The sequence below is a fragment of the Paroedura picta genome, chromosome 15 (assembly GCF_049243985.1).
Source record: "Paroedura picta isolate Pp20150507F chromosome 15, Ppicta_v3.0, whole genome shotgun sequence".
NCBI classification, from domain to species: Eukaryota; Metazoa; Chordata; class Lepidosauria; order Squamata; family Gekkonidae; genus Paroedura; species Paroedura picta.
In genome coordinates this window covers 26,054,271-26,198,449 of record NC_135383.1, presented here as the reverse complement: position 1 = coordinate 26,198,449, position 144,179 = coordinate 26,054,271, and the positions used below count along the sequence as shown (strand labels likewise).

At 49.4% G+C, this 144,179-nt stretch overlaps 1 long non-coding RNA gene across 1 annotated transcript; it reads left to right on the top strand.

Annotated features, from left to right (window-relative positions):
• Window positions 1-601: 601 nt before the first annotated feature.
• LOC143824878 (uncharacterized) lies at window positions 602-6,421 on the top strand. Its single transcript, XR_013226901.1, has 3 exons — window positions 602-675; window positions 1,263-1,386; window positions 6,368-6,421. It is a non-coding gene; the product is annotated as an uncharacterized LOC143824878 (long non-coding RNA).
• The last annotated feature ends 137,758 nt before the right edge of the window (window positions 6,422-144,179 follow it).

Sequence of the window (144,179 nt, the reverse complement as noted above, 5' to 3'; positions counted from 1 at the left end):
AGGTCTTAGTAGCCCATACACTGAACAGGAGTCAGCAGTGTAGTGGTTCGGAGTTTGGTGTAGTGGTTAGGAGTGCGGACTTCTAATCTGGCATGCCGGGTTCCATTCTGCGCTCCCCCACATGCAGCCAGCTGGGTGACCTTGGGCTCGCCACGGCACTGAGGAAGCTGTTCTGGCCAAACAGTGATATCAGGGCTCTCTCAGCCTCACCACCTCACAGGGTGTCTGTTGTGGGGAGAGGAAAGGGAAGGCGACTGTAAGCTGCTTTGAGACTCCTTTGGGTAGAGAAGAGCGGCATCTAAGAACCAACTCTTTTTCTTCAGTAATATCAGGGCTCTCAGCTCTTCTTCTTCTTCTTCTTCTTCTTCTTCTTCTTCTTCTTCTTCTTCTTCTTCTTCTTCTTCTTCTTCTTCTTCTTCTTCTTCTTCTTCTTCTTCTTCTTCTTCTAATTCTAATTCTAATTCTAATTCTAATTCTAATTCTTCTTCTAATTCTAATTCTAATTCTAATTCTAATTCTTCTTTGGGTCTGTATCAAAAGAAGTATAATGTCTAGAACGTATGAGGTCGCTTTAGTCTGCTCTGGTTAGACCTCACTTCAATTTTGTTTTGGGCTTTACAACTGAAGAATGATGTAGACAAGCTGGAGTGTGTCCGGAGGAGGGCAACAAAAATGGTGAGGGGCTTGACCAAGATGCATGAGGAAAGGTTGAGGGAGCTTGGTTTGCTTGGCCTAGAGAGAAGATGACTAAGAGGTGATATGATCACCACACTCAGAAGAAGTTCTTGACAGTTGGAGTGGTTCCTCAGTGGAACAGGCTTCCTTCTCCTCCTTTGGAAGTTTTAAAGCAGAGGCTAGAGCTGAATCTGCACACAGCTTTTTCTGCTTTTGGTCCTGCTGAATTCAGATTGATTTGAACCCGAGTTTTGTACCCCCCCCCCACTTGAAACAGAAACCAATCTGCACAAGGCTGCGAGTGGGTAAGCAGGTGGGAAACCGAGATGAATGGAGATTAGGACACCTGATTTCATCCTCCATAATTAAAACTGCCTCCCATGCTGATCTCTCTGCCTCTCCTACCTCACGGGGGCTGAATCTGCGGGCGGGCGAGCATTGGGGGCAGGCATTTGTGGGGGATCTGAGATGAGCAGAGATGAGACAGTAGCAATCTCTCACAGAATGAGGCAAATCTCTGCTGCGAGAACTGTGGATTCTGGAGCACATTCACCTTAAACATTTTTTTTTTTTAATCTTGCAACCAGGAACTAGGAATTCTTTGAACCGATACCCAGCCAATCAGGGACAGACTGCCTTGTTACAGCGTTGGAGCCACGAGGTAGCAACAAGTTGTTTCAGGGAAAGCAGACAACTACACGCTTACTGATGGTGATTTTTCAAATATTGAGGGTTATACCCAGTCCAGGATATTGCAAGGGAAAGGTAGGGTCACTCCGGATCCATCATACTTGTTGCAGATGAAAAATTTAAATTGCCCAAAATCAAAAAGGAAATCACATTCAGTGTAAACGGTAGGGATTGAATTGACCTGGGATTGGAATAAAAATTCAGTGCAGGTTCAGCCTAGATAGTCATCTGAAAGAAATGCTGATTTTATGAATTTAGGCAGATTGTGAGTGGGTGGGCAGGAAGGGATATGCAAGTGCTTGTCTCTTGTGGCCGTCCTTGCATAGCCAGGGAATTGCTGATCACCACTGTGGGGTGGGACGTGAATTTCCTCTAGGGAGGTGAATTTCCTCCAGGCCAGGCTGGATTCTCGAGATCTTTGGTGGAGGAATCACTTGGGCATGAAATTGGGGTCATCATTAGTGGGCAGGTAGTTGTGAGTTCCTGCATTGTGCAGGCGGTTGGACTAGATGACCCTGGAGGTCCCTCCAAACTCTATGATTCTAGGTCAGGAACTTCTAGATATTTTTCAAATAGTCTCCTCTGTGTCAGATTGCCTCATTTGGAGCCTTCCTGCACCTTTGAACTCCCTTCCTTCCTGCTTGCCTCCTGAACAGACTAAGAGTCTGAAGACAACAGAACTGTTAGGCCGGACTCTCTCTTTCCTTTCTACATAAAGTTGTTTCTCTTCACAATCAAACTGTTTCATTCTTTTCCGCAGCCTGGTTCTCTACCTCTCTTTGCATATCTAAATGCTGCCAACAGTTCCTTGTCCTTCCACACCTGCTTCCCGCTCAGCTCCATCTTTTGATACAGCTTCTAAATCCAGCAGTTGGGCTGCGGAGTTACGGGGACATTTTTTTAAATTCAAGGGGTTAACATTTTTAGGGTGGCCATTTAGTATAGTGACTGAGCTGACAATTGCCTGGAGCTGCATTTCATTAAAAACAAGCAACGGAAGGAAAACTTGGGGGATTCCATCACTGACCTTTCATCCGTCTAGCACAGGGGTAGTGAAACTGCGGCCCTCCAGATGTCCATGGACTACAATTCCCAGAAGCCCCTGCCAGCATTCGCTGGCAGGGACTTCTGGGAATTGTGGTCCATGGACATCTGGAGGGCCGCAGTTTCACTACCCCTGTAGCACTTTTTAATCCCATCCTGTCTCAGGCAAAGGTCTTTCACCTCACCTGCTGCCTGGTCCTTTTAACTGGGGATGTCGGGGATTGAACCGGGGATCTCCTGCATGCCAATGCCAAGAAGATGCTCTGCCATTAAGCCACGGCCCCTCTGAGGGCTGTGGCATCTGGCAGCACCACCTGTCTTATGAAGGTCCATCTACATACCCATCACGCTGCTCTCATGTCTTGAGGGGAACAACACAAGGACTGTGTCGCCTGCAAGGAGGGAGGTTCCAGCCTTCCAGCTGATGCACGCTGACACTTTTCATTGTGACCACAGCCCACAGGCAGGAGCCTCCTCCTCCTCCTCCTATGTGATCCTCGAATCTTCAAACTGCCCCAGGAAACTAGCATGGCTTTCTCCCCTGGGGAGGTGAGGAGTGGCTTCAGAACAGAGAAAAGGGAATCCTTCTTTGCAATATGGAATTTGCTGCCAGATGTAGTGATGGCCACCAGCATAGACAGCTTTAAAAGGGGATTAGAGAGTTCATGGAGGACAGTTCTATCAGTGTCAACTAGCCTCAGTGACTAAAGAGTACATCAGGGGTAGTCAAACTGCGGCCCTCCAGATGTCCATGGACTACAATTCCCATGTCCCATGGACTACCATTCCCATGTCACATGGACTACAATTCCCATGAGCAAACGCTGGCAGGGGCTCATGGGATTTGTAGTCCATGGACATCTGGAGGGCCACAGTTTGACTACCCCTGCTCTACATCCAGAAGCAGTATGCCTCTGAATCCCAGGGCCCAGAGGTCTCAGTCTCTAGGCCCTGTGGCTGGCCCTCCAAAAGAACTAGCTGCCCCCTGGGTGAGATGGGGTGCTGGGCTAGGTGGACCCTCCCTGGTCTGACCCTGCAGGGCTCTTCTGATCTAGGGAAGGCCTCGGCCTCTCTGCCCTGTTTTTGGCCCTCCCAGAAGAACTGGTTGTCCCCTGTGTGGGATGGGAGGCCGGACTAGAAGGGCTTTTCTGATGTTGCTGATGCAGGTTCATAGGGAAGGTTTTCTACATGCCCTCCTCGTGGTCGATCCCTGTCTGGCAAGTGGTAGCCAGCTTGCCTCAGTCAGGTGCCATGTGAACTTGGCAATCAGTCCCAGGTGGTAACTGGGCTGCCACAAGCTGCCATTCCCAAGCCGTTATTTGGGCATCCCCACATGGAGACAGGTGCAGGATCCACCCGCACTTCCACCACTCGATTACCAGGAATGTGTTGGGTGTGCATCTGTCGAAAGAAGAAGAGGATGGGGGGTGGGGGTGGGGAGGGGAAATCCCAGCGGTAGATTTGCAGGAACCTTTTGGAGAGTTAAAAATATGCCTCCCTGAGCTGCGACAATTTCCATACATTTTTAACCTCAGGGATTTACTTAGCACATTAAGTTGAAGGCTCAAAGGCCCAAAGCTATCACTTACTCCAGTTCCTCCCTCCTCCCTCCCTCCCTCCACATATTTTATCATCTGACTTTCTGGTTTTAAATTCATGTTATGGCAAATAATAGATGGTAATGCGTCCCCCCCCACCTCATATTAATGGCTTTTTGTCTGACAGAACTTGTGCAAGAGAGAATGATTTAGTGACACCCTTTGCCTCCCTCCCGTCCGCCTTCCCCATGGCAGGCAACAAAGTAAAGTCAGACGAGTGAGAGAGATAAAGGGGGGGAAAAAGGAATAAACCAGATTTCTCTCACTGCCATTTTTTTTAAAACCACATTTTGGGGTAGTTTATTGTTCAGGTTAAGGTGATAAGAAAAGTCTTGTAGGAACAAATCAACGGAGAGGGATTTCTGTATACCTGAGTTATGCACACACACGAAAGTCTTTGTGAAAAGGACCACGAAGGCTGGTCCCAAAGGGAACTATACAGTTGGAGAGTGCTCTAGGACAGGGGGAGTCAACCTGTGGTCCTCCAGATGTCCATGGACTACAATTCCCATGAGCCCCTGCCAGCGAATGCTGGCAGGGGCTCATGGGAATTGTAGTCCATAGACATCTGGAGGACCACAGGTTGACTACCCCTGCTCTAGGAGATACCCGAAACTGAGAGTCATTCACTGGACTAACAAGAACCTGGCTGGGGCATACACAAGGGGAAGATTCCTCCTAATCATTTATCTCTGATTCCCCCCCTCCCTTGTTCTTGGGCTTCCAACTTGTATAAAGAACCTGCATAAGGAAAAGTTCTTTCTACAAGTTCAGCATGAAGCCTGATGTAAAATAAAGGTAGGCAAAATCATGAAACCTCAGCTCACTTTGGCTACATCCTGCAATCCAACACAATGGAGCAAGCAATTGTGCTAGGATTGGTCAGTGGTAAAAGGAAGCCAGGCCGACAAAGAACGTGGGGGTGAGATACGATCAAAATGGACACTGGCCAGAAGTGGTGCAAGAGAGGAAATCGTGGCGACAGTTGAGCCATGAGATCGCCCAGAGTCGGATTCGACTGAAGCACCAGAACAAAGTTTGAGTCCAGGGACGCCTTGAAGACACACAAGGGCACACAAACCTCTTCAGATATTTTGAAACAAACTTCCTCAGCCCTTCTCTATAGGTAGAGGGAGGGAAGGAGGGTCAGTTGCCAGAAAGGGCTAGTCAGAGTCGAGGGGTGATAAGTACAGCTGAAGTTGGATTAAAGCAGTTGGTAGCAAATTAGCATTCAGATAATAAACGAGTTACCAACAAATGTGAGTTTGAGTCCAGGGCCTCCTTTCAGAACAACAAAGTTTAATTTGGGGCATAAGGTTTCATGGGCACATTTGAAAAACCAGCTGGTGTCGTGGTTAAGAGTGGCAGCCTCTAATCGGGAGGACTGGGGTTGATTCCCCACTCCTCCTCCACGTGCCGCCTGCTGGGTGACCCTAGGCCAGTCCCAATTCTTTCAGAGCTCTCTCAGCCTCCCCTCCCTCACAGGGTGTCTGTGGTGGGGAGAGGAAGGGAAGGCAATTGGAAGCTGCTTTGAGACTCCTTCGGGTAGAGAAAAGCGGCATCTAAGAACCAACTCTTCTTCTTCTTCAGTAATCTCCGGGCTCTTTCAGCCTCACCTCCCTCACAGGGTGTCTGTTGTAGGGAGAGGAAAGGGAAGGCAAATGTAAGCCGCTTTGAGACTCCTTTGGGTAGAGAAAAGTGGCATCTAAGAACCAACTCTTCTTCTTCTTCAGTAATCTCCGGGCTCTTTCAGCCTCCCCTCCCTCACAGGGTGTCTGTTGTGGGGAGAGGAAGGGAAGGCGATTGGAAGCCGCTTTGAGACTCCTTCGGGTAGAGAAAAGCAGCACAGAAGAACCAATTCTTCTTCTTCAGTAATCTCAGGGCTCTGTCAGCCTCCCCTCCCTCACAGGGTGTCTGTTGTGGGGAAAGGAAGGGAAGGCGATTGGAAGCTGCTTTGAGACTCCTTCGGGTAGAGAAAAGCAGCACAGAAGAACCAATTCTTCTTCTTCAGTAATCTCAGGGCTCTCTCAGCCTCACCCTCCCTCACAGGGTGTCTGTTGTGGGGAAAGGAAGGGAAGGCGATTGGAAGCTGCTTTGAGACTCCTTCGGGTAGAGAAAAACGGCATCTAAGAACCAACTCTTCTTCTTCTTCAGTAATCTCCGGGCTCTTTCAGCCTCACCTCCCTCACAGGGTGTCTGTGGTGGGGAAAGGAAGGGAAGGCGATTGGAAGCTGCTTGGAGACTCCTTCAGATAGTAAAAAAATAGGGTTCCAACCCCTCCCTCCCAATAGTTTCTTCTCAGGTACATGTACACGTACACAAAAATTTATACCTAGAACGAAACTTTGTTGGTCTTAAAGGTGCCAGGGGACTTCGACTTGCTTCAAACCATCACAGCTCCCCACCTGAACTGACAAAGAAGAATAATTAGCACATCATTACTTCCTGCTCCTGACATTTTATAAAAGGCATGATCCTTGGCTACCCAAGGGAAGCCATTTCTCATCTGAGGTCTGGGGCACCTTGTGTTTCCTGCTTCTCCTCCTCTAAAGATGCTGGTGGAATCTGGATGACTGACTGAGTTCAAGAAAGCAAATGATCAGAGCAAACCCCCATTGGTACTGGTTCTGCCTTTGCCACCTCAGTTAACACACAGCTTGTGATAAGATATGGAGGCAAAGAGACAGACAGGGCTAAATTAAGTCCACGGTGACGGCTGGTACGAAACAAACAGTGAGAAACAAACAGACAAGGACACTGGTTGCTTTTGTTGGGCCAGAGGGAGAATGGTGCCGGGCCATTGCAGGAAGCTCCCGTCAACCTGAGAAAGAGTCAAAACAAAACAGGACCAGAACAGAATTAGGACCTGGAAGCCAAACCCCACCATGCCATGAAACTTTCCTGGGTGCTCTTCAGCCAGTTCTCACAGGGTTGTTCGTAGAATAGGAGAATGTTGCAAGCTGCTGCAGGGGTGTAAGTGCCCGGCGTGAGGACAATACGCACTCCCCCCGTGCTTAGCAATCATGACACAAGGTTTTGTTTGCTGCAGCAGAAGCAGAAGATTGCAAAAGAATATTTTAGACCTCTCAACATTTATTTTAGACCTTTCAAAGTTTAAATGAAAAACAGTCTCATCGGAACTTGTAATTCTTCTCAAAAATTAAAATGCTTTAAATTTGCCTCGAGTGCTTTTGATCGTTGTTGACATCACTAATAAACTATTGACTGCCAAATGCTATACAGTATTGCATGTCATTTCTTGAATATTGTCAGAATTGTTATGTGCTGATTGTGGTACACAAGAGAGCATTGCCTGCCAAACACTGGATACTGCTGCATGTCAGTGCAGCTAAGTCAGATTTTAAGTACTATCACATGCCAGCTGCCACACGCAATGAACTCGAACTTTTTGATGTCAGAGCCCTCCATCGTATCACTGTGCAAAATCATGAAAAAGATGTACAGCCTGCTTCCCCCATGTCATCTGCCTCAGCTTTTCCTTTGCAAATGGAAAGAGGTGGCAGAGTTTGCCCATAATCATCCCCCTCCTTTCTCACAAGAAGAAATCCAATTTTCTGTAAGTTGAGGCAGCAATGAAAAATAAAGGAAAGCAAAGGAATTTGGGGGGTGGGTGGGGGGGGGGAGACAGAAAGCCGCTCAACTCTTTGCATCAAATACTGTCAAACCTGAATGCTATCAGGCGTTGTCTACCCCATGCTAAGCACTCCGGCAGAGCAGACTGTTTCCGCACTAGCAATATCGTTTGGATTTGCATTTTTAAAGGGTCGACTCTGTTGTCTGTTTCCACACTAAAATTTGCTTTTTCAGGCCCAGTCCTGATTTGCACCCTCACTTGCCTGCAAAAAGGAATCTCCAGAAAACCAGATCTTTTCAAGCGGGGTCTTATTCGGGGCTGCCCAAAGTGAAAATGCATGCAGTCGGGGTTTTACCTGTGCCTGCCATTTTGAGTACGTAGTTTGGAAAGGCCTCTTTCTTTGTCTGCCTTCTGCCCCTCCTTTCATCCTCCTTCCTCCAGTCCAAAAAATCTTCCTTTTTTTTTTTAAAAAAAAGAGGGTGATCGCTTTACAACGTGGTTTCTAAGTTTTGAAAAAAGCAGTCTTGCAGTCTTACATAGCAGTGTTATAATGTTATAACTCTTTCCTTCGGGGCGGAAGGGGGAGACGATCAAGGGCACAGAATGGTGGGGTTAAGGGGTACAACAACAAAAAAAAGGTGCAAGCAGGGACCATTTTGCAAAAAACACATTTTTTGAAAAGGGGAAGGGAGCAAAGCATGATGGGAGGCTGCCTCCGTCAGAATTAGTGTGTTGTGAATTTCAGCCTGGGAAATAAGAGGAGGAAAGCTCAAATACAGAAAGGCTAGAGTCGACTTGCAGTATCCAGAAATCCAAAGTGAGGCTCAAACATGGTATGTCTCCTAATGTGGAAACGGTCTCCGTTACCAAACCAGTGCAACAGTAAATGCTTTTGCATGCCGACAACCGCATGGCGGTTAGAGTCAGACTGGGACCCCCAGGGCTGGTTCCCTGCTCTGCCATGGTGATTTGCCACGACCAGTCACATCCTCTCAGCCTAAACGCCTTCACAGGGCTGTTGTGAGGATAGAACAGAGGCAAATAGCTTTGGTTCTCACCGGGGAAGGAGGAAGGAAGGGAGGTATTAAGGAAGTCAAGAAATAATCTGAAGAGCCCTTCTAAGTGAAGTCTGAACCGCTGAAATCAATCCTCCAAGAGGCAGCGTGGCAGAACAGGGCTAGGAAGCAGGAAACCTGAGTGCCCCTCGGCCGCTGGGGCTGAAACACACAAGCCTAAAAATCCCCACTCCAAGGGGCCCAGCTCCCGGCATTCCTGCCCTGAGTCTGCCCTGCCCAGGAAGTCCCTGCTGCAACTTATATTCCTGAGCGGGCAGGGACTGATTTGGATCAGGACTGTGGCGTGTGAGGAGAGCGTTCGAACAATTCAATACTTGAAGAATGGTTTAGGCTTGGGCCTTTCTCCTGCATGGTTTCCTACCCAGAAACAGCCTCTGAGGAGCTGCCATTCATATCAGTACGGGACCAATGTGTTTCCACAGTGGGGTCAACAGCAGCTCCCTGGCATGGTTTCAGGGTGGGAAAACAATGTGTGGGCAGGCAGGTGAGTCTTAAACACCCCCATCGAGGTCCTAATGCAACCAGGACTTCCGCATACCCAGTAACTGGATAATAATCAAAGTATTGGGAGTGACATTCATGGAGCTCCCAGCGACTCTGCTGGTTTGGTCCTCAGTCAACGGATGGCCTAGGACAATCACTCTCTTTCTCAGCCTCAGCTACCTCAGGGGTAGTCAACCTGTGGTCCTCCAGATGTCCATGGACTACAATTCCCCTGAGCCCCTGCCAGCATTTGCTGATGTCCATGGAAATCTGGAGGACCTGAACTACCTCACAGGCAAGGACAAGGCAGAAGCAGATGGAAAGCACTCTATTTGAGGTGAGTTGGCTCCTTATTTTTCTGGCTTCCTTTCCTTCCATTGTAGATCTCACCATCCTCCTCCTCATCCACGTGGGCAAAGGTAAGAACATCTCTCTGTGTCCAGAGGGAATCGCCTGTCAACCACAAGCCCCACCAAGGAAGGGCCAGGCCATGCTGGGGGAATGAAGGAGAGCCACAAGGAGCATGCCAAAGACCTGCGTGCGGCTCCTGAGCTGCTGAGGATCACAGAGCTAGCTCAACACTTATTTGCCACAACTTTTCCAATTTTAATTTTAAAAACAACAACATGAAAAACTATTTGGGACTGGTGTTGGAGATATTTCATGAGTGCCAGAAGAGCCAGCCTATCAGCACTCTGTACCACAGAAGAAGAAGAAGAAGAAGAAGAAGAAGAAGAAGAAGAAGAAGAAGAAGAAGAAGAAGAAGAAGAAGAAGAGTTGGTTCTTATATGCCGCTTTTCCCTACCCGAAGGAGGCTCAAAGTGGCTTACAATCGCCTTCCCTTTCCTCTCCCCACAACATTCACCTTGTGGGGTGGGTGAGGCTGAGAGAGCCCTGATATTCTTGCTCGGTCAGAACAGTTTTCTCAGTGCCATGGCGAGCCCAAGGTCACCCAGCTGGCTGCATGTGGGGGAGCGCAGAATTGAACCTGGCATACCTGATTAGAAGTCTGCACTCCTAACCACTACACCAAACTCCTAACCACTACACCAAACAGGAATAAACATCTTTGAAAGGGGATGCTTTGAAAGCATGGATGCTTTTGTTCGCAGCATCATGGACGGCCACACGTAGGACCGTCACTGTGGAGGAGCACCATGCACTGAGCCAAAGCAGAGCCATGGGACTTAACGCTCAGCGCCGGGATTCAGCCCTGGATCACACAGAGGAACAATAAGGCTGTGGGGCATACCTGTGGCCTTCGCTGGAGCCAGCCCCGACATCTCTGACTGCAGGGAGCAAGGCTTCCCCCGGTCGCAGGGCAAGGCTTCCCAGGAGGCTGACATCTCAGGCAGGCCTCTTAGCAGAAAAACTCGGAGGCCGCCCGATGCGTGATCGACTCCACCATTGTGATCACTAATCCCATTCATCCAAATGACAAGAGAACACCTTCAGCCTCCCTGACGCCGCAGTGGCGTTCCGATATCTCTGCCCCCGGCGCAGAATGCGGGCCGGCTGTTTGAGCCCCGGCATGCGGCTTTACATAATAAAAATCAATAGCATGTTAATTCAAAAATAAATCTTTTATGTACACCTGCTAGAGAGATTATGCCTGCATCTGTAGATGAAAACACGTGGGAAGGTCAATTCCCCCCCCCACACACACTTTCTGCAGAAGACCCTGTCCAAGTAAACCAGGAGTAATCAAACTGCGGCCCTCCAGATGTCCATGGACTACAATTCCCAGGAGCCCCCTGCCAGCATTTGCTGGCAGGGGCTCATGGGAATTGTAGTCCATGGACATCTGGAGGGCCGCAGTTTGACTACCCCTGAACAGAGAAAAGTCAGTCTTCCACCCTTGGGGGAAAAAAGGCCACAATATTTGAAGAAAGGTTTAGTGCTTGGGCAGCGGTGTTTGGGAAAGATGGTTTGGGGACAGTGGTTTGGAAAAATCAAAGAATCCCAGATTAACAGTTGGTTGGATTTTTTTTGTGTTATAAAGAAACAAATTCAGGCCATCATCTTTGACACTCCTGCTCATCAGATGGGCAACTTCTAACATCCTAGACATATACAGCAATCCTAAATGGGTCTGGAACAGAGGAGATGGTTTTTTAATATCATGCTTTTCACTACCCAAAGAAGTCCTAAAGTGGCTTACAAACACCTTTTAGCTTCCTGTCCCCACAACATACACCCTGTGATTCCGGCTGGGGCTGAGAGAGCTCTGTGAGAACTGCTCCATGAGAACAGCTTTAAGAGACCTGTGACTGGCCAGAGGTCAATCAGCTGGCTGCATGTGGCATAAGGGGAAAATCAAACCGGGTTCTCCAGATTAGAGGCCACTGCTCTTAACCACTGCACCACCCTGGCTCTCTCTCTACTCATGATTCTACTTATGGCTAGTTCTTAGGATTGCCCAGATATGGACTTCACAACCAGCTTCTGCTTGTTTGAGACAGGCACGCTGCTGTGATTATTCATTTGGATGTTGAGAAGAAGAAGAAGAAGAAGAAGAAGAAGAAGAAGAAGAAGAGTTGGTTCTTAGATGCCGCTTTTCTCTACCTGAAGGAGTCTCAAAGAGGCTTACATTCGCCTTCCCTTTCCTCTCACCACAACAGAAACCTTGTGAGGGAGGTGAGGCTGAGAGAGCCCTGAGATTCCTGCTTGGTCAGAACAGCTTTATCAGTGCCGTGGTGAGCTCAAGGTCACCCAGCTGGTTGCATGTGGCAGAGCGCAGAATCAAATCCGGCATGTCGGATTAGAAGCCCGCACTCCTAAGCATTACACCAAATTGGCTCTCAGTTTATACTCAGCTTTCACCACAGTGCCAACTCGAGGCCACAAAGTTGTGTCAAAGTGGGGATTCTAAGTGGAGACTGCCAGCTCCTCATTGGGCACCCCAACCACTGCACCATGCTGCCCTCGCTGCTTTGCTTATGTGTGCAGCACAAGGGAGAGTTTCACGGTTTTGGAAGCCTTGAATCAGACTCCAATTTGTGTCCCGCTGGAGGCAGTTTCATTTCTGCCAGTGAGGATTTTAGACTGGGGTTAACCACCAATTTAGAAAAGGCATGACTCCACTTTTCTCCCAAACAAAGCCAGGCGGTGGGATGGCGACAGAGCTCCCTGCGTGATGGACAGACTCTCCATCCAAGGGAATCAAGTGGTGGTGACATTGACTTGAACGTTGTTTTGCTTCTCTGTTTGTGTGGATCAAATCCAGCAAGGGAATCAAACACACTATTTTCTGCTGGCCTCATGCCCAGGGCCCCCTCCCATCCCACGTGGGCATCTCCGCAACCTTTTGTTCTGTGATATATTAATTGATGCACACTGGACATTTATATGCAGCAGATATAGACAAATATGCAAAATATGTATAAAAATATGTATAAAACACAAATAGATATTATTAAGTGCATGTTAAGTAATTTAAAACATCAAAACATATGAATCACAGTCTGTGCAGAATTGCACACACACTCTCAGGGGATGCATGTGGCATGACCACAGACCAAGCATGTTTCAACCCAGAGGGGCTTAATCAGTGGTCAAATAAGCTCCATGCCCACATAAAATAGGGTATAGTGATAAGGCCTGGTCGATGTCAGAAGAATCATGAGGCACGAAGCTTCCTACAATTCGAAGACTGCCAGATGTGGAGCTCACAGTCAGAACTCAAAGGAACCAGGAGCCAGCCTTGTGTCCAGGGCCAAGGCTCAATCCTGAGTGTGCATCTTCATGTCTAAACCAAATCTCTTTCTTTTGGTTTCACACGAGGGTTTCATTTTATTGGTCCGGATATTCTGCTCAGTGTTTAGAGCTTTTCCAGAGCCATGGAAAATTCAAGTCTGCCCAGAGGCCTGATGGTTTCTGTGAAGACTTCAATGCAGGGGTAGTCAAACTGTGGCCCTCCAGATGTCCATGGACTACAATTCCCAGGAGCCCCCTGCCAGCGTTCGCTGGCAGGGGGCTCCTGGGAATTGTAGTCCATGGACATCTGGAGGGCCGCAGTTTGACTACCCCTGCTTCAATGCTCCCTTCCTTATGGCTATCGGTACAGGAGACAATAATCTGGCACCACCTAACTACATTTCACTGTAGCACATTTTTCATTTCAGGTTTACTTTTACGTCGTGAATGGTCCGCCTCTTCCAAACCATGTCTGCGAGTACATTTAGACACCATGGGGGGCAATCTCAAGCAAAGTTAATCTCTGTGATATCAGCCATGAGGTCACCAGGCCTACCCTGTGACATCAGTGAAGCCCATCTATGCATTTCAGGTTTTGGGAAGCCAGCCCGCGCCCCCTCCCATGCACAGTATTTTGAAGTGTTGACTATGCCAGCTGGTGTTGCACAATGGCTAATGGACTGACAGTGCAATTCTCACGAGAGTTATACCCTTTGGAATCCACGGAAACCCCTGGATTGAGAAACCCTTGAGTTTCAAAGACAGGGCGGAATATAAATACCCAAACAAACAAATATATCAATTTGGGGGTGGACCCCGGGGGAGGGTGGAGTTTGGAGGGGGAGCTAAGCATGTTATAATGCTACAGCAGAGGTAGTCAAACTGCGGCCCTCCAGATGTCCATGGACTACAATTCCCATGAACCCCTGCTGGCGAATGCTGGCAGGGGCTCATGGGAATTGCAGTCCATGGACATCTGGAAGGCTGCAGTTTGACTACCCCTGTGCTACAGAGTCCGTCTTCGAAAGCCGACATCTCCCCAGGGGAACTGATCTTGATAATGTGGAGATCAATCGGAATAGCAGGGGAACTCCAGATATATGATCACATTACCTTCATTTAAAAATTAATTGAAGACCCATATTGCAATGTTTCTGCAATATTTTGGACCCCGTTCCCTACTGTTCTCTCCCCGTTAAGGCATCCTGATAGAACTTGTGCCGGAGAAATTAATTTTCCTTCTTTCCGATTCAGATCTGTATGTCTCTCCTTGGCACATTTCTCCTTGGCAGCCAAGAAAATACAGGCCAGAGCTGTGTCTAACAACGGACCTGTTTTAACAGTAACTTGTGAAGGGGTTTGCGCATTCTCAGTAAGATCCTTTTATCTTATTACATTGTTGCTTTTGCTGGAGTTGTGTGCGCCCTTCTGTGCCTCTTAATTGCAATGGTTGACCTTATACAATAAATGTTCTGCTTGCTAGCAATGCTGCACACCTCATTCCTGAGGGCCTGAGCAGAAAATGTGTCATGCCTCCGTGAATACAGGGCACAGCCCAGCTGCCAGTCAGCACTGGAATATTCATGGCTTTCAACAGGAGAACGAAGCCCTTGTCCAACTCCTTTTCCAAAAAGCACTTGGCAGCAATTGTGCCTAACTTCTCCAGCCAGGGGAATCACGTCTGGCATCCCAGAACTGCACCCACAGAAGCAAGGCTCAAAGGAACCAGAAATGGAACCCCCTTTTACCAAAATAGTGTCTCATTTTATCCATTTGTAACCAATCCAGATGATAAACAATTAACACAGCTTCTCTGGGTTAAAAAAATACTTGCAGAGAATAAAGGCAGGAGTAGCTTCCTTGTGTGTGTGATAAAATGGAAGGACATACCAGAAAAACATACAAAACTGACCTCTGACTCCAAGCCAGATGGGTATGACAAACATTAGAGTCTTCATAGAGGGAAGCAAGGAGAAGCCCTTCCAGCTCTCTGAAACCTGAATAGCACAAACTCATTTATATGCAACTATTCACGTGTGCAGTAAATTCCAATTAGTTTTACAGAGATCTGCTTAACATTTAGGGGAAAGGAAGCTCACCATTTCTGCAGTATCAGTGCAGGAGGTTTGGACAGGATGGCATTTTTTTTTTAAGCTCACACCAAGTTAATTATATTTTGCAGATTTGGAAAGCGGGGGGGGGGGGAGGGAGCAGAAGAACTCCACCTTCCTTCCTTGAGGCAAAGCTAACAGTGCAATGGGCTTTATTTGTGTTTTCATCATCACATTCAATTTTGCATGTGTTATGCCTCTGGCCAATGCTCAGGGTAGTCAAACTGCGGCCCTCCAGATGTCCATGGACTACAATTCCCAGGAGGCCCTGCCAGCGAATGCTGGCAGGGCCTTCTGGGAATTGTAGTCCATGGACATCTGGAGGGCCGCACTTCCAGTGTGCTTTTGCAGCTGGATTTTCGTGTGTGTGAAACAGGAAAATCTACTTCTGCAGTGCATGGAAAGTGCATTATAGAATGGGAAGGGCTGCCAGGCCTATGACTTTCCCAGAGCCCTAAACTTGACCCAAGAACTAACTGGTGTGACAAGACAAGGGGAATAACACCCATGATAAACCTGCTGGAGCCAGACCATCGGAGGCTAACCATAGTATTAAAGCATAAGCTTCTGTCGATTGGGGCGCCCTTTATCAGATTCTGCTAGCAGATCCTCACTAGGCAGGCATCTTTCTACGTCTACAAAGGGTCAAAGGGCCATGCACTGCAGAAAATAAAAGACTGAGATGTAATTATGTTTTTAAAAATCCCCACACCCACAACTGTAATCAAGGAAAGTACACAGACCATTCCCCATTTTTTATGCAGATATTTATAGCCTGCTTTTTTCCTCAAATGGGACCTGAAGCAGTTTACCACATAATTCATCCTTCCTCTGCTGTATCCTCACAACAACAAGCCTGTCTGGTAGGTTCATCTGAGAGCAAGGAGGACTTTGACCGATTCCGCACGGAGGCGTAAAACTTGCAAATGCACGGTTGGAAGCTGCGCATTTGCAAGCTTCCTGATGGGAGATCCCTCCTGCGTTCTCCTGTGGCCTCTTCATGGCTTTTTACCTCCCGACAAGGCAGCAAAGGAAAACAACGCAAACTTCTCCCCCTGCTCTTTGGCTTGTCAGTACCACAAACTAGGGTTGTGTGGCAGCATCCGAATTGGCCATTCCAGGCTGACCCAACCAGCACCGCTATGTGGGGAGAGAGGGGAGGTGCAGGCAACGGTGCGTAACTCGTCACACACATGCAGGCGCGGAACTCCACGCCTGCGTGTGTGTGCCGTGTTATGCACTGGCACCGGCGCCTCCCCCCCCCCCCCGGGCAGCGTGGCACTGGTTGCGTCAGACTGGAACGGCCGATTCGGACTCTGCCGCGCACAACCCTACCACAAACCATCAATCCCAGCACAGCAGTTGTATTGGGAACTCAAACTTCCTCCCCCCCCCGAGCTCTGAAATTAATTTTTCCCTAAAAGTGCACTTCCGTGTTGCTATGGCGAAATACCACAACAATGAAACATTTCCTCCTCTTTTTGGGATTCTTCATGTAATGGTCTCTATTTATGTTTGGATAGAATTGTGATAGGCTGGCCATGGTAACTGGACACCGATGAGTGATTGTGTGTCCATAGTATGGTTTAAAAATGAAGAGCACGGATGCCTAGCTGATCGGGAGAGGGCTGTTTCATCACCCCCCCATCTTTCCCTGTTCATACCCCACCACCAGAAAACACAAATGGGAATGTGTTTTGGCTGCCTAACCCCAAAATGACCATGTACAGTGAGGAGAACCTTTTATTTTTACATGGGGAATGTAGCTTTGCAGTTCTGCAGCAATGTGGACCACTCCAGTTTTTTTAAAAAAGTAACAATCACAATGTGGAAATGGAGAGGGAGGTTGGGTGCAAGGGTGGGCGAAATGCTGCCCATCATACAGATCACTGGGCGCCAAGAAGAGGGAAATCGGGGTTTGGTGATTTCCCTCATCACAGAGAAAATTTGACTAAAACTCGTGCCAGCCACTTGAGGTCTCCAGGTTGTGGCCAACGTCACATGGAAGCAGCACTACAACCAGAGAGCAATGAGAGGCTGTCCCGGGGGCAAATTCCTCATGCGGAATCGGTCACCCAGCCAGTATCCATGGCAGAGTGAAGATTTGAACCAAGGTCTCCCAAAACGAATCCAACAGTCAAACCGCTACAGCAACTGACAAGCTTATAAATGGTGTTTTTGCTACAATGTCCATGCAATGAAATATAGGCATGAAGCCTGCAGTTTAAGCACAGGTACATCTGGGAATCCCTGCAAAATTTGGAGATGTTGTGAATTTGATCAAACGGATGCAGTAGTACTACGCAAACCAAGAAGCCATTGTACACATACCATTTGCTGACACTAGTTTAAAATGGAGAAATGAGTGTGCCAAGCTGTATCTTTCCCCCTTCCTGTTTAACTTGTATGATATCATTCTGAGAATCAAACCCTGGAATTAGGATTGGAGGAAGGAATATAAATAATCTTTGGTATGTTGATGATACGACCCTCCTGTAAGAAACAAAGGAAGGCCTAAAACAGCTGATCCTGCTGGCTCCTGACCCCACTCCTGAATCTGGTCTGTGTTTTGGCTTTCTCCCTGGCTTTCGATCCCAGCTCAGTTTGACTCGACTCCCCTCTCCGCTTGCTGTGAACTCTGTTCCCTTTGGCTCTTGACCTCCCGGACTGGACTCTGACTCTGCTTAGATCTCTGCCTCAGCACAGCCACCTGGCCAAGTAGGTGCAACCCAGCAGGGCACCACATGAGGACGGCTGGCAGCGACTCTTCAAAGTGGGCGAGGACACTAGAAGATGACAGCAGGCGCTTGACAGTGGCGAAGGTGGACTGCTGAGTCAGGCCCCAGGGAGCCTTCTTGTTCAAAAGGCTCTATGACTGTAGGATTGTTCGGCAGGAATGAACGATAAACATTCAGCAAGCTGAAGAAGCCCTGGAGGTTGTCCTTTGATTTCAGTGGGGGCACCTGCTGGATGGCTCTTACCATTGCTGGAGTTGGATGGACCCTACACTGCAGACAGGAACCTTGACTCCTTGGAAGTTCTTCATGGTGAGAGGCAAGGGTTGGAGTGGAGGGCCTTCTGGACGGGCAAAGATGGGCAGAATGGTGGAGGTCAGAAGATGAGACCATCGGCCATAGGAGGCAGAGTTGGCTATTTCACTGATTTCTTGCCTTCTTCCAGTTGCCACCTCTGCTGTTCCCACGGGAGAAGTGCGGAAGTCCCGTGTGGTGGAAGTGGCCACAGAGAGAGCCCTGCTGCCGCCTGTGGACATTCAAGGTGAACCAAGTCCTCTGAGCAACTCTGCTTCCTGGAGGTGGGGAGAAGAAAAATGTAAAAATCAAGCTGAACATTGCAATAAGGGACTGGTAATTGCCTGGCCAATGAGACACAAATCCACTGGAGAATCTTGGCAGGCAGAGCAGCCGGGCTCCACAATGTCCTTCCTAGCCTGTTCTTTCTCCCTCCCCTGCTCTTCTCTGCTTTGCTCAGTCCCGCTCATGTCTGAGAGGGACTTCCGTGCTGTGTCGTATTTGTTCTTCCACACGTAAGTCCTCCAGCGTGATGTTTAATCGATACAGAGCCACTGACAACATCAGTGACAGCCAAGGCCCACAGTGCAAGAGACACTTTCTCCCAGGGTGGTCAAGGCAGGTGAGAGCTGGGCCCAGGCGGGAAGGCCCCTTGTCTGGGAAGGGCAACACGAGCTCCCGTTTGGGTTGCTAATCTCCAGGCGAGGAACAGGAGAAGACCCGTCAGCTGAGAAGCAGCCGAAGAAAAAGAATTGAGAGCTGACGATGGCAAACACTGCTACTGTCACAGTCAACTGTATTTAGTCACAGTCAAAACGAGCCCCTAGGCAGATTGCTCACTTTCGAGAAAGTCTTCCTCAGTGACTCTGCACAAGTGCATAAAACAAATAAAAGGGATTATAAACAGCAAAAGCTTAACAAGTTCATATAAATAAGTGCATTTCTCCCCCAGCAGCATACTTCAATGTGTGAATTGTTTGTGACTTTTTCACCATCAGAAAAGTATTTTTTCACCTGTCAAACTAAATTCAAACAACTTAAAACATAATCTGTCAAACCACTATATTAAAAATCAATCAACCAAGGATCAAAAGTCGTCTCTTACCTATTAATATTCATACATTGAGGGATTCTGCTGAAAAAGTGAGTCTGGGCTGTTCCAAGTTCGTCCAACATCGTTATGCATTGTATAAATAATGATGTCGCTCTTCAAAGGGGGGGGGGGGGTCCGGTGGCAGAAGGTCTCGGGTTCATTTTCTGGCACCTAATTTAAGATGACAGAGAAGAGGAGCGGGGATGAGATTCCAGAAAGCTGCTGCCAGTCAGAGCAGACAATACTCTGATGGAAGAGGAAGAACAGTTGGTTCTTATATGGTGCTTTTCTCTACCCGAAGGAGTCTCAGAGCAGCTTACATTCACCTTCCCTTTCCTCTCCCCACAACAGACACCCTGTGAGGGAGGGGAAGCTGAGAGAGCCTGGATATTTCTGAAGAAAAAGAAGAGTTGGTTCTTATATGCTGCTTTTCTCTACCCAAAGGAGGATCAAAGCGGCTTACAGTCGCCTTCCCTTTCCTCTCCCCACAACAGACACCCTGAGAGGGGGGGAGGCTGAGAGACCCTGAGATTACTGAAGAAGAAGAAGAGTTGGTTCTTATATGCCGCTTTTCCCTACCTGAAGGAGGCTCAAAGCGGCTTACAATCCCCTTCCCTTTCCTCTCCCCACAACAGACACCCTGTGGGGTGGGTGAGGCTGAGAGAGCCCTGATGTTCCTGCTCGGTCAGAACAGTTTTCTCAGTGCCGTGGCGAGCCCAAGGTCACCCAGCTGGTTGCATGTGGGGGAGCGCAGAATCGAACCCGGCTTGCCAGAGTAGAAGTTGCTGCTCTTAACCACCACACCAAGCGGAGTGATAGTTTGACTCAGTAGGCAGCTGAGTTTGGGATTCAGAGTTTTGTTTGCTTTGTTTGAAGCATGCTGGTGCTGATTTTAAAATTACTATTGCTTATCAGATGCAGCTAATGCTGCAAATCTTTTTAAGGGCCTTTGCTGTTTTTAGAATCTTTGTAACTGTCTGCTTTGAATTTTTCATATTAAGCTGCCCCAGAATCCTAATATGGACGATAGTGCATGATAGACAATCAACAATAAATAATTTTCTCTGTTTGGGCATGGGAGAGTGTCTATTCTCACCTGCAGCTGCTTACCTTGACCACCTTTGGGAGAACTGGCCCTTAAATATTTAGGCTGGCTTCCCATCCTTCTCCAGCCCAAATGCCATGTCTGCATCTTTCAGGCTTCCTGAAAATGCTCCCTCTGTCCTTCTTTCACGTAACACCCCTGTGACTCTGGGGCATCTCCAGGCCCCTACGGGAGGTTGGCAGCCCCACCCTCCTCCTCAGCACCCTGCTTTGTGCACACCCGTGGGCCTGATGGGGCAGGGCACATCTTGGGGTCATGCTTCTCAGCCAGTCCTGTAGGATGCATCTCTGCCTCTTTCTTCACCGCCAGGAGGGGAGGTCATGCCCAGGGATAAATCGGCTGCCTTGGACAATCTCAGGATGTTTTTGATTTACAGCGTGATGAGATACCATCCTTCCTGAACAGTGGTGGTGATGTGTGTGTGGGGGGGGTCGCACTAGGATTTGCAGTAAATCTTTGTTTCTGTTGTGTAAACTTTCCTGTAGCTTTCCTTTGCAGTTAATTTGGATTGGGTGGCCAACCCTTGAATTTATGGCTGGCCTTTTAGGTACTCTGGGCTTTACATGTCAACCACTTCTCTAAAATGATGCTGTTTTTAGAGCACGTTGCCTGCTCAAGCAGGCCAGTCCAGACACCTTGGTCTGTGCTCCGCTGTTTTGTGAGCAACCCTCTATTTATTGATCCATTTAGAACACTTTAACCACGTTGTAACCACAGAGAAGGCAGGACAGAATCTGCATTTGATGGTGAACATCAAATTGGTGATTGGCTGAACTCTGTCACAAAAAGGTTCTCTGGCTTTGACGTGAGCTCATAGCCAGTAACATTTTACCAAGGAAAACAGAGACAGGTTTGTCAATCCCCAATCCCTGTGCCAAGAAGCATTTCCTAAAAGCCCAACTTCCCCTGCTCCACTTTCTGCAGGCTGTATTCATTTGCTCACCAGAAGCCCATTATCTGTCCATTTAAAGGGCAGAGTGGGACAGCCTAAGTCAGCAATTGCTGAGGCCAGGATTCTTTCCTGTGGTGATAGCTTTCTACTTGCATAGTTGTTGTTTTTAATGTGAAGGAGCATTCTGAACTGGAATCCAGTAGGAGTCCATGATTATACAGCTGATTCTATATTTCATGACTCCCTTGCCCTCTTGAATCTAGTAAGTGGTGGCCTCTAATCTGGAGAGCTGGGCTTGATTCTCTGCTCCTCCAAATGCAGCCAGCTGAGTGACCTTGGGCTAGTCAAAGTCCTGTTAAAACTGTTCTCAAAGAGCAGTCCTGTCAGAGCTCTCTTAGACCCACCAACCTCACAGGGTTTCTGTTGTGGGGAGAGGAAGGGAATGGTGTTTGTTAAGCTGCTTTGAAACTCCTCAGGGAGTGAAAAGTGGGGTATAAAAAAACAACTTCTTCCTCTATGAATTTGTCCTTAGACAACTGAATATGGACCTTGAAACAACCTTTTCTATCTAGCCTCGAACTTCATTTGTGGCAATGTTTTCCATACCACCTCCTTGTTAAACATGGCTAAACTAACCCAGAATTATTTGTGACTAGAAGCAGAGCCAGTTGCACTGAGGAATACAACAGGTGCTAAGATGCACACCTTCCCTGTGGCCTTCCTGGGGGCTGGCAAAAGCTTCTGCCCACCCTTGGACTCTTGAGGCCCCGCCCCCAAACCTCAAGGAACATTCCTGACCCAGGGGACACCAACCTCCACCTGTGGCCTGGAAATCTCCTGGAATTAGACTATAGAGGTCAGTTCCCCAGGGAGAAATGGCTGTTTTGGAGGGGCCTCAATGACAACTCATCTCCAGGCTTCAGGAGATAAAAGGGCTTGCTCACTTACACCGTCAGCCCCAGTCCTGACTCAGACCTCAAGCTCGGTCCTTGGCAGGTCTACAGGGACAACAGGGACAAGGCATGCAGCCAACTGCTCCCCCTTGGAACACCTCTTAAAATTGCTTGGTCTGGATCAGGCCCATGGCACGGGGGGAATGGAAATGGCACCGGGGGACGGTGTTGCTTGCCCCATCATGGGTGGCTCCATGGGGAAGGCAGGCATTCCTTCTCCCCGGGCACTATGGTCTGGATCAATATGGGGTCACCCATGGGGGTTGCTGACCAGGGGACCTTTTTCGTTCCCCTTCCTGGCAAGAGAACTAACAGAATGGAGCCCCCTGCCCCCCGTCCCCCCCGTCCCCCCCCCCGCATATTAAGCCACTCTTCAAACTTTGTCTTTACCTCCCCTCTCCTCCCCTTGCTGGCATGCTTGGATTAAAAGAAAGAAAAGGGAAGAGAGGGGGGGGAAAGAAAAAAGTAAACCCAGCCGGTCTATGTGATGTTTGTTTTGGGTTCAGTGGCATCTCATTTACACGTGTTAATTGCAACTAATTGGCACTAATTGGATGAACAGGAAACCCTCTGGGAACACTCATACCTTTAATTTGTAGTAAATATCATTAATTAACATATGCTAATTAGAGCCAATTAACATTGATTAAGGGTTGCCAGCTCCTTGGAAAGTACAACTATCCATGCTGGATGTGTCAGCACAAAAAATGTGCAGTCTGCCTTAAGGATCAAGGGAAGAGGGGACGCCTGAGGGGGGGGGGTGGCCGGGAGGGACGGAATACGCTGCTGATTGGGCCGCCCACTGGGATCTCCTGAACTTTCTTCGTGAGTTCAGTGCAGCACCCCAGAGGCCTGAAACCAGGAGACATTGTGGCTAAGGAAATGAGTTGGAATCAGGGGGTCCTGGGTTTGAATCGTGACTGTACCAGAAACTGGCCTTAGGGGAGCCGTTTCCTTTCATGGTCCATCTCCAGTAATGGTATAATGATATGGAGCCTACACTACAGAGATGTTGTAAGAACAGCCCTGCTGGGTCTATCTGTTTCCTAGAGGTCAGCCAGTTCCCCAGGAGAACCTATCAAAAGTTAGGGGCCAAGGCCATTCACTGATGCTGTCTCCCAGCATGCAGAGATATACTTCCTTTTAGTCACCACGGCTAGTAGCCTGAACCCAGACTCAGCAGTGCCAGCCCCCAAGACCCTTACCTGGAGCTCTTACCTGGTCCCCTGCCCTTAGAGGGAGGGGAAGGCCCCAGGACACAGGCTGGCTGCCCCAGGACAGCAAGGGAATCCACAGGAAAGAGGGACACCCGGGCCAGGGAAACAGGCCAGGTGGGCCAGACCCAGGGGTAGGGGCTAATGGCTGAATGGTGAAGGGTGGAGAATTGGCTCCTCAAGGACAGAAGAGGTGGGAAGAAGACCGGGGTGGGGGAGGTAGGCTGTCGCAGATGATCCCGAGAGGATGGAAGCAGCACAACACTGCAAGAGGGAGGCAAGAGGGGGTTGTGGGGAGAAAAGGAGGGAACCCCAGGGCTCTTAGCTAAGGAGCGTCAACACAGAAGGCCGGAAGGCAGAGAGGGGGGAGAGCAGCCTTGCAGAAGGGGCCCCTCTCCTCCATGAGGTCTCTAAATCCCTCTCAAAGCTGTGTGTGCTCCTGGCCATTTCTGTATTCATGGGCGGATAATTCCACAGTGGACTCGTTGAATCAAGAAGTCCTTCTTTCGACCCATCCTAAACCTGTTTCCCATCATGGCACCCACTGGCAGCGAACCCCACAGTTAAATGGCTCATTGAGCAGAGAAGTATTTCTTTTCTCTGTCCTGAACTTCTTGCCTGTACCGTGAGCTCCAGTATTATGGGAAGGGTGAAGAAGTTCTTTCATTCTCCATCCCGTGCATAAATCGGATGGCTAGATAACATTGCCATTCAATCAAAGCATTCGCTTCTCATCATGGGAAGACCCTAAAAGTCTTTGAAGGTAGTTTGTAGGACAGAGAAAGCCCTGAATGGTCCTCTTACTAACTAGAATCAAAGTGGGGGTAGAATGTATTGGATTCAGGAAGCTGCCTTTACTGAACTGGACCAACTGGCCGGAGGTGCAATTATTTTTAGTGCTACGCCATTACGCTGGCATAATGCTATTTTTTTAATGTGTGGAAATGCTCTTAATTTAGCACCCAATGTGGAGAAAAAAACAGACAGCTCCCAAACTGTGTGAAAGGTCTCAGGTTGGCCGTAGGTCTCTAGGTTCTTGGGCCAAGGTTCCGTCCATCACTGATGCCCTGGTCCTCTTAGTAGGAGATGCCGGGGTTTGAACCTGCAACCTTCTGTACGCAAAGCAGAGTTTTCTGCACTGAGCCCCAGCCCCTCTCCAGACAAGTCACAGTTTGCCATTGGGTCTGATGCAGAAGAACTAGGGGGGGGGGGTGTAGAAAAGATGGAAGTATGAAGCAGGGGAGCCCTGCCCAGAGGGAAAAGGAAGAGAGGCCATGTGAACCCACAGACACACAAGACCCATTCTCTTCCTGGTCAAACGTGGCTCGTTGTTACATCTGCAGGCAGCCATTTGAACACGGAAAGGAATGGCTTTAATAGGATGATTGCAGAGGTTCGTATTTTAAGCAGTAAAAGATCTCCCAGGCATAAAGACCAGCTCTGACCAGTAACAACACACATGAACAAAGACGATGCTTTCTCATACTGAATCTGACCCATGGGCCCTCAGGGTCAGTCTTCCCTCCTCTGACCGATAATGTCTCTTCCTGGTCTCAGGTCACCTCCCCCCTGCCTGGTCATCTTAAGTGGAGATGCTGGGAATTGAACACTCCTACCATGAAACCCGTTGTCTCTGGTGGCAGGACTAGGGAGGAGCTGGAAAAAGGACTCCTCGGTCCTTACGATTCTGCCCCCCAACTCAAGTCTTTGATGGAGCCCCTTCTCTAGAAGCCTCTCCCCTTAGCAGGTGAGCCGGACAGGTTACCAGAATCAGGGTCTTTTCTGCAGTGGCACCACCTATCTCAACGTGAGCCTTTTCATTTCTCCTCTTGCTGCCAGTCCCAAAAAGGTTGCTGGTTTTTTTTTTACATGCTGTGTAATGCATTATAGAATAGGACAAACCACTTCAGGCTACATGTGGAGTATGGTATTTGTAGTGCCTCCCACCTCTGACCTCAACCACCTCATTTGGCTGTCGGTTTGTGGGGAGATCATGGGATGAAGTCCCAAGGTGGCTGTATGGCTTAGCACAGTGAAGGGCAAAGATCAGCCTTTCTCTACTTTATTTTAACCATTGAGAATCCTCTGAAACATTCTTCAGCCTTTGAGAACCCCCAGAAATGGGCTGATCGTGCAGAATACAGTTGGGAAGCAGAGCTGTGGACACGCCCTGTGGGGTCCCTCCCCTTCCCACCCCTCCTGGCACATCATTGGCCATTTTGGGAGGGGTAGGTTTGATATGACCATATATAGCAGGGGTAGTCAAACTGCGGCCCTCCAGATGTCCATGGACTACAATTCCCAGGAGCCCCTGCCAGCATTCGCTGGCAGGGGCTCCTGGGAATTGTAGTCCATGGACATCTGGAGGGCTGCAGTTTGTCTACCCCTGCTATATAGTCATATCACCCAATACATGTTTAACAAATTTAAACATATATTAAAAATATGTAGCTTCCACCTATTCAGGAAACCCTTCCAGGGCCGCCAAGAAACTCCAGGATGTCACGAAGCCCTGGATGAGAAAGTCAGACTAGGATCTGTGAGATCCAGGTTCAAATCTCCACTCTGCCATGGAAGCTGCTGAGCAATCTTGGGTAAGGCACACTCTCCCAGCCGAACCTACCTCACAGGGTTATTGTTGTGAGGATAAGATGGAGGAGAGGAGAATTATGTAAGCCACCTTCGGCCCCCCTCGGGGAGAAAAGTGAAGCAAATGAAATAAACAGCAGAGAAACCTGGCCTCTTTCCACGGGGGCTTCTCCTCAACATGGGAATAGTAATACTGATTTGCCTTACAGGGTTGTTTAAATGTCATAACAAGGGAGTGTATGTGGAGTGCTTTGAATGCTTGGGCCCCTGCTCAATATGATAAGCACACCCTTAGCAACAGACTTGTGAAAGAAAGATCAGGCCCTGAACAAACAGTGGCCAATAAATATTTTCATATGCTGTGGCGCTTGCCAAGGGGGCTGCTGCTGCATTCATTAACAAGCACCCAAAGCAAACCTGATAATGATCTCTTCCTGGCAGGTCCCTCTTAAATTGGCGGCCTTCCTGTTGCAGATCATCAACACATCCGGATCCCAGCACCTGATCCCCAAATCACCCAATGACACGGAGGAGGGAGGGAGAAATGGCATGCAGAATAAAAGCCACCACCTTGCCGATGGCAGGATTTTATCTGGGCTGTTCTTTCACACTGATCAAAATATCCATCTTGGGTGCTAAGAGAAGAAAGATAGCCCTGGTAAATTATGGACAAGCTCTCATGGAGGCAAATGAGGAGGGAGGGGCAGAAGTCTCAAGTGAGGCCCATGAGACCCCTCTCCGTCCCCACAATTATGGGCATTTGATTGGACACCTTTATGGTGTCGGCTTAGCTTTGTATTCATAAGGACTGGCAACTTACTTTTTAAAAAGGCAAGAAGTAGATCATCAAGTCTCAGCTCCATTCCTCTCTTGCAGTTTTTTTTTTTTGGAGGGGGAGGGCTTGTGAAACCCTCTGTCTCCTCAGACGGATTGTTCTCTGCACATGTCTTGAAAGCCTTTATTGAACTTAATAGTATTGTCAATGGAATTATGGTATCTGGTGCTGTTTGGATTGTTTGTTACCCAAGGAAGGTGGGTAATAAGGAAGGTGGCCTTATAAATGTTTTCAATTGGAAAGTGAGGACAAGAAACAAAACACAAACACAGCCTCCATTTTAATAGCCTCTTTCTTGGAATCAGGGATGGTTTCTTTCAAGAGCAGTTTGTTACCCTGAGAAGGTCCAGCAGGGCTGGAATAAACAGGAGCATGGGGACACCCAGTTCGGAGCCACAGTGACAGTGCCCCAGCTCCAACCACCTGAAGTTCAGCTGCTGACTGGTGCCTCTGATGCTAGGTATGTGAATTTCAAATTGCTTGATCCCCTGACACTCTGCACGTGCTCAGAAGGCCCTTGCCACCCACTGAAGTGTTGTACTGGAAATATTGTCCCAGGTATTAAACACTGACTTAAAAATGTGGCCATTCAGGAAGAGTAAAATTTTTATCCAGGGTCTCCCTCCCATTTCAGTTTGTGTACACAACTCTGCAATGTCCACGACTGACTTTGAACCAGGGATCTACAATGGCTCCTCATGTGGTTTTAAATCCGAATTGACTGTAAGTAGAAGAAGAAGAAGAAGAGTTGGTTCTTATATGCCGCTTTTCCCTACCCGAAGGAGGCTCAAAGCGGCTTACAGTCACCTTCCCTTTCCTCTCCCCACAACAGACACCCTCTGAGGTGGGTGAGGCTGAGAGAGCCCTGATATCACTGCCCGGTCAGAACAGTATTATCAGTGCCGTGGCGAGCCCAAGGTCACCCAGCTGGCTGCATGTGGGGGAGCGCAGAATCGAACCCGGCATGCCAGGTTAGAAGTCCGCACTCCTAACCACTACACCAAACTGGCTCTCAAGTAGGGAGGATTGCCAACAATATATTGTTTTCTGCCATCAAGTTGCAGTTGACTTATGTTTCAAGACAAGACGAGACATTCAGGGGTGGTTTCCCATGGCCTGCTTCTGCGTGGCAACCCTGGTATTCCTTGGGGGTGATGCATCCAAATTAGGGTTTGGTGCTTTGGTGGCCGAAGCGGCCGTTCCAGCCCGAAGAGCCAGGGCCGTGGCGCTGGATGCTTCGGTCCAGAATGGCCACTTCGGCAGCCAAAGCACCCAACCCTATAATGGCCAACGATACAGACTTAACTGCCAGACTGATATTAATTTGTTATTAGTTCAAAACTGAGCCACCAATTTACGGTGGCCGCTATGAGAGACCGTTTCATTCAGCAGCGTTACACCAACAGGCAAGCAAATGCACGAATTTCTGCTTCCCAGTTTAATTATTTTGGTAGGCCAACTTTTAATGTCCCGGACATTGAGGAGGATTGAATGTTCCCTATTTAGTTTTTAAACCAACATTTTCATATGGTTGTTGTCCGTGGCTTCATTTCTCTGCTTTTGGCCCCGGGCTTTGTAGATTGTATTGTGTATGCAAATTGTACAAGGGTTTTTAATATGCAATTTGTTCGGTATTTGTAGGTACACGATATGTTGGTTATATCTATTGTGCTGATTAACCGATGCACAAACGCTGTTGAAAAAAATGCATACACTTTGCAGAAAAAAAAGATTGGTTTGACAAAATGTACAGAAATGAATAAACTACTTGGACAAGGAAGAAGTAAAACAGGAACAGGGACTTTCAGACTGGAAGAGATGGGAAGAAAAGTTTGAAGTGGATAATTCTGTACAATTTTTTGGTTGGTATCTTTTAAAGGAAGAAAGGTTACTTTCAAATGTAGTGCAGCCATTCCCGGGGGGGGGGGGGGCTGGCACATTTGAAGGGGGGCCTGAAATGGGAGAAGGGGAGCCCAAAAGGCTTATGGGGGTCCCTGGTAACTGCACTGATGAAATACCTTTGTCATGTAAGATGTCATTAATTGCTCGACCTTCGTCAAAGGAAAGAAAAAAATAATGTAATCCATTCCTTTGTTTGTGCTTGAAAAAAAGAATGTACATGCTTCTCTTGGTCCAACGTTCTAGAATCATAGAATCCTAGAATCATAGAGTTGGAAGGGGCCATACAGGCCATCTAGTCCAACCCCCTGCTCAACGCAGGACTAGCCCTAAGCATCCTAAAGCATCCAAGAAAAGTGTGTATCCAACCTTTGCTTGAAGACTGCCAGTGATGGGGAGCTCACCACCTCCTTAGGCAGCCTATTCCACTGCTGAACTACTCTGACTGTGAAAAACTTTTTCCTGATATCTAGCCTATATCGTTGTACTTGAAGTTTAAACCCATTACTGTGTGTCCTCTCCTCTGCAGCCAACAGAAACAGCATCCTGCCCTCCAAGTGACAACCTTTCAAATACTTAAAGAGGGTTATCATGTCCCCTCTCAACCTCCTTTTCTCCAGGCTGAACATTCCCAGGTCCCTCAACCTCTCTTCCTAGGGCTTGGTCCCTTCTAGAAATGTCTCATGTATCTGTAAGACGTGAGGCATGGAGTACAGTCAGCTCACTCTTAGCTTAGGCCTTCCTCAGCCCAGCTCATTGGGCCAGCCTCCCAGAGGAGCCCTGGAACCCGAGAAGAGCTCCTGAAAGGTCTGAGCCCAAAAAAGGGTGGAGAATGGCTGGCTTAGTGCACCTGCCTGGCTGGATCGTGTCCCCTACTCACCTCCTGCCTGGAGTCCTTTAACATTTGTGAAATTTAAAGAATGACTCCTAATTGTCAGAACAGGAAACTTTCTGATTTTTTGCCACCCTCTGTTCTGAAAATACCAGCAACGTCGGCTTTCTCCTGGCTCCTTCCTACGCGGCCTGCTTAGGAGACCCTGAAAAAAGAATCCTCAGCTGGGCTGCCAGCATGTCTGCAGGGAAGCCCTGAATAAATCTTTGTTGGTCTTAAAGGTGCTACTGGACACTGATTTTGTTGTGCAGGGAAGCCATCACTTCTGCAAGAGATGAGATCTTTCCCGATCAGCATCATGTATGTGGGCGTATGAGGGCATGGTCTTTACAGATGTGTGTCTCCTTGGAAGGCCATGTGGAGAGAGGAGAGAGGACCATGTCAGAGGAGAGGTCAGAGGGCAGCTCCCAGGTTAAGACAAAGAGAGGCATCCCACTCAAGCAGATAACACCTGTGCACACTTAGGGTGATATAACACCCCCCCCCCTCCCAATGCCCAGGCATGCTGAGCGTCTCTCTCCAACAGTGGGGGATCTTTCTTTTCATTAAGTGATCCCTGATAGGCTGGGACCCCCAATGTCAGGGAGATGCTGAAAAGGTAGTAGTAGAACGTGTCCAGAGGAGGGCAACAAAGATGGTGAGGGGTTTGGAGACCAAGACGTATGAAGAAAGGTTGGGGGAGCTTGGCCTGTTTAGCCTGGAGAGGAGACAACTGAGAAGGGATCTGATAACCCTCTTCAAGTATTTAAAAGGGTGCCATGTGGAGGATGGAGCAGAGTTGTTCTCTCTTGCTCTGGAGGGGCAGATCAGAACCAATGGGATGAAATTAATTCAAAAGAAATTCCGTCTCAACATCCGGAAGAAGTTCCTGACAGTCAGAGTGGTTTCTCAGTGGAACAGGCTTCCTCGGGAGATGGTGGGTTCTCCATCTTTGGAAATTTTTTAACAGAGGCTGGGTAGCCATCTGACGGAGAGGCTGATTCTGTGAAGGATCAAGGGGGTGGAGGTGACAGTGGATGAGCGATAGGGTTGTGAGTGTCCTGCATAGTGCAGGGGGTTGGACTAGATGACCCAGGAGGTCCCTTCCAACTCTATTTTTCTATGATTCTATGATTCTAGGGAGGTGGGAAGAAACAGAAACCTACTCTACTGAGTCACCATATTGAGCCTGAAAATTAAAATTATGTTCAGCAGAGCCCTAGAATGGATTTTCGCAAAAATGTGTCACATTCCTAGTATGCAATCTCTCTCTCTCTCTCCCCAAAGGAAATTGACCACCGTTTGATATCTCCCCCCCCCCCCCCCGGTCCTGACATTTCAAGCACACCCAGCCACGTGTGGGAGTACCTCTTGCAGGTAATTATTGCGTAAAATTAAGCCAGTCTTGTACATGAAGCCAGCAAATTAGCCCAGGATTGAAGGTCAAAGAGATCTCATTTATGGAGTCTCTAAGAAAATGTTAAGAGCAAGAGTGTGTCAGATGGACAGGGATGGCGGATTACGTGGGGTCATGACAACGGGGAGGGGGGGGGGCTGAAGAGGCATTGAAGACGCTGTAACCACACTGTCAGACCCATCAAGACAATTGGGAATTTAGCTCTTCTATCCTTATCAGAGCTTCTGTGAAATCTAGGCAGTGCCTCTTTCTTTCCTTAAAAAAAGAAAAAGAGAACAGGCCGTAGCAAAATAGAACACCCACTGTTCTATTCCCCCCTTTTAAAGGGAAACAGCACTTTTAAAAAGGGCCCTGTGAACAATTTCTGCTTACATCAACGGAGTCTGAAGAAAAGTGAGAGCCAAGTTAGTTTTTCAGGAAATTTGGAATGTTCCAAATAGGAGATCCTGTAGATGAGATTCTCCCAACTTGAGTATTTGAGCATGCCTCTGAGCATGTATGGAGTTATTTCCACTCCCCACAAGCAGCCCAGGAGAATTGTGGGTTGGGGAAATTGCAAATTCCAGGTACACCTGCACTCTATCACCAGGTTTAATTCAAGACTATGGATCCTCTGGGCGGGGCCACAGCAGAGGAAATATGGTTACTGTGGTGCCAGCAAGAATCTCAACATGCCTGGCTTTTCAACTGGCTGTGTGGGTAATCTGAGCCACCAGAGATAAAAAAAATATTTAGGGATGGAATCAAATGGAATGATGCCACAAAATGAGCCTAAAGAAAAGGGATGCTAATGAACAAAACTAATGGAATTTTAAAAATTGGGGGGCAAATTCTCTGCAAGAGGCTGCACCTAGAAAACATCCTTGACAAACCAACTGTTTGTCCACACATGCACAGAGTGTCCTTTGCAGTTGGGAAGATCTTCCGGGGGTAGAAAATGAAATGTGTCTGAGCCAGGGTAGCCGGGTCCACTTGTCCACAGATGGGGGGAGGGGGTTAAGGATGCCAAGTTGGGAAACTCTTGGAGATTTGCAGTGGACATCATTGCAAGATGACAGAGACCTTAGTAGGGTGGAATATCATATGTGGGGAGGTTCCCCTCAGCCACTGATAGACATCCTCCATGAATCTATCACCCCCCCCCCCTTAAAGCTACTTATTCCTGTGGCCATCACTATATCCCCTGGCCAGGAATGTCACATTTTAATCACTTTCTGTGTCAAGAAGTTTTATGTGGGTGGCCATGTTGGTACACAGAAGCAGAATGAAGTTTGGCTCCAGAGGCACCTTTAAGACCAAACAAGTTTCATTCAAGGGACGAGCTTTTGTGTGCAGGCACACTTCTTCAGACAGAGCAAAGCAGAATTCCCTCAGCCATTACATCTAAGTCGAGGGTGGGCAGCACATTAACTTACAGCACAATTAACAGATTCAATTAAGCAGAAATAGGAAGCTGAGTTTATAAAGTAACTATTTGTTTGGTTTAAGTTGTGCGTGTGTGGGGAGGGCATAGTGAAGGAAATAAATATGTCAAGATTGGAGATGAATGGGCAAATGGGCGGAAGTATTTTTAAGGGTGGAATGCTGAGAGCGATCAACTGAGACCTTGCCATTCCACTCCATCCTTCCGTTCTCAAGCCCAAAGGTGAACCTACAGCATCTTCTCTGAAGTGGGGCGATTCTCTGTGTAGAGTTATTGACTCTGGCCTGTCGATTTCTCTGATCTGGGGATGCCTGGGACAGACATGTGCTTGAGTGACCTGTAATTTCCTGGTTCCCTTCTAGATCCCCTTTCAAAAATTGGTGTAACATTTGCTACTCTGCAGTCTTCTGGTACAGCAGCTAAATTTAGTGATAGGTTATATGTACAGCTTAGTAGATCAACTATCACATATGAGTTCCTCAAGAACTCTCAGGTTTATTCCATCAGGACCTGGAAACTTACTGGTTTTTCATTTCCCCAGTAGGTCTAGAACTTTGTCTTTGGTCACATCAATTTAGTCCAGACCCCTTCCTGAAAATAGTAGGCCAGCTTAAGTAGGGCATGGGTAAGTGACCCCTACTTTTCACAGTGAACACAGAAGCAAGAAAATCATTGCAATTTTCTCAAATCTCTCCATCTTCCTTTAGCAATCCTTTAATTCCTTTGTCTTCCAAAGGCCCCTCTGCTTCTCTGGCTAGTTTCCTCCTTAAGGCATATGTAAAATATTGTTTATTGTCTTTATGCTTTTAGCAACCTGCTCTTCAAAATCTCTTTCTTCATGCCTAATTACTAATTTGCATTCCTTTTATCAGAGGAAGAAGAGTTGTTTTTTATACCCCACTTTTCAATGCACGAAGGAGTCTCAAAGCGGCTTCCAATCCCCTTCCCTTCCTCTTCTCACAACAGACACCCTGTGAGGTAGGTGGGGCTGAGAGATCTCTGAAAAAACTACTCCTGGAGAACAGCTCTATCGGAGCTGTGGCGAGCCCAAGATCACCCAGCTGGCTGCACGTGGAGGAGCGGGGAATCAAATCCAGCTTGCCATATTAGGTGCTCCTAACCACTCCACCACACTGGCTCCTGGAAAGCCTGTGGTCCCCCCTTCAATTCATTGGGAAAGACTTCCCACTTAAAAAAAAAAAGCCTCTTTGCTTTTTAGAGCTTCCTTGATTTGCATTGCTAACCATGCAAGCCTTCTTTTAGACTTGGCAGTGTTTTTCCTAACCCATGGAATGCATTCTGCTTGGGCTTCAATTAGTGTAGTTTTAAATAACTTCCAAACATCCTCTAGATTGGTCTCTCTCTTTCCCTTCATTTTCATAAAGATCCCTTTTTTGAAATCAATTGTTACAGTTTTGGACTTTAGAAGTGACTTTCCATTCACCTGAATGCTGAACTTAGAAGTTGGAAGGGATCTCCAGGGTCATCTAGTCCAGCCCCCTGTAAGAACTCACAACTGCCCAAGTGATCCCCCCTCCCCACCACCAAAAATCTCCAGAATCCAGCCCAGCCTGGAGGAAATTCACCTACTATCCTACAGTAAAGGTAAAGGTAAAGGTATCCCCTGTGCAAGCACCGAGTCATGTCTGACCCTTGGGGTGACGCCCTCCAGCGTTTTCTTGGCAGACTCAATACGGGGTGGTTTGCCAGTGCCTTCCCCAGTCATTACCGTTTACCCCCCAGCAAGCTGGGTACTCATTTTACCGACCTCTGAAGGATGGAAGGCTGAGTCAACCTTGAGCCGGCTGCTGGGATTGAACTCCCAGCCTCATGGGCAAAGTTTTCAGACGGCTGCCTTACCACTCTGCGCCATAAGAGGCTCACTATCCTACAGTGGTGATTGGCAATTCCCTGGACATGCAAGGAAGGGCCACAAGAGACAAGCACTGGCACATCCCTTCCTGCCCACCCACTCACAGTCTGCCTCAGTTCATAAAATCAGCATTTCTGTCAGATGACTATCTTTGTTGTTGTTATGTGCGAAGTTGTGTCCGACCCATCGCGACCCCATGGACAATGATCCTCCAGGCCTTCCTGTCCTCTACCATTCCCTGGAGTCCTTTTAAGTTTGCACCTACTGCTTCAGTGACTCCATCCATCCACCTCATTCTCTGTCGTCCCCTTCTTCTTTTGCCCTCGATCACTCCCAGCATTAGGCTCTTCTCCAGGGAGTCCTTCCTTCTCATGAGGTGGCCAAAGTATTTGAGTTTCATCTTCAGGATCTGGCCTTCTAAAGAGCAGTCAGGGCTGATCTCCTCTAGGACTGACCGGTTTGTTCGCCTTGCAGTCCAAGGGACTCGCAAGAGTCTTCTCCAGCACCAGAGTTCAAAAGCCTCAATTCTTTGACGCTCGGCCTTCCTTATGGTCCAACTTTCGCAGCCATACATTGCAACTGGGAATACCATAGCCTTGACTAAACGCACTTTTGTTGGTAGGGTGATGTCTCTGCTTTTTAGGATGCTGTCTAGATTTGCCATAGCTTTCCTCCCTAGGAGCAAGCGTCTTTTAATTTCTTTGCTGCAGTCCCCATCTGCAGTGATCTTGGAGCCGAGGAAAATAAAATCCGTCACTATCTCCATTTCTTCCCCATCTATTTGCCAGGAATTGAGAGGGCCGGCTGCCATGATCTTTGTTTTCTTGATGTTGAGTTTCAAGCCAACTTTTGCACTCTCCTCCTTCACCCGCATCAACAGGCTCTTTAGTTCCTCTTCACTTTCTGCCATTAGAGTGGTATCATCTGCATATCTGAGGTTGTTGATATTTCTCCCTGCAATCTTGATCCCAATTTGTGACTCCTCTAATCCCGCCTTTCTCATGATGTGCTCCGCATACAAGTTAAATAGGCAAGGCGACAGTATACAGCCTTGCCGAACTCCTTTCTCAATTTTGAACCAGTCAGTGATTCCATGTTCAGTTCTCACTGTTGCTTCTTGACCTGCATATAAATTTCTCAAGAGACAAATAAGATGCTCTGGTATTCCCATCTCTTTAAGAACTTGCCACAATTTGTTGTGCTCCACACAATCAAAGGCTTTAGCATAGTCAATGAAGCAGAAGTAGATGTTCTTCTGGAACTCCCTAGCTTTTTCCATGATCCAGCGTATGTTGGCAATTTGATCTCTAGTTCCTCTACCTCTTCGAAATCCTGCCTGTACTTCTGGAAGTTCTCGGTCCACATATTGCTGGAGCCTAGCTTGTAGGATTTTGAGCATAACTTTGCTAGCATGAGAAATGACTATCTAGCCTCTGCTTAAAAACGTTCAAAGAAGGAGAATTCATTACTTCCTGAGGAAGCCACTGAGGAATCATTCTAACTGTCAGGAACTTATGGATGTTTAGCCAAAAATTCTTTTGAATGAATTTCAACCCATTGGTTCTGGTCTGACCCTCTGGGGCTTTTTACCACTGAGAAACCCCAGAAACACTCTTGAGGCTTTGAGAAGCCCCAGAAGTGATGTCAGCAAGCTGTCCCTTCCTGCCACACCCCCAGAAGTCACAGGTCACCAGAAGTGACATCAGCCAGACCCTCCCACCAGACATCAGCAGGACAACAAGGATTTGTGTGGCTGGGGCCCCTTCCTTTCCCACCCCCTCCAGGTCCATCATCAGCCATTTTGGAAGGAGAGGGCAGGCAGACATGACCATATATGTTAATATCACCTGATATTCTTTTTTAAAAAATTACCTCCTACCCAACTAGAGAAACTCTTCCAGGGCTGTCAATATACCCAAGGGTTTCACGAAACCCTGGTTGAGAAAGCCTGCCCTGAATGATTCCCTAGAGGCTACCCTGGTTGGGAGCCTGGTACACAGCCATCACTGTCCTGTGAGCGCTTGTGGGAAAGGGAAAGAAATCCTGTCATGATGGCAGGTAGTTGTAAGGTTCCTGCATAGTGCAGGGGGTTGGACTAGATGACCCTGGAGGACCCTTCCAATTCTGTGATTCTATGATTCTATGACCAAATCCACAGACTCTGAGACCTGCTGATGATCCATAGTTGCTGCAAAATCCCCCATGCTACACTCAAGGCAACCCTTGACCATCTGGAAAAGACAAGAGTCATTTCGGGGGTGATCAAGGCGCCTGCACGGGTGAATAGTCTTGTCAGTAGGCGGAAGAAGAATGGATCGCTGTGCCTTTGCCTGGACCCCCGAGCCCTAAACGGAGCCATCTGGCCACAGGGCTTTTCCATCCCTCCCATTGAAAACGTGCAACAAAGCCTGGCTGGCAAAAAATTCTTCAGTCTTTGATGAAAACGAGGGCTGCTGGCAAAGGGAACACAGCAAGGAAGCTGCCCATCAATGAAGGTTTGAGGACATCCTGCCTGCCACCTTTCTCTGGCCTTGAGACGGGCTACTTGCTCACCTCCACAGTGAGTGTGCTTTACGGAGGAGCCAAGCTCTGCACATTTCATCCTTCTCCGCTTCCATGCAGACCACCCAACTGCTTGACTCCACTTCCTCCCCAGCACTGAAGACAGGAAGCAGCCTGAATCTCCAGGGAGGGGCATCAGACCTGCCTCCACCACACTCTTCTGCTGCAGCTTTTGCTGCTGCTACAGGAGAATGGAAGACTGGTTCAAGCAACCGTTGCACTAAACCGTACAGCTTGGAGCAGCCAGGGGGTTGAGCAGCATGGGCCATGGCGAACATGTTGTTGGAATGAGCAACTCAGCATGCCTGGACATGGGGGTGGGGGGGGTAGGACATGACACCCCTCTAAGTGTGCACAGGCGTTGTCCCCTTGAATGGGATGCCTCTCTTTGCCTTAATCTGGGAGGTGCCCTCTGACCCCTCCTTTCACTTAGTCCCCTCCCTCTCTCTACGTGGCCTTCCGTGGAGAAACACGTCTCTGCGGGTCTCTCCTGTAGCGACCATGTCCTCATGCCCACATGTGATGCTAGACAAGTTGATCCTTTGTGACAGGGAAAGCACTCTTAAGATTGGAGACCCCCGTCCTCTTTCAGTAGTAGCCGGAATGTAATGAATAAATGTAAGTTCTTCTTCTTCTTCTTCTGCCATATATTTCTTGGGCCTGCCGAAGAGCCACAGCAAAACAACAACAAAAAAGGTGTCCTGGCTGTTAGAAATCATGTTCCTCTTGGCAGAAGATGCGGAATGGAGTCCAGCGGGAAGAAGGCCTTTAAAGGGAAAACAAGCTGGACACATGTTTATAAGGAAGGTGGGTGTGAACTGATTTCCACCCTGGAGATAAACCCTGGAGGACATGGCTGCTTTGGAGGGCAGATACTATGGCAGTATATAACAGTGAGCCCCCCCCCTCCAAACTCTGTGTTGCAGGCTCCACTCCTTAAATCTCCAGGTATTTTCCAACCTAGAGTTTGCAACCCTATGGATGGAATACAGGCCATCTAGCCCCACCCCCTGCTCAATGCAGGATCAGCCTCAAGCATCCGGCAGAAGTGTCTGTCCAGCTGCTGCTTGAAGACCACCAGTGAGGGGGAGCTCCCCACCCCCTTAGGCACACCATTTCATGGCTGAACTATTCTGATAGTGAAAGTCCCCCCCCCCCGATATCTAGCCATATTGTTCTCCATGTAATTTACTGCAGTCCTGTGCTCTGCTGCTAAAAGGAACTGTTCCCTGTCCTCCTCTGACAACCTTTCAGATGCTTAAAGAGAGCATCCATCCATCCATCCATCCATCCATCCATCCATCCATCCATCCATCCATCCGTTCCTTTATGTGTTTGTTTTTATAGATTCATAGAGCCATGCCTCTTAGCTCAGCTATCTTGGGGTGGTGTACAACAATTTAAAACATATAATACAATAAACGCAATAAATATAAATGACTGAAAACCCATCAAGAGCAACAGTTGGCATCATTTTACTCCCAGGTACAATCAAAGATACACCTCTCATCGGGAGCGGTGGGGAGTCGTTGTGGCCCAGACTCCACCGAATGCTTGGTGAAACAGCTCTGTCTTGCAGGCCCCGTGGAACTCAGTGGGTTTGAATAGGGCTTGTGTCTCCTCCGGGACCTCATTCCACATATGGGGGCCAGGACCGAGAAGGATCTGTTCCTGGTTGAGGCCAGGCAAACCTCTCTTGGGCCAGGGACCGCTGGCAGAGTGTAGTGCTCATTGGGGGATATATTTGGAGAGGCAGTCCCTCAAGTATGCTGGGCCCAGAATGTGAATGGCCTTAAAAATCAAAATCAGCACTTTGATTCCAGTCTGGAGTTTCACTGGGAATTAATGCAGCTGTCTGAGCACAGTATTCCTCACAATACTCTAGTGAGGATTCTGGCAGCTGCATTTGGGACCAGCTGCAGCTTCAGGAGTAAGGACAAGGGAAAGGCCTCTCCAGGGTGAACATCCAGGTGACCTGATCTTGTCAGACCTCAGAAGCTAAGCAGGCATGGCCCTGGTTCCTATTTGCAAGGTAGAGTACCAAGGAAGATCTGGTAGAGCAGTGGTCCCCAACCTTTTTATCACCGGGGACCATTCAACGCTTGACAATTTTACTGAGGTCCACTACCCTAACGCTCTCTGACTCTGGTCGCTATGGTAATGTTTAAACATCCCTTCAAAATAAGATACAGACACGCCACAACAATGAACATAAGGAACATTTTATTTTCATGGAAATTTTAACTCATGACAATGACAAATCAATGGGAACCCTGAGCTTGATTCTCTGCAACAAGATGTGCGCCTGCCGGATCGTGGATGAAGTAAAGGGCCGGGGGGGGGGGGACAGAAGGCGTCCTTCGCAGCCCACCTCCAGTTAGTTGACGGACCACATGTGGTCCACAGCCCACAGGTTGGGGATTGCTATGGTCGAGTACCAAGGAAGAATACACAGAGACTGTTTATGCACTGGGAACTCCACTGCCCCAGCTCCCATGCAGGAGCACAAATTGGGGGCAGATGGAATACACTGGGCCAAATGCTCCCCCGTGTGGGTGCAGGAAGAGGTGGGGCAACCTGCCACGGCTAAAACTCCAGCCTGCAGCCTGGCATGAAACCTCCAGTCTGCAAACGGTCAGAGGCAGGTAGTGGCAAGCCACTTCTAGTTGTTGCTTGCCTGGAAAACTCTATAGGGTCAACTTGATGCCAGCCAGCCAGCCAGCCAGCCAGCCAGCCAGCCAATCAATCAATCAATCAATCAATCAATCAATCAATCAATCAATCAATCAATCAATCAGTTCCAGGCTCGAAAGAAACAGGAATGACTGTGGTGTCATGGATAGCATGTCAGCTCAGGGCATCACATTGCCTTTGGAGTCATCACTCAGCAAAACTCTCCTCACAGGGTTGTTTGTGAGGGTCAAAGGGAACAGGGGACTGTTATGTCTGCTGCCCCAGTCACCCTGGAGAAAGGGCCATAGGTAGCCACTGGCAGACATCTTGTTGTGGAGAGCGCTTCTGAAAATACTCAGGGGGCTTGGCAGAAACTTTAAAGTCACCAGAGGAGTTAAGAACCTAAATCCCTTTGACCCACTTTGGATTTCCGGAGCACAACCCATCTCTGCTCTGCTGTGGTTTGCTTATTGTTCTTATGTTTAAAATCTCCTAGACTTTATTTTCCACCTCCAGTTGTGCCCTCCAAGAGGAAGAAACGGGGAAACGGGAGGGCTTTGCCAGCGGGCCAAAAAACTTGGGCAACTGGTCTGGCTCCCCCGGCTTTGCCCGAGGAGGAGAGAGATGGAGAGTCACTGTATCTTGAGCTCATAACCTCTATTTCCTCCTTGAAACCCGGGTCATAGCGGTACTTAGCTAAATTATATAACTGCAAACAAAGTGTGACAGCTTTATTTATAATTATACTGCATTTAAAGGGAACAAGATGAGCTTAATGAGTTAATAAAGTGGCTGTCTGTCAAAGCCCCGCTGCTTTGCATAGAAAGATGGCTCTGGTCCCTCCAGAGCCAGACAGGCCCGGCCTCATGAATATGCAGCGGGGCCTGTCAAGGAGGGTGAAGGCGGTTCGCCATAGCAACCGGCCTGCAGGTAGCGGTTTCGAGGCCAGCTGCCCCGAGAGGTCCCAGGCGGCTTGTACAAAGTGAAGACTTGCGAGAGGCGCTCATTTTGTCTCCGGCGCACTTGACAAAACAAAGACAACTCACTCCTTTGGTCGCCTGCCACATTTTTTATTCATAAACAAGCTGTTGCCTGTTCTGACATGATAAAGCCCGGAGTCTGAGGAGGCAGGCGGAACATTTGAATGCAGATCCTCATCTGGTACAAATCCCTGCCATTATACGGGCGGCCATCCTGCCTGCTGACAAACACACACACACACACACACACACACACACACACACTTCTTGCATTTTTGTCTGCCATTAACACAGGATCCTGACTTGCGATAGTCATAACAATTCAGCTCAGGCAGCCAGAGAGAAATTAAAAGGGGGCAACAGGCAGGAGCATTGTGTGTGCATCCTTGTATACGGACACACAAAAATACACACTTCTGTCGGTCTTCTGCTGAATTAGAAGCAATAGTGCAGAGTTGTCTTCTTTTTAGAAGATGTGTCCCCCCCCCTTTTTTTGGTGTCTGTCCTCTTTTAATCTCTTTTTTAAAAAAAACTGATGAAAATGTCATCTTTTTGGGGTTGGAAGGCTAGGAATATTGCTAGTTAGTAGCAGTTGTCACAGCTCAAATAGTAGGGGGATTTCTAAGGAGATTTGCCATACAGTGGTCACTTGTTTGAGCTAGTCAGTCTTTGCTGCTTTTCAAAATATAGTAACCTTCCCATACTAACTTGAGAGAGGCATGTTCAACCAAGGCAGTGAAAAACATGGCCATAGAAACAAGAAGAAGGTTGCTGTGGAAAGGAAAACGGCGTGTGTCCATTTTGTACTAAATTAGACAGGATCCCAACTCCCAGTCCGTGTCAAAATCTGATAGGAGTAGCAAAAAATGCTGCCAAATAAAAATGAAGAAAGGTTGCAATCTCAGGGAAAATTATGTGTGTGTGTATATACACAAACACAACTTTCTATCCTCATGTGAATTTAGACAAGATCCTGACAAGATAGGAATCAAATGTTGCCACATGAGGATAACAAAGGGGGAAATAGGAGAGAATCATTTTACACAAATACGCACAAAATATATCTTTGAATAGCAAGAGTGCAAGAAAAGCAAAGGATGTGCTCCTGTTTTTTAAAAATAAAATGCATGTAAAAGTTTTTAAAAATTGAGTTTCTTTCTTCTCATCATACACTAGGGGCATTTCCACACATTGCTAAAAATAGTTCTCCATTTAAACACCTATGCATCTAATCATAGATGCATAGTGCTTTTTGAATGCCACCCCTTATGGAATCATGAGTCTTAAGTCTTTTAAAAATTAATCTCATTCCTGATTTTGTGTGTGTGTGTGTGTGTGGGGGGGGGGGACTTTAGAGAGACATGCTTTGTGTTTTAACTTTTGGAAAAAGTATTTTTGGCTTTGCCTGCAGGCTTGTACACCTATTTGTTGCTCCAGGCAACCTTAAAAAAAAATCCTGTCCCCGGAAGAAGGGAGAAGGAGGCGGCTGTGAGGGTGAGACACTTTGCCTCCACACATTTCTTTTGCTGGTGGCCTGCTGGTTGTCCACTGGGGGAAAGCACTTTTTAGGTTGGTGAATACACTTTTAGGGATTCACTAACTTGTGCTTTAAAATGGCGGATATCACGAGTAGTTTGCTGGCTGGATGTGGGAGGTTGGCGATGTCATGCAAAGTGCCTGGAATATAGCATCTTTGGGGGGGTGAGTATGACACTACATTTATGGCATGCGGAATGACCCTAGTTCTCCATAGAAGCAGTACTGGAAGGATGTGGATGGCTAGAGGGAAGTAGGAATAGGGGGAAATTTGTAGGAAGCCTGGAGGAAGTAATGAGAATTTTACTAGAAATATTAGAGGCTTCTGGACATGGCCTAGCATCCGCACAAGGTTGGGGGGGGGGCCATGGGGCAGAAAGAATCATAGAGTTGGAAGGGACCATATGGGCCCTGTAGTCCAGAGTTTCCCAAACAGTTTTGGGCTGCTCTCCCCTTGGCTCCCAGGCTACATCCCTAGTGCCCTCTACACACTGCACACACGTGTGTGTGTGTGTGTGCGTGTGTGTGCGTGCATTCACGCATTTGTTCACACATTGCGCGTGCACACCTCTTTCCTGGTGTTAGGTCTATTACAAATTCAAAACAAACTTTTGCATTTGCCTCCTTTTTGGTTACTTAGTTTGGAAAAATATACACTGTCTTTATAGAAGTCATATATAAAAACCACTGGGTCCTCATTGGGGAGAAAGACCATCAGGGAATGAAAGAGAGAAGCAAGCAATGGAAGATCCCATGGCCAGGAGAAGGCAGAAAAGGCTTTTCCAGCCTCCCAAAGCTGGAGATTTTGGGCAGTTGCCAACCCTGGGTTAAGAAATTCCTGGAGATCTTGGGTGGAGCCTGGGATGGACAGAGTCTGAGGAGGGGAAGGAGCTCGGCAGGAATGTGATCCCCTCCAGGCCACCTTCTGAAGCTGTCATTTTCTTCAGAAAGCTAAGCAGGGTTGACCCTGGTTAGGACTGGGATGGGAGATCACTAGGAAAGTCCCTGGTTATTGCCTACCCAGAGGCAGGCAAAGGCAAGCCACCTTGGCATTTCTCTCTTGCTGCAGGCAAAAAAGAAAAACTTCCATTCCTCTCCACAAGACCCAAGACCCAGACTTCAGTGTGTCTGCCCTGAGTGGTGTCCTCCAGTGCAGCTCAACAGAGCTCTGCATGGGGGATCCCAGGCTGTTCAGTCCTTTCAGAAAACAGTAAGAAGGGGGGAGAAGGAGATGAAAGTAAACTTCTGCAGACTCCCATGGAACTATTCAGAGCAGGTCTCCTCCTCCCGCCCAGTCTCCAAAGCATGCTCTCCCTCTCTCTCACTCCACCACCACAAGCACTCTACTTACAAGTCAATGAAGTCAGGTGTGGCACAGAAGACAGGGGCATGAGGAGAAACTAGCAGCAAAGGAAAACAGCTCTGGACATTGAGGCTGAGGAACCAAATCAAGTGGCAGAGCGCGGGAAGCAGACATGCAACTGCAGCGGGACTTTTTCCTTAGCATACCTGCTATTTCTCCCCTTCCATACCAAAATTCCTCACTCCCCCTACTGCCCCAAAGTTTCACGCTGCCCTCTTACTGCCCCCAAATTCCTCACCGCCCCCCTGGATCCTTTCACCTTCCCCAGGGGGGTGATGCTACTCACTTTGGGAGCCCCTAATCTAGTCCCTCCCCCTGCTCAATGCAGTATCAGCTTAAAGCATCCAGGATAAGTCTCTGTCCAGCTGCTACTTAAAGACTATTGGGGGGGGGGTCTCATCATCTCCTTAGGCAGCCAATTCCACTGTTGAACTACGCTGACTGTGAAAATGTTTTCCTGATGTCTAGCTGATATTATTCTCCATGTAGGTTATACCCATTGCTATGGGTCCCATCCTCTGCTGACAACTGGAATGTTTCCCTGCCCTCCTCTAAGTGATAACCTTTCAGATACTTAGGGGCTTTCCGCACCGGGATCCTTGTAGCAAATTGTTTGCTGAACGAAAAATCGCCATTTAAAATAGTGCAATTCGTCATTATGCATACCTGACTTTGTAGTGGAATCCAGTTGCGTTTCTATCGTTTCCCACAAGCTTCCGGTCTCAGCAAAAATCGCTAGAAAGGAAGCGCTATTGCCGAGCTCGTCCCGCCCCTGGCCGTCAAGCAGCCAATGGACAGCCGTTAGCATGCTCCCAAACAGCCCCTTTCCCTTTAAGAAAGGTTTTTTTTTTTTAAAACACATCCATTGCAACGAATATGTGTTGATTCGTTGCAACGGAGAGACCCATCAGCTGGCAGGTGTGTTTGACCTGTCGTTTCATTGTTGCCACGCTCCCCCCAAGTGAAAAAAAAAAATCCCCCCCCCTCACGGGCCCGATTTTCGGCCGAAAACAGTGTAAAAAATAAAGGGAAAATACATCAGCAAACGGGCTTCTCTGTTGTCTGTGCTTAGTGACTAAACAGCTCTGGGGAGGGACTGAAGCCGGGGAAGCCTCTAAACAGGCTTGCTGGTGGGTTGAACTTCGCTCGCTCGGAGAAAAAAAAATGGCGATCGCTTCGCCGGAAGATCAGAGGAGAGAGCCAGGGGGAGGGACTTTGTAGAAACCACAACAATAGTAACGCACAGAACTTTCCCGCTAGTGTTGCAGATTGGTTGCAGGAGTGTAGCGCTTTCCGGAGGGTGAATCCACTTTTGGGGATTTCCCTGAAAGCGCTACAAGGAAGCGCTTTTTGCGGATTGGTTTCAGGTGTGTGGCAGATTGTCAACGACGTTGTGCATAATGGCAAATCAGTAGTGTTTTCAATTGGCAACCATTGTGCGATTTTGAAGGCGTGCGAAAAGCCCCTTAAAGACAGCAATCATGTCCCCTCTTAACCTTCTCTTCTCCAAGCTGAACATTCCCAAGTCCCTCAGCCTTTCCTCATAAGGCTTGGTCCCCAGGCCAAGGATCATCCTTATTGCTCTCCTCTGAACCCTCTCAAATACTGGTGGTGGTGTGATGTCACTTCTAGGAAAAGCCTGGAAGTGACATCATGTCTCTCTAGGAATCAACGGAAACTCTGTGGTAAAACTATGGTTTCTAGTGATTCCGGGAGGTTTTACCTGTATCGTTTCTTGTTCCATGTAAACCATCCTGAGCCTTTGGGGAGGGTGGTATATAAATAAATAAATAAAAAGTCATACACATGGCCTGCCTAACAATTATTTTTACCCCCCCCCCCCGTGCTGTTGCTAGTTACAGTGGGAGCAGGAAAGGGAAACAAGGTACGTGTGGGGGTGCGTGGATGTGTTGCCTGCCCTTGCACTAACCCTGCGTGTGGCCAGCTAGGGCAGCACACTTGGACCATGCAAGATGTATGGTGTGTATGACTGAGCAGAACACAGGGAATGTCCTGCAGGGGGCACTGGAGGAGATGAGCTGGTGGGAAAGGGTGTTATAAAAACTCAATTAAACAAATAAGTACACAAATCAATGTGTAGTTAGCATATTTAGCTTAGGAACCTCCTGATATTTTCCCAATAATCTCCTCTGTGTCCTGATTGGCTCAGCTGGAGACTTCCTGCTCCTTTGAGCTCACTTCCTCCCTGCTTGCCTCCACAAGAGACTGACTGACTGAAGACAACAGAAGGACTGTTAGCTAGTACTCCCTCTCTGCTTTCTTTACAAAATTGTTTCTCTTCTTAATAACTTGTTTTGTGCCAAAGAAGGCAGTTTGTCAGAAAAGAGTGAGAAAAGACCCTCCTTCCACACCCCACCTTATTTTCTTTCCACCTTCTTTTGTCTCCCCAGGCCAGAAATATATGAACATGTTTCATAGAATCATAGAATCATAGAAAAATAGAGTTGGAAGGGACCTCATGGGTCATCTTGTCCAAACCCCCTGCACTATGTAGGACAATCACATCCCAATCGCTCATCTACTGCAACCTGCCACCCTTTTGCCTTCACAGAATCAGCCTCTCCGTCAGATGGCTTTCCAGCCTCTGTTTAGAAATCCCCAAAGATGGAGAACCCGCCACCTCCCGAGGAAGCCTGTTCCACTGAGAAACCGCTCTAACTGTCAGGAACTTCTTCCGGATGTTTAGATGGAATTTCTGTTGAATTAATTTCATCCCATTCGTTCTGGTCTGTCCCTCTGGGGCAAAGAACAATTCTGCTCCATCCTCCATATGGCGCCCTTTTAAATACTTGAAGGTGGTTATCAAATCCCCTCTCAGTCGTCTCCTCTCCAGGCTAAACAGACCAAGCTCCCCCAACCTTTCTTCATACGTCTTGGTCTCCAAACCCCTCACCATCTTTGTTGCCCTCCTCTGGACATGTTCCAGTTTGTCAACATCCCTCTTCAATTGGAGTGCCCAAAACTGAACACAGGACTCCAAGTGAGGCCGAACCAGAACAAAGTAAAGTGGTACCATCACCTCCCATGATCTGGACATAATACTCTATTTGACACACTGAGAAAACTTTCAGTGGCCAAACTTTTAATATATGCATTGCTAAAGAACAGTAGAATTATATCCTCCTCCTTTTGTAAATTCTGCCCCATCGCCTTTAAAAAGGACTTTGTTGAGAATACATGCAAGACACCTCTGAAGTGCCTAGCAAGCATGTGCAAAGTACCTTACAAAGCAATCGAAATACCATTTCTTTTTCTTCCTGGCTTCACACCTGGCCAGGAGGATGACATTTGGCCGGTGAAGTTTTGGTGAGTTGGCAGTTGTCATGCTCTCTCAGTAACCTGTCCCCTTAGCATCTGGTAAATGCTGCAGTCCTCAGGCACAGTCTTCAAGGGCAGACCCTTGAATGGAACAAACAATATGCATTTGCCCTCAACACTCATGGATATTCAGTGCCAGGGATTAAAACTGTTGCTGGGTACTCCAGCCACACCTCATATCTGAAGAAACATTAGTGAGATGTTGAGAATTGGGGGAGGGGGGGGGGCTGGTCTCTTCCAGCTTGGTGTGATTCTGATTCAGCTGTTGTCCTTTTGCAGTGTGACTTTGACAGCATAACACCGTACATAACATCCTCACTGAGCCAAATTATCTGGTATCAGCTCTCCTTTTTCAAAGCGTTTGCTCTCGCTGTTTTCTGCCTATCACATTTTGTAGCCCGCCCTTCCCCTGAAGAGACCCACGTCAGCCTCCTTTCACACTTTTTGCCCTCACAATATCCCAGTGAAGTAAGGTGCTCAGCAAAAGTGTGTGGCTGGCTCCCAGGTTACTCCTCTGAACTTCACAGGAGATGGGGGATTTGAATTTGAATCTCCTTCAAAGCGTGAAGTCTTTGAACCAGAAGGCAGAGTTGGTTGAAATTAGTTCAGACACAAACGCTGCCTTCAAACTCAAAACCAAATTCTAGCCATAATAATTCTTCTAGTTGCTGGGTACAAGTTATGGCACCCACCTTGCAAAATATGTCTGACGTATACTGAGAGCTATAATTTCTCCTGATTTGGAAAAGTGTTCTGGGACAGGGGTAGTCAACCTGTGGTCCTCCAGATGTTCATGAACTACAATTCCCATGAGCCCCATGAACATCTGGAGGACCACAGGTTGACTACCCCTGTTCTAGGCCATGGTGTGTGGAGAGTATGCTTTGCATGCAGAAGATCCCAGTCAGGGGATTTCAGGGAGAGGCAGTCCCTTTTCGGCCTGAGACTCTGGAGACCCTTGCCCCACTCAGCATTGGGCAAGACAGACCTATGGTCATACTCTAGAGAGGGGAGCTTTATATGTGCCCAACTAGGCAGGTACCCACAGCTCTGCTGTGCCGTGGGGTAATGTGCTTAGTGTGTCCAATGGGGACATTCCAAATTCCTAGGCTGCCATGGAAGGCCACTGGGTGAACTTGGGCCAGCCACGCGCACTCCAGATGACCTACCTTACAGGGTTGTGAGTAGGGTTGTGTGCGGTGGCGTCTGAATCGGCCATTCCAGGCTTACGCAGCCAGTGCTGCGCCGTGGGGGGGGGGAAGGGGAGGCGTGGGCATCGGCGCGTAACTCGGTGCACACATGCAGGCGCCATGTCTGTGTGTGTGCACTGAGTTATGCACCAGCACCCACACCTGGAAGCAGGGATGGGGTGAAGATATTTCTCCTGCCGATGGGGAAATCACAGCTTCTCCACTCACTTGCAGTGAGCATGTCTGGTGAAGGCTTTCTGCTCCGTAAATGTAAATGTACATTTAAACTCAGGAAGTTCTTTAAAATTAAGCTCCGGCAGGTGTGCAGGGAGGGGGGGGGTGAGGTCTCCCGCCTCCGTCTTCCCCTTTTCTGCCTCTTTGGAGGGGCAAGGGGGTTCCGGCTGCCCTGATCCAATCAATGGTGGGCCCTGCGGTGGCGGACAGGAGCTGAGGCTTAATCCTAATCTATATTGACCGCTCACTTCTACGTCTGCCAATTTGCATCAGGCTGTTGTCGTGGGCCATGATGAGGGGCCGTCCTGTTCTTTCGCATGCATCTATAATCAGCTGGTGGAAGGGGGAATAGCCTCCTGGCTTTCGTGTTCATGTCTATCTCGATGAAAGACATGCTGATCTACCAGAGATGTGCCGGGACGCGTCTGTCTTAATATTTATCCACTTTCATCTCTAATCTGCTTAGTTTGTGAAAACACTTCTTTTGCACAGCTGGGGGTACGGAGTTTGGCTAGCAACCCATTCAGAGTTATTTAGTTGTTCACATCATGCCTAGCAAAATTCTTATTTGCCCACGTAGATATTTTGTGAGAGCAGAATTGTGCGTCTGCATGGATGCTAGTTCAGCCTGTTCCAGTTCCAAATGTGTGTGTGTGTGTATGGGGGGTGGGGGTGGGGGTGGGGGTGGGGAGGGAGGCAGGGATTCTGGAAATATCAGAATATGGGGATGTCTCCTCAGGTCTAGGTGAGGGTGAGAGAGAGAAAATATGGTGACCATTCCCAGCAACACCTGTTCTTGACTATATGAAAATTGCCAATAAACAAACAAGCAAACAAACAAACAAACAAATAAACAAACATACCTTTTATTTTTTTAATTATTTAGAACATCTTTAAACTGCCTTTCCATCTGATTAGGGTTCACAAGGAAGCAAACATTAAAAAAATAAAAAATACAGGTGCATTTTTTATAAAATAATTCAGGTAGGCCCATTATGGATGCATAACTTACTGCAGATTCTCAAAGCCGTAAGCTTTTAATCTTGATTTTGCACTCTGCTCACCTTGCATTCCATTCTTTTCCTCTAGTGTGTTTATTCTGCAGCTACCACTGGAAAAATGGAGGGGGGAGGGTCAAAGCTTAAAAAAAATGCATGCAATTGCCCTATCACACCTGCGAGCCAGTTTGGTGTAGAGGTTAGGAGTGTGGACTTCTAATCTGGCATGCCGGGTTCGATTCTGCGCTCCCCAACATGCAGCCAGCTGGGTGACCTTGGGCTCCCCAAAGCACTGATAAAGCTGTTCTGACTGAGCAGTAATATCAGGGCTCTCTCAGCCTCACCCACCTCACAGGGTAACTGTTGTGGGGAGAGGAATGGGAAGGCGACAGTAAGCCACTTTGAGCCTCCTTCAGGTAGGGAAAAGCGTCATATAAGAACCAACCTTCTTCTGCGCAATTGCATCCAGCAAGTGCCTTCCATTCAAATCCTCGTGGTTCAGGTTTTGCGCATCCCTTTTAGCCTTAGTTCCTTGAATGGGAGGAAACAGAAAGGAACACAGGCAAGGTGGGGAACCAAATGTTGAAGCTGACCAGGCTTTCTTTGAAACTGACAAGCCTCTGTGAAGCCCCATCTTTAACTGCTCCTGACGGAGCGGATAATATAATCCGTTAAGGGCACCTAAGGTGGGCTCTGTCCGTGATGGTGAAGGGTGCCCGTAGGCCCCTTCCCCCAGAGTGATAATTGGAGGGCCCAGTCGGCAGGCGCAAAGCACCACCCCACGCCCGAACGCACTCGCCGCTGCCTGACTCGCCCGCTCCCCAACTCCATGCAGCCCGGCTGACCCGCACCGCGCCATGCCGCGGCCCCATCGCCCTCCCTGACTCCCGTGCCCCGGAAGAGCCGCGCTGCCCCGCCCCACGCCCGCGCCGGCCCCGCTGCCTCCGAGGACCCACTAGCGCCTGCTGCATTAAGCCTGCAGCGGGCTTATTTACTAGTTTTCCATATTGTGTCACACTAGGGGATTCTCTGCTGTGTTATCAGGCACTGTGAAAAATGGGAAAGAGTCACACAATCTCATAATGAGGGAACATGTTGAGTGTACAAAATGCACGGCAGAACCCACTGTGGCGCTTGTGGTGGCTTACATAACAAACCCAGTACAATAAAATAAAATCTCCATTTAAAAGCCAGCTTGGTGTAGTGGTTAGGAGTGCAGACTTCTAACCTGGTGAGCCGGGTTTGAATCTGTGCTCCTCCACATGCAGCCAGCTGGGTGACCTTGGGCTCGCCACAGCACTGATAAAGCTGTTCTGACCGAGCAGTGATATCAGCGCTCTCTCAGCCTCACCCACCTCACAGGGTGTCTGTTGTGGGAAGAGGAAAGGGAAGGTGACTGTAAAATTGGGAGCAAGTATTTTTGCTGATGTTCTAGCAAGCTGCATAGATAATTTCCCGCAAATGTGTATGGTTTTTCTTTTTCTCTAATTTGATCCTGCACACTAGTCATGATCCTGGCAATTTTTAAAAGCCTCTTATGCAAGTGATTCTTAAGTTCAGTGGTTCACAGAAAGTCCATGTGGTTCAGCTGTCAATATAGTGCTGGCTTCTAGAGTTAGCAGAATGACCTTGATGTGGGTGGTGAGTGCTTTGAAGGGCACCAATAGAGTGAAAGACACCAAAAGAGGGAGAAACACAAATCTCCTAGAGATGGGCATTCCAGGGTTATAGTGCCATGACTGAGAAGGCCCTTTCTCAGTTTACTACCTGCCTAGGTTCAGATTGCAGGGCAACTGAAGCAGGGCCTCTGAAGATGATCAGAGTGTTTGGACGGGTTTCGGTACCGCTCTTCTGAGACCAGCTCGGGGAAGTTCTTAATAGATGCTCATAGGCTCATTGTGGGTATTCAGTGATCCGTATGGGAGTGTTTCAGAAGTATGCCTTTCCATTTCATAATAATAATGTGCTTCCAGTGGGGACTTGAAAAGCCAAAGGGAGGTACTAGACCTGTTCACAGGCCCAGTGAAGGTATGTAATACCTGCCTGTCTTTACAAAAGGGTGCCTATGTGGTAAAAAAAAAATTTACAAAAGAAATTTACAAATCAAAAAGAGAAATTAGAGAGGATTTCCTTTAGCTCACACCTGGAGGTTGGCAACCCAAGCTTGGTCCCTATGGCCCTCCTTGGAGACCATCTCCCCACCCTGAGACCACCCGGCCTCCTTTCTTCTCCTAGGCTGGTCTCTCCACTTTGCTTCCTCAACCACAATGTACCACAAGACATATGAGTAGACGAATAGCTAACATTTTGGGATGAAGCATACAAATCACACAGAATGTGGTCTTCATTTCTGGCCCCCCAAGAACAGGGTGGTGCCTGTGAGGGCCATGCTGTTCATCAACACTTTTGCAGATACCCACCAAGTGTTTTTAGAAAGTAAGCGGAACCAGGTGGGATTCTTTTGTCTAGAAAGGCTTCTGATTGGCCACTGGATCTTTGATTGACTGGGCAGATTTCTTACAATGTAGCTTTGACAGCAGCTGCCCAAACAGCCCATGGAGCTTCGCTGTGTGACTGAAGGGAAGCTGGGGCAGCCTTCCTTTGTGTGGCTGGCTCCACCTTCTGCGGCAGCCATTCTGTGTCTGTGCCCACCATGATGTGTTAGAATGCCAAAGGGGCCCGTGGGCTCAAAAAGGCTGGGGCCCCCTGTCCTAGAGAATCTCTGCTGTTTTATAAATCTGTTTCTAGCCCTCCTGGCTGTCAAGGTAAGTTTCCAAAGATAAGGAGAAGCATTGTTTGCTGGAAGCACTGGGGTTTTATTGTGAGGAGTGTGTGTGTTGCCTCCTGTCACCGATTTCTGATTAGCTTTGGATAGCCGGCATTTAGGCTGCAATTTACAGCTGCACCTGACCCCAGCTCTCCCCCCCTCCTTCCAAAAAGGCTACAAGCCAGACCACACTGCCTGGGCCATGACTTCTGCCCATAAACATGATTTATAACAGCCCTTTAGGGAGAGACACTACCTCTGTCCGCATCAAGTTATTTCACCAGATGGACTGTCTGTTACTCCTGCGATAAGCCCAAACGGTGACTTAGCCGATCACCGCCTCGTGCCTCTGTTCCTTTCCTCCTCTTCTGCACCCCCTTCCCCCTCCGGTTGTTATAACTATCTGGTTGCACCTTGGCCTCTCTTGACAACTGTCCAGCAATGCCTTAAAAGTGTGGGCAGCTTTTTTCCCTGGACAGATCCGCATCTTTTAATGGCGCATTTGGCTCAAAGATAAGGACAAGCATGGAGGTCAGCACATGGAGCATTGCAGCTTGCTTCCTTTATACCCCCCCTTAAAAAAAACCCACCAGGTTTCTCATTCTTGTGAGGATAGTATTGAGTCTCCCTAATGGGGTAAAGAGCAGCTGCCTGGGCCTCTTTTGGGTTGGGGAAATGGCATGATGAGAAGACTTCATCCCCTTCTACCCACAGAGCCTGGCCCTAGGGTTGCCAGATCTGGGCTGGGAAATCCCTGGAGACTTTGGGTGTGAAGCATGGGGAGGGGAGGGGTATCAATGGGGTATCAATGGGTCTCAGATGCTGCCTTCCAAAGCAGCCATTTTCTCCAGGTGAACTGATCTCCGTCTCCTGGAGATCAGCTGAAGTTCTGGGATGTAGGAGGCCCCAGCACAGAATCTGCTGCTCACATTTGATCAAGAGTTCTCATGGTGGCCACATTAGGGACTTTGCTGACATGCAGATTGGTGTCCCTAGTGAGTTTGTGCTTGAAGCAAGATTTAAACCAAAGGGTTCTTACAACAGCCCTGCCTATTTTACCAAATTTACCAAATTTCTCGCTCATAATGGAAAATACATATTTTGGATCAAAATGGCCTTAAGGTCCTCCCCACACGCTTCCTCTTGTGCCTCTCATTCAAGCTCATGCCATTCTCTCATTCGTGCTGTTAAAAAATGAGAAAGCCCACGGCTACCTTGTCACTCCACGGAGGAAGGTTGAACCAGGGCCCTTGTGGCTGGCAGACTCCTCTGTTACACCCCCTGAAATCCCAACTGTCTTGTCTGCTGGGATTATGTCTCTCCTGATTAGTGGTAACTCAGTTCTTATTTGGGGGGGGGGGGAAGGTAATAGTTTTTTTTTTAAATGGTCACTTTCCAGTTTCCTCCATCTGGAATTGGCGACAGAGTCATGCTGGTCGAGAACTGGCCGGTTGTCAACCCTTTCTGGGCTGATTCTGCACTTACTTTGTTTTTTTCCATTGTGGATCTGTCAAAGGCAGACAGACTCACAGCTAGGTTTCTGGATTAATAGAAAGCTTTATTGGAAGTAGATCTAAACACTCCGATGTCTGTAGTCGAATCTAATCGATATATGGCAAGCAAGCAGTTATCAATGCACCCTTCCTGCCCAAATGCCCTCTCTTTCCCAAGGTAGAATTACCCCCCTCTCACAGGTGCCATCCTGGGCTTCCTGCCAGACCGTCTCTAGTTCGGCTGGCCTTGAGGGACCGGCATCCTCCCTTTCAGATAACAAAGTACAGAGCAACGTTTGCAAGAAAATGTCACAGCATGAAAGGATCCACAAAGCAGTGTGAAATAGTTTAGGGCTACAATAGTTTAGGGCTACAAAAGGTTCTTCAAACAACACACATCAAACCAATATGGAGTTTCTCTGGTCAACCACAAATCATGGCAGAAATCAGAGGGGCTGATCCTGACAGGAGACTGCTGAATTCAGATTGATTTGAACTCGGGTCTTTCCCTTTCCCCTTCTCCAATTGAAACAGAAAATATTCTGCACTTGATTGGGAAAGCTCAGAGTTGGGAGGGGAGCCAAGCACAGCAGGAGTCTCTTTCTTTGTTTTCTTGAACTGGGGGAGGGGAGAGGATTGGAGACAGCAGAGGAGGGGGAAAAATCCAAGAGGCAAATCTCTGCTGAGAGAAGTTAGGGCTTCTGGAGTGCTGTCACTTTAAGAAAAGCCTTGCAACTTGGAACCAGGAAGTCTTTGAACTGACATCCTAGCCAATCAGGGAAGACTGCTTTGCTCTGGAGCAATGAGTTAATTCGAAACAAGCAAAAATCTGCACATTTACTCATGGCGATTTTTGAAATATTGAGGCTTATATCCATTTCTGGATATCGTGGGGGAAAGGTAGGGTCACCACGAACCCATCATGCTTGTTGCAGAGGGAAAATTTAATGCACCCAAAATCGAAATGGAAATCGAATTCAGTGTAGACAGGAGGGATTTAGTTGATCTGGCAGTGGGTAAAAAGCTTCGCGCAGAGTACACCCTGGGTGGAGTCTTATTCCAATCTCAGGTTGATTCAGTCCCTGCTATCTCCACTGAATGCGATTTCCATTTTGATTTTGTCCAATTTAAATTTTTCCTCACAGAGGTTCTTATCCTCCCCAGGCTCCATCCTCAAACCTCCAGGGGTTTCCCCACTGGATCTGGCCACTCTACCCCCCATCCCCACCCCCCACCAGTAGGATGGCCAGCTCCAGGTTGGAAAATCCCCGGAGATTTTGGGGATGGAGCCTGGGGAGGTGGGGTTTGGAGAGAGGAAGTACCTTGGCAGAATATGATGCCAAAGAATTTACCCTCTACAGCAGTCATTCTCTCCAAGGAAACTGACCTCTCTTGTCAGGAGATCAAATGTAATGGCAGCTCTCCAGGTGCTACCTGGAGGGTGGCAAACCTGCCCAACGGGGGCTGAGGGGGGCCTGGCAACCCCAGTGTGCCTGGGGGGGGAATTCGGTCTGTGGAATGTGAGCAAGTAGACCTTGCTCCAGCTCTGAAATATAATTCTCTTATTCTCTTTTGAATGCTAGGCAGACTTTCAGGAAGGAGAGCCCTGGAGGTTTCCGGGACGTCGTTCTTTGACCCAGCCAGACCTGGCCAGTGGGGTGGAGAAACTGAGGTGATAAAATCTCCTGGCAGCCCAAAACGCACTTTCTTTTGCATTGGGTTCAGCAGAGGAGTCAGACCTCTGGCCTCCTGCCTGGCGGGACAGCCATTGTGGGTGCCTTTTGGGTGCCTGGCTTTAAGGCAATGGGAACATCATAGGAAGTTCTCAAGCCAAGGAGCCTGCCTTATATTTTAACATGTTTAGTGAGGGGGACAGGAAGACTGCGGCCTCACTCCATTTCTTTTGGATTCTTTTCTTCAATCTGGTACAGTGCTAACAATATGCTTGTAAACATTTTCTTTTTAATAAATGCCTTTTAACTTTGCAGGCTGGTAGTGCTTCTCTGTCCCACATAGACCCCCCATAACCATGGTCATGCTATAGGGCAGGGGTAATGAAACTGTGGCCCTCCAGATGTCGGTGGCAGGGGCTCATGGGAATTGTAGTCCATGGACATCTGGAGGGCTGCAGTTTGACTACCCCTGCTATAGGGAAAGGGGAGCCCTAGGGAGGGAGGGAGGGAGACTGGCCATGGGCATGCAGCTATTGCTCCAGCAGTGCACCAGCCAGCAACCCGTCCCCTTGGTGGCCCCTTGCTGGGCAGCGGGAGACAAAGGCCTGAGAAGGGAAGCTGGAAGCCCTGACCCTCTTAGTGGGCCGTCTCGTGTAAAGTGGGGGCATTACTAAGGTGACCAGATTGTCCCACTTTGGAGGGACATCTGGGGGTACCTGGCAAATTGTACTTATGTTGAAATTAAAAATATATATATATTACAATACTATTTTTGTGTTCTGTGAAACTATTTGTTGCTCCATATAGAACCCCCTCGGTCAATGGTGTCCCGCTTTACCAATGTCAAAATCTGGTCACCTTAGGCCAGGGGTAGTCAAACTGTGGCCCTCCAGATGTCCATGGACTACAATTCCCAGGAGCCCCTGCCAGCATTCGCTGGCAGGGGCTCCTGGGAATTGTAGTCCACGGACATCTGGAGGGCCGCAGTTTGACTACCCCTGTCTTAGGCATTACCTGAGAGGGGGGGGGAGAGGCTCTCCAGGAGTTGGCAACCCCCTGGCTAGGGTGGAATAGGGTCTATGGGCCAAAACAGGCCTGCTCCATCATAGCGTTATATCCCGAACCCCCCAACTCCTGCCCTCTTCAGTCTCCATCCCCCAAATCTCCAAGTCGTTTCTCAGCCAGCCCTGGCAGCCCTACCACTGGGATTCCAGGAGCCCTTTACGGCCGCGATAAACCATTATTGGGACGGGGCTTCAAAGCCGTCTGTAGCAGCAGGCTTTGAAAGGGGGGGCCGCAGTGGCCCCCGCATCCCTTCCCTTCCCCCCCGTGCGGGGACCCCCGCCTGCCCCCTTCCCCTCCAAGTAGCCAGCTTCCCTGTGGGCCTGCTTCGAGGCCCGCAGGGAAGCTTCCCGTGGCCACCCCCCTCCCTGCTGAGTGCACGGCATCCCCGCGGGCCTCAGATGCGGCGGGTCTGCTCGGAGGCCCTCAGGGAAGCCTCCACTGCCCCGCCGAACTCCAGCCATTCGGGTGAGGGGCCAAGGGACATCTGGAGGGCTGCAGTTTGACTACCCCTGCTATAAGGAAGGGGGAGCCCTAGGAAGGGAGGGAGACTGGCACATGGGCATGCACCCAGACTGACCAGAATTCCAGCCATTTGGGTGAGGGGCCAATCTCAGGCCTGAGGCCTTGCATCTGTCTGTCTGTCTGTCTGTCTGTCTGTCTGTTGTTAAATTAATAACCCGCTCCTATCAGTCCTGCCATCTTGGGGTGGTTCACAACAGTAGGTACAAATAACTATAAAAAATTAAACAGTTAAACGCAGCCAAACCATTGGTGACATGAGAGCTCCGATTTCTGGCTTGGAATCAGATGGGGAGCTGTCTGTGCTATATGGATAAACCAGCCCAGCTTTGGAGGGTGGCCCCAGGGCATTGTACCCCACTGAGTCCCCTGACCCCCCCCCCCCCATGCACCACCCTGAAATCTCCTTGAGCGTCCCAGCCGGCATCTGGCTGCCCTGCCCTCCTGCCGGCTGGCAACCCTCATTCTGGGGTTTCATGTCTCTCTCGTAAAGTGCAGCACGCTGTGTCTGCCAGGATCCTGGCCCTCCGTCTATGCAGAGCCTGGCAGGATTGGACCATTCGACCAAAAGCAGAATGTGCCTTGCCCAAGCAAGCTTGGAGGCAGAAAAGGCACAGCGTTAAAAAAAAGAAAGAAAGAAAGAGCGACAGCGGCGGCCGGTCCCTGCCGCCTTCCCCTCCTTTGCCTTTCCCCTCCCCTCCACCACGAAATGCAATCCCCAGTGCTGTAATTTCTGGGGGAATTGGTTCCTCTGAGGGGCAGATGCATTTGTGTCAAGGTGCAGCTGCACTGATAGCTCTGCTCTATGCATAGTAAGAGGCTTTCTGAGAGAGAGGTTATGCCCGGAGCAGGGACTTATCAGGGCATCCTGACTGCCATTTATCGAGTCCCCCATCAAATATGAAAACAGGCTTCAATCTACAGTGTCTATTTTCCTTGGGAAGGCGACGGTTGGAATAATAATTTAGTCCCAGTGTTGGGACGGGGATGTGTGGATTTTCGATAGAGTTGGTGAGGTTTATTTGACTCCCCGCTCCTTCTCCTTTTTTTCGTTTGCTCCCAACAGCAGGCATTGGCTGAAGTCGGCTCCTTCAGTCTTGGTTGGGTCTGACAAACCTTTTGACACCTGAACCTCAGGCACCAGCTCCTTTCATGGGCCTCTGCTTTTGAGTAGCGATGACACATCTGCAAAAGGAGCCTGTGACGTGTTGCAAGAGACAGATAAGCATTACTTAGAGCCAGTGAGACATAGAGCGTGGGACGCAGGTTCGAATCCCCACTCCGCCACAGAAAGTGGCTGGGTCACCTTGGGCCTGTCACATGCTATCAGCCCGGGGGTGTTTAAGGATTTGTGGGGCCCTAGCAGAGCACAGCTGTGGGGGAGCAGGCAGACTGGGAGCAGACGGGCCCCCTGCAGTGGAAAGGGCTGTCACTCTGAGCGACCTTAGAGGGGAAAAGGAGAGAGGTTATGGCCCGGGGGGGTGGGGGCTGTTGGGAGACTACAGTGAAGGAAAGGAGGATAATTTGAGCACCTCTGGGAGAAAGGCAGGGGAGAGCCAGCTTAGTGTAAGGGTTAGGAGCGCAGACCTGGGTGTAGACTGCACAGAGCTTTTTACCCAGTCCCAGTTCGAATGAATCCCTCCCATCTACACTGAATCTGATTTGCATTTGGATTTTAAATTTTCCCTCTGCAACATGCATAATTAATCCGGAGTGACCCTACCTTCCCCCCACGATATCCAGAATATAAGCCTCGATATTTGAAAACCCAGCCTCAGGAAGTGTGCAGATTTTTGCTGTTTTTGAATTAACTCTCTTCTCAGTGCCTCACAAATAAGAAGTCTTCCCTGATTGGCCAGGGCATCAGTTCAAAGTCTTTCTGGTTCCTGGTTGCAAGGCTTGTCTTAAAGTCACTGTGCTCCAGAAGCCCTAACTTCTCTCAGCAGAGATTTGCCTCTTGGATTTATCCCCACCCCCACCCCCACTGTCTCCAATCCTCTCCCTACCCCTCACTGAAGAAAAGAAATAAGGAGACCCCTGCTGCGCTTGGCTCTCACCCCCCCCCCATTCTGAGCTTCTCCAAGCAAGTGCAGAACAGGGGGGGGGGGATCGTTCAAATCGATCTGAGTTCAGAAGGATCCACAATGGAAAATACAAAGTAAGTCCAGAATCAGCCCTAATCTGGTGATTTGTGGCCATTCCGCACCAGGATCTATCTAGCAAATTGGTTGCGGAACGAAAAAACGCCATTTTAAATAGTGGAATTCATCGTTATGCATACCTGCCTTTTTAGTGGAATCCAGTTGCGTTTCTATCGTTTCCCACAGGTTTCCAGTCTCGGCAAAATTCGCTAGCCAGGAAGCGATATTGCCAAGCTTTGTCCCACCCCTGGCCGTCAATCAAACGAGCAGCCAATGGGCGGCCGTTATCATGCTCCCGAAAAGCCCCTTTCCCTTTAAGGATGCTTTAAAAAAACACACACACACATTGCAACAAATCTGCGTTGATTCGTTGCAACGGAGAGACCCATCTAGCTAGCAGGTGGTGTTTGAGCTGCCGTTTCATCGTTGCCACGCTCCCCCCGAGTGAAAAAAAAATACCCCCCCCCCGCACGGGCACGATTTTCGGCCGAAAATACAGTGAAAAATAAAGGGAAAATAAACCAGCAAACGGGGCTGTGTGTTGCTTCGTGCTTGGTGACTTAAAACAGCTCTGGGGAGGGACTGCAGCCGGGGAAGCCTCGCTGGGTAAACGAAGGCTCACCGGTGCGTTGATCTCCGCTCGCTCCGAGAAAAAAAAAATGGCGATTGCTTTGCCGGAAGATCAGAGGAAAGAGCCAGGGGGAGGGACTTTGCAGAAACTGCAACAATGGTAATGCACAGAACTTTCCCGCTAGTGTTGATTGGTTGCAAGAGTGTAGCGCTTTCCGGAGGGTGAATCCACTTTTTGGGATTTCCCTGAAAGCGCTACAATGAAGCGCTTTTTGCGGATCGGTTTCAGGAGTGTTGCAGATTGTCAACGACGTTGTGCATAACTGCAAAACAGTAGCAATTTCATTTTGCAACCATTGTGCAATTTTGAACAAGTGCGGAATGGCCCTTGGTTTTGATTCCCTGCTCCCCTGCATGCAGCCAGCTTGGTGACCTTGGGCTTGCCACAGCACTGATAAAGCTGTTCTGACCTAGTAGTAATATCAGGGCTTTCTCAGCCTCGCCTCCCTCACAGGGTGTATGTTGTGGGGAGAGGAAAGGGAAGGTGACTGTAAGCTGCTTTGAGACTCCTTCGGGTAGAGAAAAGTGGCATATAAGAACCAACTCCTCTTCTTCTAAATTGAATAAAAAGATAGACAATTAATTAAATGATTGATGTTTGGTGGTGAGATCACTTGGGCATGAAATTGGGTTCACAGTGGGCGGGCAGGTAGCTGTGAGTTCCTGAGTTGTGTAGGGGGTTGGACTAGATGGCCCTGAAGGTACCTTCCAACTCTATGATTCTATGATTCTATGACCCCAATTTCATGCCCAAGTGATCCCACCCCACCAAAAATCTCCAGAGTCCACCCTGGCCAAGAAGATATTCAACTACTATCCCACAGTGGTGATCAGCAACTTCCTGGATATGCAAGGAAGGGCCACAAGAGACAAGCACTGGCACATCCCTTCCTCCCCACCCACTCGCAATCTGCCTCAGTTCATAAAATCAGCATTTTTGTCAGTTGACTGTCTAGCCTCTGCTTAAAAACTTCCAAAGATGGAGAACCCACCACCACCTGGGGAAGCCTGTTCCACTGAGGAACTGCTCTGTCAGGAACTTCTTCCGGATGTTTAGTCAAAAATTCTTTTGAATTAATTTCAACCCCTTGGTTCTGGTTTGAACCTTTGGGGCAACAGAAAACAACTCTTCTCTGTTTTCTATATGACAGACCAAGTATTTGAAGATGGTAATCATGTCACCTCTTAGTCACTTTCTCTCCAGGCTAAATAGACCAAGTTCCCTCAGCCTGATTCTGCACTTAATTTGTTTTTTCTGTTGTCAATCCTGCTGAATTCAGATAGATTTGAACCCAGGTCTTCCTCCCCCCTCCCCCCTCCCTGAATTGAATCAGAAAGTCTTCTGCACTTGTTTGGGGAAGCTCAGAGTGGGAAGGGGAGTGGTGGTCACGAAGCAGGACTACCATTCCTGAACTAGTGAGGGGGGGGGAGGGTCAGATGAAGTCCGGCATTAGTGCTTTTTTTCTTCTCTTTTGACTCTCAAGCCAGCAGCAGCCTCTCAGAGAATGAGGCAAATCACTGCTGAGAGAAGTGTGGGCTTCTGTAGCGCAGACACTTTAAAACAGGGAGGGAAGCCTTGCAACTGGGAACTAAGAGGTTTTTGAACTGATGCTCTGGCCAATCAGGGAAGACTGCTTTGCTACATCAGCACTGGAGGCATGGAGCAGGATCTACACTTATATGGTTTTTCAAATATGGTGGCTTATATCCGCTTCTGGATATCATGAGAAAAGATAGGGTCACCATGGATCAATCATGCATGTTGCAGAGGAAAACTTTAATGTGCCCAAAATCAAAATGGAAATTGAATTAAGTGCAGTGGGGAGGGATTTATTTGAGCTAGGAGTGGATAAAAAGCCCCATGCAGACTTGAGTTTGGTCTCCAAATCCGTCACGTTCTTTGTAGCTCTCCTCTGGACACACTCCAGTTTCTCTATATTTTTCTTCGGTTGTGGTGCCTAAAACTGAACACAGGACTCCAAGTGAGGCTGAAGCAGAGTAGAGTAAAGCCATACTAGCACCTTGTGTGATCTGGACATGATACTTCTTTTTCTATTGCCCCAAGTCCCATTTGCTTTTTGAGCCACCAAGTCACTCTGCTGACTCATGTTCACCTCCAGATTCTACTGCCAAAACAAGTCTCATCCATCCTACTGTGGTACATTTGATTTTTTCTACCTAAATGAAGAACTTTTCATTTATCACTGTTGAAATTCATTTTATTCATTTTAGCCGTTTTCCAGCCTATCAAGATCATCCTGTATCTGGATTCTGTCTTCTGGTGTGTTTGCTACCCCTCCCAGTTTAATAAGCACCCCCTCTATTCCTTCATCCAAATCATTTATGAATATGCGGAACAACCCAGGGCCCAGGACAGATCCCTGAGGCGCTCCACTCACCACTCCTCTCCAAGAAGATGACGAACTCTTTACAAGCACCCTTTGGGTCCAATTTGTCAACCAGTTCTCGATCCACCTAACAGTGATAGGATCCATACCACATTATACCAACTTGTCAATAAGAACCTTATCAAAAGCCTTATTGAAATCAAGATAAACAATGTCCATAACATTCTCCTGACCTAACTTTCACAAAAAAGAGATAAGGTTAGTCTGACAGGACATTATTGAGAAAGCCTTAGTAATTACAACCATCCGCTCTAGCTGCTCAAGGACTGACTGTTTGATGTCGGTCCTTGAGCAGTTGGGCAGATTACATCTGTCCCCCCACGCCCAATCCTGTTGGATCTACAATTTGGCCTGATGGATCTGCTGCTCATGCTGCTGATGAAGGAAGCCCTCTGACTGACAAAACTGATGCTGGAATAAACACTGTTAGTCTTTCAGTTGCCACTGGATCGCTACTTTATTCCCCTAAACCTAGATAGCTGACATTCTCCAAAAGCTGAATTCGGCGCTGATAATTTGCTTAAAATGAAAATCACATAAGCTGGGGGTCCACAGTGTGGTGCCCACAGGCTCCTGCTGACACCTTTCCTGGTGCCCACCAAGTGTTTTTAGAAAGTGGGTAGGGCCAGATGGGGCTTTTGTCCAGCAGTGCCCTGATGGAGCATTGGGGATTTGATTGGCTGTGCAGATATTTAAATACATTTCTTTGCTAGTAGCTGCCACACAAGCTCAAGGGCCTTTACTGGATGATTGGGGGTAAGTTGCAGCAGCCATTTTGTGGCTGTGCCCACGGCAGTACAGCAGAATTCCAGAGGTGTCCACAGGATCAAAGAGGTTGGGGATCCCTGATGTAAGCTGTAGTGCTCATCATTAGAGAGAGGGTCACCCCTGATACTTCCCTGTCTCTTTTATTCCATGCAAAATATCCTCAGTGGGCTTCAGGCAAAATGTCCCCTTAACTCTTAGCCACACCAATTGAGTTGGCTGTTGCCAGGCCTGGGTTTGCCGTTGATTCCACTGCCAAACTGAAAGGCCGGCAGACCTCCTTTCACCATACGATCCAGATAATGGTTTGTCCTGTAAAGCGGTTTGTCATTTGAATGATACTCAAAGCCCTGCCTAAGGAATCAAAGCATTCAGGCTCGAAATGCCTGGCGCTCAGAAGGGCAACAGCTCTTGCAGAGCAAGTCGACAGGGGGAAATCTAGCCGCCTGCTATTGGGTGGGAAAGATGGCTCAGCGCTCAGGTCCTGGTGAGAGCTGGCAGGGACAGGTCAGAGCAGGAAAAAGCAGTTCTTCCTTTCAAGCTCTTCCAGCCAAAAGATCCAGGCTCTGGAAAGGGCTCCTCAGTGGCCACCCTCCCCCTTCTGGCCCCCATCCTCCTGCTGCTGCACACTGGAGCAGGGGGAAGGAAAGAGGGAGGGGTGGACGGGGCAGTGCCCCAGCGTCACACGAGGCGCACACTCAGAAGCAGTGTCGCTGGGACTGTTTCTGCACTAGGGATATTGTTTGGGTTTGCATTTTTAAAGGGTCAAGATCCCCTGTCCCCACCCTGTTTCCTCACTGAAATTTGCCTCTCCGGGCCCAGACCCAAACTGCCCCCTCACCCACCCTACAGCAAAAGAGTCCACAGAAATCTGGGTTTTCATTTTTTAAAGTGGGGATTAATGGGGTGTAATTCGGGGCTGCCAAATGTGGAAGGGAATGACATTAGTACCATGTAGTTTGCCAACAAAAGTGCATCTAGTCAAGGCTATGGTCTTCCCAGTTGCCATGTGTGGCTGTGAAAGGAAGGCGGAGCGTCAAAGAATTGAGGCTTTTGAACTCTGGTGCTGGAGAAGACTCTTGTGAGTCCCTTGGACTGCAAGGCGAACCAACCGGTCAGTCCTAGAGGAGATCATTCCTCACTGCCCCTTAAAAGGCCAGATCCTGAAGGTGAAACTCAAATCCTTTGGCCACCTCATGAGAAGGAAGGACTCCCTAGAGAAGAGTCTAATGCTGGGAGCGATCGAGGGCAAAAGAAGAAGGGGACGACAGAGAATGCGGTGGCTGGATGGAGTCACTGAAGCAGTCGGTGCAAACTTAAATGGACTCCGGGGAATGGGAGAGGACAGGAAGGCCTGGAGGATCATTGTCCATGGGGTCATGATGGGTCGGACACGACTTCGCAACTAACAACAACAACAACAAGTTTGCCTCAAAGAGGCGAAAAGACCTCGGGGTTGCAGTGGAAATCGTGAGGAAGACATTGCCGGAGAGCTGCAGGGGTGGGAAAGGCAAACTCCGCACTACAGACCAGGGCTGGGCGTGGCAGTGACCGAGCCGGCCGTTCCAGGCTGATTTGGATGCCGCCGTGCACAACCCTACTTGAGATCATCAGGAAAAGAACCGGAATTAAAACAGCCGCTGTTGTTCATGTCCCTGCCCCTTTTGGAGTTGTGCACAATTCTCAAAAAGGATATTGCAGGAAAAATACAGAAGAGGGCAACCAAGATTAAGGGGATTAGACAGACGATGAAGCGTCCAGCATCTACTGGCTCTGGTGCCTAAAGGGACCTTCTGCAGTCAGAGGCAGCAAGTGCCTGAATGCCAGGCGACAGCAGGAGCAGGCCTCGGCCTGAGGGTTGCCCCCTGGCCACTGCTGGGGGGCGCAGGGGTAGGAATGCCGGGTCCAGGTTGGGAAACGCCTGGAGATCTGAGAATGGAACGGGGTGGGGGTGGGACAGAAGAACAGCTGCTTTTTTGTACACCACTTTTTACTCCCCAAAGGAGCCTCCAAGTGGCTTACAATTGTCTACTCTTCCTCTCCCCCCAACAGACAACCTGTGAGGGAGGTGGGGCTAAGAGAGCTCTGAGAGAACTGTGGCTGCCCCCGAGGTCACCCAGCTGCCTGCTGGTGGAGGAGAAAGGGGGAATCAAAAACCCGGGTCTCCAGATAGAGGCTGCCGCTCTTAACCACTACACCAAGCTGGTTCTAAGGGATTTCAGTGGGTCACACTGTCCTAAGGTCAGCCCTCCTAAAGCCTCTGTTTTCTCCAAGGAAGCTGATCTCTGTAGTCTGAAAATGGACTGTAATTTCAGAGGGTACCCAGGCCCCAGCTGGAGGCTGGCATCTCTATTATGGTCAGCTATGGCTCTGAAGGACCAGATGGACCAGTGGCCTGAGCCAGTGAAGCTCTCCAGGTGACCACAAGCAAAGAAGCCAGGCTGGGTTCATGGGGTCATCTATACAGCAATTAACAAAAGGGGGGATTCCATTCCTAAGGGGCAGGGCGGGAGAACAAGCAAGGATATCTGGCTGTGCTGGGGGGAAACTGAGGTTGGGGGGAGCAAAGGTTGGTGGGGAGGAAGGGTGTGGAAACCAGTCCAGCCCTCCCTTAGAGTGCTAACTCCATGCTAGGAAATTCCTGCAGGTTTGGGGTGGTGCCTGGAGAGGCAGGTCAGAGTGTGTGTGTGTGTGTGGGGGGGGGCTGTCTTTCCTCCAGGGGAGCTTGTATCTCTGGGGGCTCTCCAGGCCCCACCAGCTCCAATGAAACACCCACCAAGGGGCTCAGGGGCTGTCCGAGGCAGGGATGCAGGAGGAGAAGAGCCCCGGTTTGGGGGCTGGGGGTGGGAGGGAAGGGCGAAGGCAAAGAGTCTGTTACAATCAGAGGCCCCCTGGGAGTCGGACACTCACGGTGATGATGATGGATGCTCACGCTACAGAGATGCCCCACCCCACCCCACCCCAGAAAATGAAAAGCCCTTTTGGAAGAGCACAGCACACCCCGTCTGCCTTCCACCCCGAAGGAAGAGAGGCAAAAGGTTGACAGAAAGGAGAGCAGGTGCTCCATCTCAGGGATCCCCCATCTTGCGGTCAGTCCCACCTCTGCATCCAGAAGGCCCCAGTCAGACAGCTCAGGAGGCAGGGGTGGGAAAGAGCTCTTGGCCTGAGACCCCAGGAGGCTGAGCCGGACAGAGGAGAGGAGAGGAGAGGCACTCGGTGGGACTCCGTCCGAGGTGGGTTCAGGTGTTAATTTGCATGTTCACTGGATGAGATTCGGTCTGTCAGCCCCTGATGCCTGGGGTTGGGGCAGGTCTCCTCCCTCCCGGCCACCAGCAGGGTTTTTTTTTGGGGGGTGGGGGTGGGGCTGCCAAATCCAGGTTGGGAAACTCCTGGTGATTTGGAGGTGAAGCCTCAGGAGTATGACCTCAGTGGGGCAGAATGCCCTAGAGCCAGTCTGGTGTGGTGGTTAGGAGTGCGGACTTCTAATCTGGCATGCCGGGTTCGATTCTGCGCTCCCCCCCATGCAACCAGCTGGGTGACCTTGGGCTTGCCACGGCACTGAGGAAGCTGTTCTGACCGGGCAGTGATATCAGCGCTCCCTCAGCCTCACCCACCCCACAGGGTGTCTGTTGTGGGGAGAGGAATGGGAAGGAGGTTGTAAGCCACTTTGAGCCTCCTTCGGGTAGAGAAAAGCAGCATAGAAGAACCAACTCTTCTTCTTCTTCTTCTAGACTCCGCTCTCTGAAGCCTCCCTTTTCTCTAGGGGAACTGATCTCTGCAGTCTGGAAAGGAGCTGGAATTCGGGGGGTCTCCAGGCCCCACTGGGGGGACGGCATCCTGGCCTCCAGATCCCTCCAGCACCCCTTCTTCCGGGAGCCCAAAAGGAAATTGGGGGGGGGGTGTTCAGCTTAGGGTTCCCAAGTCTGGGCTGGAAAATCCCTGGGGATGTGTGGAGTTGAGGGGGCTTGGGAAGGGGAGGGGCTCCAGTGGGAATAAGGCCGCAGAGCCCACCTTCCAAAGGGACCTTTTTCTCCTGGGGAAGTGTTCTCTGTCTCCTGGAGATCAGTTGCAGCAGTGGGAGATCTGCAGCCACCAGCCCTAGTGCCGCTTCAGCCGCTCTCTGCAGCCTCATTCCAGCTCCTCCTCCCTGGATGGGCCCAATAAAGGCAGGGGCCCACAGATGCATCTCCTGGTGCCCAGCTCCTTCTCCCCCAGAGCCAGGAGGCCAGCCTGGCTTTCGTCCACCTCGCTGGATCAAGACGAGCTTCGAAAAAGGCAGGAGGTTTTGCTTCTCAGTGTCTGCAGATGGCCTCCATTCCGAACCGCCTGCCCCTGGGACGGGAGTGAACGTGGACACTCCTGGTGTTTTGTGATTGGCCCTCCCAACCCCGTGTCAGCAGTTGTGTGTTTGTCTGCACCCTCCTGGTTTGTCATTCTGCATACTACCTGCTCCCAAAATCCCAAGAGCCCCCAGAGGCTGAAGAACATCGGGGACCCCTGAGTTATATCATAGTGGCCCCGAAACAAAGGTGACCTTGAGGAAGCGGCTTTCAGATGAGGCATCACAGAAAACTCTCTCTGCAGTTCCCAGACATGTCACTGAAAGCGAACAGGACCACAGATGCCGCCGTCACGGCTCAGCCGCTAACGTGGGGCATTTGCTGTGTGTTTGCTCCCCGTTCTCGGCCTCTCACTCACCCTTCCAGGGCACTCCCTCCTCTGAGCTGTCACGATGGGGCGCCTGCCCCGTTCTTGGCTTCGGATCCTGGCAGAGCCCCCTCGACCACTGAGCACCACATGCCCCCTAAACCTGAGGGACGGCGAGTGAAGATGTGCCAACGAGGCCCTTCCCAAACTGTCCTTGTGCTCCGCCAAAATTCAAGAGCAAAACACCAAAACAAGCACGACGATCACACGATCTAAAGATTGCGGCCAGAGCTGAGGGGAACGGCCAAGGATCTAACCCCTTCTGCCCCTGCCTTGGCTCAGCATCTCTTGCCCGCGGCCCCAAAGCAAAACCTCCCCATTTCCCTTCATTTTCCCTTCCTCTCCGAAGCAGCATCTGTTGTGTGTTTGGATTTTAGGAGCAGATGCCCACAGGTCTCCAACGGCAGGAGCAGGCTGTGGGGAGATGCCAAAGAGTGAGAAGCGCCTTTGTCTCCCCAGAAACAGAAGCTTTCTCCTTGTAAAAGGTGGTGGGGAGCAGGCAGGCCTGTGCCTTCCACGGACGGAGGGGGCCTTCTCCCCATGCCCCATCCCGCACTTGTTTGCAACGGGGGCAGGTGGGAGGGACCAGGTGGGTCCTAGGGGGGCAGTGAAATGACAAGCTGCCAGCCAAAGAGATAAAGAAGAGGCCAACTGCTGAAAGCTCTTTGGTGCTGCTGGGTGATCATTGTCCTGTCTTCCTTCTGAAAAACCAAAGTGTGCGTCTCTTCGTTTTGCAGGGCTTTCTTTTCCTCATGCGAAAACTTCTCACTGATAATCAGTGTCAGTCGCAGGCCTGTGAGGAAGTTAAGGAGCACTGAACTTGTTAGCAAGTTAGCAAGTGAGGAAGGGGGGTTGGACTAGATGACCCTGGAGACCCCTTCCTACTCTGTGATTCTAAGAATCGAAATACTTGGTCTTTGCAGTTCCTAAGCGTTTACACCCCTAGTTTGGCGAGTAGACAGCTCTGGGTCTGATTTTTGAACAGGCTTCCTTTGCAGACTGCGACCTGCAAATGGGTTTTTCTTCTCTGCTAGGGGTTGGTGTTAAAATAAAAAAAAAACATTTCACATGGGGAACAAGTGCTCGGAGGTCCAACAAGTTCCCCCGTGAAAAGAAGAGATATTTTGAATGGCATTTTAGCCACACCCTCCTCGGTGCTGCAGGGAATCGTTGGCTGTCTGGGGAGGCTGCGGTTTGCAGAGAAGAGGGAGCACTCTGGGGATGTGATGCCTCCAGGGGAACTGATTTCTGTGGCTGGGAGACCAGTCACAATACTGGAGGGACCCGACCTTGACGTTGGTCACCAGAGCAGGTCTTCTGCTGCACAAAAGCCTGGTGCGTTAGCTGCCAAGGCAGGGCAGTTAGATGGAGCCTTTTCTTTGACTTACCCGGTGAGGTCTTCAAGGCAAGGGCTGTCCAGAAGCAGTTTGCCCCTGCCTGCCTCTGCAGAGCAACCCCGGCCTTTCTTGGAGGTCTCCCATCCAAATATGAGCCAGGGCCGACTTTGTTTAGCTCTGAGACCAGATGATATCGGCTCTCTTTCAACCCGACCAACCTTACAGGGTTGTTGGGAGGACCCATATGAGTAGGAGGAACCATGCTTTGGGCAGATCCGGCGTAGAGCAGGGGGTTGGACTAGATGGCCTGTATGGCCCCTTCCAACTCTATGATTCTATGATAAAAATCAAGGACGCCAAAGAGCAGGCCCCTCTGTAGGCACTCTGTGTGCATGAGAACATGTTGCCTGGGCATGCTCAGAGGGGGGTGGTTTTATTTTCTTTTGACGGCGCCCAAATTGCAAGTCTGAAACGCAACCTGCAGCCATGCTGTACTGCACTGGAGACGAGATCCGTGCCGGTGGGCAGATGTATAATGCCTTGTTGGGATTCTGTGCGGGTCTGTCCGGTGCGGTCGCTGCAGGGCTCTTGGGTGCCTTACCACTGTTTTCAATCTCTGATTTCAGATAAATGTGGGTTTAATGGACTTTCCCCTCATTCCTCTCTCTCTGCATTGTGAGGCCTGTGAGGCCGGCCAGGCGTGTGCCCCCCCCCTCCAAGCAAGGCCGCCCCCTCCCCCCAAGGCTGTCGCCCCTCTGAGTGCGCCCCACAAAAGAGAGGTCACTCTCGTGTCAAGCGGGGTGTGTGGACCAGCTGAGGAGCTTGAATGGTGCCAATTTGTACCAGGGAGCCAGTGACAACTGGGAACTCCGCCCCCTCCGCCCCTCCCCCAAGGAAGTCCCAAGTTGGCATATGGTGCTTCCCTACTCATGAGACTTCCCATTCAGAAAAGTGGGCTTTCTTGCTCACTCATGCGCTATGGTCTCTGTCCTCGTGCATGTCGTTTGCAAAAAAAGAGGCCGCATTTTGGCAGGGGGAGAAAGGGTGGGAGGTCCCCCCTCAATACTGTCCCCGTCCCATCTGTACCCAAAGCAAACAGAGCAAAGAAACCTCCCCCCACTCCTTGTTCTAAGTGTACAAAATGTTTTCTGAATTAGCCTATTGTGTCCTGGGCGGGGGGAGGGGGGGGCTTCATTGGTGCTCAATTTCATGCTGCTTGCGTCCCCAAATGGGGACGCGACTGCCCTGACAAGGCCGTCCTGTCTCTCCGAGCCCCACAGTCCCTCGCCAACCATTGTGGGAGCATCTCCATGGCTGAGCGGGGGCCATTTTGCGGGGCGCAATCCCTCAGGCCGCAGGACTGCCTCGGCCGCATAAGGCCGCTTCCCATGTCCATCCATTTTGATGGGAAAGGTTTCCTGCAAACCGAAAGCCAGCCTTGGGGTGGGCTCCCAAGACACATCGGTTGCTTTGGGGAGGGGGAAGATACTGCATCAAAGTCTAGCATGACCTCTCTGGGTAGTGTGCCCCCCTCAATTCAACCTGGATCTTCTAAAACAGGGGTGGTCACACTGTGGCAAATGCTGGCAGGGGCTCATGGGAATTGTAGTCCGTGGACATCTGGAGGGCCACAGTGTGACCACCCCTGTTCTAAAACAAGACTCCTCTCTTAGACGGTGACTGTTCCCAGGAAGGCCTTTCTGCCTGGGGATGTGGGGGACGTGGGGGACTGGCGGGTTTGCCTTTGACAAACCAGGGTGTGTCAAGATGAGGGACATTTGGATCTGCTCCTTCTGTATGATGGTACTGCCGTCTGCTCTGCTTTCCTTGCTGGTGTCCTCCATCCGTTTGTTCCTATTAGGACATCCTTGCCTCATGTTGGGGTTCTTTTCGTTCCCATTTCTATACAATATGCGTTAGGTTTTCCCAGCTTTGGAGTCAGGCCTGGGGTTCTCCTGAAACGAGAACTGATCCTAAGGCCGCAGACGTCAGTTCCCCTGGAGAAAATCCCATCCCTGTAGAGCGGGGTTTATCTACCAGGGTTTCATGAAACCCTGGGGTTTCGTGGGGGGCCCCCAGGGGATTCTCAAGCACAGGAGAGAAAAATAATTTTAAAAAATATTTCTTACTGATTTTTTAATATCTCCTGGCTAGATGACCAGATACGGTCATGCTAACCTGCCCTCCCTCACGGGAGGGCCAGGGAAGGGCAGCTGCCTCAGCCACAGACGGTGGAGGGACTGGATTTTATTTGCTGAGCGATGCCACGCACACAGTAAACACGGGACTTGCAGGGGCTGGCAGGGCCCGATCACATCAGGGAGAATGAAGATCAGAATGGAGGTTTCTGAGAGGCAACGGCAGGGCTGGGCAATTCGGCGGGGTCTCCACCACAACGTCCGGAAGATGTCCGGGAGGGAAGAGTTGGCCACCATCTCTTGCTGCCCAAGGAGCCCGGCCTTGCGGGGACTGCTCCCTGCAGCTGTTGTGGCAGTTGGAGAGAGGATCCCTTCTGGGACGCCGTCTGTCGGGGCTCCGGCCGATATTGTCTTGGACACCATCCTGGGCCCCTCCCCCTCACAGCTCAATGCCTGTACAGCCGGCTGCCCTATTCTTCTGCCCCCCCCTCCACAGCGAAAGCCATTCTCTCCCTTTCCCTCCCTCCAGAGCCCCTTCAAAGGGGGGCACGAGTCAAGTCGCTCAGTGGCTGCCTACGTGGCAGACAGCGCTGGCAGAACCTGGGTGCCAGGCGGCTGATTTGGAAAGCACACGGACTTCAGGAAGAGCGTCTGGCCCCTTGCTGTTCTCTCTTGCTCTCCCCCCTCTGTCTTTCAGCTCCGTTCTTCGCCTACTTTCCTTCCCCCTCTTTCTCTCTCTCCTTCTTCTCCTTGCTCGTGAACAAAGTTGGAATCCAATGGCACCTTTCAGGCTTCAAGGCTTCATTCTGGGGAGAAGCTTTCTAGAGAAGTGGGCAGACGCACAAAAGCCCCTGCCCATGATGGCACTTTCCCAGGGCCCTCGGACTCAAACTTTATACTGCTGCTTCAAACCAACACAACGACCCGTTAGAATCTCTCTTTTTGTTTTTATTATCCCTGGACCTTTTACTTCCCCCTCTCCTTTCCTTCAGAGGGGCTGCTGTGCATCTTTCTATCGTTCATCTTGTCTCAGTGATTGGGGTGGGGGAGTCCCTTGCCCGCTTCCTCCCTCGTGAGTCCTTCTTGGACTTTATGCCTGGGGGTATCCAGCCCCATGTGCCTCATGTTGCCCACAATTCTCCCAATACGCTTGGTTGCTGTTTCATCTGCAATGGGAGGACCGTGAACCCTGCATGTTCCTGCTGGGCACAGTCTGATGACCCCCAATGTAATGTCTGAAAAGGGAGAGAGTTTGCCCTGGGCAGGCTGCAGCCGGCCGGCCTTTATTATCTCACTCTCTGCCCCTTATTTTCTTTTACAAATCATGCCTCCTATTTCCCTGCTCCAGCCTGTTTTCCATCTCTCACTCTGTCCTCCTCTCATCCAAGCCAGGGATCTGCAATGAATAAATTGGAAGCCGACAATCTCTTTCCGACTCACCAAACTAATCCTTCTTGGAAGTCCTCAAGCCCGATTTCCCTGAAGTTGAGCATGAGTCCACCCCGCGCACCCAGGCCCTTTAATGTCAGAGGCAGATGGGCACCTCACAAAAGGACCCCTCACCTCTCCAAGCTGGTCCTTCCCCATGCCTGATTAAACCCAAATACCGAAGTTAGAATTGATACAGTGGCACTGGGGGTGATTCAATTAGTGCAGCAGGCATGAAGAAAACAGCACAAAAGAGATGTGGTAGTTAGAAAGTCATTTTCTTTTGATCATTATAGCATCTCACACGTGGAAGCAGAAAATTACGGGCTCATGTGTCTTAGCTTAATATCCTCTGGGGCCAGATTTGTCGTAATGTTGAAGTTAGCTGTCAGAATTGAAAAAATCATGCCGAGTTGATGAATTTACAGCGCTGCTACCCAAGAGTGGATGGAGAATCCAGGGGAAATGTCTACCAGGCAAATATATTCAGTGCCTCGACAACTCACCTGTTTTTGCCCCCCCCTCCTCTCTGTTTTTAATCTGCCTTCCTTAGTGCCTCACTTCTCTGCAGCCACCCTGCTGGGAGAGGAGCCGGCTTATTCTGCGCAAATTCTATCCGGCTCTGTTTCCTTCTTTGTCTTAGAAGCTCCCGTGCATGCCTTGTCCTTCAGTACCCATTTGGACGCCAGAGTGCTCAACGTTCATCAGACAGATCAGGATCCATTTCCACAAGATGAAGTTCATGAGATATGAGATGTGGGAGACTGCAGACAGAACCTGTGAAGTCCATCCCAGTTGTACATACCTGTGACTTGTGCGTTTTCTATTCCTCATGTGTCAGCACACACTCTGGTCAAGATGGCAGTACAATTCAGAAGCCTTATTCCCCCGCCCACCCCCCCAGTTACCCCACTGAGGAACACCAGGTGGTCTTCTGAAATGGGCCAGATGCCTCCCCCTGTGAACCAGTTCTGTTTGAGGGAACAATGCACTAGGGAGGGATTTCTTCTGTATGCTCCTGCAATCTTGACCAGAGAGTTTGCTGACAGATGAGAACTTGGAAGACATGGAGGATTGTGATGGAGTTCTTGGAACATTGAAACTTTAGTTCAATACAAGATCAGCTCCAAAAAATCAGCCAATAGTAAAATGCATGCCATGTGGCAACCATCAAACAATGAAACCATATTAAGAAGGGGGACAAGAAGGGTGAAACCCTACTCCAACAGACTGACAAAGTTTCTGGAGTGTAATTAGCCACTTGCATATCCCTCCTGCCCCGAGGCACAATCCGGCACCTTTGGGGGTTATCTCCTGAGAGACATGTGCAAGGAGGGAAGAGACATAAAGTTGTTCAGATGACAACACTGGAGCACTAGACTGTCCTCAAGTGTCATTGTTGAATGGGCAGTGCAGCAGACTGTGTTCAAACAGCTCTACTTTCCCTGGGTGACATGGCCAAAGCCACTGAGGGAGTGGGACACGATGGTATCTGCCGTCCAGAGGGGTTAAAGGATGCCAGGGACAAAATTCTTTGGTACTGGAGATCTAAAGGGATCCAAGAGAATCTGCCGGTTGAAAACATTTGGCATGTGGCAGAATACCTGTTTGATTGTAGGGCAAGGTCCCATACTGCTGTTTCATAGTTTCTTTTGCTTTTGGATAGCCAAGATATGGTATGGCTTGAGGAGAGAGGCTGTGCTCCTGGAGTTTCCCCTCCAGTGCTCTTAGCCATGTGGAGCAATGGCTGCCAGCAAAGATCAAGGGGGCTGGACCCACCAGATGGAAAATGAGTTTGGCTAATAAGTGGACGTGATAGCCACATGCATGCCTCCAAGGATGTTGGCCCAGCCTCTGGTTTGAGAAGTGGAACCTTGCAATGGTGGAGGAGGCTCTGTGGGCACCCTGCAGTCCGCACTGCCTGAGCTCTCCAGGGTCCAGATCAGGGGTAGTCAAACTGCGGCCCTCCAGATGTCCATGGACTACAATTCCCATGAGCCCCTGCCAGAAAACGCTGGCAGGGGCTCATAGGAATTGTAGTCCATGGACATCTGGAGGGCCGCAGTTTGACTACCCCTGGTCCAGATGATGGGAGGATTACGACAAGGCATCTGAAGATTTCAGTTTGTTCGATGTTATGGCCCTCAGTTTGCCATCCAGGGTTTCCATGCTTTGGGTGAAGATGAGTTTTGCTTTTCACCAGACGCCCCTTTTTGTAGTCTGCAGTGAAGGCCCGGAATTGTCTCTTCAGGCCCACTGGTGAATGGGATGAATGGCAGCATTAGGCAGGAGTCATTGGGTCAACAAGTTGTGGGGTAGGGGAGCTTGGATTTCATAGATGTTGCATCAAGGAGTGGATGTAATCGTTCAATGGTCGAGGAGCTAGGATGCTGCCCTACTGAGCTCCTTTGTCACAGGTTCGGTCCCATGTCCCCACTGTACAAACTTGATCTCATAGCAATTGACTCTAACAAGCAGGATTCTTGTCTTCCCTCCAGAGGTGGCCTTGAGAACTGCACCTTCCTTTTGGGAAATTTCCTTCATGCAGCCAGTGGATAAGTCTCCAGTACATGGAGGCATTCTCAAGCTGTGCCCAAAGCCTATTCCTGGGGATACTGTCAAATGCTGCTCTGAAGTCCAAGAAGGCAGTATAAAGTGGCCCATTGGGCGCAGAGCTGCATTTCTCCACAAGAGAAAGCAGGATTAGGCATGGACTGTAATGGAATGGCCAGCTCTGAAGCCCCCCCCCCCCACTCATCCATCAATATACTTTCCTGGTCTAACCAATCAAGATGTTTCCAGTAATTAATTAACAACACTAAGGAGACTGATGGGTCAATAGTTGGCAGGATTTGACTTTTCTCCTTTCTTGTAAATTAGAAAATAATTGCTCTCTTTTTGAAAGGTTGTCACTTGGAGGAGGGCAGGGAGCAGTTCCTGTAGTCAGCAGAGGATAGGATCCACAGTAATGGCTTTGAACTGCAGGTAAAATGATACCAGCTAAATATCAGGGGAAAATTTTCACAGTTAAGAGTAGTTTTGCAGTGGAATTGGCTACTTAGGCAGGTGGTGAGTTCCCATTCACTGGAGGTCTTTAAGCAGTGGCTGGACAGATCCTTCTCCTGGATGTTTGAGGTTGGTCCTGCATTGATTAGATGGCCTGTGTGGCCCCTTCCCACTCTAGGATTCTGTGAGACCAGTTCAGCAGTGGAATGGGCTGCCTAAAGAGGTGGGGAGCTCCCCCTCACTAGCAGTCTTCAAGCAGCAGCTGGACAGAGACTTATCCTGGATGCTCTAGGCTGATCCTGCCTTGAGCAGGGGGTGGAACTAGATGGCCTCTGTATTCCCTTCCCACTCTAGGATTCCTGTGAGTCAAGTTCAGCAGTGGAAGGGGCTGCCTAAGGTGGTGGGGAGCTCCCCCTCACTGGCAGTCTTCAAGAAGCGGCTGGACAGATCCTTATCCTGGATGCTTTTGGCTGATCCTGCATTGAGGAGAGGTAGGGCTAGATGGCCTGCATGGCCTTTTTCAGTTCTATGATTCTGTGATTCTATGGAAATAATTTCAAGGTCCCCATCTGTGGGGAGTCAGGCAGACTGCTGGATGTGAGTCAAGAGTGCAGTGAGCATTGGGGTCCACCAACCAATATTTGTTTTTGTCATCTCTGAGGAAATGACATCATTTCCAGGAGCCTTGCTGGATCTCAAATGATTTATTAATCTTTTGACTTTATTAACTGTTACTGGTGGCCATGTTGGCAGGTTTCATATTTGGGTCTCTAGGCATGCAGTTGGGTCTATTTTGGATGAATGAAGGATGAGGAAATGAGATCCCCAAAGAGAGAGATGGCAGCCAATCCTTGGAGATTCTGTGTGGAGCTCGGCCCTAATTATGTGATGGAGCCCACAGGTCCAGTCTGGTGTCCCCACTGAGTAAACGTATTCTCACAGCAATCAACCCTCTCTAGCAGAACTTCTGCCTTCCCTTCAGAGCATCCCCAGGATCAGCAGATCCAGACTGAACAGGCTATTCCCACCGACCTCTGTGATGTTGTTCCTCAGAACAGCATTTTGTGGAGATCAGTCAGCTGCAGGGAAAGTGTCATTTTGCTTTTGGAAAAGGTAGTCTAGATCCAACCCTCTGAAGAATTACATCCATTGTCAAGTGACAGATCACAGAATCATAGAATCATAGAGTTGGAAGGTACCTCCTGAGTCATCTAGTGCAGTGGTCTGCAACCTTTTTCAGGTGGGGGGAGGGCGATCTGGGCATATGCGGCAGGTCCGCACATGCGGGTTTGCGGCCTCACCAGGAGCGCAAACGTGCATGCGTGGCAGTTTTGTGCATGCATGCATGATCGAAAGTGCCGCACATGCGTGTTTCCGGCCTCACCGGGCGCACATGCGCATGCGCAGACCTGCTGCACATACGTGTTTGTGCCGGTGGCTGCGCTTCCCTCTCCCCCCCTCCCACAGAAAGAAGCTTGCCGGGCCGCAAGCAAATCGGCTGCAGCCCGGTGGTTGGGGACCACTGATCTAGTGCAAATACATATGGTAACAGACACAATAATCTGCCTTTATTGTCATCACCACCTACAACCTGACCCTTAATGGAGGGGCTTGGGATTCAACCTGGGACCTTCTGCATGCCAAGTAGATGCCCTGAGCCAACAGCCTGCTCCCTGAAATGGGGAAAATCTCCCCGGGCATCCTCAAATCTCCAGTAATTTGCCAAAAATGGAACCCTAGCACCCTTGTTCTTGTAAAATGACGACCACCAGGAGGTGACCTGTCTACATCCTGCAACTCAACGTATTATTTCTTCTGCATATCCGCTCGCCATTACAGGGAAGCTCTGCCTTCCCTGTTTTCCCCAGGCCTCCTCCACACACTTCATCTTTAAGACCTAGAAACTTGCTATTTTTTTAAAAAAGTAAGATTGAGATTTTCAGAATCCTGAATTCTTTGGTCCTGATTGGACAGCACCTGCGATGTTACTGGCAATAATAGCACCAGTATAATTGCTACGAGCTAGGAAGGTCCTGTTTCAAATCTCTGCTCAGCCCTTGCCATTACAGCAGGGGAAGTCAACCTGTGGTCCTCCAGGTGTCCATGGACTACGGTTCCCATGAGCCCCTGCCAACGAATGCTGGCAGGGGATCATGGGAATTGTAGTCCATGGACATCTGGAGGACCACAGGTTGACTACCCCTGCATTACAGGACCCTCATCTGTTGTAGACTCACTTGCAGTTCAGTTCAGTTAGTTACATTTGATGGGGCAGAATTTTGCTTTATAGTCTGTAAGAAATGAGATGATTTATCAAAGAAGAGGCTAAGTAGATAGTTACAAATTGGGAGAACTATTTTATCAGGGTTTCTCCCCCTATTACTACTAAAGGCTGTCTATAAATACTCCGAGCCTCCCTTGCAGGGCTGTTGTGAAGGTTGCGGAGGTGACTGTAAACAAAGTCCTTTGAGCTCCCGGGGAACACGTGGCACAGTTTTAGTGGCACATCAACTCACGTGGACATAGTGCAGTTGCCATTTTTGCCTTCCATACTACTGCTAAGTGAATAAGAGAAAGGTCTGCATTCTTAAGCATAACAAAAAAAAAACAGGGGACTTTGTGGAACAACTCAGAAAGGATAAATCGAACAAGAAAGAAACCTCAAATACAAAAAATATGCAAATTTAAAAAGTATACAAACAATTTTCATAACAATATACATACATGTTTTGGGATTGGTTGTGAGGAGACATTATGTAAGGCACTTTTGTGACTTTTTGAAATGTTGTCCGTATTATGAAATTTTGTATAATTTTGTATAATTTTCTCTGACTTTTTCACATATCACATGATCCTTTGACAATTCACAGAGTATATTGCATTTGAGAATAGGTTGTAGATTTTGTATATTATTATTAAAATTGTTTGTATAGTTTTTCAATTCTGACAAGACCTAACCTGTTGAATTTCCACTGATACAACAGACACAGGATCCCAACTGGAAAAAACAACCACCAGCAGTAGGGCCCAGTGCCACCCTACCCATGGATTGAGGATTGCACTGGGCATTTCACGGGCATCCCATTTGCCCAGCTTTTCATTCTCAGTCAGAAGTTCTGCTGCTGTTTGGCAGCCCATGTGATACTTTAATGCAGGGGTAGTCAAACTGTGGCCCTCCAGATGTCCATGGACTACAATTCCCAGAAGCCCCTGCCAGCGAATGCTGGCAGGGGCTTCTGGGAATTGTAGTCCATGGACATCTGGAGGGCCGCAGTTTGACTACCCCTGCTTTAATGGGACAGGCTGGCCAACTGTTGCAACGAATCCCTGCTTCTGTACCTTTAATAGCAGTGTGGCCAGCAGAGATTAACAAGTGAGGCTCCCATGAAAAAACCCACTCAGCAGTGTCTGCAGGTTAATCTGTGGTTGGCAACCTAGAAATAAACTTCACACAGTGGGATGGCCAGTCAAACACCTGCTGACCACACATAAGGACATCAGAAGAGCCCGGCGGTGTCAGACCAGGAGGGTCCATATAGCTTATCAGCTCCTCTGGAGGTCCAATGAAAGGGCAGAGAGCTTTCTAGAACAGCTTTTTTACTGTCGAGAAACCCCTGAAACAATTTTTAGGCTTTGAGAAAACCCAGAAGTGGTACAATCGTGCAGAATATGGTTGGGGAATAAAACTGTGAACACGCTCACCCAGGGCCCCTCCCCTCCCCACAAGGAGGGGAAGTGGGTAGACATGAACAGATATAGTCATATCACCTGGTAATTTTTTCACAAGGAACACAGAAGCAAAAAATGCATCTAACTTCTCTACTATCACCTGATCTCCCTTTATTCCTTTGTCATCCAAAGGCCCAACTGCTTCTCTGGCTGGTTTCTTGCTCCCAATATATTTAAAGAAATGCTTATTGTTTGTTTTGATACTTTCCAGCAACCTACTCCTTAAAATCTCTGCTTATTGACTTCCATTTCTTTTGCCCGATTCTGTGATCCCTCCTGTTTAATTAATTGGAAAAGACCTTCTACTTTTATAAAGAAGGCTCTTTACTGTTTACGGCTTCCTTGACTGGTGTTGTTAACCGTGCAGGCCTTCTTTTAGACTTGGAAGTCCCTTGCCTAACATGGGGAATGCATTCTATTTGAGCTTCAATTAGTGTTGTGTAAATCGCTTAGAAGAAGAAAAGTTGGTTCTTATATGCCATTTTTCTCTACCCAAAGGAGTCTCAAAGTGGCTTACCATCTCCTTCCCTTCCTCTCTCCACAACACTCTGGGAGGTGGGTGAGGCTGAGCGAGCCCTGCTGATATTCCTGCTCGGTCAGAACAGCTTTCTCAGTGCCGTGGTGAGCCCAAGGTTACCAAGCTGGCCGCATGTGGAGGAGGAGTGCGGAATCAAACCTGGCTCGCCAGTTTAGAAGTCTGCACTCCTGACCTAAGGTGACCAGATTTTAACATTGGTAAAGCAGGATACCATTGACCGGGGGGGGGGGGTGTTCTTGATTAAAAATTTGGTCTATATGAAGCAACAAACTTTTTCATAGAACGCATAGAATGAAAAAATAGTATTGTAATATATATATTTTAATTGCAACATAAGTACAATTTGCCAGGTGCCCCCAGATGTCCCTCCAAAAGTGGGACAATCTGGTCACCTTATCCTAACCACTACATGAAGCTTACAAGTATCCTGTTGGGATTTAGCTACCTAGTTTTTCTTTTCCAATTTCTTTTTAACTATTCCCCTAATGTCTGTAAAAGTTTTGGACTTTGGTGGTCGCTATCCATTGACATGAATGCTGAACTTAATAGGGCTGTAAAAACTGTTCCCAATTAGGGGTAGCACCTTTTATGTCTCTCACCACCCTGCTTTGAGCCAAGTTCAAGACCACCCCACCTCTTGATGGCTCTGTGACCAGCAGCTCCAGAGCACAGGGTTTTTAAAATTACATATATAAATTATTATTATTATTAATTAGATTTATTTCCCGCCACTCCCTGTAGGCTTGTGGCGGGTCACAATAATCCTATCCCCATTAAAATACCCATTAAAAGACTTTAAAACAATCCCAACATGGCGGACGTTCTTATTATTCCCACCCCTGCTATCAGAGCAGCAGGGAGGGTGGGGAGGAGATCTAACTTATTAGGTCTGGGGGGGGGGAATGCTGGCACTCATTCGCTGACCCCGGCCTCAACCAAAAAACCTGGCGGAAGAGCTCCGTCTTGCAGGCCCTGTGGAAAGCGGGTAAATCCTGCAGGGCCCGCAGCTCACCCGGGAGCTCGTTCCACCAGGTAGGGGCCAGGACCGAAAAGGCCTGGCCCTGGTCGAGGCCAGGCACACTTCTCTAGGGCCAGGAATGATCAGGAGATTCTCCCCCGCTGAGCGTAAAGCCCTGCGGGGGATATAAGATGGTAGGCGGTCCCTCAAGTATGTGGGTCCCAACCCGCGTATAGCCTTAAAGGTCAAAACCAGAACCTTGAACCTGATCCGGGCAGCAATTGGCAACCAATGCAGCTGCCTCAGCACAGGCTGGATATGGACCCTCCAAGGTGTACCAGTGAGGATGCGAGCAGCTGCGTTTTGCACTAGCTGGAGTTTCCGGATCAGAGACAAGGGTAGGCCCGCATAGTGAGTTACAGAAATCTCTTCTGGAGGTGACTGTCGCATGGATCACTGTAGCCAAGTGGTCAGGGGACAGGTAGGGCATTAGTAGTCGGGCCTAGCGAAGATAGAAAAACGCCTGACCCGCTACTCTCTTGACCTGAGCCTCCATAGTCAGGGAGGTATCAATGGTCACTCCCAAATTCCTGGCCTGGGGCGCGATAGTAAGTTGCGCTCCTGCCAGGGTGGGTAAGCGCGCTGCCTGGTCCTGCCCTCTGCCTCCCAGCCACAGGACCTCCGTCTTGGAGGGGTTGAGTTTCAGGCGACTCTGCTCGAACCATTCAGTCACTGCTTCCAAACATCTGGTGAATGGTTCCGGGGGGGATTCCGGGCGGCCGTCCATGAGGAGCTGGGTGTCATCAGCGTACTGGTGGCAACCCAGCCCAAAACTCCGTACTAGTTGGGCCAGAGGGTGCATAAAGATGTTGAATAATGTGGGGGAGAGGACTGCACCCTGCGGTTCCCCACAAGGGAGTCCATAGGGATGCAAGAACTCTTCCCCAACTGCAACCCTCTGGGTCCGGTTCTGGAGAAAGGAGCGTATCCAGCACAAGGTTGTGCTCCGTATCCCCATGCCGGCGAGGCGATGGATCAGAAGGTTGTGATCCACGATGTCAAAGGCTGCTGATAGGTCCAAAAGGACCAACACGGCTGACCCGCCTCTGTCCAGCTGGTGACGGAGATCATCCCAAAGGGCGACCAACACCGTCTCCACCCCGTGGCCAGGACGGAAGCCCGACTGATATGGATCGAGTGCCGAAGTTTCCTCCAAGAATGCCGAGACCTGGTCAGCCGCAGCCCTCTCCACCACCTTGCCCAGGAACGCCAGATGCGATACTGGGCGGTAGTTGGCAGGGTCCTGCGGGTCCAGCGTTGATTTTTTTAGGAGAGGGCGAACCACTGCCCCCTTTCGCCGCTCAGGAAACTCCCCCGAACTTAGGGAGGAGTTGATGATGTCTCTGAGCTGGCCTCCTATCCCCTGGCCGCCTCCCTTGAGGAGCCAGGAAGGACAGGGATCAAGGGGGCAGGTGGTCGCCCTGACCGAGCTCAGCAACTTGTCCACTTCAGAAGAAGAGAGCCGCCTGAAGCCATCAAACCTCACTACCAATGGCGGCCAACAGGTCTCCAGTTCATTCACTGTATTAATTGTGGCGGGAAGGTCGCGGCGGAGTGACAAGACTTTATCCGCAAAATGGCTCGCAAATGCCTCGCAGCCAAGTGCCAATTGTCTAGTATTTTGGCGCCCCTCAAGGGCGGTGAGTGATCTAACTACCCTGAATAATTGGGCCGGGTGAGAGCTTGCGGACGCGATTTCCGTGGCAAAAAACTCTCACTTAGCCACTTTCACCGCCATCTCATACGCCCTCATAAGCGTGCGATAAGATGTTCTTGTAACCTCATCACGAGTCTTCCGCCACACTCGCTCCAGTCGTCTCACTTCCCTTTTCTTCTCCCGGAGTCCCCCGGTATACCAGGGGGCCCGTTTGAGTCGAGGGCAGAGCTGACGTTTAGGGGCGATCACATCTATGGCGGCCGTCAGGCGGGACTGCCAGTCCTCCACCAAGGCCGCAAGTGAGTCGCCAGGAGACATCGGGTCCCGCAGAGCATTCTGGAATCCAATCGGATCCATGAGTCTCCGCGGGCGGGCAAAAATCCGCCCGCTGCCCAACTGGGGAGGGGGTGGTATCCTGAGCCGAGCCCGCAGGGCGTAGTGGTCTGACCATGGCACAGCCAAGGCTGCATCCAGAACTACCTCTATCCCAGCACCAACAATCAGATCAAGTGTGTGGCCGGCGTGATGGGTAACAAATTGTGAGAGCCCCAATGTTGCCATGGAAGATACCATATTCAATGATGATTTGGACATTTATGCTCCACTTTTTTCTCCCATGAGGATCATGTTTCCATCCCCCAAGCAGGGCCTGGAGTTCCTGAACTACAGCTGATCTCCTGGCTGCAGTCATCGGTTCTCCCGGAGATAATGGCTGCTTTGGAGGGCGGACATAGTAGCATTATGGTCTATCGAGGTCCCTGCCGTCCCCAAGCCTTGCCCTTCCCAGACTCCAGAAATCTCCAGGAATGTCCCAAACCGGAGTTGGCAGCCCTGTAGGGATCTAAAGGGTTTAACCTTGTTCTCCTCACCTCAACCCTGTAAGGCAGGTGAGGCTGACCGAGAGTGACCCAATCAGCTTCCATGGCAAAGAGGGAACTCGAACCGCAGTTTGCAGCTCAAAATGCCAGACTGGTCCTAGGACGTCAGGCCGGATGCCAGACTGGTCCTAGGACGTCAGGCCACTGAGACACAGAAACCGCCTTCCTGGCGGTCCTTTCCTGGAGATGCTTGAGACTGAACCGGGACCTCCTGTGGACCAGGCTTTCCCACCGGGCCACAAGCAGCAGCCAAGTCCCACTGGGGGTTAGTTCTCCCCAGCCCTTTTGATCCTCAAGCAATCCTCTTTATCTCCTCACTGCTGACGGCTGCAAATCAGACTTCAGTTAAAGACGCAGGCTCATTTCCCCAGTCAGTTGGCAACCCCACCAGGTGGGGAGTTTTTTTTAACCCAGTTTGTTCATCTTCAGGAATCTCTTCTTTCCGTCTTTCCATTCTTCTGTCTCTGTCTGGCCTTCCCGATATGCTAATCAGTATGTAAGTATATCTTTTCAAATAATTATCATACATTATACTCTGCTCATCTCTGTATAATTTCCTCATCTGCATAATCGTATTTGACTTCCTTATGAATGTAAAAACCATCTTACCTTGGGCCAGTTAATCTTCATTGATTGAATATCAAATTCATTTGAATATGTTAGCCAACGCTCCACACCCGCCCACTCCCCACAAGAGGGGAGGAAACACAGCCAAGGTTTGGTGGCTGCAGGAAGGAGCCCGTCCCGTCCCGTCCCTCCCGCACGTCAAACCCCCTTTCTTCCCAGCGCTGTTTGCCGTTTCTTTGCGAAAAGAACAGAGACGGGACAAACAGATCCTCACGGTTTTTCGATGCAAAAATATTCCCCTCTGGGCCTTCAGAAAGGGAATCACAGAATGCCTCAAGGGGAAAACATGGAATTTCAAAAGGAGGGACTTTCTTTTTTTTGGGGGGGGGGCTGGGTGAGGCGGGGTGGCAAAAACAAACAGCGGGGCCAGTGGAGTCCTAAAACGGCCGCCTGGTGGGAATAAGTCCTTGCTTTGAGGCAGGCAGATGGGGGTTCGAGATAGGAGTAATCCTCCTCCCTCCACAGGGTGCTCTATGCTGATAGAAACAGCCAGGTGGTTTGATCATAAAGTTATCGTATTAAATCTGAAATGATAAAGGCATTTACCCCCCACCCCCAATAAAACAATGGAGGTCTTTGTAGCCGGCCAAATGTTTCAGGCTTTTAGATTTTCTCCAATGCCCCCATCTCTGGCCTGGGTCTGGCAACCACCCCTCCCCAGCCCTCCCCCTCTTGGTGCCGGGAGGTGGGGGGACGGGGTGGAAGGTGGACTGTGCAGAATTATTATCTGCTGAGGTCCCAAGTTTCACCCTCCAGGGATTGCCCAGAGCTGTTGGGATTCCCAGCCAGGGTTCTGGGGACTTCTGGGGTTACATGAGAGCTCCCTGGGGGTTACAGGGTCTTTCCCAGAAGTTCAGGTGGCCCCAGGAGCCCACTTCCTCTGTGGCTTTAAAGGGGAAAGGGTAAGTGGGTGGGGGTGGCTTAGTTTGCATGCCGCTTTGATTTTCTTAAGGGGTGGGGATTTTATACATTTTATAAGGGGCAGGTCACCACTTCCGGGGTTCTTCAAAGCCTGGAAAACCTTTCAGGGGTCCCTCCACGATCAAGAGGCTGAAAAAGGCTGTTCCAGGTAGAGCCCAGAAGTCTCCCAGAATGGCAGCTCATCTCCAGAACACAGAGACAAGTTCTCCTAGAGCAAGTGACAACCTTCCAAATACTTAAAGAGGGCTATCATGTCCCATCTCAACCTCCTTTTCTCCAGGCTGAACATTCCCAAGTCCCTCAACCTATCTTCATGGGGCTTGGTCCCTTGGCCCCAGATCATCTTCGTCGCTCTCCTCTGTACCCTTTCAATTTTATCTACGTCCTTCTTGAAGTGAGGCCTCCAGAACTGCACACAGTACTCCAGGTGTGGTCTGACCAGTGCCGCATACAATGGGACTATGACATCTTGTGATTTTGATGTGATGCCCCTATTGATACAGCCCAAAATGGCATTTGCCTTCTTTACCGCTGCATCACACTGCCTGCTCATGTTTAGTTTACAATCCACAAGTACCCCAAGGTCTCGTTCACACACAGTGTTACCTAGAAGCGTATCCCCCATCCAGTAGGCATGCTTTTCATTTTTCTGACCCAGATGCAGAACTTTACACTTATCTCTATTAAATTGCATCTTGTTCTCATTTGCCCATTTTTCCATTGTGTTCAGATCTCGTTGAACTCTGCCTCTATCTTCCGGAGTATTTGCCAGTCCTCCCAATTTGGTGTCATCTGCAAACTTGATGAGTAGTCCCTCCACCCCCTCATCTAGATCATTAATAAATATGTTAAAAAGTACCGGGCTGAGCACCGAGCCCTGAGGTACCCCACTACTCGCCTCCCTCCAGTCTGATGAAACACCATTGACAACAACTCTTTGAGTGCGGTTCTCTAACCAATTCCCTATCCACCTATCTGAAAATCCAGATTGCAGTCCTTCAACGTATCCATCAGAACATCATGGGGAACCTTATCAAAAGCTTTACTAAAATCCAAGTAAACGACATCAACCGAATTTCCACGATCCAGCAAACCTGTTACTTGGTCAAAAGAGGAAACCAGGTTGGTCTGGCAGGACCTGATGGAGACAAATCCATGCTGACTTCCTTGGATCTCCAAATTGTCCTCCAGATGTTTGCAGATCGCTCCCTTTAATATCTGCTCCATTATCTTCCCCACAACAGAGGTCAGACTCACTGGTCTGTAGGTTCCTGGGTCATCCTTTCTCCGTTTTTTGAAGATCGGAATAATGTTTGCTCTCTTCCAGATCGAGATAGAGCATTCATCTTTCTGGAGCAGCGGAAAAGACCGTGATTGGTATGGTGGCACAAGAGGCAGAACTCAACTGAGAAACCCTGGGGGAAAAAATTTCTATACAATCTTGAGGAATGGATCTTCATGCCATTGGTTAGTTTTGGTTTACTTTCTGTGAAAGAACACTTGCATAATTTTATGGCTGGGGACCACCACAACATGAGGAACTGGATTAAAGGGAGGTTGAGAACCACTGTCCTAGAGCAAACACAGCCTCTGGAGCCTGGCCTTTCTGATGTTTCTCCCTTCTTCCCTGACCCCCAAGTCTTCCGGTGCAGAAATGACAACCCTGGGGTGAAAACGACAGCTCCTGGAACAGAGAGAGGGTTAGTATAGAGCAGGGGTAATCAAACTGCGGCCCTCCAGATGTCCATGGACTACAATTCCCAGGAGCCCCTGCCAGCGAATGCTGCTTCCCAGAATGCTTCTGGGAATTGTAGTCCATGGACATCTGGAGGGCCGCAGTTTGACTACTCCGGTATAGAGAATGTCCCATGAAAGGGTCACCCCAGGATTCAGCCTGCAGGCTAGTGTTGCCCATTTGGGAACGGGCACTTCTGGTAGGGTTGCCAACTTTGGATCGAGACATTCCTGGAGATGGACTCTGGGGAAGGTGGAGTTTGGGGGGAGGGGCCTCAAGGAAGTACAGTGCTATAGACTCCACCCTCCAAAGCGGCCTTTGTCTTCAGGGAAACTGATCTCTGGAGCTCAGCAGGTCTGTCTTAATAGCATGATGGGTGCCTGGACAAAGCAGTGTCCTGGGCCCCCCTCTACACAACCACTCACAGGAGGAAAAACTGTTCACTACGCCAACAGAATTCTTGGAACACAAATTCCAGCCCAAGGACAGATTTTAACACTTTATAGCAAGGCTTAGCCTTGTTTCCGTCTAGGTCTCCATTCTACAATTTTCACATCCCGTATAAACAGCTTGTCTGTTCATATGTCACAAACTATCAATGCGTACATAGAACAGCATGGAGCCCCTAGGGTTGTGGGATCCTGGGCCCAGTATGCGCCTGCATTAAGACTGCTCTGTCTCCAGGCCTCACCTGGGGGCTGGAAACGCGAATTCCTGGAGATCTGCAGGTGGAGCCTGGGGAGGAGGGATCTGGGGAGAGGAAGGGTCTCAGCAGGCTATAACGCCATAGAGTCCAAGTGCAAAAGCAGCCATTTTCACCCCCCCCCCCAGGAAACTGATCTCTGTCTTCCGGAGACCACTTGTAATTATAGGAGATCTCCTGGAAGTTGGCACCCCTAAAATACCCCCGTCCCCGTGCCCCAGATCATGCTAATCTTAAGGCCGCCTCTGCTCTGCCGCCCAAACTCGCTCCATCAGTTAGCAGGCGAGGCTGTCCCAGCCCGATAGGAATCTGCTAATCACCGGAGCCCTGCACCCAGCCTGCCTGCCGGAGATAGAGACTTAGCATATTTAAATCTGCAGCTCCGGCTTCTTTAATATGGGCACCGAGTGAGCTAAACAAACAAAGATTCTGAGCTTACATGGGGGGGGGGGGGGAGTCCTCCCTCTGCAAGGGCCCTGCAGAGGCTTCAATGAATAATAGCTACGGGTTGGAGGATTTTTCTTTCTTTCTTTCTTTCTTTTTTGCTGAAATGGGGATAGTTAAACACCCTGCAGACTTCCTTTGGCTCATTTCCCAACTGTACTTTTAAAAAAGAGAGAAAATTCTTTTAAACGGGAGCTGAGATGACTAGACCGAGTTTGGAGGAAGACTCATGGCGAAGAATTGAGAGCATCTTATAGGATGCAGATGAAGTCAGTGAAATGCAACTTTTACTTGACACACTCACGCCCAGCACAGTTATTAGCATAGTCCGGTCCCTCACCGCCCTCGATTATGGGTGCCGAAATAATAGCCAGTTAGGCATCAGCTGTGTTGCATTTGTGAGTCATTTCACAGACAAAATCTCAACTCTCCGCCATGACCTCCCTCCTACCTTGGACACAGAAAGTGAATTAGAGGCTCCTTGGCTGTCTTTGGACAGAACACCGAGTTACGCCAGATGATTCTCATTAGCTGAAGTGGGCAGGATGCTAACACAACGAGGCCAACCACTTGCCCACTAGACCCATGCCCATCATGGCTCCTAAAGCCAACCGACATAAGAATAGGGCCCCCCTCCAGGAAATAATCAACCCCTCCCTCTCAACAGGAGAATTCCCGGAGGGATTAAAAGAGGCAGTGCTGTGTGCATTGCTGAAAAAACCATCTCTGGACCTGCAGGAGCCTGACAACTATCGCCTCGTCTCACATTTAGTGTTTCTGGGGAAGTTGGTAGAAAGGGCTGCTGCGGACCAAATATCAGCATTCCTGGAGGAAACTTCAGCACTTGACCCATTTCAGTCGGGTTTCTGGCCTGGCCATGGGGTAGAAACAGAGCTAGTCACCCTCACGGGTGACCTCTGTTGCCCGATGGATTGAGGCAGTTCAGCTATCCTTGTGCTTCTAGATCTGTTGTCCATGTGTGCTGTGTTTGATCACAAGTTGTTAGCCTACCATCTTGCCGGGGCGGGGATTTGGGGGACAGCCTTACAGTGGCTGACCTCCTTTCTCCAAAGCTGGACACACAGGGTGGCAGTGGGGGAAGAGTTGCCGCGTCCCTTCATGCTCTCTTGTGGAGTGCCAGAGGGAGTGCCAGAGGGAGCCATACTCTCCCCATGCTCTTTAATGTGCCTCTGGCACAGCTGGTTTGGATGATACACAACTCTATCTCCTGATGGACGGCTGGTTGAACTCCCCTCTGGATACATTTGCCAGATGCTTGGAAGCAGTGAGGTACAGATCATGAGGGTAGCCCAAGTGATGTTCTACCATCTGACCCTGCTAGGCTACTAGCACCCTACCTGTCCTCAGAACACTTGGCCACAGTGATCCATGCAAGAGTCACTTCCAGATTAGACTTCTGTACCTCACTCTACGGAGGGCCTGACATGGAAATTACAGTTGGTGCAGAACGTGGCTGCTAGGGTCCTCATGAGATTATCTTGGAGGGCCCATGTCAAGCCAGTGCTGAGGCAGCTGCATTGACTGCCAATTCTGTTCTGGATCAGGTTCAAGATTTTGGTGACCTTTGATGACCTTTAAGGCCATCCAAACTATGTATCTGCAGGACCCCTTGTCTCCTTGTGCCAACTGCAGGGCTCTCTGGTCTGTGTGCCAGGCCTCAACCAGGGCGAGAGCCTTTTTGGCCCTGGCCTTGACCTGGTGGAAAGAGCTCCCAGAAGAGCTAAGGGCCTAGTTCTGCAGACCCTGCAATATGGAGATCTTCTGCCAGGCATTTGGTTGAGGCCAGGCTAAGGAAGATCTGGGCCCCTCCTCCAATGGCCCCTAATGGCCTCTATGGCCCTAAATGCCCTGTCCATCTTGGGAAACCTCCTGAGGTTGGTGGGCGATGCATATTGGGACTGGTTGGGGAAATATATAGAATTGTTATTCTGAATTGTTGTAAAGCTCCCCAAGACAATTGCCAAGAGAAGGGGTGGGCAAATTGTGGCCCTCCAGATGTCCATGGACTACAGTTGTACATTCATGGGAATTGTGGTCCATTATTATTATTATTATATAATAATAATAATATAATAATAATAATAATTGTGGTCCATGGATATCTGGAGGGCCACAGTTTGACCACCCCTGGACAAGAGCAAGAGCAAAAGGACTCTTAGCTTGTGGGTCAAGCCAGGGGACTCTGTAAGTGTTCCAGCATGTTCAGAAGGGGTCTGCTTCTTCCCGCAATGGATCAAACTGTCCTGAGCCCCAGGGGAGGGCGGTATATAAGCAAACAAACACAAACAAACAAACATCCCAGAAAGTGGAAGGGACAACCAGGGGGTTTGCTGTTTTAGACTTGATTCTCACCAATAGGGAAGAACTGGTTGACAAGGTAAAAGTTGTGGGTGCGCATGGTAGTAGGGACCATGTGATTTTGGACAAACTTAAAGTTATGTTGGGTAGACTCCTGTGGAAGTCCAAGAAGGTGAAAAACAGAAGGCTCAATTGCAGACAATTCCCTTTAGAAGAACTCAAAGGAACCTAAAGAAATCAGGGTGGCTCAGTTAAACTGCTTTGAAAAGAATTGAGTCATAAAAAAGACTCATTTAGGAAATGGAACCTTATAACCAAGTAGGAATATAAACAAATAACTAATTATTGTAGGGAGAGTGTTAGAAAAGCTGAAGCTCAGTCTGAGCTTAGACTAGCAAGAAATGCTAAAAACAACAAAAAAGAGGTATTTAATTATATTCAAAGTAAGAAAAAGAATAGGGACATGGTGGGACCATTGCAAGGACCAGAAAGTGACATTGTAACAGGTGATGAAGAGAGGGTTGAACTGCTCAATTCCTACTTCTCCTCAGTCTTCTCTTGTGAGGGGAATCGTACTTAATGTGGCAAAATCATTCCACGTGATGAGGAATGGAAGTTGTGGCCTAGGATCACTGTTGGGGCAGTCCACAAACACCTTGTTTCTTTAAATGAAACCAAATCCTCTGGGCCAGATGAACTGCATCTGAGGGTACTAAAAGAACTTGCAGGTGTGATTTGTGAGCCTATGTCAATTTTTTAAAAATCATTCTTGGAGAACAGGTGAAGTGCCAGAAGATTAGAAGCGGGAAAATGTTGTCCCCATCTTCAAGAAGGGGGAAAAAGAGGATCTGGATAACTACCGACCCGTTGCTTGACATCTATAGCTGGCAAAATTTTAGAACAAATCATCAAACAGTTGGTCCTTGAGCAGCTAGAGTGGATGGCTGTAATTACTAAGAGTCAGTATGGCTTTTTCAAGAACAGATCATGTCAGACTGGAGACAGTTACTACCTTGCTAGATCAAGGGATTGCTGTGGACATTGTATAACTTGATTTCAGTAAGGTTTTTGAGAAGGTTCCACATGAAATTCTTATTGCCAAGTTGGTAAAATATGGTATGGATCCAATTACTGTTAGGTGGATCGAGAACTGGTTGATAGAATGCACCCAATGGGTGCTTTTAGATGGTGCATCACCTTCTTGGACGAGTGGAGCACCTCAGTGACGAGTGGAGAGCCTCAGGGATCTGTCCTGGGGCCTGTGTTGTTCAACATATTCATAAATGATTTGGATGAAGGAATAGAGGGGGTGCTTATTAAATTTGCAGACAATACTAAAAGAAGGCAGATACAAGGCAATCTTGACAGGCTAGACAAGTGGGCTAAAATGAATAAAATGAATTTCAATACTGATAAATGTAAAGTTCTTCATTTGGGTAAGAAAAACCAAATGCATCACTATAGGATGGGTGAGACTTGTCTTGGCAGTAATACATGCAAAAAGGATCTGGGGGTCTGAACATGAGTCAGCAGAGTGACTCAGTAGCTAAAAAGGCAAACAGAATTTGGGCTGCATTAGAAGAAGTATAGTGTCCAGATCACGCAAGGTGATGTTACCACTTTGCTCTGGTTAGACCTCATTTGGAGTTCTGTGTTTAGCACTGGGCATCATAACTGAAGAAAGATGTAGAGGAATTCGAGCATGTCCACAAGAGAGCTATGAAGCTGGTGAGGGGTTTGGAGAGCAAGTCATATGAGGAAAGGTTGAGGGATCTTGTTCTGTTTATCCTAGAGAAGACGACTAAGAGGTGATAACCATCTTCCAACACTTGAAGAGCTGCCATATAGAAGATGGAGCAGAGTTGTTTTCTGTTGCCCCAGATGGTTGGATCTGAACAAATGAGTCCATATATATATATATGAGTTCATATATATAATTCAAAAGAATTTTCAGTTAAACATCCGGAAGAAGTTCCTGAATCCTGACAGTCAGAGCAGTTCCTCAGTGGAACAGGCTTCCTTGGGAGGTGGTGGGTTCTCTTTCTTTGGAAGTTTTTAAGCAAAGTCTAGGTAGTCAACTGACAGACATGCCAATTTTATAAACTTAGGCACAGTGTGAGTGGGTGGGCAGGAAGGGATGTGCCACTGCTTGTCTCTTGTGGCCCTTCCTTGCATGTCCAGGGAATTGCTGATTGCCACTGTGGGATGGGAGGTGAATTTCCTCCAGGCCGGGCTGGATTCTGGAGATTTTTGGAGATGGTGGTGATGGTGGTAGGGATCATATGGGCATGAAATTGGGGTCACTGTGTATAGGAAGGTAGCTGTGAGTTCTTGCATTGTGCAGGGGGTTGGACTAGATGACCCTGGAGGTCCCTTCCAACTCTATGATTCTATCAATCAATCAATCAAACAAACAAACAAACAAACAAACAAACAAACAAACAAACAAACAAACAAGCAACTTTATTTTGCAGTGGTTCCTTTTATTTCAAAAGGGTTTATGGGTAAACTACAAGTGATTCTCCTGCCTTCAGTTATGTTGTAAACCTCGTAACTTTGAACTAAACTACATGTGAGTCATGATGAATCAAAAGAGCTGTTTTCTACATGCAAGGAGTTCTAAAACATAAGTGAGTAGTTGTTTTGGTCTGAAGTAGCACAACAAAATTTGAGTCCTTTAAGATTTATTCAAGGCACAAGCTTTTGTGTATACATGTATTTCAAGAGGTGTATTACAAGCAGTAATGTCCATGTGCTGTCTGAAGGGCTGTGTTTCCTTCTCCTCTCCCACCCCACATGCAACCCCCTGGCTTAGGCCTGTGGCTCTACCCTTAACCTGTGGTAGTGAGTTCCATGAGTGCAAAGCCAAACCTCACACTCGCCCACTTGGCAATGAATTCCAGTATGACGAGAGAAGGAGAAATGTGTCTCTCCAGCTACTCATTCTGGACTTCCAGAGACCAACAGGATTTGCGGGACTATAAGCCTTTCGGAATGGGAGCTTCCTTCTCAGGAAGGGGGCCTGACCCTTGAAAGTGTCTAAGATGCTACTGGATACAAATCTAGCCATTCTGTAGTATTCAGGATATATATATATATATATGGGCCCCTTTACCTTGGAACAAAGGGGCGAACCAAATCCAGTTTTGTCCCCTGAGCGCCTCTTTGGATTCAGCCAGTGCTTCTCAATGAGGATTTAATGATAAACAGGGGGGCTGTTCTGTTTTTATGCCCCCCTCCGGGATGCTGCCGAGAGACAGACTTTTGCAGGCTGCTTGCCCTTTGGCTGGCCTTTGAACCCTGGGCCGGGCAATTTTATGGGGCTGAAGCCAAGACGGTTCCCGCGATTGGCCTCGGGGGCGGGAGGCGGGGAGCTGAAAAATTAGACCAAATCAAAGCAGAAAATGAGTTTTCATTTATCTTGTGATGATGCACGAGCATACACGGAGACAAATCGCTGTTCCCGGGTCTTCCTTTATCACTGTCAGCGCAATTAATAGACTACGGCCTTCGTTACCATGTTGGAAATAAAGAGACACCCCAGGGACATTAACCGGGGGAGAAAACCAGCCCAGCCTTTCCCAGGCTGCTGCCACGCTGAAGAGATACGCCGATTCATTTGGGGACGGCCGGTTTGGAAAGTGCTCTTGATTGGCCCCGACAAGCAGAACCCTCGGATTGAGAAGCCCACTGGGGGTCTGTCTGAATTCTCGAGGGGGTGAGAAGAGCAGGGGGTGGCGGAAGGGCCAGGAGGACCTGAGGAAGAGGGAAGAGGGGGGAGACGTTTGGTGCTGAGAGAGGCCACGAGGGGTGCTGCCTGGTTTAGAATGCATTCTACTTTCGAAACGTAAAGGCCTTGCAGGGTCTGCCAGGGAGCTGCATAAGCTCAGTGCTCAAAGCATTATGCACCTCCCTCAACTGTTAGCTTTCTAGGTGCAGAGACTTTTCTTGGTGTGCAGGAGGATTCCATTAGGCCACCTGAAAAATGGCACAGCCTAGAGACAGAGGCCGTTCCCACGGAGCCTGTCATTTACTGTATGTAGCAGGTGCATAACCAGGCCACAGTACAGAATGCTCCTCGGTACAAAATGACACCTCCTAGCAAGCCAGGGAAGAAGAAGAGCTGGTTTTGTACCCCACCTTTTACTCCCCAAAGCGGCTTACAATCGCCTACCCTTCCTCTCCTCACAACAGATGCCCTGTGAAGTAATGGAGGCTGAGAGAGCTCTGGAAGAACTGTGCTTGGCTCAACGTCACTCAGCTGGCTACATGTGGAGAGGGAGACCCGATGCTCCAGATTTGAAGCTCCTGCTCTTCACCACTGCACCAAGCTGGCTCTTACCCGGAGTTGGATTTCCTTGACATCTGTTTTTCTACATGCAGGTAGAAGCTGCACATTATTTGGCACTAAAAGTAGTCAGGGGGCATCACCTGGGTTTGGTCCTTGGAGCCGCAGGAGGGACGATTAGCTCTCCCACCTCAATGGGAGTCCTGTTTTTACCTACCCAGTGCTGCAGAGAAAATGGGTATGTGTTCATGGGGGGAAGGGGAGAAGGTCACAGAAAAAGTGCTGGGAGCACTGGATCTGCCCCCTTCCTAGGGTCACAGCCCCCGTTCAACAATTCTCCCCACAGACAAATGATACATCTGGAATCTGGGCTTTCAGATAGTCACAGAATTTCAGCACCATGTGCAAGTTTGGACCAGAAGGGGAGCCAAACTGGACTGACCACAGGACTGGGGTTGCCGGGGCAGAGGGACTCCAGGGAGCAGACATTCCTGCTGAACGGGGGCCAAAACCCGAGTCCAAGGAACTCAAGCGTGGTCAGAAAGATGCCAGCAGACGCCCCGGAGCACAAGAGACCCAAGACAGCAGCTCAACCAGCCAGCCCCAGCATGGTGCCTGTGGGAGCCAGGCTGCTTGCCCACACCCTTCCTCGCACCCACCAAGAATTTTAGGAAGTGGGTGGGGCCAGATGGGCTTTTGCTCAGCAAAGCGTCTGATTGGCCATTGGAGATTTGATTTCTAAAAGCATTGCTTCAGCAGCACCTGCCTCCACAGTTCTGTGTGGCGGAAGGTAAGCTGCGGCGGCCATTTTGTGACTGGCTCCGCCTTCTGTGGCAGACATTTTGTGACTTTGCCCATCATGCTGTTTCCGGATGCCTGCAGGCTCAAAGAGGATGGGGTCCCCTGAGCTAGACCATTTATCCCTAGGCCAGATCAGGGACAGCCAGAGGGCTCTCTTGTGGGGGAGCCCAAATGGACAAATGGACACCTTGATATTCTTTCTGTGATCTTGAGTGGCATCCTAGCACCCAGAGGAGCCGATCCTGACACAGGTCAGATCATGAGGATGAAACTCAAATACTTTGGCCACCTCATGAGAAGGAAGGACTCCCTGGAGAAGAGCCTAATGCTGGGAGCGATCGAGGGCAAAAGAAGAAGGGGACGACAGAGAATGAGGTGGCTGGATGGAGTCACTGAAGCAGTAGGTGCAAACTTAAATGGACTCCGGGGAATGGTAGAGGACAGGAAGGCCTGGAGGATCATTGTCCAAGGGGTCACGATGGGTCGGACACGACTTCACACCTAACAACAACAATATTGTTCCTTATATACTTGTTGGGTAGTTCTCATGTTGCATTCTACACATGTACAATTGAACTGTTTATCCACTACAGCAGGGGTAGTCAACCTGTGGTCCTCCAGATGTTCATGGACTACAATTCCCATGGGACCACAGGTTGACTACCCCTGCACTACAGGACCCTGTTTTCACTTGTAAAGTGAACGGGCATTGGTGCTTTCTTACAGCCTGCATGTAAGTGCATTACCATTTGGGAACAGGGCTTCTGTGGGCAGGATGTTGCATTGAGTGGGTCAGATCCACCCAGGCAAGCAGAGAGGCAAGAGAAAGGCTGTTTCCCAGGGCAGCTGTAATTGGTGAGAGGGACAAGGAGGAGACTTTTGGAGAGTCAGCTCTGGAGAGACAAGACGTCCTTAGAAGAAAAAGAATGCAGCAGCTGCTTGTCACGCCTAACGCTTCCTCATTTGCATTTCTGGGGCACTCGACTCCAGGGCTCCCAAACCTTCTGGGCCCTGTGGGCTCCTTTGGAATTCTGACACAGTTTGGTGACCTCAGCCACAAAATGGCAGCTTCCAGAGGCGGAGCCAGCCACACCATGGCTGCAACTGCTGCCAAACCAGCATTTTAATATGCCTACGTAGCCAATCATCTCTCCATCGGCCAATTGGAAGTCCTGCTGGAAAAGGCCCTGCCTACTCCCGCCCACCATCTTGAAACTCTTGGTGGCCACCAGAGTATGGTGTTGGCAGGCACAGGCATCATGCCAGCGACTTCACTGGCAGTCTTCAAGCAAAGGTTGGGTACACACTTTTCTTGGATGCTTTAGGATGCTTAGGGCTGATCCTGCGTTGAGCAGGGGGTTGGACTAGATGGCCTGTATGGCCCCTTCCAACTCTGTGATTCTATGATTCTGTGATTCTATGACTCCTGCTCTAGTGTCCACAGACGGAAGCCCTCGGAGATGCACAGCATCGTAAATAAGGTGCGCTATGCCCATTTATGTTCCTGCTTGTGCTGTGCTGGACCCAAGTCAATGGATGTGCTGCTGAATGGGCAATCTGGAGAGAGGATGCTGCTGGGCTTGAGGAATGTGGAACTCTTACGTTTGCATCATTGTCTGAGCCCCCCCCCCCAATTTCTCTGACCTCGGGAAGCCCAAATTTCTTGCTCTGGTGTTGAAAACTGGGCTCCGGGCATGCCAAGGGAACGTGTCCCCCTTGCTTCAGACAAACCTCATTTGAATCCAAACCCCATTAAGCCTTCTCCACGTCATTGGGGATGGATGGGATTTATGGGTGGTGGTGGGGAATGGTAGCTAATCTCAGCAATGACATTTGTCTTCATGAGCAAGGAGAGGAGGAGGAGGAGGAGGAATAATTTAGGGGGATGGGATTGTGCCACTCTCAAATTATTCCCCCCTCCCCAATCGCTCTCCACCCATGAGTGGAGCTAATTGCCATAAAAGGCATTTGCATTTTAATGGCCCCACTCCGCAGAAGACCCCAGGCGTTGTTCAGATGGTAGGACCTCAGGAGGAGGAGGGATGGGCAGCCTTGGCACCCCTCCCTGGTCACAGCTAGTTTTCAGGGGTGGGGAGGAGAACTGCTTTAAACAAGCCAAAGGACTGACCGTTGCGACATCGTGTATCCCAGGATGCTTTGGGGCAACAAGAATGCTTTTGCCATGAGTATGGACAAGGGTTGTGCATAGTGTTGGCCAAATCGGCCGTTCCAGGCTGACACAGCCTGTGCCGCAGTGTGGCGTTGGCTGCTTCAGCCTGGAACAGCCAATTTGGCCGCCGCTGTGCACAACCCTAGTATGGACTAGCCCAGAGGTCTTCAACCTGGTCCCCACTGACACCTTATGAAGTGGGTGGAGCTAGCTGGGCTTTTAACCAGCAGGGCTTTGGGGTGTCTGTGCAGATTCACGAGCATCCGGTTAAACAACCCTTTTCCATAACATGTTTAAGAATTACTCTTAGAATGGTCGAGTCTGCGGGTTCTGTAGATGTGGACCAACAGGTTCTTCCAAAAGAGACATCCAACACCAACTCCAAACACCAAACAGGGAACAGACACGGCCCAGAATTATATCGATTTTGGCCAGCCCGCCTAATGACCCGATTGGTCCTTAGCGGAAAAAAGATGAAGGCCAGTCGATCCCACAAAACCACAAACCGAAGATAAGGTGTGATAAAGTGGCTGTAATTCTCTTTAATACAAAAAAGTTTCTCCAGTCGATTTCTTTGGAAAAATACATTTCACGGAGCCCAGCTAAAAGGAGGTCTGGATTCACTCTTGGTTTCAAAATATGCCACTTTTAGAGTACTCCTCAAGCATAGGTTCAGTTTGCAGTTTGGAGGATCCGGTATCGTCTACATCAGGGGTAGTCAAACTGTGGCCCTCCAGATGTCCAATGACTACAATTCCCAGGAGCGCCCTGCCAGCAAACGCTGGCAGGGGGCTTCTGGGAATTGTAGTCCATGGACATCTGGAGGGCCGCAGTTTGACTACCCCTGGTCTACATGCTTCTTGTGCGAGGCCCTCTGGTCCAAGCAACTGAGCAGCCCTTATAGTTGAAGGGGATTCGGCAGGGGTTGGGCCTGGTCCCTCTGGGGTGGCGCCCAGCCAATCAGTTTGTTCCCTGGATGGCGGAACATGAGCAGTCCCTGTGGGGTCCGCAAGACTCCTCTTGCTGTGAGGCGGAGTGAGAGGTGGGTGTGCTTGGTCGGCTGGTCACTCCAGACGCAGGGAAGGTTGGTTCACCAGTGGCTTCAGCTGAACTATCGCTCCCATGGACAGGCAGCCTAGGAAAAGTGATCCCACCATCGTCAATTTTGAGGCTGTGGGTCTGGTCGACTGCCACAGAACCTGATTGGTCCTTAATGGGAGCAGTTCATTGGTCCATTTGCAGAGCCTCTATAGTCAGTGATTGGTTGCAGGTGTGAAGCCTTCAAGACCTCATTTGCATAATGTATTCTGGCACCATATACGATCTGCAAACATCTGGAGGACAATTTGGTGATCCAAGGAAGTCAGCATGGATTTGTCTCAGGTCCTGCCAGACGAACCTGGTTTCCTTTTTTTGATCAAGTAACAGGTTTGCTGGATCATGGAAATTCGGTTGATGTCGTTTACTTGGATTTTAGTAAAGCTTTTGATAAGGTTCCCCATGATGTTCTGATGCAGGGGTAGTCAACCTGTGGGCCTCCAGATGTTCATGGACTACAATTCCCATGAGCCCCTGCCAGCAACATTCTGATGGATAAATTGAAGGACTGCAATCTGGATTTTCAGATAGTTAGGTGGATAAGGAATTGGTTAGAGAACCACACTCAAAGAGTTGTTGTCAATGGTGTTTCATCAGACTGGAGGGAGGTGAGTAGCAGGGTACCTCAGGGCTCAGTGCTCGGTCCGGTACTTTTTAACATATTTATTAATGGTCAAGATGAGGGGGTGGAGGGACTACTCATCAAGTTTGCAGATGACACCAAATTGGGAGGACTGGCAAATACTCCAGAAGATAGAGACAGAGTTCAACGAGATCTGAACACAATGGAAAAATGGGCAAATGTTGCAATTTAATAAAGATAAGTGTAAAGTTCTGCATCTGGGTCAGAAAAATGAAAAGCATGCCTACTGGATGGTGGATACGCTTCTAGGTAACACTGTGGGGCTTTTTGCACGCCTTCAAAATAGCACAATGGTTGCCAATTGAAAACGCTACTGATTTGCTGTTTTGCACAATGTCGTCGACAATCTGCCACACACCTGAAACCAATCTGCAAAAAGCGCTTCCTTGTAGCGCTTTCAGGGAAATCCCCAAAAGTGGATTCACCCTCCGGAAAGTGATACACTCCTGCAACCAATCTGCAACACTAGCGAAAAAGACCTGTGCGTTAACGTTGTTGCGGTTTCTACAAAGTCCCTCCCCCTGGCTCTCTTCTCTGATCTTCCGGCGAAGCGATCGCCATTTTTTTTTCTCCGAGCGAGCGGGGATAAACGCACCAGCGAGCCTCTTTCTGTTTAGAGGCTTCCCTGGCTTCAGTCCCTCCCCTTTAGTCACTAAGCACAAACCACAGAAAAGCCTGTTTGCTGATGTATTTTCCCTTTAATTTTTACACATTCATTCAGCCAAAAATCGGGCCCGTGAGAGGGGGGGGATTTTTTTTTTTCACTCGGAGGAAGCGTGGCAACGATCAAACGATCAAACGACAGCTCAAACACATTAGGCAGCTGGATGGGTCTCTCCGTTGCAACGGATCTACACAGATTCGTTGCAATGGGTCTGTTTTTTTTAAAAAAAACCTTTCTTAAAGGGAAAGGGGCTGTTTGGGAGCATGCTAACGGCTGCCCATTGGCTGCTTGATGGCCAGGGGCGGGACGAGCTTGGCAATAGCGCTTCCTTTCTAGCGATTTCTGCCGAGACCGGAAGCCTGTGGGAAACGCTACAAAACGCAACTGGATTCCACTACAAAGGCAGGTATGCATAACGACGAATTCCACTATTTTAAATGGCGATTTTTCATTCAGTGACCAATTTGCTACAAAGATCCCAGTGCGTAAAGCCCCTGTGTGTGAATGAGACCTTGGGGTACTTGTGGACTGTAAACTAAACATGAGCAGGCAGTGTGATGCAGCGGTAAAAAAGGCAAATGCCATTTTGGGCTGTATCAACAGGGGCATCACATCAAAATCACAAGATGTCATAGTCCCATTGTATACGGCACTGGTCAGACCACACCTGGAGTACTGTGTGCAGTTCTGGAGGCCTCACTTCAAGAAGGACGTCGATAAAATTGAAAGGGTACAGAGGAGAGCGACGAAGATGATCTGGGGCCAAGGGACCTATGAAGATAGGTTGAGGGACTTGGGAATGTTCAGCCTGGAGAAAAGGAGGTTGAGAGGGGACATGATAGCCCTCTTTAAGTATTTGAAAGGTTGTCACTTGGAGGAGAGCAGGATGCTGTTCCCATTGGCTGCAGAGGAAAGGACACGCAGTAATGGGCTTAAACTACAAGTACAATGATATAGGCTAGATATCAGGAACAATTTTTTCACAGTCAGAGTAGTACAGCAGTGGAATAGGCTGTTCTTTACCCCTTACTGGGGCTTCCTGCAGCCCTCCCACAGGGACAAAAAGCGACCGCCCTCTCCGATACACAAAAATCACCCTGGCCCATATCCGGACCCTGTTGTTACTTTTTGGTACAGAGCAGCACTTCTTGGGTGGGTTGCCAACCAGGTTGGGACATTTCTGGAGATTTGGGGGTGAAAGCTGGGTTAGCTTTCCAAAGCTGGGGAGGGCAAACCATTTTCTCTAGGGGAGCTGAGCATTGTGCTCTGGAGATCAGCTGTAATTCTGGAAGGTCTCCAGGCTCCCCTCCTCCCCGGAGGTGCTTGGGGGCTTTGATTGGCCATGATCAAGGCCAGAAAGCAAAGACTCTCCCCAGTAAACAGAAAGCAAAGTTTCATCAAAATGCGTCATCAGGGCTCCTGGGGAGGTGGGGGGGGGATGAAATGGGGAGGGGAAGGGAAATTACTCTTCATCTGCTCTGGGAACATGGGCCACAGCCAAGGCATTGGGGCTTGGGGTCCCCCACAGCTCCTTGTTTCCCCCGGAGCTGGCAGCAGGTTTCCTCTGATCCCTGCGCGGAATTCTCTTCTCCCCAGGGAATGGGGGGGGGGGCTGGCGTGAGCTCTTTCTGGTGACCACCATACATTATGACTCGTCATCGGAAGGACCTTAACCATCCCGCCAAGGACGAGGTTGTAAAGAGATGGAGCACCTGAGCCCCTCCCCTGCTTCTGAAGACCAGACCCCAGGTGTGTGATATTGAGCAGTTAAGCCTCATCATTACCCTTTCCTCCATGGTCTTCTTTTTATTGTGCTGCTTTTACTGTGGGCACTAAAGGTGCGGCTACGTCCCGAGACCCGAGAGGGCATTGGTTGTCAATTTGATGCTTACACACCCGCATACACGCATGTTCACACACACACACACACACACACACACATGTTTATTTTTAAAGTCCTGGCCTCATATTTCCGATGACTATGTTCTGCAGGCGTCATCCATCTCAGCAGAAGAAGGTTTTTTTTCCAGTGGAGCTGAGAGAGAAGAACAGCTCTGTGTTTAAGAATGACAAATTAAGTGTCCTTTAAAAGCACAGTGGGCTGCCTATTAGCTGGATCAGCCCGTTCGGGGAGGGTGGGCCTTCTGTCTTTGTAGCTTTTCTGCGTTGACTTCAACCTGCTCTACTGCAGATGGAAAGGGGTCAAAGGCTGCCCCTTCTCCTTGTGGGGAAGGCAGCAGTGCCAGAATGTGCAAACATGGAGATGTATGCAAATTTAGGGCCACTCATTGGCTAGCACAGGCCCTGAGAATTTTTTTTTAAGTTCAAATAGGGTCTCACCACCTCTACCCTCCTTCTCCAATCCAGACATCCCATTTTGATCAAATCTGGTCATAAAAGCAACTTTCTCTACTGTTCCTGATTGTGAAGAACAATCCTGAGTTTAAGCTATTTTTAAAAGAAAAGTTTCCCTCATTTAACCTCCACAACTCTCTAATTTTGCCAATATTGTGATGTTTTTCTGAAGTTTGCATCTTGTACTTGGTCTCCAAAAGCTGTCAAGGTGAATTGTCCTGCAACTGCAAAGTATTGCCTACAGAGATCCACCATGATGCTCTCTCAAAAGGACATAGGTATGGCTCCACTCAGCACCTAGGCAGGTGGATGATACATAAGGTTGCCTCCAGGTCTGGGGATGGGCCATTGGCATGAAGCCTTCAAGTGACTTCTTTAAAGTGAACTTTATGGTCTTAGGCAGATTGTGAGTAGGTGGGCAGGTAGTTGTGAGTTCCTGCAATGTGCAGGGGGTTGGACTGGATGACCCTGGGGATCACTTCCAACTCTATGATTTGATGATTCTAATACCCCACACTGGCCTCCTGGGGGAAGGAGTGGAGCATAATCCCTTGGATTCCTTGAAGCCCACCAGCCCCAGCCAAAGAGTGCAAATCCAACGTACTTCCCTCCTTCTAAGCACCTCTTTCCACATTAAATGGGAGATTTTCCCCACAGGACAATGGTGGGAGCAGAAGGCCACCTCGGACTGACGGGAGGACCTTTCTCTGCCGTGGTGACTCCCCAGACCTGATAGGAGACTCTCTGAGAACCTCTCATTAGCTCCTACTAGAATGCCAGGGTGCGAATACCTGTGGCTTGTACCTGTGAATACCTGTGGCAAGTCAAGTGGCTTGTAGAGACCGCTACAGTGTCCATAAAGCTACTGGCAAAACATCTCAAAACATCCTTTCTTCAGAGCTTGTTCAGACACAAATTATAGCAGTGCTTAGGGTTTGGAAAGCGAATATTTTTGTCCTACTTTTGCAGGTATGGCGAGGAGATGCTTGACCTGAGACCTGACAGGAAGACAGAGGTGAGAATATGCCTGTTCTTACTACCTCTTAAGTTCATGGTGGGGTTGTCTCTTACCTGGTTCTAGCAGAAAGCCTGCTGCTGATTCTCCCTGACCCCCTTCAATGGAGTGATGGTGGGGAAATGTCCATAGTGGAAGCCATGGTGGGGAACAGCATTAACTGATGCCAAGATGTCACTTTCTGTTTCAGAACAGGAAGTAACAGCATGACATTTGAGGAAGAAACCACAATGGTCTGAAAATGCTTAGAGAGCCATGACATCACTTCCTGTTTGGGGACAGGACGCAACATCAAGATGCACTAGGAATACCTACATCTCTATGGTTTTTACCATATGGACTTAGTATCATAATGTAACTAGGGATGTGCACTAAGAAAATTTTTGGTACTTTTTTGATTCTGAACAAATTGATTTGTGTATACACAAATCATCCAAATCCCATTATCAGTATAGGGGTCTGGATGATGTGAGTACAGCCAAATTGACATGCCCTCCTCTCACCAAACAGCTGGTCTGTGGATCAGCTGTATGGAATATTTAAATGCCTCCCCACCCAGCGCGTAGCCCACAAAACACCTGAGGACCAACTCTTTGCTGGGCTCTGTGTGAGGGGGAGGCACACTGGAGGAAGGTATTTATTTTTATTGATTTATTTTTATTTATTCATATTTATATACCGCCCTACCCGAAGGCTCAGAGCGGTTTACATATAACTGAAACTATACATGAAACCATACATATAATAACATTCATATTATTAATTGATAAACCGGGTGACAGTATAACATAACAGTATAACATTATAATATAAACAGTGGTAACTCGAACAGGTCCAGGAGTCTTAGTGGGTTTCTGGGGGGAGGGGGGGCAGGGGCCGTGCAGAAGTTGGTTGGTTGGCCTGGCCTCAGCCAAATGCCTGGTGGAAGAGCTCCCTTTTGCAGGGCCTGCGGAACTGTTTTAGCTCCGTCAGGGCCCTGATCTCCTCTGGGAGCTCATTCCACCAGGTGGGGGCCAGAACAGAGAATGCTCTGGCCCTGGTCGAGACCAGGTGAACTTCTTTTGGGCCAGGGACCATTAGCTGGTTGGTGGCGGCAGAACATAAAGCTCTTTTGGGGGCATAGGCAGGGAGGCGGTCCCTCAGGTACACTGGGCCTTGACTGGGTATGGCCTTGAAGATAATGACCAGAACCTTTAACCTGATCCGGAATTCAACTGGCAACCATTGCAATTGTAGGATGGGCTAGATGTGGGATCTCCACGGTATTGCTGTGAGGATCCTGGCCACTGCATTTTGGACCAGCTGTAGTTTCCGGGTCAAGGCTAAGGGCAGTCCTGTGTAGACCAAGTTACAGAAGTCCAGCCTGGAGGTGACCCTTGCATAGATCACTGTGGCCAGGTGTTCCGGGGCCAAGAAGGGCGCTAGTAGCTTGGCTTGGCAGAGATGGAAGAATGCCAGCTGTGCTACCTTTGTGATCTGGGCTTCCATTGTGAGGGAAGCATCCAGGATCACACCCAGGTTCCTGGTGGAGTGAGCCATAGTAAGCTCTACGCCATCCAGGGTGGGCAGGTGCGCTTCTTCACATGGGCCCTTCTTACCCAGCCACAGGATTGAGCTTCAGGCGACTCTGCTTGAACCAACTCATCACTGCTTCCAGGCAGCTGACTAATGTTTCTGGGGGAGAGTCAGGGCGGCCATCCATCAGAAGGAAGAGCTGGATGTCATCTGCATACTGATGATATCCCAGCCCAAACCTCCGTACCAGAGGGCACATGAAAATGTTTAATAGAATAGGAGAGAGGACCGCCCCTTGTGGCACTCCGCAAGTGAGCAGTCGGAGGTTTGATGTTTTCTCTCCTATTGCGACCCTCTGTCCACGACCCCGGAGGAAGGAGAGCAGCTGCTGAAGGGCTGTTCCTCATATACTGGCATCGATGAGGTGGCAAGCTAGTAGCTCATGGTCGACTGTGTCAAACGCTGCTGAAATGTCTAGCAGTATTAGCAGCGCTGACCCACCTCGTTTAACTGGCGACGGAGGTCATCCGTCAAGGCGACTAGTGCTGTCTCTACCCCATGGCCAGGGCGGAAACCTGACTAGGATGGGTCCAGGACCGAAGCTTCTTCCAGGAATGCTGTTAGTTGGTTTGCGACAGCCCTTTCCACCATCTTGCCCAGAAACGCTAAATGCGAGACGGGTCGGTAGTTGTTAGACTCTCATGGGTCTAAAGATGATTTTTTCAGCAACAGGCGTACCATTGCCTCTTTCAATCCCTCTGGGAATTCTCCAGTTGTGAGAGATGAGTTGATTATCTCCCGGAGAGGACCCTTTATCCTTATGTCGGCTGTTTTTAGGAGCCACGATGGGCAAGGGTCTAGTGGGCATGTGGTTGACCTCGCTGCTGTTAGCATCCTGTCCACTTCGGTCAGCGTGAGTCATCTGAAGTTACTCATTGTTTTCTCCATAGATGGCCAAGGGGCTTCCAGTTCATTTACTGTATTGGAGGGAGGTCACGGTGGAGTGTTGAGATTTTGTCTGCAAAGTGACTCACAAATGCCTCAGAGCTGATGTCCAATTGGGTACTACTAGGGCAGTAAGAGATCGAACTATCCTAAATACGTGAGCCGGGCGTGAGTCTGCAGATGCGATGGTAGCCGAGTAAAAATTATGCTTTACTGACTTCACCACCATCTCATGGGCCTTCATCTGCATTCTATAAGATGTTCTCGAAGCTTCATCGTGAGTCTTCCTCCAAACTCGCTCTAGCCATCTCAGTTCCCGTTTCTTATTGCGAAGCTCCTCGGTGTACCAGGGAGCCCACTTGAAACGGGGCCGGAGAGGGCGTCGGGGAGCTATCTCATCAATGGCCATCAGCAACCTGTCATGCCAATCGCTGATTAGGCCATTGAGAGAAGTGCCAGGAGACACTGGTTCCCGCAGAGCATTCAGGAATCCAATTGGATCCATAAGTCTCTGCGGGCGAGCTAAAGTTTGCTCGGCACCCAACTGAGGAGGGGGTGGTAGCCTTAGCCGAGCCTTCAGGGCATAGTGGTCTGACGGTTGTCGTGACCAGATCCACATCCAGACCTGTGCCGAAAATGAGATCCAGGGTGTGGCCTTCTTGATGGGTCCTGCCCATTTCTGGAGGATGGCAGCTCAGCATGAACGTTAAAGTCCCTCAGAACGTTAAAGTCCCTCAGAACTATTAGTCTGGGGAACTGTAGCCTCCAGACCACCACCGCCTCCAGCTGGACTGGATGGGCATCTGGTGGCGCATTGGGCATGCGGTACACTAGCCAGAGGGCCACGCTTTCGACTGATCCCCATCCAAGACCAACACATTCAATACCTGGTATTGTCTGTGCATGAAGGCTCTGAAGGAGAAAGCCTCTCAGGTCAGGATTGCCACCCCTCCTCCACGCCCTGCTGTCCGAGACTGGTGAAGGACAGAGAACCCGGCAGGGGCTAGGTCTTTAAGGGCAACAGTTTCACCCTCCATGGTCCAGGTTTCTGTCATGCACACCAGGTCTGCTCTTTGTTCTGCAGAGGTTTTGTTCTTTATTGACCTGGCGTTGCACAGCACCAGTGTCAGAGGCGGGTTGTTTGCCTTTGCCTCCACCCTAGTGTCACGAGGGATGGGGCGGAGTTTGGAAGGGGCCTGAGTATGGTTGATTTTTGGGCCCCTTGCTTCTGTGCATCTCCATCGCCCGCTGTCTCTGCCTCTGCCCCTTATTATTGGGATCCCTGAGGATCAGCTGTTTGTTGGGCTTTGTGCTGGGGAGAGTTGGCATGCTGGAGGGAAGGCATTTAAATTAATCTAGGTCCATTTAAATCCCCCCCCCAGCGCAGAGCCCAACAAACAGCTGAGGATCAGCTGTCTGTTGGCATCTTTAAATCAGCTGTTTGGCAGGTCTTTGTTAGTCAAAGCATGAGTCCGCTAATTCAAGTCCAAATCAGGCTTCTCTGATTTGGCTCATAGGATGTGCAATTTGGTTTGGATAAGCCCCCCAAATAACCAAATCAGCATTAAATTGAGTATTTTCTGGCTTCTGAGCCAAATCACACATCTCTAGAGGTAACTTTCTGTGCCAAAACAGGAACTAACGTCCTGGCAGTCCCCCCTCCCAATGCAATACCAGCCAAGGACTGATTCATGCCAGAAACATGATGTCAGCAAAGGATATCCTAATTTTTAGTGCAGTCTCTTTTTTGTAGTGCTATACTTTTGACAAACAGGTTAAGCCCATCTGACGGACACATAGAATTGCCTGCAGCCAGCTAATTATTATGTCAGCTGATCACCAAAATCCTGAATGTCCACAAATCAGGTGGAAATCTTCTCCCCCCCCCCCCCCCCGATCACAGTAGCAGTGTAGCAAAACTAAGTGGTTACTGATGTAATAGTGTTTGACATCAAAAGCCTGGATCCCAGGGAAAATCTCTGCAAATGGAAAGAACAGCATCATAGGAGTATCTCACCATGGAAGGGGGAATGAGCAGAAATCACTCCCCCTCCCCCGTTCCCACAGTGAAAATTTCCCACTAATCGGTGATTTGACACTGTGGACTGCATTCTTCTAATATTTCCACATTCCTCATGTTCGATGATGCTCAGGAAGCAACAGACACCCTCTTGGCAGATGTTGCTGCTTGGTCTGAACTGGCCGGAGAGCAGATAACAATCTAATTAACTCTTACATTTCTGTGGAATGCAGACCCCCCCCCCCCCCGCCCCTGTCTAGGGTCTTGGCAGGCTCCTGCATAGATATGCAGAGTCAAAATCAATCAGCTTGTCTTGGAAGAATCACCCAGACCTGGCAAACTAAGAGAGCCTTTGCACCCCCCACAGGCCCCATGGAAAGGAAGGGACTCCTGGGATGTGCAACCTGATGAGCATTGCAATAGCTTCATCATGCCGAGAGAATGAGAAATCCTAAACTTAGATCTGGTCGCAGTTGTCGTATTGGACTGTCCCATCGCCAAGCCCTTCACAGCCGCTGCATTAGGAAGGTTGAGGACCGCTGCCTTAAATTATGACAGTGAGTTTAGATGCTGGGGGGTAGGTGGGGGGAGATGGGGAAGGCAGGGGAAGAAATGCTTTTGACAGCCTTGCAACTCTAAACGTAGGTTCCCTCTTGAAGGAACCTTCTCATAATAAGAGGGGAGAAATATGAGGCAGAAAACAATAGTATGCAGGCGGCCATCTCCACCAAGCCAAACTACTAGTGCCCTACTTGGCCCCAGAACACCCCTAGACTGAACTCCAGCAACTCTCTGTGCACAGGCCTGCCCTTATCCCTGCTCTGGAAACTACAATTGGTCCAAAACTCTGCTCCTCGCGGCCTCTCCCAGACACCATTCCCCCCCACCCTCCAGCAGCTGCATTGGTTACCAGTTGAATACTAGGTCAGGTTTAAGGTGTTGGTCCTTACCTTCAGGGCCTTACATGGTCTGGGGCCCATTCCGCACATAAAGGATAATGCACTTTCAATGTGCTTTGGCAGCTGGATTTTCCTGTGCAGAACAGGAAAATCTACATTGCATTGAAAGTGCATTGAAAGTGCATTATCTATTGTGTGCAAACTAGGCCTGGGTACGACATATCTCAAGGACCATCTGTTTGCCTAGACCCCCGAAGACTTCCATGCGTGCTAACAATGTAGTAATCCCTGGTCCCAGAGAAATCTGCCTGACTTCAACTGGAGCATCTGCAGCCCCAACCTGGTGGAATGAGCTCCCCAATAAGATCAAGGGCCTGTTGGAATTTAAACAGTTCCACAGGGCCTGCAACATGGAGCTCTTGTGCCAGGCCTTTGGCTAAGACAAGCACCAAGGACCCTATGACAGACCACATCACCAAGAAATGCGACATCAACCCCTAATACATCCCTTTTGTATGTTACACTGTTCTTGTTAATTTGCAATATACTGGTGACCTGCAATTATCTTATTCCTTTGCTTGAAATGGTTATGAATGTTCAGTGCATTTTCTTGTTCCTGTTCTCTGTCCACCTCCCCAAGACTTCACAGTGAGGGGCGGTATATAAGCCAAACAAACAATAAATAAACTTTCTGGGGCATTCTCAGAAACTGGGCACTATTGTTACGGCAAATTCGTGTTGTAACATGATCATGATCAAAAGCTGTAATACAACGGAGGGCAGAGGGGGGAGGGTGGGAGGAGAGGCAGGTAGTAGGTGAAGTTGATATATATATTTCCATGACATCACTGGAGGCGGGAATGGGGGAGGGGGCAGACTCAAATCCTGAGCTTCTTCATTGGATAAGCATGAACTGCCTTCCGGGGGGAGAAACCATATTTTCTGAAGATTCTCAAACTGCAGGACAAACAGGAGCCAGACTTTGGTCTAACAGGTTTGTTATTCTGCAGGGCTTTAAAGGTAAAGGTATCCCCTGTGCAAGCACCAGGTCATGTCTGACCCTTGGGGTGACGCCCTCTAGCGTTTCTTGGCAGACTCAATACGGGGTGGTTTGCCAGTGCCTTCCCCAGTCATTACCGTTTACCCCCCAGCAAGCAAGCTGGGTACTCATTTTACCAACCTCGGAAGGATGGAATAGTCAACCTCAGAAGGATGGAAGAGTCAACCTTGAGCCGGCTGCTGGGATTTAACTCCCAACCTCATGGGCAGAGCTTCAGACTGCATGTCTACTGCCTTACCACTCTGCGCCACAAGAGGCTCTGCAGGGCTTTAGGGAGGCTGAATTTCCTCCTCAGATGTTTGAATTTTTTCCAATATTATTTGTGCAATGGCAGTGTAGGATACGTTATTTCAATGGCATGTAATGGCAAAGTGGCAGCAAATTGTGCGAGAGAAACCGAACCTCTACTGGAAACTGAGGAAAACATCCCAAATCAGTGGAACCATCCTGATCCGCTTTGGCTTGGTGCTCAGGCAACTTCAGTGATGTCAGCATTTCCTGAATGCTCCTTTATGGGGTGCTGCTGTCTGGGAATGGCTTTGCTCACCAGTCCATAAAGCAGCTGCACTTACATTTCCCCCAGCTGAATTTGCCTGTGGATCCCCACGGCCTGAGCCTTCTCGCCCCCCCCCCCCGCCCCATTCTGTTGTGGATCCTGCTGAATTCAGATTGATTTGAAGAAGGTGCTTGCATTTTCTTAAATAAAGAAACTTTAATTCCGCGAGTTTACTTATTTAGAAATCAAAGTCTCTCCCACTGCCCCTGCTTAGGTTCTGAGATCTGACCAGAACAGGCTGCCTGGGGCCATCTGGGTCACCTGAGAGTAAGTTCCCATTCGCTCCTTTGTGGAAGAATTGGAGGGGTGTCCTTTTCACCCTTCTGCCAAGATGGCTCTTCTGTAGCCTTTTTACAGTACAGGCACACACCCCAGCAGGGAAGAGCAGAAAAGAAAATCAGGCCAGTAGGCGGAACAAGCAGAGGCAAAATGGCCATACACAGGCAACCTGGAAATATAAAACCCCAGAGCAATGGAGGATTTTGATGAACCTCAGAAGAGCCCTGCTGGATCAGACGAGTGGTCCATTTAGTCCAGCCTCCTCTCTCACGCAGGGGCTGTCAAACAGGACATAGATGGAGGCTGAGGCCATTACGATGCTGCATCCCAGTAGAGGCTTGCTGCTTCTTCCGAATCTACATGGTCTAAGCCAGGGGTAGTCAAACTGCGGCCCTCCAGATGTCCATGGACTACAATTCCCAGAAGCCCCTGCCAGCGAATGCTGGCAGGGGCTCCTGGGAATTGTAGTCCATGGACATCTGGAGGGCCACAGTTTGACTACCCCTGGTCTAAGCTTTCGTATGCCAACAGACTCAAATCTTGTTCTTCTGCTTCAGGGCAACCCAGCCGCCCAGCTGAATCTGCCTCTGAATACGGAGCCTTTGGTGATCCAGGACTGCCTTGGGGAGAAATTCAGCAGAGGAGAATTCAAATCAATCCAGAGCTTTCCACACCACCGGCAGCATGTGGTGGAGCATCGTGTGCCGGTTGCAATGCAGCCCACAGCTCCAGCCGCATTTCCCCTTCAAGCGAGCCATTCAACTTATTAGATTCTAGTTAGAGACTCGTTTGCCACGAGCGCACCTCTCCCCCCCCCTCGCCCCGCACCCTTCCGAAGCGGCAGCATGTTGAGAATGATGTTTATGAGATATAAATCAACACTGTGATCCAGCCCAAAGGTTGATGCCGTCTAAAACAGATCCTATGTATCATCGGTAATATGATTTCATAGGTACCATCCATCAGCCGCCAAGTGGCGTTGGTTGCTTTTAGATAATTAATTACAGGTCGTAAAACAGCAATGGAACAATCTATTGTTGTTGTTGTTGTTTTGTTATTGTTATTAAGAAATCTTCTAGAAAGGGGTCCCCCACAGGTACCATGGCACCTGCTGGCATCTTTTGTGGCACCCATCAAGTGCATTGACAAAGCTAGCCCAGCAGGGCATCTGACTGGCCATGCAGATTAAAAGGCACCCTGATAAACAGAGTTTCTGCCTGCAATGTCAGAAAGTTATATAAAGCTTTGCTCCTTGACAGTTTGTCACTGGATCTACCTCCTGGAGCAGCCATTTTGTGATGGTGCCCATTTCCCTGTGCCCCACAGGGTCAGATATGCCCCTGATGAAGCGGACATTGACTTGCGGACGCTGAAGTCCTGGCGAATTTTGTTGGCTTCAAGGTGCCACCAGACAAGACTGTTGTTCTGGAGCCTGATCATCCCCTTGGTCTGAATCAGACAACTGGCGGGCCCTCCTCTTTCAAGAGGGTGCCACCCACAATGACCTCTTTTGTCCCTATAAAATCAGAGTCCAGGAGCACCTTTAAGACCAACAAAGATTTATTCAGGGCGTGAGCTTGCGAGTGCAAGCACGGAGTGCTTGCACTCGAAAGCTCATGCCTTGAATAAATCTTTGTGGGTCTTAAAGGTGCTCCTGGACTCTGATTTTATTGTATTTCCAGGGGAGCTATACCCCCCCCCCCTCCTGGGTTTTAACGTGATAAGTGAGGGGAAGCAACTTCCAAGGAACCTGAGTCCCGGGACCCCTCCGCTTCAAAAACAAAGTCCAAGAAAGCAACTCTGGGGAGATTCCTTTGCATTTCCAAATGTGAAAAAGGTCAAGTCAGAGGAGGCAACTTGGGGGTGAGGCTGCAGCCGGCATCTCTCTGTGGTGGGGCTGGAGGCCGGGCTCCCTCTTCCTGGAGAAGGCCTCCCCCCTCACGCTGCTCCTCATTATTATGATCGGCACACAGTAGGCCGGGCAGCGCCTCATAACTCACCGCCTTTATGATGAAGCAGAGCAGTTCTTTGGGAGACAGCCTCGCCACTCGCTCGACAGCAGCCCCAGAGGCGATGCCACGGCGCACCCCTCCTGCCAGCCGCTCGTTAACCGGCCAATTTTACCCCCCCCCCTTTCCCTGAGCGAGTCGGAAGGAAATTTATGGAAGGAGGCGACCGCTGGGGGCGAACCCTAATAAAGTGCTCTTTTGTTGCCATTTGTTTAATTGACCACGGAAGAGAGGAAGCTGTGCGCGCACACGCGAGACCCGGGCTCCGGAGGCTTCCTGCCCCATGCGCAGATGTTCACCACAGGCAAGCTGGGGCAGGGGCCATATCTATGGGGAAAGAGCATGCTCCACGCCTTGCCGGGAGGTCTGACCCATCTGGACAGATGGCCTGCTTTGCGGACTTCAGTCTAAAATCTGTGTATCTATCTAAATATCTATTTGTCTGTCTTTCTCTCTACCACTACCTATCTTTCTTTCCCACCTACCTACCAACCTACCCCCCCCCCCCGCCTCTGTCTCTCCACCAGCTTGGTGTAGTGGTTAGGAGTGCGGACTTCTAATCTTGCAAGATGGGTTTGATTGCCCACTCCCCCACATGCAGCCAGCTGGGTGACCTTGGGCTCATCACAGCACCGATAAAACTGTTCTCACAGAGCAGTAATCTCGGGGCTCTCTCAGCCCCACCTCCCTCACAGGGTGTCTGTTGTGGGGAGATAAAAGGGAAGGCAAATGTAAGCCGCTTTGAGAATCCATCGGGTAGAGAAAAGCAGCATGTAAGAACCAACTCTTCTTCTTCTTCAGTAATATCAGGGCTCTCTCAGCCTCACCCACCCCACAGGGTGTCTATTGTGGGGAGAGGAAGGGGAAGGCGACTGGAAGCCGCTTTGAGACTCCTTCAGGTAGAGAAAAGCAGCATATAAGAACCAACTCTTCTTCTTCTTCAGTAATCTCCGGGCTCTCTCAGCCTCACCTCCCTCTCAGCCTCACCTCCTCCTCCTCTCCTCCTCCTCTTCCTCCTCCTTCTGCTTCTGCTTCTGCTGTTGCTGCTTTTGATTTTGCTTCTGCTTCTTCTCTCCGCCCCCCCCCCCCTCTGTCACCTGCCTGGAACATTTTGGGAAAAGCCAAGCCTGTAAGGAAAGTCATAGGCTCTGCTCGAATCAGGATGAGCAGCTGAGCAGCTTTTAAACTAAAGTTGGATGGAAAGCTGACAGGAGCTGAGAAACCTCTGGTTTGGACAGATTTGTCCCAAAGGGAGGAAGGGGAAGATGCTTGCAATTTTCCAAATGGGGACAGGGCAGACATGGAAATTGGGGGTAAGCAGCTTTAAGAAGAAGAAAGGAAAGCAGCAGAGCCAGCCAAAGGGCCTGAGTTGAAAGGCATATGGCAGAGAGGTCTAGAGAGAAACACAGGCCAGAGTTAGGTCAAGATGGACGGCCACGTTTAATCTGTCTGCAGCAGTAGAAAGAGCAAGTTTGGACCACAATTAGCCGACACTTGAAGTTGAGATTTTGTTTTGTCCCCACATGCACCACATTGACACCTACCAACACTGAACTTCATTTGCCACATTGTCCCCCACTGACCCACTTGTGGTGCTCCTCTTCCTCAATGCAGAGAGGGAATGGGCAATTTTAAGAAAAAAACATAGATACAGTGAGCATAACAGAAGCCAGGTGGAAGGGACCAAACCGATGGGAGACAGTCATCCCTGAATCCAAACACTATAGGAACAACAGGGAAAGTTGTACTGGAGGAGGTGTTGCTATGTATATCAAGAAGGCCATACTGTCTCACAAGCAAGAAACTTTGAAGAGGTCTGACTCCAACACAAAATCCTTGTGGGTGACAGTACCAGGCCTCAGAAGTAATTTAGCACTAGGGATATGTAATGGGCCCTCTGGTCAAAATGCTCAGGGTGTTCTTGAGATGGAAAATCAGGGATCATCCAAAGCAGAGGGAGTTGTAATAATGAGCAACCTTAACTAGCTTCACATGGGCTGGATGCATGTTCTAGCTATACCAAAGAGGTACCCTAAATTACTGTGTCCTAGAACAGCGGGTGGGGAGTGGGGAGGCAACCTGGGACTTAATATGCAGCAGTGCAGGACTCAGTGACCATGATGGCATCACATTTAATTTCTATGTATGTTGGAAAGTGGCAGGGAAGTCCAACACAGTCAAGTTTGACTTCGAACGAGGTGATGATGATGTCATCCATTCCGTCGTGTCCGACCCTCAGTGATTCTATAGGAAAGTCTTCGCCGCTTCTTTCAGTTGGTTCATGGTCATCCCTGTATTGGCTTTGATTGTGTCGAGCCAGCGGATCCTTTGGCGACCATGTTTCCTTTTGCTGCTGACCATGCCGTGCATTAATGATTTTGCTAGCGAGTTTGATTGCATGATGTGTCCAAAGTAAGTGAGCTTTAGCCGTAATATCTTCCTTTCTAATTACATGTTTGTTTTGTTCTCCTCTCCCTGAGCCTTCTGGGAAGGCGGTATATAAATGTGAAAAACAAACAAACAAACAAACAAAATAAATAAATAAATAATGAAACTATCTTGTTGGAAGCTTTGGCTGTCCATGGGATTCGCAGCATTCGTCTCCAACACCATCATTCGAGTGCATCTCTTCTCCTCCTGTCTTCCTTCTTCAGCGTCCAGCTTTCGCATCCACAGGCTGTTATGGGGAAGACAAGGCGTTCACTAGCCAGCAAAAGAGGACTCTTCTCTAAAATGAGAAATCTGATAGAAAGGAAGTTGAAAGGAAAGGAACAGTCAAGAGGAACAAATCTCTGAAAACGGCTTGGGGGTTAGTTGAAACTTCCATGCAGGAGGCTCAGCTTGCTAGAATGCATACCACAGGTCAGGGAAGGTAGGACAAAGGCCAAGAGATCACCAGCATGGCTGACAAGTAGGGTGAGGGAGGAAAGGGCTTCCTTCAGAGGCTGGAAGGCTTGCCCAAATGAGAAAGAGAACTGAACGCAAGCTTACACAAAAGAGATGCAACTGGGCAACAAGGGTACAACAAAAGGTTTTGAGGAACAAACTGCTTAAAGCATCAAGGTCAACATTAAAGAATTCTTCAAATACACCAGGAGCAGGAAACTGGGCCCATCAGGATTTGCAGGGCCCATAGCACCAGAGCCAGTTTAACCCTAGCAGAGTACAATTGTGGCAGGAGCAGTTAGATTGGGGGCAGAGGGGCCCCCACAGTGGAAAGGGGTGTGACTCCAAGGGCTTTTCAGCATGCCATAAATTTAGCATCATACTTACCCTCCTGCCACTCCACATGATGTCGCCAACCTCCCACGTCCGCCCAGCAAACTGCTCGCTATATCTGCCATTATCAAGTGTGAATTGGTGAATCCCCAAAAGTAGATTCACCAACCTAAAAAGTGCTATCCCCCAGTGGACAACCAGAAGGCCACCAGCCAAGGAAAGATATGGAGGAGAAGAAGCGCTACCTCCTCCTCCAATGTCCCACCCTCGCACCCACCTCTCTCTCCGTTTTTATGGGGGATGGGAAATACTTTTTAAAAATAGAGAACAGCCTGGAATAGGCGCACAAGCATACAGGCGATGCCAGGAATAAAAGTATTTTTTCCAAAGTTGTGACACAAAGCATGCCTTTCTAAAGTTCCCCTCCCCCCCCCAAAAAAAGAGGAACGAAATTAATGTTTAAAAGTATCTAAAGACTAGTGATTCCATAAGGGGTGGTGTTCTAAAAGTACTATGCATCTATGCGTAGGCATTTAAACGGAGAATTAAACGGAGAGAGGGGGGAAGAAAGGGGGGGTGGGGGCAGCACGGTGGAGGGGCCCGCCAGGAGCCCATGCTAGCACCCATTGTATTCCTTTACATCTAGTCCAGAAAATATTTAATAAAATACAGGGTGTTAATATTTCTTCCTCTGGGATAGCTGTTAATATTCAGGATTGAAAGGCAAGGTTTCAGGTTGTCCATGTTTTCAACTCATGGCAGGCAGACATACCTGAAAGTCAATCTCCTGTTGCTGTTCTCTATCTCACTCTTGAAATAGTCATCCTTGCCAAAGGAGAGGGAAAGCCACCAACCTTTGAAAATGATGCCACAGGCATTAGCCAATTCCCCCCCCCACCACACACACACACACACACACACACACACACACACACACACAAGCTGGCTTTTTCCCATTCTAGCTGAATCACACCAGAACTTTCAAAGGCCTCCCCAAAGGGACTGACCCAGAGAGGAAGAAAGAGTATGTTTGTTTATAGAGCACTGTCAGACCATCTTTGATGCTTCGGAGGTCTGTACTCAGAGAGGTCTTGTGATTAATTTGTAAATTCTGTGATTTCCCCCACTCTTTGAGCTGTGTATAAAAGAAAATTCTGAAGCTCCCAACACAAATGTGAGAATTTCAGGCTGGGAAAGGCGCTTTCCTCCCCTCCCTTCTTCACTTGGGAGCAATGCTGCTTTCTGGAATCGGAAAGATGTATTTCTCAACGGTATGCATGACAGGCCCAAAGATTGAAGGCCAAGCAAGTATGCCGTCTCTCCCTCTAACTCCTCCGGCCCAGTGACATTTCCTCATATGACGGTCTCTTGTGTTCTTCAATGGTTCCTGTTAATAAAAACAAAATTTAAGAAAGTTATTTAGGAGATTGGGGAGGCCGTAAAACCCTCCGTGCCCACCTATATTTATAAGGCTGAATGGAATGTATCTCTAGCAGGTGAGGAAATAGAACCCAGGATATATGTCTCTATACAGGCTCAATGCTCTTTGCTGGAACGTCTAATACAGTGTAATGATGGAGGTGAAACAGGACTTCCTTGGCCCAAAGATATCCTAAACAGTGATTTGTACACATGGAGAATATTACAGCTCTCCGAGGATTTTCCTTGATACTCATTAAGTTTCCTCTTTGCCGCATATTTCAAAGATTTTAGGTGCGGGAGCTATAAGCCTCACTTAAACTGAATTACAGCCCCACTTGTAGGGAGTTCAGGCACCGTCTTACTTTTACCCTCATACTTTGAGATTGCAGGGAGAAAGGGAACGGAGAGCAATGTGGCAGAGCGAAGGCCTTGCACGTTTGAGGCCAGCGAGCGGCCAAAGGCATGCTTGCTCAGCACTAAGTGCACACGTGTAAAATAATGCCATTTCAATTCACGTCAGTGACTGTTTGCAAGTGGGTTTTGCCATTTCACAAAGTAAAGTCCAGGGTGGAGTCTGCACAGAGCTTTTATTGCAATCCCAGGTCAATTCAGTCCCTGCCGTCTACACGGAATGCGATTTCTGTTTTGATGTTGGGCGATTTAAATTTCCCCTCTGCAACAAACATGATTGATCCGGAGTGACCCTACCTTTTCCTTGCGATATCCTGGAGTGCTTTTAACCCTCGATATTTTAAAGATCCCATGACTAAAGGTGCAGATCTCTGCTTTTCCCCGAACGAACTAGCTGCCGAGCTTCCAACACTGTACAAAAGCCCTGCTTGGTCGGGGCGTCAGTTCAAATGCTTCCTGGTTGCGAAACTTTCTTCCCAAGATTTTTTTTCTTTGTTTCCCTCTGGAATCTGTGCTCCAGAACCAGCAGAGATTTGCCTCTTCTCTGAGAGGCTGCTGGCTGGCTAGCTGCTCAGCTCCCTCCTCCCCTCCCCCACGCTTGTTAGAGAAAGAGCCTCGTGCTGCTTCTCCACCAGCTTTCAAAGGAGGAGAAATCCTCCGCCTTCCCCTCTCTCAGCTCCCTGAATGGTGCAGAGCACTTTCTGTTTCAAGTCGGGGGAGAGTAATGAGGAAGACCCAAGCTCAGATCGATCTGAATTCAACAGGAATAAACAAAGTAAGTGCAGATTAAGCCCAGGTGCAAAGTACATCGAAAGTGGATTGAAGGTGGGTTATTGAAGTGTGTGTGAAAGCACTAAAGTTGTTTTCTGACCCAGCATTGGAGGGCTTGCCTCTCCCTGTAGATCTTGTACCCTCAACCAGCCAGCAGAGCTCCCCAGACCAGACGCCCCCATCACAGGGCCTCAGCAGAGGGCACATGCCTCTGGATGCTAATTTCTTGTGCCAGCATTTGCTGGCAGGAGCTTATGGGAAATGTAGTCCATGGATATCTGGAGGGTTGCAGTTTGACTACCCCTGCTCCAGTGAATCACTAAAGTATACATAGAAACAAAGGTCATTAGTCCTTAAGGTGCCACTCAGTGGCAGAGCCGAGCATCTGTTTGGCATGCAGAAGGTCCCACGTTCAATCCTTGGCTCCTCCCGACAAAGAGATCAGGCTGCAGGTGATGTGAGGGACCTCAGCTCCGTATATTTCAACTGAAACAAATATTTTATTCTGCACCTTAGCATGTCAGTCCTGAGGTGGCTTTCAGCAGCCACTGAGAAGGCAACAATGCTAATCCAAACTCTGTGAGGAAGGTCAGCCCAAGGTTCCCCTGTGAGTTTCCTAGAAATCAGGGGGTTGAATCTGAATTGATCCACGACCAGCTCAGAGCTGTAACAACCACACCACACTGGCTCTTGCAGCACGGACACACGGTTTTGGATTGCTGGTTCCACAGATGTTGTTTTTCCTTTAATGCCAAGTGATGTTTTAGTGTTAGGATGAATCGGAGGGAGGTTTCCTTGAGAGTCCACTTCAGCAGGGAGTTTGCAGTGAAAAAGTAATATTTTACCTCTAAAGCTCATGTGGTGTCCAACAGAAGGTAACTGCAGAAGAACGTAAGAGAAGCCATGTTAGATCTGGCCAGTGGCTCATTCAGTCCAACACTCTGTGTCACACAGGGGCCAAAACCCAGGGGCCCTCGGGAGGTCCACCAGTGGACCCAGAACTCCAGAAGCCCTCCCACTGTGGCCCACCAAGCACCAAGAATGCACAGCTTCACTGCCCCAGACAGTGTTCCTTCTATATACATGGTGGCTGATAGCCACAGATGGATGTCTGTTCCATATGTTAATCCAAGATATTTCTTTCAAAGTTATTTATTCCCAACGATGGACTGGTGAAGGTTTGCTCAGCTTACTGAAAAGTTAGCCAGCCAATTTACAGAAAGAGGGAAGACTGCTTCCACGCAGGCAAAAATAAAACAAAATAACAACAGCCCCACAGACCTGTGGCAAACTGCAATTAATGACCCAGACCCAATTCCCTGGAATGAAACATCCAAGACCTCTTCAAAGGATGCATGACCTAAATGCAGCAAATTACTCACCCCCCGGTTCGTCTGCAGACTGTCATCCCTGCCCCCCCCCCCCCCCCCCGTCTCTGGCAAACAAACAGCTGCCCCTGAGCAGCAACCTCTGGGCCCCTCCTTCCCCACCGCATTGATTCTCTCACTCTTTCTCCTTCTGCCACATGCTGAAGACGGCAGGACAGAGGTCCTGCTTGGCAGTTGAACCAAACAAAATGGGAACATCCAGGGTTGCCAACTCTCAGACCGGAAATTCCTGTAGATTGTGCTCAAGCCCATGCCTAATGCGCACTGGGAAAGCCCAATAAGCCCAATGGGGATGCCTGCATTTGCATGCTAAACATGGTGCTGCAGCGGCACTCACATCCAGTGCCTGTTCCCAGCCACCTTTTGGAGTCTATCGCAGGTCTCTGCCAAACTGGACCTTGCCCAGGCTTACCAGCAACTGCCGGCCGACGACATCTCAGCTGAGGCCCAGACAACCGTCACCCACTAGGTGACGGGTCAAGCGCCTTCAATTTGGTGTCAGCATTGCACCAAGAAGATCTCCCTAAGGGAATTCCAGGGGTGATTCCCTATTTAATAACATTTTGCTCACGGGGAGCTTGCTGACCAAGAGGTCCTATGCCATTTTGCCACCGTTGGTCTCCAGGTGAAACAGCAGAAATGTTGTCTTGGCATTCTGTTAGTGGAATTCCTTGGGTTCCTCATTGACCCTGCTGGAATACACCCGATCAAGGACAAGGTGATGGCCATCCAGAATGGCGTCACTGCCAATGTCCAAGCATGATCTACAAGCCTTCCTGGGGCTTTTGGACTTCTATCGTTTTTTCCTGCCCAACGAGGCCTCCATCGTGGAGCCTCTGCTCTGACTCCTTGACAAGAAGACTCCATGGGTCTGGGGACATGCTCAACAATCTGCTTCCATGGCTGTGCAGTGCCTCATGGCATCAGGCAGTGTCCTAGCCCACTCCGACGAGACACAACCCATCAGTCTCACCCGCAATGCATCCCAACATGGAATATATGCTGTCCTGAGCCACCAACTACCGGGCGGGTGAGAGTCTTCCGTGTCTTTCTATTCCTAGACCTTGTCTTCTGCTGAGCTCAACTACATGCAAATTGACAAGGAGGCACTCACTATAGTCACTGCAATGAGAAAATTCCACAATTATTTCTACAACCGCTGGTTTATGGTCCACAAACAACAGGCCCCTGCTTGGCCTCATCACTGCAGCCCATCGGATGCCACAGATCCTCTCTCCACATCGAGCACTGCCCTGGGGAGTCTGTTGGACATGCCAACCCCCTCAGCCGCCTGCCACTGCCTCAAGTCAACATGGACCTTGCACCTGTCATGGAAGTCCTGCTGCTCAACACACTCCCGCATGTGTCACCGCACTCTGTGGACATTGAGCCCACACCACCTCCTCTCCTCCATTCTCATCAGGATGTTGAGGGGATGGCCAATGGTAAGCAAGACTCTGATTTTGCCCGGCATACAAAACTGTCGACCCACAAGGGTTGTTTATTGTGGGGCCACTGAATGGTAGTTCCGCTCAAACTTCGCCAGTCAATCTTAGAAGCGCTGCACAAGTGCTATCCAAGGATCGTGCACATGAAATCCCTGACCCACAGTTACATGAGACGGAAGCAGGGGCCTACCAGTGCCTTACATGCCAAGAATGCCAGCCCAAGATGCCACAAGCCCCCATGGCAGCTGAGGGAGTCTGCCAAGAACTCTGGTCCCAGATGAACATAGACTTGGATGGTCCCTTCCAGGGTTGCACATTCTCGGTAGTCATGTATTCTTATTCTAAATGGCTGGAGGTGGCCCCTTTCTCCGCAATGACCTCCACTGTGGTCATCAGGACCTTACAGCACCTTTTTTCAAATCATGGGCTGCCAGACACAATCATCCTGGTTAACGGGGCACAGTTTACTTATGCAGGATTCAAGGCTTTCCTGGACAAACGCTTGATCTGCCGCATCACCTCTGCACCTTTCCACCCCTCTACTAATGGACAAGCAGAGCGTGTGATCCACATGACCAGAGACATGCTCTCCTGCCTCACACAAAGAGACTGGCAACAACGTCTAACATAGTTCATGGCTCACCAGCACAAGACACCAACATTGGCCACCAGCAAGAGCCCAGCAGAACTCCTGATGGGCTGGAGACTCCAGAACCTAGTTGACAGGTTATACCCAGACCATGATGCAACCTGGCCATCCGGGCAAGAGCTATCAACCACATCCCGCATCTTCATTCTGGATGATACGGTCTACATTTGGAACTACGGCACCGGCCCCAACTGGATCCCAGCCACGATCCCCAGATCAACAGGACCTGTCTTATACAATGTGCAGTCTCCAGACGGTTGAACCCTTCACTGCCACATGGATCAGGTATGCCACCATGATCCTGGGCCGGTGGGCCTGAAGGAACTGCCATACTTGGCAACTGCATCCCCGTCGGCAGCCACTGTTAACACCCTGTCTCCACTGCCTCTTCCAACACTGGATCTGCCGTCTCAGACATGGGCAGCCAGTGGCTCAGAATCAGCGGCCAGCATTCCAGTGGCTCCTGCTCTGCCAGCTATAGCTCCTGATCTGCGCTGGTCCACAAAGGTGCGCATAGCACCCTGCTACCTACAGCAGGGGTAGTCAACCTGTGGTCTTCCAGATGTCCATGGACTACAACTCTCATGGGAACTGTAGTCTATGAACATCTTGAGGACCACAGGTTGACTACCCCTGACCTACAGGACTTCATACACCACTTGATAAATGATTATCTAAAGCAGTGGTTCTCAACCTTGATATTCCGACCCCAAGTAGGGTCGCCTGGCCCCTTCCACAGGGTCACCAGAAGAGGTTGGTGGTGGTGGCGGCCAGCAGTCGGTAGCCGGTGGCTGGCAATGGTGGAAGGCCACAGCAGGTGGTGGCCAGGGGTGGCGGCGGCTGGCGGGTGGTGGCAGGCGGCTGGCGGTGACAGTGGCCGGCTGTGGCAGTGGCCAGTGGGTGCTAGTGGCAGCCAGTGGTGGCCGGTGGCAGCGGAGCCATAGCACTGGCCACCTCCATGCTGCCTCCAGATTGTCGAGCGCCTGCAGTTGGGGTCATGGTGTTACAGTGGTTGAGAACTGCTGATCTAAAGGATGGCGGAACTGGCTCTCGTAGGATGGCCATCAAGTAGGGTGGCCATCAAGTAGGATAAAATATGTGGGTTCATAGGAAGAACGCCAGGCTACTAGGCAAACAAACAGCTCTTTATTGGCCAGTTCCATGTCTGCTTGGATCCTGCCTCAGACCTCAAGCTCAGTCCTTGGCAGACTCACATACACAACAGAGGAATTCTCAGCCAAGGCACCCCAAGTTCAGCCCCACTACTCAGTGTGAGCAGAGAGACAGGGTGGCTCAGAGTCCTCCACACCCAAACCCCAAGAGGAGAGAGGAATTCATAATCAAAATGTGGGTTCTCAGCTAGGGTTGCCAGCTCTGGGTTGGGACTACCTGTAGACTGGTGGAGCTAGGAGTGGGTGAGATTTGGGGTGGGGAGGAAACTTAGTGGAGTAGAATGCTATGGTGTCCACCCTCCAAAGCAGCCATTTTCCCTAGGAGAACTGATCTCTGTCACCTGGAGATGAGCTGTAAAACCAGGGAATCCCTGGGTCCCACCTGGGAGCTGGCATCCCTATCATCAGCTGAGGCAACCAGTAGCAAAGCCCCCTTTTTGGCATGAGCAGAGAGACAAGGTGGCTCAGAGCCTGGTGCCCACCCATACCCCAGAAGGAGAGAGGAGATCACAATCAGGAGGGAATAAATTGACGTTCTCTGCTACTGTGCTTTCAACAAATCCCGTCTCTCTTTCTAACAGCCAACAGAGAAGAGGGTGTGGAGCTGAACGGATATATAACCTTTCTGATCACATAGAGCAGAATAAGAAGTCAGCAGTGCCTGTTAAGCTTTAGAGGGTTCCTAATGATATATCCAAGTCTTGAGGATTCAACCTCACCAACCCCTATTGCTTTGGGATTTAGTAAACAGTTTAATTGAGCAGAGACAGTCTGTGCTTAAATGTATCCATTCATGAACTGTCAGGAACAGCACTAAAATTTATGGAATGTTTTGCCGGTTGCCCTTCCACGGACATCGCGAACCATAAACCGCCCCAGAATTCTAACAAACTTTGTGAGCTGATTTATGCCAATCTTTAATAGTGACCCCAATGGTTGGGCATTCACGGCAAGAGCAGAAGTTTGCTATTACCATCGTCCACACAGCAGCCCCACTGATCATGGCCGGCCCTGCTTAGTGCCCAAGTCCTGATGAGCTCGGCCCACATTTGACTATTCAGGTTGCTCCGCTGTTCCTTACTTGGTTGACAATGTCTCTCAAGACATTTTTTTTTAAATGTTGTGAGTCTGGACAGGTACACAAATCACTTTGCCATTTTAGTTTCGTTTAAAACGTCAATATTTTAAACTCCCCCAATTTGGAGTTTCTTCCACATTTATGGAAACATTATTGTCCCTTTTTGTACCAGGGCCCATCATGCAGATTCGTAGATCTGCACTTTGGGTGTAAATTGGATACATGTTGTGGGAGGCCACTTCATTCCCCCCTATGTACAGAAGGAGCAGCAGGTGAGTGGCTACCTGTTGGCACTGCGGTCGGCTGGGTCTGAAAGAAGCACTCCTTGCAGTGTTTTCAGCTCCTCGGGGGCTGCTTGGTTTCATTTACTCCCAGGTTGTTTTCACCTGCCAAACGACTTCTGGGTGCGAGAGGGAGGGAGCAATGAAGGAAAAAGCCGGTCTCAGTCAGGAGAACTTGAAATCATGCATAGGCTGCAAAGCCACAGAACAGAGAGCAAAAGAAACCATCTCTCTCTCCCTCTCTCTCTCTCCCCGACGGTTGTGGCAGAACACAATTTACACATAAAATAAGACGGGAGGCAAGTCAGAGCCATGCTATGCTCCTCAGCCTTGATTTACAAAAGAAAGGGCATCTTTCAAAATATTTATCTTGTCTCGTCCCAGTTGGATTGGCTGTAAGCCGTTGGAAATCTTCAAGGAATCACTCCGCAGTTAATCACCCCAAGCGATTCTGGGCTGGATTTGCTATGCAAGTTCCATCTGACTGTTCACAACATAATGAGCGGAGAGTCAAGACGTCCCATGGAGAGATTCTTTTCTTTGTGGGGAAGGATAAGAGGCGCTGGCCGGAGAGGCTTAAGAGGGCCCTGCCGCCGCCTCCTTGTAATAAGCGTATTTGGATTCAGCTGGTGAACCCGTGGAACGGAAGCAGGAGGGCTGGAGCCTTTCTCCCAGGTTGCCACCCTACAGGTGGGGCCTGGAGAGCTCCCTGAGTCACAACTCATCTCCGGATGACAGAGATCAGTTCCTCCCGGAGAAGATGGCTTTCTACCTCACGAGTTACCTACTCCCTCCCTAATTCCCCTGACAACTCAACTCCCTGGAAAAGACAATCATGCTGGGAACAGTTGAGGCAGCAGGCAAAGAGGAAGGCCCAACAGGAGAGGGATGGACTCATTTGTTTATTTGTTTGTTTGTTTGTTTGCTGCCCTCAGCGGAGGCTCAGGGTGGTGTACATAAAACGTAGAAACGATACAAGAAACAATCCATAACATATAAATAACCATTACATTAATACTACTGATAATTGTAATAGTTGTTTGGGTTGTGTGCGGCCTGGAACGGCTGATTTGATGCTGCTGTGTACAACCCTAGTTGTAACAGTGCAAACAGGTGCAGGAGCAGAATGCATTGATGGATTTCTGGGAGGGAGGGGGCAGGGGCAGGGGCCCTGCAGACGTTGTTGGTTATGGTCATGAGATGGATCCAGGAAGCCACGAGGGCCCTCGGTGTGCAAGACCTGAGCAAGGCCATTAAGGAGAGGATCTTTCAAAGAGCATTCATTCCTAGAACCACCATAAACTGGAAGAGTTTTAGTGGCCCCTAACACACGCACAACAATGCAAGACCAAATGCTCTGGGTTGGCGGTGAAATTCCCCAGAAGATGCTGAAAGCGTCCTACCCAGTCTGCCCATCTTTCCAAGGGGTGGGACGAGAGCAGGTACAGCATGGGGGGGGGGGGGAGGTACTTGGTATGGTCTCCACAGGAATTAGTGGAGAGCTGGTGGTACAAGATTGCCTCAAGAGAACCCACCATGTACCCTTGACCCACTGCATTTTGGTTTCTGGGCAAAATTGAACACAGTGTAGTCTGACTTTAAGTTTGGGACCAAAGAACCTTGGAGCCCAGGAAAATGAAATCTGTCACTACCTCCATATCTTCCCCATCTTCCCCACCTATTCGGGGACCCTGGCAGCTGCATTTTGGACCAGTTGTAATTTCCGGATCAGAGATAAGGGACGGCCCACGTAGAGCGAGTTACAGAAGTCTAATCTGGACGTCACTGTTGCATGAATCACTGTGGCCAGGTGTTCTGGGGACAGGCAGGGCGCTAGTAGCCTCACTTGGCACAGGTGGAAAAACGCCGTTCGGGCTACTCTTGTGACCTGAGACTGCATGGATTGGGAGGCATCAAAGATCACCCCCAAATTCCCGGCGGTAGGTACAGCCGTAAGCTGCACCCCATCTAGGGAGGGTAACCGCGCTTCCAGATCCTCTGCCTGAGCCATCTGGATATCGCCTCCAAACATCTGACAAATGTTTTCCGGGGGGGGGGGGGATAGTGGTGGTCTGGCTGGTCGTCCATCAGGAGGTAGAGCTGGGTGTCATCCGCATACTAGTGACAACCCAGTCCAAAGCTCCAGACCAGCTGGGCCAGATGTTAAACAATGTAGGGGAGAGTATCGCCCCCTGCGGCACCTACAGGGGAGCACAAAGGGTCATGCTAACTCCTCCCCCACTGCCACCCTCTGTGTCCGGTTCTGGAGGAAGGAGTCTAGACGCTGGACGGCCGCCCCCCTGATCCCCATCACGGCAGACCAGTGACTAGAATTCCCTGGGCATGGCATTGGAAACCTCCTGGCTCACACTGCAACAAAGAACCACACAGTCCGACCCCTTTCCCGTAGAAACTGTGGCCAGACACACTGGCAGTCAGGGTTGTGGTGCGGCGGTGTCCGAATCGGCTGTTCCAGGCCAACACAGCCAGCGCTGCGCCGCGGGGGGGGGGAGGTGTGGGCACCAGTGCATAACTCAGCGCACACAAGCACTGTGCTGATTCGGACGCCGCCACGCACAACCCTACTAGCAATTTCCTGTTTTGGATCAAGGCCAGTCAAAAAGTTAGGCAGCCTACTCTAGAAAGCCCAGGGTGTGGTCATGGTGAATGGGCCCAAGGGGCTGAATGGAATCTGGTTTCCTTCTTCTGGGAGCTGCCCAGGGATTTGTTTAAAAGGAGACTTGGAGCCCCAATGAAGAGCCTGGGAGGCATTTTCTGAATGCACAAGGAAGGCAGCCTTGTGAGGCTCTGCCAGGCAGGCCGGGGGCTGGGGGGAGGCGGAAGAAACCTGAGTGTTGACAGATGAGGATAATGAGTGTTGACATATGAAGATACAGCCAAACCAAAAGCTACAGCCGATTTAGCTTTTAATTTGGATGTTCATAGAGTAGATTCCAGGAGCCTTCCCACTTTCATCAGCGCATTTAAAATGGATCTGACTGATAGGAAACGACCTGATGTGGAACTGCATTACTTATGAACTTGACTTGAATACCGTCTCTCCCCCTTAAGGAGACGCATTAAGAAATTCAACAAGGCATTCTGGGCTGGAAAATCCTTTTCTCCGGCCCTCGAAAACTCATTTCCACCTCGAAAACTACTTGAAAACGCGTGAGGCAAAGTCAAACAAAATCCAGGTCAGTCTGACCTCTGTGAAGGTGAAGCGGTCACCTATCTTACTGGACATTTCGGAGCGGAGAATTTCAGATTATTATTCCTGCAGTTTTGGCCCGTAAATCTTTTAAAAATATTTTGTTTTCTTTCTCCTCAGTTTGAATCCAACCCAGGAATCTGTACCATGCAATTCTTGAGGATAGATTCAAGTGGGTCGCCGTGTGGGTCTGAAGTAGCACAACAAAATCAGAGTCCAGGGGCACCTTTAAGACCAACAAAGATTTATTCAAGGCGTGAGCTTTCGAGTGCAAGCACAGCTTAAAGGTGCTGCTGGACTCTGATTTTATCATGCAATTTTCCCCTATGAACTGCCCACATTTTTCTGGTAGAGATTCAGACTAAAATCTGTTGGACCCAGATTCAAATCACCACTTGCTATTGAACTGACTTGGTGACCTTGATCGAGTCCTTGTCTCTCAGCCAAGCCTACAAGAAGTTATGCTGAACTCCCCCCCAACACCACTTTATTCAGGTATTTAGTATATTTTGAACCGCCATTTTCCTGAGGAACCCTTGCTTTGAATCCAACCTTGTGGATACAGACAGGAGGAGACCAGCCAAGGGAGCTCCACAGAAAAATGAGGATCTGAACATGAAAAAGGTGAGAGCAGAAGGTGGGGTGGAACTCCTCCCCCACAGCCACACTTCCCAGGCTCCTCTGTCCCTTTGATGCCGATGCTGCCGTTCTCCCCAAATGGAACTCTGGCCGTTCACGCAGATTGTAGGGGTAATTGCTTCTTCACAGCCTTTAAATGCAATTACCAGGTAATCTTCCTGCACGTGAAATTGCTGTGCAGTTTTAAACTAGGCAGTACATGCATGCCGTTGTCCTGAAAGGGGGAGGGAGGGAGCTTCCAACACGGTCCTAACTGGATTCAATTGGGTCGCCGTGTTGGTCTGAAGTAGCACAATAAAACCAGAGTCCAGGAGCACCATTAAGACCAACAAAGATTTATTCAAGGCAGGAGCTTTCGAGTGCAAGCACGCTGTGACTCTCTTTTTGCTTCTTGTGAAGTTAGCCTTGTTCTTTCCACCTCTGCCTTTTCTCCATTGGCCAGGCACTGAGAATTTATACCACAGCAGTTGGAAATTTTAGGGTTATGTGCGGGGTGTTCCAGGCCAGCGCAGACTCGCCACAGGGGGGGGGGGGGAGGAGGTGCAGGCACCGGTGCTTAACCTACTGGTGCCCGCACCTCTCCCCATCCGTGGCGTGGCACTGGCTGTGTCAGTCTGGAATGGCTGATTCGGATGCCGCCGTGCACAACGCTAGTCAGAATGTTCATGATTTTTCTGTGGCATCTTAATCTTTAATCTTTAATCCGCTCCTGTGGAGCGGGTTAAATAAAGAAGTAAGGGCTGTTGGGGAGGAGATAGGGCGGGCCCTGTCCGGGATAAAAACTATGAGGAGTGAATCGGCTCCTGATTCGCTCCTCAGAGTGCCAATCCAGGGCCAAATAGCCAATTGGGAGGCGCACAAAGCGTGCCTCCCTATTGGCCACTTGGCCCGTCTCCCAGACGCTGCACCGCCAACTCTTCAGTCCTCCCGAGCCACCATCCTTGCCAGATGGCTGCCGGGGAGGAACCTTGCCCCACGCTGCTGGGCTCCGGGAAAATGCCTTTCCCTCTGCCCAGCGACTGCCCTTGGACGACGGATGCACTTGCCACGACTACCCCCCTCCCCGAACGCCACCGCCCTCCTCTGCCACCAACACAACGCCACCCTCCGTCCCCGGCTGACCCACCGCCCGCCCTTTGCGGCCTGGCCACGATCCTGCGTCCCCTGCCGCCCGACCTCTTTGCACGGCAACACTTGCCGCGGACCGCTTCCCCGGCTCTCCCCGCCCATCGCCGCCACCGCCGCCCCAACGCCCGACGCCTGCCTCCAGCGCACACATGAGACGACGATCCTCCGCCCGCGGAGGCTCCTGCCCGCCCCCTTCCCACCCCTACACGCCCCTTCCCACCCCCACCCCCGCACCACAACTTACCACTCGCTGACTTCCTGCCTGTCCCCGCCCTTTGCCGCCACCGCCGCGGTCACGCCCGCACGACCGATGGCCTCCCACCATTACAACCAACAAAGACCCTCTGAGCCACTCTGCCGCCACGCCTGCGGTTGGCCTGCTGCTGCCAGTGCCGTGGCTAGCCCGCCCCGCCGCCGCACATGGTTGCCCGCCTCACAGCCGGTCGCGACCCACCATCCCCGGAGCTCCCGCCCGCTAAGGAGCCGCGCTGCACGACCGCAGGTAGGCCTACTTCTTCCCTTCCAAGGCCGGGCCCGCAGAAGCCTTCCGTGGTCACGGGCGTGGCAGCCTTCTGCGGCGCCACGGACGCCGCCGCCCGCCTCGCTGACCCGCATGACGCTGTCCCTCGCTACGCTCGAAACCTTCAGACTCGGGGGGGGGAGGCCATCTAGCGCCCATTCTATTGCATTATAAAATGGGCTTTAAATCTGGTCACTACAATATTCTCAGATTGACAGTCTCTTTGCACTTCTTCTTCAGATTTCATCACGTTTTGCTGCAGCTACTACTACTACTACTACTACTAACAAACAATGTATGTGTGCTTTGCAAATTGTAAACAAAAAAAATCAACATTATAAAAAACTGTCAAAACTTTTATTTCCCTGCAAGGACCTGAGGCCGTGCATCTCTGCACACCAGTTGCTGGAGGGTGACAGCAGCAGGAGGCTTTGATCTTCATGGCCTGCTTGTGGGTCTGGCTGCTGCCATGCATTCTGAATCACCTTGTCGCGTATTCTCATGATGATCTGCACGCTTTTGTGTTTGACAAGAGTGTGGGAGATCCAGGCTCAACCCCCCCCCTCCCATGGAGGCTTCCTTGGTCGCAATTTCTCAGCCTAGCCTGCCTCACAGGGGTGTGGTGAAGAGAGAATGAAGGCGGGGAGAAAGTGGTAAGCTGCTTTGGGCCCCTGCTGGGGGGGGGGGGGAATGGCAGGGCATAAAATAGCTAAGTCAATAGACTGAAATGACGCCTGTGTCTCCCGGCCCTCCTGAAACTACCCAAGGCTACCGTGTTGATCGTAAGCAGAGGCTTGCCGCCTGAGCCTCTCCCTGCTCAAAACACTGAACCGACCTGCCTGTTGCAGAAATGGGGCTGCGTTCCCCTCCGTTCAGCTGTCGAGCCTGGCTTGGGCAGAGATAATCGCCCTCCTCCTCCCCCTCCCCCTTGGAACGGGGCAGCGGCATCATAAAACGTTCTTATCGCCAGCCCAGGCTCAACTGGGTATTTTATTATTTTTATTTTTTATTTTTCAAATTGATCCTTGGCTCGCAAGGATAGCGAGAGAAGTCTATCTCTGATCTGCGGGGTAATGGCATGCCCTCTATGCAGAGTGAAATAGAGTTTAAACGGATGCTCCAAGAAACCCTGACAGGCCGTTTAACAAGATGTCCAACATCCTATTTCCTCGGTGCGTCCTCTCTCCTTAATCCTTTTATGCTGAAACGCACGCAGGAGTAAGCACGTGTGAAATTGAGGCCTGGCTCTCTCTCTCTCGCACGTGCACACACACACACACAGACACACACACACACACACCCAGAGCGCACACAACAGCGGCTGGCTGGAATAGAGTGTCTCTCGGCCTCGTTCCGTCAAAAGGTGCCGGGAAGCATGCCAGCTTTAATCAAAGAGTCTTTTCGACAAGGCCGAGAGACTCCCCTGCTTTCGTAGTCAATGTCTTGCTCAGACTCTGTTAGACCAGGATTTCAGAGTTGCAGAGCTGGGATGGGCACCAGTTAGCCTGGGGGTAGGTGGGGGGGGGGGGGAGCAGGCCTGGTCCTCAGGGTGAGGCCAGAAGGTGGAGGCAGGGCAGACCCTTGGCTTCGTTGGCTCCTGAACTCCAGCAGCTGCCCTGGAACTTGTCCTGTGAGTTGAGTGGCCCACCCGCCTCCAACTGAGAGCTCCATTGCACAAGTCTACATTTTTGCACTGACCTGCTAACCAGAATATCTCCAACAGGCCAAATTGTGCCCACCCCCATCCGCCTTGCACAAACAGTTGCTAAGGAGGTCGTCCCAAAAACTAGGGGGCCGGAGCTGGTCCTCTTTCGCTGAGCTTGGGAATTCAATTTGGTCACCCCCCCCCCCGGATGGGCATTCTTTTCATGTTATTCATCAAGTATCCTGCAATTCCCGTGTAATCCTCTTGCGTCCCACTCTTGTATAATTTTGACACGTCCTCCCCAGAGAAGGCCCTTCAAGATGACATACAACCCTGCTGGCTTTCCCCTCACAAGATCAGCTCGGAATTTCAGAGCCATTCCGGGGATCCGCTTCCAGATGCCGGCAATGACCCTGGCAGAGACTGCAGTCATTCCCGGCCAGCAAAGAGGGAGATTCCTCAAGCAGCTCAGAAATGCAGATGTCTTGTTTTAAAGCCTCCATCACTTACAAGCAGCCTGGTATTTGTTTGCCTCCTCATTACCACAACGGCAAGTGCGTTATTAGCATTTGATATCCCCTCCTTCGGCGGGTTTTAAAGGTTTTATCTTGACAGTGCCCTGGCCTTCATAAGTCTGTGCTGCGAAGGACAATTTCATTTACAAGGTTTGATGAGAACACAGAAATTTTAATCACTCCGTTTTTTTCTCTATATGGGATCATTTTTTAAAAAAAAAAAGTCATTGCTGGATTTAATGTGCATCATCATCACCACCAGCTGGCTATCAAAGCGGGTTCATTCGGCGTTCCTTTTGCTTGGCTGCAGAAAAAGGTGATGTTTGACTTTCTTTTCATGGGCAAGGTAATGCTCCCCAACATTTGTTCCCTGGGAGCCAGGAGCATCAGCTTAGCTTTCAGTAGGGCAACCATGACATTTGGGGTGGGAAACGTTAACTAAGGTCCATGGCGGAGCACCCCTGCGGAGGCCACATCACACGTCACGGTGCCCCAAACAGTCCCTGGTGGTGGCAAAGGGAGGGTGACACCAAGGGACAGGAGGGTCTCCTCAAACAGCACCCCCCAGAGATGCTTTCAGATTGGCCAAACAACCCAGGGGAGAAGGGTGAAGTCCCTTCTATATGAGCACCAATTTAGGGTTGTGTGCTGCGGCGCTGGCTGCAACAAGCAGGAACGGGCCCTTCGGTGGCCACATCGCACAACCCTAAGCACCATGGTGCTGATCTTAATAAGGGCATCACAAATCTAGACATTTATTTTATTAACTTCATTTATATCCTGTGTTCCTCCTCTGCAGGGACCTAAAGAGGTCTCAGTGTTCTCCTCTCTCCTATTTTATCAGCACAACAATACCGTGAGGTTGTTGGTAGGTCGGTCACCTAGCGAGTGTCTGTTGCAGAGTGGGGATTTGAACCTGGGTCCCCTAGATCCTAGTTCAACATTCTGACTCCTATATGCCGTGGGCCGGGTAATCAACTCCTTACGCAGCATGTGATGACTGATTTCTGGATTATACTGGTGGGGTACAACACTTTATTTACAGTCATTTCGACCAGCACAATAAATTCTGGAGCTGGTGGGGTATGATGTTTTTGTGTTAAAAGCACAATATAGGGGCTGTGCTTAGGAGTGCTGACTTCTAATCTGGTGAGCCGGGTTTGATTCCCACTCCTCCTCCACATGCAGCCAGGGTGTCGTTGGGCTCACCACAGCACTGATAAAGCTGTGTCTGTGGTGGGGAGAGGAAAGGGAAGGCAACTGTAAGCCGCTTTGAGACTCCTTCGGGTAGAGAAAAGCGGCATAAAAGAACCAACTCTTCTTCTTCAGTAATCTCAGGGCTCTCTCAGCCTCCCCTCCCTCTCAGGGTGTCTGTTGTGGGGAGAGGAAAGGGAAGGCAAGTGTAAGCCGCTTTGACCAATTATGCATGAGCTGGAATGCCCATGATGGTGGCGACAGGACTTTGGGGAAAAACACCGATTATGCTCAACGTCGCCGCTATCCGAGCCATGGCCCCACCCAGGCCCTCAGAAGACCCCTATAAAGGAAATGCAGATTCTTCCATGGGCCAGGATTCGCCGCGGGCACAGGCCGAGGGCTCTGTTGGGCTAGCCCTGTGCATAATTGGAGGATCTGGGCTTTTGGGCTGCAGCTCCGGGGAGCTGACAGGGGTGTCTCCCCACCCTCACCATGGTGGGAGAGCCGCATGGTGCTCTGGAGGGGTACCTTGTTCTCAGGGTACCTCATCCTAGAATGATTTCTAGAACATTTGACCAAGAGAAGCATGTGCATTCATTTGTTTTTCTTGAATGCCTTAATCCTAGCACATGTTTTTGTTTCTTTCCCTTGATGAAGGTCAAACTTTCTAGCTTTTAATGACATCATATGTGAAATAAAGGGCATTTCATCGGTGCAGGTATCCGGGGGCCCCGTAAGCCCTTTGGGCTCCCCTTCTCACATGTTCTCGCCTGTGGCCTCCGTCAAATGTGCCGAGGGCCCCTGTTGAGAATGGCTGGACTAGCACTTCAGGGAGAGAAGCCATCAGGGCCCTCTTCCTAAGGTCCTCGTTTCCGACACAGGAGCCAAGTATGTAGCCCCACCTGGCTCTGACCCACGGCTCAAACTCAGTTCTAATTTGGTTCATTAGTACTTTGTGCTTTCCTGCCTGGGAATTGTAGTTCATTCAAGTAAGTCATTCTGGTCAGATGTAAACACTCTATGCATCATTATCTGGCACAGAAGAACATACAACCTCCTTTCATTGAATTAATTAATTAATTAATTTGGATTTCTGTACCGCCCATTCTTTACACTCTGGGCTGAAAGGCAGTGCACGAAGACAGGTAGGGCAGAAGCGATCCCAGCAAGCCAGTAAGGGGTGAGCTTGTTCTCAAGAGCAGCTGGTCCCTCTGCTACCATGCTGAAATATTATTATTATTATTATTATTATTATTATTATTATTATTTGGATTTATTGCCCGCCACTCTCACAGGAACAATACAATCCCCTAACACCCCTATGACCCCATAAAACCAATAGTTAAAATACAGATTACCAAAAAACGGCAGCAACCAACCCACCACCTACCCCATGGGGAGCTAAGGGAACTGCTGACCACCACAGATGGCACATGGTGGGGTACTCCTCCTTTGGGGGGGGGTAGATCTTCTCTTTGCCCCCTGCCTCAACCATAGACCTAGTAGAAGAGCTCCGTTTTGCAGGCCCTGCGGAAAGCGGAAAGCTCACGCAGACACTGAAAATGCTACTCATTTTAAACAACGAACAGATAGTAACTGCCAGGGAGTAAGGTGCCAAACTCAAGAGACGGTGGCCAGGTACGTCTGATTGTCAAATGCTGGGAATTTTCAAAGATCACTGGCTCTGTTTCTCCTGCAATTACCACATATTTGATTAAGCATTCTAGTCTGACAGCTGAGTGGTGAATGTTTTCGTGCATTGAAAGAAAGAACGAAAGAACGAAAGAGTGTCAACTTAATGGTACTTGCTCTCCTGCTTTCAAGCCAGGGGTCCACAGGTTGCACAGTGCTGGTTTGAGTGGGTATGATCCACCTCAAGAACAGGCTGCTCTTGAATGGGAGAAAGAGAAGCAATTAACCCAGTTGGGCTTGCAGCATCGAACAATGATATTTGCAAAAAGGCCGGGCGTGACCTCAGGTCAAGGGACTGCTGTGGAATTTGCAAAACTGGATGGCATACCACAAACTGAAGGTATAATATTCCTAACAGGCAAATCATCTAGAAAAACTACTTCTGAGATTTATTGGTTTAGATCTCATGTGCAGAAATGCCGAAAGCCAGCCAGGTGTCATGGTTAAGGGTTTGATTCCCGGGTTTGATTCCCTGCTCCTCCACATGCAGCCAGAGCTCTCTGAGAGCTGAGAGCTCTATCAGACCCACCTACCTCACAGGGTGTTGTGTTCGGATGAGGAAGGGAAGGCAATTGTAAACTGCTTTGAGGGTCCTTTGAGGTAGAAAAAAGCAGGGTACAAACACCAGCTCTTCTTCTTCTTCTTCTTCTTCTTCTTCTTCTTCTTCTTCTTCTTCTTCTTCTTCTTCTTCTTCTTCTTCTTCTTCTTCTTCTTCCCCCCAGGCCTCTTTGCCTTTAAACTATATCCATGCATTCTGAAACCTGAAAACATTTTATTGCAATCTCCCTGATGTAGTATTTATCTAACATGTGGGGGATATTTTGGGTGTGGCACCTGGAGGACCACAGGTTGATTACCCCTGCTCTAAGGTGTTAGGACTGGGTGGGAAGCATGGCCATCCTATTTTTTGTTTAAAGCACACCACTTCCTACTTTGGGTTTACCCTGCGTGTATCAGAAGAGCTTCCGTCAAGGCTGAGAGTCCCCCAAATGCCCCAGGAAAGACACAGGGCTTTTGATCTTCTTTTTTTTGGGGGGGGTGTAGATATAATTGGATGCAGTCATTTCCCCTTCCCCATCATAGATCACGGCTCCCCCACTCCCTTCAACTGAACAGCATCCTGAAACCTATATGGGTCCCCCAGTCAGGGAGAGGGAACATGGGGCAGGGCAGACAATTAAGTTATGCAGGGTGAGGGGTGGGGGGGTTGATTCTTGAAGGCCATTAGTTTGTTTCAAAGGAGCATGAAATTAAGCAATCAACAGTTTGGGATGGAGGCGGAGGGGGGGGGGGGAACCAGGAGAGAGCAGAGGGTTTGCAGGACAAAACAAACACCATTTTTTCTGGCAAAGGCGTCTGAAAAAGCCGGCTTAGCTGGCTCTTTAATCTTCCTCAGTCCTGAAAGGACAAACAACTTCAGCATGAGAAAGTGAGTCTAGGAAGAGGCTCGTTTAGATAGGGTAAATGAATGAAAGTTTCGGGCAATGCTGTTTATTTGGACAAATTTATCATGGCCAACGAGGGCCTTATCAAGAAGAGCTGGGGGTGGCTGAGAGGGGGACAGCGGCCTTCCTTTAGATCTTTCCTCCTCCTGTCTGTCTGTCTCTGTCTTTCTCTCTTCATTTATTTCCCGTGGCTGCTGGTGGAAAATTTCCAATTTGTGTTCTACGACCAGCTTGGAATCTCTGCCTGTCTTTCTCTACACCTGTTGTAGCATCCATCCGTCTCGATCTGTATTTTAATTCCACCACCCGAATAGGCCGTGGCTTTAATCAACACAAGCACAAAAGTTAATGAGTTCAATTGGGGCAGAATGCTATTAACTGCAAGGGTGACTTGGGGGGGGGGAGGGTTTGGGGGAACAAAAGAATGCCAGAGACTGATTTCCAGGGAGCATGAATTTTGCTGCACATGTTGAATGCACATAAACGGGCTAGCTGACACACTCAGTCTAACCCTCCTTACAGGGCTGTTGTGAGGATAAGGCGGAGGAAAGGAGAATGGTGTGAACTACTTTAGTTCCCTACTGAGGACAAAGGTGAGGTCTGAATGGATGCTTTAGGCTGGTCCTGCATTGAGCAAGGGCTGGACTAGTTGGCCTGTGTGGCCCCTTCCCACTCTATGGTCCTAAATGAAGGGGGGGGGGAGATTGCCACTAAGAAGGCTCCCAGGGCATTGAGAAAGACCTTTTTCAACCTTAGACTGTGAACAGTTGCTGTCAGTCGACAACAGAAAGCACAGACTCACCAACTGGCTGGTGGAAATGAGCTTTGATTATTAGATACATTGAAAGTTTGCAGAGGGGTAAGAGGCCGAATTGGCGGGTTCAGCATTGGGGTCATGCCCACTCTCCTGGGAACTGTGAATATAAGGAAGCACATTATTATGTTGCTACTATTTCAAGATCTGCCTTCCCCACCCGCATATTTCTGGTGCAATTCAGTATCTGGCTCTCAATCCATCAGGTACTGGGGGGGGGGGAGGAGTGTCTAAAGAACCGCTGGGGAGATTATTAGGGTCTAATGGAGATTTTGCTCCTGGTGCCTCAATCCTCAGGGTTGGATAGCTCTCACAAACACAAGTCCTATGCCTCCTGTGCCCATCTCACACATGTGAAATCTCTGCTACGTCCTAAGTTTAAGGAGGAAAGTCTATGAAAAGAACTGCAAGATTTCATGAATGGCGCCATTTTGCCCATAGACATTATGCCAATCCATCCCATTGGCTCTTCAGGGTTCTCATCATCTATTCCAATTGGCTGCGGGCTCTCACAGTCCCAAGCAGATATTCTTCTCAGTACCTCTGTCTGCTCTCACTCTGTGCCATGATGAGACCACAAAATCTATACTATTTGCTCGGGTACTATTGAGGGCCATTCCACACCCGATTAAAAAAAATGAGAGTCTTACCCTTTGCAAATGCCATATTTTTGGCTTTTTGCATGACGTCGTAAATATCCAGCGTTACATCTGCAAACCAGCAGCTACATCCTCCATTTTTAAAGCGCTTGCAGGGGAATCCACAAAACTGGATCCCCCCCTGCCATGTAGCGCTAGCAGGATAAGAGCAGCCAGCAAGACATTTGCACAAGACACGTGCGTTACCAAAGTGGCTGAAGTAGCAAGATCTCCAGCTCCAGAGCCCGCCCTTGACCCTACCTCCCTCTCTCTTAACCCTGAATGGGGCTTTCTTTAAAAAAATTAATCTACCTGGAGCAACTAATAGACACACAATCGGCCAGGCAGAGCACAAAATAAACTTTCCCCCACCAGTTTGCCCATAAAGCATGCCTCTTCCCCACCAAAAAAAACAAACAAATCCCCCCCCCCCATTTTTTTTTAAAGCTTCAAGGCTCCGGATTGCAAGAGGGATTGCAGTGAAAGGAGCCCTATGCACCCATGAAAAAATGCATATGTGTTTAAACAGCGGTCATCACGGTCCCTTTAAAAGAGTGAGAAAGGTGATTGGCTCCCTGTCTTGATTGACAGGTGTAAGAGAGCATGTTTAGAGCATTCCCCTCTTCTGCCATTTCAAGCAGGCATGCGAAATGGCAAGAAGTGCAAGATGGCAGCAGAGGAGCCGGCAGGTTAGGGATTCTGGGAGGTGCAGGGGTTTTTTGCATTACTCTATTGCACTGGTGTAAGGCTTTTTTTTTTTTAATGTGCAGAATGGCCCTGAGAATACGTCTCTGAGGGGGGGGCACTATCTAGAGTTATCAACCTCTAGGTGGGGCCTAAAGTTCTCCTGGGGTTACACTAATTTCAAGAGATCAGTTTTCCCAGAGGAAATGGTGGTTTCTGAGGGCAGACCCAATAGAAGGCAATTGCCACCCTAATCAAGCCTGCAGGCTCATTTAGCATTCTGGCACTGGATGATGGGCAACCACAAAATGGCTGCCCCAGGAGGCAGAGTTCAGTACAAAATGGCTGCCCCAGGAGATGGAGCCAACCACAAACGTCAAGGGTTGAGGTTATCATCATCATCATCATCATCATCATCATCATTATCATCATCTTTATTTTTTATAACCCACCCTTCCAACACTCAGGATGGATAACAATGGTATAACCATCAGTAAGATTATAATATCATTTATAAATACAATAGAACCATTCTGCACCTATAGCTCCCAGCTTATTCATGCTTTGATTGGGGGTGGGGGTGGGTCTGGCCTTTAATTAACTCCCCTCTCAATTTAGGGCTGTGAGGCCAGTGTTTCTTGCAGGTCTGGTTAAAGAGTATTCCACCAGGCTGGGGCCAAGGCCAAAAAGGCTCTGGCCCTGGTTGAGGCCAAATTCCACTATTTTCAGGAGGTTTTGACTTAAGGACCTTTGGGGTGGGGTGGAATGGAAAAGGCAGTCCCAGAGATATTCTGGTCCAAGATGGGTTAGGGCTTTGAAGGTTAATACCAAAATCCTCTCTCCAATCTAGAGCCAATGCAGCTGGGGCTCTAGAATATAGCAGGGAATATAGCCTTCCACTGGGTCCCCATGAGGACTCACCCTGCTATATTCTGAACAAGCTGGAGTTTCTGGAGCAGTCTCAAGGGATGCCCTGTGTACAGCGAGTTGCAGAAGTCTAATCTAGCAGTGACTTGCATGGATCACCCTGGATAGGTCCAATGCAGAGAGGCAGGGCACATGTTGTCATGCCTGGTGTAGGTGGAAAAATGCCAGGTGAGCATAACTTTAATAGTAACTCGTAAACATTTCAGGCATGAACAATAAAAAGAGTCCAGTGGCACCTTTAAGACCAACAAAGATTTATTCAAGACGTGAGCTTTCGAGTGCGAGCACTCTTCTGAGGAATCAATCTTTGTGGGTCTTCAAGGTGCTCCTGGACTCTGATTTTGTTGTGCTACTTCAGACCAACACGGTGACCCATTTGAATCTTCCAAAATGAACATATTCTTTCCAGAGGGCCTTGTGCTGTGGCAGCAGCTGTTGTTGAAGGAACTCTTTGAAAATCTGCACGACCAATCAGGTCTCGGGCAGCCAGTCGGAAGCCCGGCTGGGCAAAACCTCACCTGGAAGGAACACCTGGCGGGCACCAGGGAAGGGGCCAGGGTGTCACATGGGCAGCACATTGGGGGCTCCTGGATGAAACAGTTTCCAAGTTAAATGAGGCCCTTCCTTAGCCAAACAGCAGCCCTAAAGTTGGGGAATGGGTGTGCGCAGATGTGTGCGCCTGTGTACAAGTGGCTTGGTCCACAAACGTCACTCGCATTGTCTTCCAAGATTGATTTTGCCCCTGGTAAAAATGATCTATGTTCTCTCCCCTGTCTTCCCCAGACTGCTCTGTCAAAAGGGAGAAAATGGATCTTTTAAAGATACAGGCATCCATCTACCTTTATTTACATCGTAACTTCCAAGCACACCAATGTGGCAGCAGGCAGGAGGGGGGGAGGAACATAAATCAAATGGCCATTGCATCCCCCCTAAAAGTCTTAAAGAGGCCTATTCACTCCCCCAAGTTACAATTGAAAATACGGAAGGTTTCCCAGCCCTCTCGCCCTCCAAAGGGTACCTTGAATATGTAAAAGCTGCAAGATCTGGACTCTAAATAAGCCCAACTGGAGTTACATGCCAAATCTTGGCAGTGAGGGACAGGTGAGGCGGGAGTCTCTGACCGAGGAATCGGCCCTAAACAGCTATTTATATTAATGCAAAGGAGGCCCAGAGTTCCTCTGTTTGATATATGCTGCTCTGGGATCTAGTTTTATCCCCACCAGTGAGAATAAAAATGTACAGTTCATGATAGGGAAGCGTCACGTGGGTGAGATAAAAAAAGCAGAGTCGGTAATGTATGTCTGCACAATGTATTCTCCCCAGACTTCTGCTCAAGATCTGGGGATGACAACAGGGAAACACTTAACTCCAGCAAAGACACTTTCATTCCAAGGCACACGTGCACGCTTGCTCCCGCACACACACACACACACACACACACACACACACACACAAGCATTTGTTTCAAAAATAAAAGAGGGAGATGGGTTTCAGTATCTCTACTTTTCAGGACAACAGTTTCCAAACTTTTTTGCTTCTAGGAAGCCTGCTGAGAAGCAAACAGGAGACATCTGCCATGGAAGCCCCATGTGTGGCAGAGGATCTCAGGCATATGCAGGGAGGTGCCACAATTAACAAGGACAGCTGGGGAGGCCAGGGTTCAAATCCCCACTCAGCCATAAACTTGGGACAAGTCGTGTTCACTCAGTCTAGCTTGCTGCACAATGTTGTGAGGATCATGCGCACATTTTAGTCAGCGTGCTAAATTTGCAGAGGTGCCTGCTGGCCCAAAGGAATGAATGAGCATTGGATAAGGGCATTTCCGCACATCTAAAAAAATACCAGCATAATGGTGCTGTGCTAAAAATGATTGCGCCTTTCCTCACCTTCTGCCTGTCTCGCTTCTGTCTGTTGCCTTCTTGCCCTCCTTATGCTCCATATGCCTGCTTGAAATGGCAAAGAGAGCAACATGCTTTACACAAGACTCTCTTTCACCTGTCAATCAAACCAGGCAACCAATCCCCTTTCTCAACGTTTTAAAGGGCTCGCAATGCCTGCTATTTTTTTTATTCAATCCTTCTCCATTGAAACCCCTATGCATCTAATCATAGATGCATAGTGCTTTTTGAGTCTTGAATCTTTTAAAAATTAATCTAGTTCCTGATTGGAGGGGACTTTAGAGAGGCATGCTTTGTGTTTAAACTGTGGGAAAAATTTTTTTTGGCTTTGCCTGCAGAATTGAACACCTATTCGTTGCTCCAGGCAGTTTGCTCTAAAAAAACACAAACAAACCCATACCTGGGAGAAGGGAGAGGGAGGTGGGTGCGTGGGCGGGATATTGGAGGCAGAGATAGCACTTCTTCGCCTCCATACATTTCTTTAACGTTTGGCCTGCTAATTGCTCTCCTGTAGCTTGTACTATATAGATTGGGGAATCCACTTTATGCGATGCCCCAACTAGCGCTTTAAAATGGCGGATGTGGCATTTGGTTTGTTGGCTGGATGTGAGATGTTGGTGACATCATGTGAAACGCCAAAAATGTAGCATCTTCATACGGTAAGTATAGCGCTACATTAATGGGGCGCAGAATGGCTCTAAGAAGTGTGAAGGATTGTCAAGGAAGGGGTTGCCCCCAAGGCCCATTGCCTTCGAGCCTACAGGAAGAGGGGTGATTCCCAGACGAGGCCACCTGCTACCACCAATGCTTCTGGTTCAGAATTGTCTGTGCTGCATTTCAGGGGCTGTCTGAATGAGGAAAAGGGCTCTGCCAAGATCCTTCAATTAGCTAGGTCAGCCATTGCAAAAAGTAGGAGAGAGAGATGAGTAGGGATGCCAAAACTGATTCTCCAGGATCAGTTCCTCTGGAGAGACACAACAAACTCCAGGGCTGATTCTGGACTTACTTTGTTTTTTCCATTGTCAATCCTGCTGAATTCAGATCGATTTGAACATGGGTCTTTCTCCCCCAAATTGAAGCAGAAAGCACTTGATTGGGGAAGCTCAGAGCAGGGAAGGGAGCGGTGGTCATGAAGCTGAACTACCTTTCCTGAACTGGTGAGGGGGGGGGTCAGGTGAACAGTTGGAACTAGTGCTTTATTTTCTTCTCTTTTGACTTCTCTCTGCTGAGAGAAATGTGGGCTTCTGGAGCGCAGTCACTTTAAAACAGGGAGAGAAGCCTTGCAACGAGGCAACAGGAAGTCTTTGAACTAATGCCCTGGCCAATCAGGGAAGACCGCTTTGCTACATCAGCGTTGGAGGCACGGAGCAGGAAGTTAATTCACAAAAAGCCGAAATCTACACTTATGCTGGTGGTGGTTTTTCAAATATGGTGGCTTATATCCACTCCTGAATATCATAGGAAAAGATAAGGACACCGTGGATCAATCATGCATGTTGAGGAGAGAAAATGTAAAGATCCAAAATCAAAATAGAAATCAAATTCAGTGCAGAGGGGCAGAGGGGAGGGATTTATCCAGGCTGGGAGTAGATAAAAAGCCCTGTGCAGACTCGACCCAGGCCTTGCCTACTCCACATAGGATGGCCTAGATTTCCTAATAAAACATCACAGCTGAGGATGCATTTTAAAATGTTTGCTTAATTTGGTGTCAGCAGTCAAGTCAAATAGTCCAAGGGAGAAATTAGCCTGAGCCTATGTGAAATGGAAAGCAAATTGCTGGAGAATTTTCGCAGTCTGACAACACGAGAGTCAAAGCTGAACTTGGCAGGGAGAGATTTGGTGCTGGATTTCATGAAATAGGTGCCTTTCTTGTGCCCAGGACATGACTGGAAGCCCAGAAGGTTGTGGAGGATCCCTAAACTGTTATCAGGAAGTCTTGGGTTTGGAGTTACTCACTCTGGCTTGAGAGAAGCCTGCAGAGCGGGGGGGTGGGGGGGAGGGAGAAGAGAATGCAGCTGCAATGAGAGGCCATAAAGCCCACCCTCCACAGTGACCGTTTTGGTCAGGGAATGGCTCTCTGTCACCCAGAGACCGGCTGTAATTCCAGGAGGACTCCAGGCATCACTGGGAGGCTGGCGGCACCCTTTAGGTTAACAGCAAATGTGACTTTTTCATTTCATGCCATTTGCCTGCATCCTCACATCAAATTTCTCCCATAAAACTTACCTATTTATTAATTACTAGATTCAAAGCCCTTTTGTTAGAACGGGCGTTGAAAGGCCGCTCCTGCCATGGCCTCCTCCCCCCCTCCCGGCTGTGAGGCTGCAGATGTGCTTCTGGGCCCGGGGGGAAGGCCTCTTTCCTGGCCCCTACTCCTCCCCCAGCCACAGCCTCCTTCTCTACTCACACCGTCGCGCCGCTTCCCCGATTGGGCCCTCACCCGGACAGGCCCTGCCCATTCTCCGCCCTCTTAGGACTTAGACTTTTATTTAACTCTTGGAGTTTGCAGAGACAATACCCACCATAAAATGGCTGCCATGAGAGACCAGGACTGATTCTGCACTTACTTTGTTTATTCCCTTATGGATCCTGCTGAATTCAAATCGATTTGAACTCGGGTGTTCCTCTTTCCTCCCCCATTGAAACAGAAAGTGTTCTGCACATGGTTAGGGAAGCTCAGAAGGGGGGATGAGCCAAGTGCAGCAGGTGCCCAAATTGCCCAAAATCAAAATGGAAATCACATTCAGTTGTAGACGGCAGGGACTCAATCGACCTGGGATTGGAATAAAAGCTCCATGCAGATTTAGCCCAGGCCAAAATGGTTGCCATGAGAGGCTGTTACAAAGAGTTGAGAGCTCCTGAGCTAATCATCTTTCCAGAATGTGGGCAGCTATTTCTATATGGGTGCTTCCTGTTCACTCATAGAATCATACAGTTGAAAGGGACCCCCAGGGTCATCTAGTCCAATCCCCTGCAGAATGCAGGAAACTCACAACTACCTGCCACTCCAAGCACTCCCAGCTAGAGTTGTATGTGGTGGTGTCCAAATCAGCCGTTCCTGGCCGACGCACTTGTGTCACGCCGCAAGGGGGGAGGGGAGGAGCGTGCGCTGGTGTGTAACACAGCGCACACATGCAGGCACACCTGAGTGTGTGCGCCCATTATGCACCAGTGCCCGCGCCTCCCTTTCCCCTGCGGTGCACCGCTGGCTGCATCGGCCTAGAACGGCTGATTCGGATGCCGCCGTGCACAACCCTTCTCCCAGCTCTAATGTAGTGAAGAAAGCCACAATTTACAATTTACTGACTTTGGAGCAGAAGCAAGTAGGCACACATCAGTGGATGGCATCATGTACCCGTGTATACTGTGTTGTGGGTCAATGTTGCAC